We start from the raw sequence: 144,179 nt of genomic DNA on the forward strand, positions 1-144,179 counted from the left end.
CGGTGTTATATTACACTCAGTATAACACTACACCCAGTGTTGTATTACACCCAGTATAACACTACACCCAGTGTTATATTACACCCAGTATAACACTACACCCAGTGTTATATTACACCCAGTATAACACTACACCCAGTGTTATATTACACCCAGTATAACACTACACCCGGTGTTATAGTACACCCAGTATAACACTACACCCAGTGTTGTATTACACCCAGTATAACACTACACCCAGTGTTATATTACACCCAGTATAACACTACACCCAGAGTTATATTACACTCAGTATAACACTACACCCAGTGTTATATTACACCCAGTATAACACTACACCCGGTGTTATATTACACTCAGTATAACACTACACCCGGTGTTATATTACACCCAGTATAACACTACACCCGGTGTTATAGTACACCCAGTATAACACTACACCCAGTGTTATATTACACCCAGTATAACACTACACCCAGTGTTATATTACACTCAGTATAACACTACACCCGGTGTTATATTACACTCAGTATAACACTACACCCGGTGTTATATTACACTCAGTATAACACTACACCCGGTGTTATATTACACTCAGTATAACACTACACCCGGTGTTATATTACACCCAGTATAACACTACACCCGGTGTTATATTACACCCAGTATAACACTACACCCGGTGTTATATTACACCCAGTATAACACTACACCCGGTGTTATATTACACCCAGTATAACACTACACCCGGTGTTATATTACACCCAGTATAACACTACACCCAGTGTTATATTACACTCAGTATAACACTACACCCAGTGTTATATTCCACCCTGTATAACACTACACCCGGTGTTATATTACACTCAGTATAACACTACACCCAGTGTTATATTACACCCAGGATAACACTACACCCAGTGTTATATTACACCCAGGATAACACTACACCCGGTGTTATATTACACTCAGTATAACACTACACCCAGTGTTATATTACACCCAGTATAACACTACACCCAGTGTTGTATTACACCCAGTATAACACTACACCCAGTGTTATATTACACTCAGTATAACACTACACCCGGTGTTATATTACACCCAGTATAACACTACACCCGGTGTTATATTACACTCAGTATAACACTACACCCGGTGTTATATTACACTCAGTATAACACCACACCCAGTGTTATATTACACTCAGTATAACACTACACCCAGTGTTATATTCCACCCTGTATAACACTACACCCAGTGTTATATTCCACCCTGTATAACACTACACCCGGTGTTATATTACACTCAGTATAACACTACACCTGGTGTTATATTACACCCAGTATAACACTACACCCAGTGTTATATTCCACCCAGTATAACACTACACCCGGTGTTATATTACACTCAGTATAACACTACACCCAGTGTTATATTACACCCAGTATAACACTACACCCGGTGTTATATTACACCCAGTATAACACTACACCCGGTGTTATATTACACTCAGTATAACACGACACCCGGTGTTATATTCCACCCAGTATAACACTACACCCAGTGTTATATTACACCCAGTATAACACTACACCCAGTGTTATATTCCACCCAGTATAACACTACACCCGGTGTTATATTACACCCAGTATAACACTACACCCAGTGTTATATTCCACCCAGTATAACACTACACCCGGTGTTATATTACACTCAGTATAACACGACACCCGGTGTTATATTACACCCAGTATAACACTACACCCAGTGTTATATTACACTCAGTATAACACTACACCCGGTGTTATATTACACCCAGTATAACACTACACCCAGTGTTATATTACACTCAGTATAACACTACACCCAGTGTTATATTACACCCAGTATAACACTACACCCGGTGTTATATTACACTCAGTATAACACTACACCCAGTGTTATATTACACCCAGTATAACACTACACCCAGTGTTATATTACACTCAGTATAACACTACACCCGGTGTTATATTACACCCAGTATAACACTACACCCAGTGTTATATTACACTCAGTATAACACTACACCCAGTGTTATATTACACTCAGTATAACACTATACCCAGTGTTATATTACACTCAGTATAACACTACACCCGGTGTTATATTACACCCAGTATAACACTACACCCAGTGTTATATTACACTCAGTATAACACTATACCCAGTGTTATATTACACTCAGTATAACACTACACCCGGTGTTATATTACACCCAGTATAACACTACACCCGGTGTTATATTACACTCAGTATAACACTACACCCGGTGTTATATTACACCCAGTATAACACTACACCCAGTGTTATATTACACTCAGTATAACACTACACCCAGTGTTATATTACACCCAGTATAACACTACACCCGGTGTTATATTACACTCAGTATAACACTACACCCAGTGTTATATTACACCCAGTATAACACTACACCCAGTGTTATATTACACTCAGTATAACACTACACCCGGTGTTATATTACACCCAGTATAACACTACACCCAGTGTTATATTACACCCAGTATAACACTACACCCAGTGTTATATTACACTCAGTATAACACTACACCCAGTGTTATATTACACCCAGTATAACACTACACCCGGTGTTATATTACACTCAGTATAACACTACACCCAGTGTTATATTACACCCAGTATAACACTACACCCGGTGTTATATTACACTCAGTATAACACTACACCCGGTGTTATATTACACTCAGTATAACACTACACCCGGTGTTATATTACACCCAGTATAACACTACACCCAGTGTTATATTACACTCAGTATAACACTACACCCAGTGTTATATTACACCCAGTATAACACTACACCCGGTGTTATATTACACTCAGTATAACACTACACCCAGTGTTATATTACACCCAGTATAACACTACACCCAGTGTTATATTACACTCAGTATAACACTACACCCGGTGTTATATTACACCCAGTATAACACTACACCCAGTGTTATATTACACTCAGTATAACACTACACCCAGTGTTATATTACACTCAGTATAACACTACACCCAGTGTTATATTACACCCAGTATAACACTACACCCAGTGTTATATTACACTCAGTATAACACTACACCCAGTGTTATATTACACTCAGTATAACACTACACCCAGTGTTATATTACACCCAGTATAACACTACACCCAGTGTTATATTACACTCAGTATAACACTACACCCAGTGTTATATTACACTCAGTATAACACTACACCCAGTGTTATATTACACCCAGTATAACACTACACCCAGTGTTATATTACACTCAGTATAACACTACACCCGGTGTTATATTACACCCAGTATAACACTACACCCAGTGTTATATTACACCCAGTATAACACTACACCCAGTGTTAGATTACACCCAGTATAACACTACACTCGGTGTTATATTACACTCAGTATAACACTACACCCAGTCTTATATTACACTCAGTATAACACTACACCCAGTGTTATATTACACTCAGTATAACACTACACCCGGTGTTATATTACACCCAGTATAACACTACACCCAGTGTTATATTACACTCAGTATAACACTACACCCAGTGTTATATTACACTCAGTATAACACTACACCCAGTGTTAGATTACACCCAGTATAACACTACACCCAGTGTTATATTACACTCAGTATAACACTACACCCAGTGTTATATTACACCCAGTATAACACTACACTCGGTGTTATATTACACTCAGTATAACACTACACCTGGTGTTATATTACACTCAGTATAACACTACACCCAGTGTTATATTACACCCAGTATAACACTACACCCGGTGTTATATTACACCCAGTATAACACTACACCCAGTGTTAGATTACACCCAGTATAACACTACACCCAGTGTTATATTACACTCAGTATAACACTACACCCAGTGTTATATTACACCCAGTATAACACTACACCCGGTGTTATATTACACCCAGTATAACACTACACCCAGTGTTATATTACACCCAGTATAACACTACACCCGGTGTTATATTACACCCAGTATAACACTACACCCAGAGTTATATTACACTCAGTATAACACTACACCCAGTGTTATATTACACCCAGTATAACACTACACCCGGTGTTATATTACACCCAGTATAACACTACACCCGGTGTTATATTACACCCAGTATAACACTACACCCAGTGTTATATTACACTCAGTATAACACTACACCCAGTGTTATATTACACCCAGTATAACACTACACCCGGTGTTATATTACACCCAGTATAACACTACACCCGGTGTTATATTACACCCAGTATAACACTACACCCAGTGTTATATTACACTCAGTATAACACTACACCCAGTGTTATATTACACTCAGTATAACACTACACCCGGTGTTATATTACACCCAGTATAACACTACACCCAGTGTTATATTACACTCAGTATAACACTACACCCAGTGTTATATTACACCCAGTATAACACTACACCCGGTGTTATATTACACCCAGTATAACACTACACCCAGTGTTATATTACACTCAGTATAACACTACACCCAGTGTTATATTACACTCAGTATAACACTACACCCAGTGTTATATTACACTCAGTATAACACTACACCCAGTGTTATATTACACCCAGTATAACACTACACCCGGTGTTATATTACACCCAGTATAACACTACACCCAGTGTTATATTACACCCAGTATAACACTACACCCAGTGTTATATTACACCCAGTATAACACTACACCCAGTGTTATATTACACTCAGTATAACACTACACCCAGTGTTATATTACACTCAGTATAACACTACACCCGGTGTTATATTACACCCAGTATAACACTACACCCGGTGTTATATTACACTCAGTATAACACTACACCCAGTGTTATATTACACTCAGTATAACACTACACCTGGTGTTATATTACACCCAGTATAACACTACACCCAGTGTTATATTACACCCAGTATAACACTACACCCGGTGTTATATTACACCCAGTATAACACTACACCCGGTGTTATATTACACTCAGTATAACACTACACCCAGTGTTAGATTCCACCCAGGATAACACTACACCCAGTGTTATATTACACTCAGTATAACACTACACCCAGTGTTATATTACACTCAGTATAACACTACACCCGGTGTTATATTACACTCAGTATAACACTGCACCTGGTGTTATATTACACCCAGTATAACACTACACCCAGTGTTATATTACACCCAGTATAACACTACACCCAGTGTTATATTACACTCAGTATAACACTACACCCAGTGTTATATTACACCCAGTATAACACTACACCCGGTGTTATATTACACTCAGTATAACACTACACCCGGTGTTATATTACACCCAGTATAACACTACACCCAGAGTTATATTACACCCAGTATAACACTACACTCGGTGTTATATTACACCCAGTATAACACTACACCCAGTGTTATATTACACTCAGTATAACACTACACCCAGTGTTATATTACACTCAGTATAACACTACACCCGGTGTTATATTACACCCAGTATAACACTACACCCGGTGTTATATTACACTCAGTATAACACTACTGCCAGTGTTATATTACACCCAGTATAACACTACACTCGGTGTTATATTACACCCAGTATAACACTACACCCAGTGTTATATTACACCCAGTATAACACTACCGCCAGTGTTATATTACACCCAGTATAACACTACACCCAGTGTTATATTACACCCAGTATAACACTACACCCGGTGTTATATTACACTCAGTATAACACTACACCCGGTGTTATATTACACTCAGTATAACACTACACCCAGTGTTATATTACACTCAGTATAACACTACACCCGGTGTTATATTACACTCAGTATAACACTACACCCAGTGTTATATTACACCCAGTATAACACTACACCCGGTGTTATATTACACTCAGTATAACACTACACCCGGTGTTATATTACACCCAGTATAACACTACACCCGGTGTTATATTACACTCAGTATAACACTACACCCGGTGTTATATTACACTCAGTATAACACTACACCCAGTGTTATATTACACCCAGTATAACACTGCACCCGGTGTTATATTACACTCAGTATAACACTACACCCGGTGTTATATTACACCCAGTATAACACTACACCCGGTGTTATATTACACTCAGTATAACACTACACCCGGTGTTATATTACACTCAGTATAACACTACACCCAGTGTTATATTACACTCAGTATAACACTACACCCGGTGTTATATTACACTCAGTATAACACTACACCCGGTTTTATATTACACTCAGTATAACACTACACCCGGTGTTATATTCCACCCAGTATAACACTACACCCAGTGTTATATTACACTCAGGATAACACTACACCCGGTGTTATATTCCACTCAGTATAACACTACACCCAGTGTTATATTGCACCCAGTGTTATATTACACCCAGTTTTATGCTTTCTGGCTCCAGCTCCCATCTCTGCTGAATGTTCTCCCCCCGGGTTACACAAAGTTTTTACAATGTGCTTCACACACTTGGATTAGAAAGAGGGATCATCCTCAGGCTCCAGCTACCGGTCAGAGATTCCCACCAGAAAATGCTCCTGTGTGGACGTCTTGTGTGGATATGAAGCCCACCCAGGTTGAATAGCTTTGAATATCTGAGCTCAGAGATGATGAATAGATCTATCGTTAAGTCATGTGATGGCAACATGCCACAGTGAGAGGAGAAACAGTACCGAGGTTTAGCAGGAGTTCCATTAACATCCTAGGGGTTACCATTGACCAGAAACTGAACGGGAGTAGCCATATAAATACCGTGGTTACAAGAGCAGGTCAGAGGCTGGGACTCCTGCGGCGAGTAACTCACCTCCTGACTCCCCAAAGCCTGTCCACCATCTACAAGGCACAAGTCAGGAGTGTGATGGAATACTCTCCACTTGCCTGGATGTGTGCAGTTCCACCAACACTCAAGATGCTCGACACCATCCAGGACAAAGCAGCCCGCTTGATTGGCACCCCATCTACAAACATTCACTCCCTACACCACAGTGGCAGCAGTGTGTACCATCTGCAAGATGCACTGCAGCAACACACCAAGGCTCCTTAGACAGCACCTTCCAAACCCGCAACCTCTACCAACTAGAAGGACAAGGGCAGCAAATGCATGGGAACACCACCACCTGCAAGTTCCCCTCCAAGTCACACACCATCCTGACTTGGAACTATATCACCGTTCCTTCACTGTCACTGGGTCAAAATCCTGGAACTCCCTTCCTAACAGCACTGTGGGTGTACCTACCCCACATGGACTGCATCGGTTCAAGAAGGCAGTTCACCACCACCTTCTCAAGGGCAGTTAGGGATGGGCAATAAATGCTGACCTAGCCAGCGACACCCGTGAAAGAATAAAAAAAGACAGGAGAGTGCAGCAGGATGGAGACAACCTCATTAATATTTTATTGATTGAATAATCAGACAGATGGGCACTAGATCCAGGTACAAATAAATAGTATTTACACAGTCATCGTAAATTCATTCACAGTAAAATCAAAAACATTCTAATAATTGTTTCTCCTTATTCGAATCAAATGTTGAACTGTTTACAAAATCGGTTTGTTACCACATCTAAATTTTGGCAGCTCTATCCCACTCTTTGAATTTTTATTACCTTTTTGGCAACAAGAGAGAGATCACAATGTCACAGTTGGGATGATGACTGCTTAAAGTCAAATGTTATCTTGTTATGACATTGTCTCTGCTCTCCAACTCACTGCCAGTGGCCCATCAAACACTCCCAGGACAGGTACAGCATGGGGTTAGATACAGAGTAAAGCTCCCTCTACACTGTCCCAGCATACGTCTCTCACGTTAGTTTAACAGCCGATTAGTGTTGTCTCCAGTGCCTGTTCTTGTTGAATTGCTCTCAGTGCCAGTACACTGTAGCCTCTGATACTTGGTGCTGTGTCTATTCGATTTGAGCCCTTGTGTTTTTTAAGCAACCCTCCAACCAATGATTGCAGGAGGTGAGTGACTTGCAAAACTGCTGTTGAATTAACCCAGGAAGGTACATTGAATGGAGGAGGGTGTCTGTTATTGGTTGCTGTCTCTTGGTCAGTCTGATGGTGTTTCTGCTTTGCATCAACTGGTTAGAAGCCTGGACACAGTTATTTGTGTCGATAATCCTGCCCTTACAGCTGGACTGGTGAATGCAATGCTTGGTGTAATACTGAATGTGCAGAGTGGCATTACAGGCAAGTCAGTCCTGGTTCCCAACCCTGCTAGGAAGCTCTCGAATGTGGATATCCGGTTAGTGGAGGGCTGGCTTTGGTTGCTATGCCATGTGTCCCGTTCCCAGAATGATTGATCAGCCACAAGGCACTCGACCCTTAGGAAACTGCACTCTACTGAGAATCGGTGCCTGTCGGAGAGCAGAGGGAGAAGCACTCCGTCCGGTGCTAGCCCAGTGACATCAAGTTGCATCTCAATGACATCATGTAGTAACCCAGTGACATCATGAGGTTGTAACCCATTGTGATTGGTGGATTACGGACTGGATCAACATTCGTAATGTCACAAGCCTCAACGTCCTGATCTAACAATATGGCGACTACCAGAGGCCCTCGTATTGATGATGAGCCAGAAAGAGGCGACTAAGAGACAGCATTAAGTATACAAGTATCTCCCTTTATTACATCCAGAATATTGGGGAAATCCAGCAGAATCCATGGACCTTTAAACAAGAAAAGTAATAAATCACTACTGTCCATTGAGGGCTCATTGTGTCATTATCAAAGCCCATCAGTAAGAAATGATCTTGTCAATCATCAAAGATCTACTTACACATGTTGCAAGCAGTTACAAATCTAAGAAGTTAAGTGCTTATATAATTAGTTTGTCAAAAGTGAGATTTTTTTCAAAAAGCTTTTCATAAATGTGTCTTTTTTCTGTAAGGATCTCTGCATTTGTACTGACCAATAGCAGTCTACTGACCAATAGCAGCCTACTGACCAATAGCAGCGTACTGACCAATAGCAGCGTACTGACCAATAGCAGCCTACTGACCAATAGCAGCGTACTGACCAATAGCAGTCTACTGACCAATAGCAGCGTACTGACCAATAGCAGCCTACTGATCAATAGCAGTCTACTGACCAATAGCAGCGTACTGACCAATAGCAGGTCTACTGACCAATAGCAGACCTACTGAAGTCCTGTCAGCTCTCTCAAGAGGTCACAGGTTTTCTTATCCTTGACCTCAAATAGTTTCTTGATACGTCTCTCATTCACAGTCCTCACAAAACTGTGGGGTTGGAGAACAGCCATTCCATTGTGGACATCACCCATGACAATGAGAGGACCATCTTCAGTGGTCATGTTGGGACATGGACAATTCCAGTCCATATTTAAGAGAGTGATCTCCAGCATCTCACTGCCAAAGAACTGAAGCCCCATCTTTTCATCTTTCAGGACCCTGTCCACAGTAAACAAGGCACGACCTGAGTCTGTCTCTTCCGTCAATTCAGTCATGCGGCCAACTATGACGTAGTCACTCTTGCAATAGCTGGTCACTATCTTGAAGCGAGGTTTGCAGACTTTGCATTGCTGGTTCCTGGGGTAAGGACAGATCTCCTCGCAGGTCTCCCTGCTTTCAAAATTGTTTTCATTCCCGCCACACCCTCCATAGATGAAGGACTGACATTGCTTCATCAGGCTGTTGTAGGCCCATCTTGGGTCCCAGACCTTGCAGGGGCCCTGCAAAGCCGGCAGATTGCAGATGTTGACGGGTTCGTTCATGCAGGTTGACATGCAGGCCTCGTAGGTCTCAAAGTGGTTCATGTTCCTATCGCAGTGCCCATAGTTAAACGTGAAGCAGTTGTTTTTCTTGGAGTCGTAATACCACCTGATCTGATGCTCCCCACAGTTCTCGCGGTCAGGCTGTTTCAAGCACTCAGTGGCTGGAATCTGAGATGTGTTTGCAGAATTCTGCCTCATCAGGTCTTCCCGCTTGATAACAGACAAGGGGAAGTTTGCCCTCAGGAACCCCCCTGGATTCCTGGCAGTGCAGGTGTAGATCCCAGCATCTTGGAGCTGAGCATTGTAAATCACCAGCTGTCCAATGTTGGTGACGACCACGTTCCCGTTGACATGATTGGGCCTCATTATGATGTTCTCCCTCCCATCCAGCTCCTTCTCCCAAGTGAGCTCAGGCTGTGGTCTCCCACTGACATCGCAGAGGAAGCTGACCGTGCTCCCCACGTATGTGGACTGGTGGACAGGATTGGAGAGCAGGGCTGGCGACACCATGTCCTGGGAGGTGGTCAGTGAGTCGGCAGTGGTGGGGTGGGCAGTGGTGTCCAGTGGCAGGGGGCTTGTGTTTGGCCAGGTGAGGTGATAGGTACAGGTGACCACCGTCAGTGTGATTCCCTTGGTGCATGCTTCAGCATCCATGTAGCACTTGTTGTAGTACGTCAGCCCATCAGAGGCACAGGTGAAGTGTGGCTCCTTCTCACACCTGTCCTTGCATTTACACACAGGCTGCCCATCCCAGATGTCACACTCAGAGCCCTGCTGGACGCACATGAAGCGGTCACAAGTGGCTCCTCTCGGCATGCCCACTGGCCCTTTCCTTCCTTTAATGGTCATGTACCTGGCAGCAACACAGCTCTTCAAGCCACACACATTGGGACAACATTTCTCAAACGTTTCACAATCCTGAAGAAATGAAAAGAAGAAAGGTTTCCAATAAAACATGAGGTTTTCAACACCAACTTACATCTAGATAGCACCTTGAATGTAGGAAATATGTCACAAAGCGATTACAGGAGTGTAAATCAGACCAGATTTGATAGTGAGCCACATAAGGAGATAGTCCAGGTGAGTGTACCCTACAGTCCCCTTACCCTGGTGATGGAGCGGACTGCAGCAATGATCAGGTGTTGAGGACTGCAGTCCCTCCGCCCTCAGAGTTATATTGTTGATGTGTCAAAACCCTTGTGTAAATAGAATGAGAGCGACTGGGAGATCAATCAGTTCCCCAAACAGAGTCAATTTAATGCAAGTTAGCTTCTTCAATAGAAATGGGCAAACAATCCAGTCCTGCGCCCCTATGATGGTGAAAATCACCCTTTGGGAGGTTACTTCCCACTGCTATTCTGTGGCAATTTCTCTGGCTGGGTCCGAACGTGGGATCATCCAGCACATACATACATTCCTGGTTGATATATAAGGCCCTGGTTCAACCACACTTGGAATATTGTGTTCAGTTCTGGTCGCCTCATTATAGGAAGGATGTGGAAGCTTTAGAGAGGGTGCAGAGGAGATTTACCAGGATGCTACCTGGACTGGAGGGCATGTCTTATGAAGAAAGATTGAGGGAGCTAGGGCTTTTCTCATGGGAGCGAAGAAGGATGAGAGGTGACTTGATAGAGGTGTACAAGATGATGAGAGGCATAGATAGAGTGGATAGCCAGAGACTTTTTCCCAGGGCGGAAAGGGCTATCACCAGGGGGCATAATTTTAAGGTGATTGGAGGAAGGTTTAGGGGAGATGTCAGAGGTAGGTTCTTTACACAGAGAGTGGTGGGTGCGTGGAATGCGCTGCCAGCGGTGGTAGTAGAAGCAGATACATTAGGGGCATTTAAGTGACTCTTGGATAGGTACATGGATGATAGTAGAATGAAGGGTAGGTAGTTAGTTTGATCTTAAAGTAGGTTAAAGGTTCGGCACAACATCGTGGGCCGAAGGGTCTGTACTGTTCTATGTTCTATGTATTCCCTGTCCGCAAAACCGTTCCCCAGATCTTGCAGCAACAACCATCAATGGCATCAGACTGACCTTAAACCCACTGGCACTGGTATAACAACAAACACCCCTCAATGCCCATGCCAGCTCACCAGGGGGTTAGAATAATACAGGGCTCAGGTTACTGGCACAGCTACATCCTGACTTCCAAATCTCACAGCTCATTGAGCTGAAAAGAATCAGCAAACAGAGTGCAAAGGTAGGAAGAACCTTCATTTCTATAGCACCTTTCACAACCTCAGGGCATCCCAAAGCACTTTACAGTTAATGAAGTGTTTTTGAAGTATAGACACTGTTGTAATTTAGGAAACACAGCTGCCAATTTGCACACAGCAAGATCCCACAAACAGCAATGTGATAACGACCAGCTGATCAGTTTTTATGATGTTGGTTGAGGGATAAATATTGACCAGGACACCAGGGAGAACTCCCCCCTGCTCTTCTTCAAAATAGTAACCATGGGATCTTTTACATCCACCCGAGAGGACAGACATGGCCTCATTTTAATGTCTCATCCAAAAGACTGGGAGTGTCAGCCAGTCACTGGGAGTGTGTTTATGACTCTGGAGTGGGGCTTAAACACACGACCTACTGACTCCAAGGTGAGAATGCTCCCCACTGAGGCAGAGCTAATAACTGAGCAGAGGAAATCACATTCCTCCCCAAAAATCTCTCCCACACACACAATGCAAATTCAATGATCACAGCATTCGTAGATCTCACTCACTCACTCTCTGTGCCCCAGCTGAACAACATTTAATACACACCTGTATATTTTGTGCCCCAATTCCCGCACTCTGAATGTGCTGACTCCTGCTGAGGTACAGACTTACCCAATAGACTACGACTATTTAACACAGAGGGCATCACTTCCCAGTCCATTCCTCTGCCCAGCTGCCGTCCACCTTTCAACAGGAACCTTGGCTGATGTTTTTCCTCCCTCACCTGAAGGGTACTGAGCCCAGTTATACCTGTTGCTGCTGCCCTGAGTGAGATCAAGTAAGTCAGCATCATGTAGGAGTTTGCCTGCTCCATGTGGCTCAGTCACAACATTTACACTTACTCACCGTGTCCGTCTCTATTTCTCAACATCCTGGAACTTCTAAGTTTTCACATTATTTTTCTTTCCATAATTCTGGCTGTTGGTGTCTTTGTAACTTTGGGAAAACAGAGTGAAGCAATGGATATGCGGCTGATTGACAGCCTGACAGGCTGTGAGGCGAACACTATAGTACAGTACAATACAGAAGGAGGCCATTCAGCCCATCCAGTCTGCCCTGGCTCTTTCAAAGAGCAATCCAGTCAGTCCCACGCCTCCGCTCTTTCCCCATATCACTGCAATTGTTTCTCCTTCAATTATCCAATTCCCGTTTGAAAGCTGCTACTGAATCTGCAGCAGCTCGAGCAGACAGTGCATTCCAGATCCTAAACACTCACAGTGTAAAGAAGTTTTTCCTCATGTCACCTCTGGTTCTTTTGCCAATCACCTTAAATCTGTGTCCTCTGGTTCTTGACCCTTCAGTCATTGGAAACCGTTTGTCTTTATTTACTCTATCTAAACACTTTATGTTTTTAAACACCTGTCTCAAATTTCCTCTTAACCTTCTCTACTCCAAGAACAACCAGCTTCTCTAGTCTATCCACGTAACTGTAATCCCACAACTCTGTAGTAAATCTCTTCTGTACGCTCTTCACCATCTCCACATCCTTATTAAACTGTGATACTATGCCCAGCACTGGACACAATACTCCAGCTGGTAATGAGCTAGTGTTTTATATAGGTTCAGCATAACTTCTTGGTTTTTGCACTCTATGCATCTATAAAGCCCAGAACCTCATATTCTTTATTAACTGCTTTGTTAACCTATTCTACCACCTTCAAGGATTTGTGCACAAACACCCCCAGGTCTCTCTGCCCCTGTAACTCTTTTAAAATTGTGCCATTCAGTTTGTATTGTCTCTCCTTGCTCTTCCAACCAAAATGTATCACCTCACACTTCCCTGCATTAAATTTCACTGCCACGTGACTACCCATTCCACCAGCCTGTCTGACCTCTTGAAGTCTTTCACTATCTTCCTCACAGTTTACAACACTTCCAAGTTTCATGTCATCGGCTAATTTCAAAATTGTGTCCTGTACACCCAAGTCCAAATCATTAATGTAGATCAAAACCCACTACTGAACCCTGGGGAACAACACTGCATTACCTTCCTCCAGTCTAATAAACAGCCATTCATCACAACTCTCTGTTTTGATCCCTTAACCAATTTTGTATCTTTGCTGTTTCGGCAGCTAGTACAAGTCTACTAGTACAGGTCTGCAGAGTTTGAATCCAGAAACATTCTGACTCAGCAGGAGAACACTTCCACTAAAGTCTATCTCCTTGCAGTTTGTCTCTTGGCAGTGGCTGTGATTTATTTTGCTCTGTCTTTTGTTAGTTTTCTGATGCTATTTAACAATCGAGTGACCTGAGCAAGTGACGGGCTGATCTGCACTAAAATTGGTGCAAATGTCACACACAGAAAATAAGGAGGTTTGAAGACAGGAGTAAAACCAATTTGTGAATGTGTTATACTCCTAAGGTGCTGACTTAGTCTCATATTATGAAGGGAGGTTTCAGGGATTCCTGTTAACTCTTAACTGAAATTAGAGATCAATGAACAGCAGGAAGTTTGAATAAAGGGGAGAGCTGGACAGTTAAAAAAAAATTCAAATCTTAAATCGGATAAAATGCACAGAGGACAGTAAAGGCAGTTTTTCATTTTCCTGGAATCCTGTTCATCCCAAAACAGTCCGATCCAGGAAATTTTCTCCTGAAATGCAGAAGGTGAAAAGTGATTGAAATTTCGGAAGGGAGCAAACTTTTGTGAATCAGGAAAGAAATATTCTCAAACTTTAAGATATTCTCCATTCCCTTTAGACAGAGACTTCGAGCAGAATCTGACAGCTAGAAATTTATTCTGAATTCAAATGTGATTGTTTACAATAAGTTTGCTCCCTTAATTGACTGACAGTGAATAGCGTTCGATGTCTAATGCTATACCCCAGTGCCCAGACCAGCACTAACTAGCAGCCCTGGTTATCGCGTACATTTAAAATATAATCCTTCCCAGTTTGGGAATAAAGAAAAATCATTTGCAGCTGATGTTACCTGGTCCGTCTCACACTCCCGGGAGCAGGTGCTTTGCGCGTCCACCCACAGACTGGGACTCATCTCATTGGGACAGATCCCAGCGTGAGAGTATTTGATCCGTGACACTGCCACATTTTCAACAGGCAGAGGAAGAAGGAGAGTCAAGAGAACAGGTCCCAGTGAGATCCAAGTCCTCCCAGCCAGCAGGATCCAGTTCATGATGGTGACTGCTAGATGGTCAGTGTCTAAACCGGAATCAATAGTCTTAAGAAAACTTTCTATTTGTCATTAGTTACCTCTCTCTTTCTTTCACTTTACCTATGTCTCCCTTTCTGTCACTATACCTCTCTTTTTCTGTCACAATGTCTCTCTCTCTGTCACTTACTCTATCCCTCTTTGTCACTATCTCTCTATCTATCTCTCCCTCTCTCTCTGTCGCAATCACTCTATCTCCCTCCCTCTCCCTCTGTCACTCTCTCTCTCCCTGCACACCCAGGCTGCCCTCAGTCTGACTACACAGGATTATTAAGTTTCAGCTCCTCGTGATTTTTTGCAGAAAAGCTAATAGTTAATGAGATTTCCTATTTCGCTCTCCTCTATTTATATGCTGCCCTCTGGAGAATCTGTCTGGATGAAGCTTGACATTCTCACTGACCGACCCACTCACAGGCTCTCGGTGACAGTAACAAATTGGTGCTGCGAAAGTTGGAAATAGTTGAAAGAGCTTGAACGCGTGTCTGTGAAAAGCTTTGGGACTGAGGCGGGAGGGGAGGGGTGAGGAACCCTCCTGTTTACTGAGCACAACTTCCCTACAGAGCCACGAATCCCCAGCCCCGATGTGTAATAACAGGTCGATGTGTGCACATGAAACATAACTCCAGCAGCTTTCCACAGGGTACTTCCCCTCCACATTGTTCAAAAACACACACTGCTCTGAGGATTATAAAACAAGCTCCATCTTTGTCTGACTCAGGGACGAGCAGCAAACATGGATTGTTTCACTATCGGAATCAGAGAAGAAAGAATACACATTGTGGGATTGTAAAGGATTACAGATTCCAGATAAACTCAGGAACACTCACTCATTCCTTCACACTCGCTGGGCTGGATTTTATGGGCCCACCTGAGGTAGAGTCAGAGCTGGAGGAGCCAGAGGATTGTGCTGGGTGGCGGGCGGGCAGGGCCCTTCACCGCCCTATCGCCACCTCGTCACCAAGTGATTTTGCCGGGGGCAAGATTGGCCGACGATAGTTTCCCGCCCAGAGGCCACTTAAGGGCCTCTTCCCCGACACTGGGATCTAACCAGCGGCAGGGGTTTCCTCTGCCATGCAGGGAGGGCGTCTTGTAAAACGAGGTGCCCTCCCAGCGGGCTGGGGCGGCGACCCTCCTCGTGGGCAATCTGTGCCCACAGAGGACAGACCTCGGCAAAACCTAAAACCCCATGGCTCCCCCTCCCCCTGGACTTCATGCCCACATCCCCCAACCCCCCTCATCAGGGCCTTCCAGACAGGCCCCCGCGACCCCATCACACTTATCTGAAGGTCTGCGGTTCCAGCGCAGGGCCTGGGAACGTTGCCGACATACATACAGTCATAGAGTCATTTACAGCAAAGAAGGAGGCCATTTGGCCCATCGAGCCCATGCCAGCTCTCCACGGAGCTATCCTGTCAGTCCCACGCCCAGGCTCGATCCCCTTACCCCTGCAAGTCTATTTCTCTCAGATCCAACTTCCTCTTGTAGTCATTGATCGTCTCTACTTCCACCACCCTTGTGGGCAGTGAGTTATTGATCATTACCACCCACTGTGTAAAAAAAAAAATGCTTCCTCATATTCCCCTGCATCTCTCGCCCAAAACCTTCAATCTGTGTACCCTAGTCCTTGTACCAATAGTTAATGGGAACAGTTTTTCCTTGTCTAACTTATCTAAACCTGTCATAATCTTGTACACTTGTATTAAATCTCCCCTCAATCTCCTTTGCTCCAAGGAGAACAAACCCAGCTTTTCCAACCTAAACTTGTAACTAAAATCCTCCATCACAGCATCACAGAATAATACAGTGCAGAAGAGGCCCTTCGGCCCATCGAGTCTGCACCGATGCATTAAAGACACTGACCTGTCTACCTAATCCCATTTGCCAGCACTTGGCCCATAGCCTTGAATGTTATGACGTGCCAAGTGCTCATCCAGGTACTTTTTAAAGGATGTGAGGCAACCTGCCTCTACCACCCTCCCAGGCAGGGCATTCCAGACTGTCACCACCCTCTGGGTAAAAAAGTTCTTCCTCAAATCCCCCTTAAACCTCCCGCCCCTCACTTTAAACTTGTGACCCCTCGTAACTGACCCTTCAACTAAGGGGAATAGCTGCTCCCTATCCACCCTGTCCATGCCCCTCATAATCTTGTACACCTCAATCAGGTCACCCCTCAGTCTTCTCTGCTCCAGCGAAAACAACCCAAGCCTATCCAACCTCTCTTCATAGCTTAAATGTTCCATCCCAGGCAACATCCTGGTGAATCGTCTCTGCACCCCCTCCAATTCAATCACACCCTTCCTATAATGTGGTGACCAGAATTGCACACAGTACTCCAGCTGTGGCCTTACCAAAGTTCTATACAACTCCAACATGACCTCCCTGCTTTTGTAAACTATGCCTCGATTGATAAAGGCAAGTGTCCCATATGCCTTTTTCACCACCCTATTAACCTGCCCTTCTGCCTTCAGAGATCTATGGACAAACACGCCAAGGTCCCTTTGTTCCTCGGAACTTCCCAGTGTTAGGCCATTCATTGAATACTTCCGTGTCACATTACTCCTTCCAAAGTGTATCACCTCATACTTTTCAGCGTTAAATTCCATCTGCCACTTTTCTGCCCATTTGACCATCCCGTCTATATCTTCCTGTAACCCAAGACACTCCACCTCATTGTTAACCACTCGGCCAATCTTTGTGTCATCCGCGAACTTACTGATCCTACCCCCCACATAGTCATCTATGTCGTTTATATAAATGACAAACAATAGGGGACCCAGCACAGACCCCTGTGGTACGCCACTGGACACTAGCTTCCAGTCACTAAAACAACCATCTGTCATCACTCTCTGTCTCCTACAGCTAAGCCAATTTTGAATCCACCTTATCAAGTTACCTTGTATCCCATGTGCATTTGCTTTCTTGATAAGTCTCCCATGTAGGACCTTGTCAAAGGCTTTGCTGAAATCCATGTAAACTACATCAACTGCACTACCCTCATCTACACACCTGGTCACATGCTCAAAAAATTCAATCAAATTTGTTAGGCATGACCTCCCTCTGACAAAGCCATGCTGACTATTCCTAATCAAATTTTGCCTCTCCAAGTGGTGATAGATTTTCTCCTTCAGAATTTTCTCCAATAGTTTCCCTACCACTGACGTGAGACTCACTGGCCTGTAGTTCCCTGGCTTATCTCTACAACCTTTCTTAAATAGTGGGACCACATTAGCTGTTCTCCAGTCCTCTGGCACCTCCCCCGTGGCCAGAGAGGAATTAAAAATTTGGGTCAGAGCCCCTGCAATCTCCACCCTTGCCTCCCACAGCATCCTGGGACACAAATCGTCCGGACCTGGAGATTTGTCCACTTTGTAACTCTTTCCAGTCCACCTTGGCCAGATCCTGCCTTATTTTACTAAAATTCACTCTCCCCCAATCCAAATCTTTTTTTTGCAACTTGTTTATTTCTTTCTCCATAACAAGCTAAAGTTGTACCATGTTGTGGTCGCTATCACCACAATGCTCCCCCACCAACACATCAACCACCTGTCCGGCTTCATTCCCCAGAATTAGGTCCAGCACTGCACCCTCCCTTGTTGGATCCTCTACATATTGAGCTAAAAAGTTCTCCTGTATACATTTTAAGAACTCCACTCCATCTAAGCCCTTAACACGATGACTATCCCAATTAATGTTGGGAAAGTTGAAATCACCTAATATAATTACCCTATTATTTTTACACACCTCTGCAAAGTGTGCACATATTTGCTCCTCATCCCTGGAACCATTCTGATAAATCTCCTCTGCACCCTTTCAAGGACTCTCACATCCTTGTTAAACTGTGGTGACCAGAACTGGACACAGTACTCCAGTTGGGGTCTAACCAGAGATTTATAAAAGTTCAGCATAACTTCCCTGCCACCTTCAAAGGGAGATGTACATGCACCACGGCAGTGGCCTCTGCTCCCGGTGGAATGCCGACACTGCTGAGCTGCTGGCCCAGAGATTGTCCGGAGCTCTTGGAGGCAGGTTCCCCCTCTTTGAAGGGTCAATGATCCTGACTCCTGAAAATTTGCCTCTGGAACAGTAGAGGATTGTGCCGGGGGATACGAAAAGGCCGCGCCGAAGCTCCCCCCCCACATTTTCAGCACGGCACTGGGAACTCCGCCTCCTTCTCAAAATCCAGCCCTCTGTGTCTCATTCACACTCACTATCCTACTCACACTCACTATCTCAGTCACACTCATTATACTAACCACACTGCAGGAGGACACTGACTCTCACTGGGGTACAGTTCCACACACACTGACTCTCACTGGGGCACAGTTCCACACACACTGACTCTCACTGGGGTACATTTCCACACACACTGACTCTCTCTCAGGTACAGTTCCACACGCACTGACTTTCACTGGGGTACAGTTCCACAAACACTGACTCTCACTGGGGTACAGTTCCACAAACACTGACTCTCACTGGGGTACAGTTCCACACACACTGACTCTCACTGGGGTACAGTTCCACACACACTGACTCTCACTGTGGTTTAGTTCCACACACACTGACTCTCACTGGGGTACAGTTCCACACGCACTGACTCTCACTGGGGTACAGTTCCACACGCACTGACTCTCACTGGGGTACAGTTCCACACGCACTGACTCTCACTGGGGTACAGTTCCACACGCACTGACTCTCACTGGGGTACAGTTGCACACACAGTGACTTTCACTGGGGTACAGTTCCACACGCACTGACTCTCACTGGGGTACAGTTCCACACGCACTGACTCTCACTGGGGTACAGTTCCACAAACACTGACTATCACTGGGGTACAGTTGCACACACACTGACTCTCACTGGGGTACAGTTCCACACACACTGTCTCTCACTGGGGTACAGTTCCACACACACTGTCTCTCACTGGGGTACAGTTCCACACACACTGACTCTCACTTGGGTACAGTTCCACACACACTGACTCTCACTGGGGTACAGTTCCACACACACTGACTCTCACTGGGATACAGTTCCACACATACAGACTCTCACTGTGGTTTAGTTCCACACACACTGACTCTCACTGGGGTACAGTTCCACACACACTGACTCTCACTGGGATACAGTTCCACACACACTGACTCTCACTGGGGTACATTTCCACACACACTGACTCTCTCTCAGGTACAGTTCCACACGCACTGACTTTCACTGGGGTACAGTTCCACAAACACTGACTCTCACTGGGGTACAGTTCCACAAACACTGACTCTCACTGGGGTACAGTTCCACACACACTGACTCTCACTGGGGTACAGTTCCACACACACTGACTCTCACTGTGGTTTAGTTCCACACACACTGACTCTCACTGGGGTACAGTTCCACAAACACTGACTCTCACTGGGGTACAATTCCACAAACACTGACTCTCACTGGGGTACAGTTCCACACACACTGACTCTCACTGTGGTTTACTTCCACACGCACTGACTCTCACTGGGGTACAGTTCCACACGCACTGACTCTCACTGGGGTTTAGTTCCACACGCACTGACTTTCACTGGGGTACAGTTCCACAAACACTGACTCTCACTGGGGTACAATTCCACAAACACTGACTCTCACTGGGGTACAGTTCCACACACACTGACTCTCACTGTGGTTTACTTCCACACACACTGACTCTCACTGGGGTACAGTTCCACACGCACTGACTCTCACTCGGGTACAGTTCCACACGCACTGACTCTCACTGGGGTACAGTTCCACACGCACTGACTCTCACTGGGGTACAGTTGCACACACACTGACTCTCACTGGGGTACAGTTGCACACGCACTGACTCTCACTGGGGTACAGTTGCACACGCACTGACTATCGCTGGGGTACAGTTCCACACGCACTGACTCTCGCTGGGGTACAGTTCCACAAACACTGACTCTCACTGGGGTACAGTTCCACACACACTGTCTCTCACTGGGGTACAGTTCCACACACACTGACTCTCACTTGGGTACAGTTCCACAAACACTGACTCTCACTGGGGTACAGTTCCACACACACTGTCTCTCACTGGGGTACAGTTCCACACACACTGACTCTCACTTGGGTACAGTTCCACAAACACTGACTCTCACTGGGGTACAGTTCCACACACACTGACTCTCACTGGGGTACAGTTCCACACACACTGTCTCTCACTTGGGTACAGTTCCACAAACACTGACTCTCACTGGGGTACAGTTCCACAAACACTGACTCTCACTGGGGTACAGTTCCACACACACTGACTCTCACTTGGGTACAGTTCCACAAACACTGACTCTCACTGGGGTACAGTTCCACAAACACTGACTCTCACTGGGGTACAGTTCCACACACACTGTCTCTCACTGGGGTACAGTTCCACACACACTGACTCTCACTAGGGTACGGTTCCACACACACTGTCTCTCACTGAGGTACAGTTCCACACACACTGACTCTCACTAGGGTATGGTTCCACACACACTGTCTCTCACTGGGGTACAGTTCCACACACACTGACTCTCACTGGGGTACAGTTCCACACACACTGACTCTCACTAGGGTACGGTTCCACACACACTGACTCTCACTGGGGTACAGTTCCACACACACTGACTCTCACTAGGGTACGGGTTCTCATCTTAACATAAAAATTCCCATGTTCCCCAGCTCATCATCACACCAGTCCTCTTTGAGGACATCCAATAATTTCTTTGCACCTCTCTTCATAAAACAAACAGACAACTGATAACTTTTGTCGACCCATTTTATTTTGGAAAATTCATGTCTTTCCGACATTTCTTTTAAACTCTCGAAATCAATCCTCAACCTCTTTTCCGTGACACTTTTTGTTGAATGGACATTGTCCCAGAGAGAATTGATATCTATGTAGCATTCTATAGGGAAACCTTTCTCTGAATGCCCCTTACAGAAGAGTTCCTTTAAAATACTGGATAAATACATACCCATATCTATCGCTTCTATCAGTGCAAGTGTCTCAGCAGCTAAGGTGCTTGTAACAATCCTCTTTATTTTCTTTGATTCCCAGACAACATTTATCATTTCTTCCCAACAAACATATAATGAATCCTGATGCACTTGAATAACAATCGGGAAGATTAGCGTGTGAGGCATCACTAAAAATGACTAATTTCATCTCTTCTGGGTCACCCAATGCTGGAAACCTGTGTACATTTATCAAAACTCAATCTCTTCAATGTCTTATTTGCTTTCAACACTTCCCCAACAGTAGCATGTTTCAGTATGGTGCTCAATTCTAATAATCATCGCTAGCATTCGACCGAGTTAGTGTGCACAATCAGTTCACCCACTCCATTAAGCTCCTGAACTGGTCTACTTGTCCCTTAGTTGCAGACTCTTCCTTTTATGAGGATCTGGCCTGATTTATCAGGTTCCGATTAACATTCTCTCGGTAAGACTGTTGATTTAGGATTACCACTCCCCCCAACTTAATCTGCCTAACATCCAACCCTTTATATTTAAAAGCTCCGGAAGCCAGATTTCCAATTTTAAATTCTTGTCGAACTTTATCTGCCACAAATTTCTCAAATGCCTTCGATCCTCCCCACAGAAAATTGTCAACATGCATCAAGAAAATGCCGGCTAGTTTTTCTTCAAAGTACCAATAAAACATTGCCGGATCCGCATTTAGCTGGACACAACAGCTTTTAGTAGGATGGACCTAACTGAAAAATATCACACCCTCGATGCATTATTTAGCCCATAAATACACTTGTTTAGCTTCCATAATTTCCCCTCTATATCTCCAGCTTCTTTTGGTGACTTTAAAAATACTTTGAAATATCTCCCCTTGCAAAAATGCTGCTTTAATGTGAATAGATTTACATTCCCATGATTGTTTCACTAAAAGGGCCAGGAAAATCGTCAAACTTGCTTTTCCTGCTATTGGGAAGTCTACTCCAACTTCCTGGTCACCTTGTCGTTCCCCAAACCCCCGAGCTACTCGTCTGCCCTTAGCTTTATACATACCATCGGTAAGTACTTTCTCTATACAGATCCATCTATGGGACAACGCTGGTTGTCCTCTATCTGGCACCTCTGTGTATATACCAAACTCTCTCCAACTGTCAAGCTCTTTTTGCTTGACATCCTTTACCAACTTACCATCTAACTTGTGAGTAGCCACAAAAGCTTCTCTATTGTAAGGACTCCTACTTCTTCTGGCACTCCTTGCCTGTTCTCTGGTCGTCGCTCTAGTGAAACCACGCCCCCTACTAGATTTCCTATCCCTTTCTGGACTACTACTACTCGACCTGTCCCTCCTATGACCAGACGTCCTTTCACAAGTCCTTGAACTATGATCATCTTCAGGCCCACTGTCTGAACTTACACTATGTTTTCTGGCCTTCTACTGTTGTACTTCCTTCTGCCAATCTATAGGTCTGATATCCTGTCCCTGGTCTTAGACATTCAGACAATGTTTGTATTTCCCTGTGGCCTTTCCTGCCCTTCCTATAAGGGTGGCTTTCCTCCATTCACAAGCTCTTTCTGGCATATATATCACTCGAGTCCCAACTTTTAGTAATTGACCTTTGGGATAAATGGCCTGATCTGGATCTTCACTATCACTTGGTCCACTCTCAGTCAGCCCATTATCCACCACAATCTGTTGCTTGTAAAGGTCCAGTGTATGTTCATGTGAAGTACATAGTGCATCATCAGTGTCCATCATTTGTTCAGATTCTGTCAATGTATAATCAGTGCCAATAAGCCGTGAGGAATGCACTCTAACAGTTTGGTTACCATGTTGTAAAGTTACCATTTTGCCATCAATGCCGATAACCTTTCCGGGGTCTCTCTATTCTTTCTTCCCTTCTCTTTTGTAATACATCGTGTCTCTGGTATAAATGTTTTTTCTGATGACCTGACCTCAAAACTCTCCTGATTTTTTTCTGAAACCTTCGCCTTAATAAATGCTTTTCTCCCTGAATGCATGACATTCAAATGTTCTGCAAAAATGGAACTAATTGTAGTCGCCTCTAAAGCCGGGGGATGATCCCACATTACCAAAGGTATTTTCAGATTCTTGCCATAAACTAATTGATATGGGTTACAGCCCCTAACCATTTGAAGTGTGTTTTTTACATGTACTGCCCACGTCAGAGCAGCAGTCAATTTACAATTTGGATGGTCGGCTAAAATATTTCAGAGCATCTCGTCAATCACAGCGTGATTTCTCTCACAAATCCCATCACTAAAAGGACTTTCTGCTGCCGTGTACATTGATACAATATTCATATTTTCACACATATTCCTGAACTCATCATTGGTAAATTCTCCTCCATTGTCAGTTAGAAACCTAGCCAGTGCTCCCAGTCCTGTTCCTATCCACCTTTCCATTATCGTCCTCTATTACTTTTTGTCTTTACTATAAATTACCGTCGACAGACTGAATCCAGTCGTCACGTCTATAAAGTGTAGAATAAACATGTTTTTGTCTTTATCCCATACCTTCAAGTCCATTGCTATGGTTTTATTAAAGTCCCTTGCTAATGGGAGACTCACTCTGGGTTGCGATGGTGTCCTCCTGTATTTATTTTTACAGATATCACATTTTTCACTGATATCTTCAATAAGTTTAATGTAGTCAGCATCTATTACCCCAGCATCTTTCAACAGAATCTTCAACCTACGACAAGATGGATGTGCAAACTGTCGATGTAGTTTTGAAATAATTTGCCTTTTCTCCTTTAAATCCCGACCCCCGATGCCCCATTAATACTTCTTTAACATCCTGCTTCGAGATGTTAGGTCTCGTTAGAGGAATACAACAATGTCCCGACTGTGTAAACCGCAAAGCTGCAGATTTCCCAAAGATAATCGCCTTATCATGTTCTATATCCAATTTCATCCGAGCCTTTTTCATAGACGGCTTACTTAACAGCAAAGATATTTCACTGAATACGACATCAGTACTTAGAAAATGGTTTATCCCCTGCTATTTTACACGGAATTACCACTGTTTAGTGATTTCAGCGTGCTGTCATCCCCAAAACTGAAACAGGTAGAACTGTCATATTCTTTGACCTTACTTTGGTCTTTCTTACTTAAAGTGTCCATGTAACACTGTTGGGGTAGCGGTTATGTGACTAGACTAGTAATCCAGAGCCCAGGCTATTGCTGTGGGGACATGGGTTCGAGCTCCACCACAGCAGATGGTGAAATTTGAATTCAATTTAAAAATCTGGAATTAAAAGCTAGTCTAATGGTGACCAGTGTGAAATGCAGAAAGACGCCAATGGTGCAGGTTTAATCCCCGTACCGGCTGTGGTAGTTCATGTAGGCCTGCCTCCTCGCCTTGCCCCACACTTGGAGTGGTGACCCTCGAGCTGTATTTTATTTTTTTATTTTATTTAGAGATACAGCACTGAAACAGGCCCTTCGGCCCACCGAGTCTGTGCCGACCATCAACCACCCATTTATACTAATCCTACACTAATCCCATATTCCTACCACATCCGTCCCTATATTCCCCTACCACCTACCTATACTAGGGGCAATTGCTAATGGCCAATTTACCTATCAACCTGCAAGTCTTTGGCATGTGGGAGGAAACTGGAGCACCCGGAGGAAACCCACGCAGACACAGGGAGAACTTGCAAACTCCACACAGGCAGTACCCAGAATTGAACCCGGGTCGCTGGAGCTGTGAGGCTGCGGTGCTAACCACTGCGCCACCGTGCCGCCAACTGTACATCACCAACTGTCTCTCTAATGAGCAGAGATGCCTATGGTCCTTTGGAACTATGGCTAGAGCAAATGGTGATCATGAAACCACTGTCGATTGTTGTAAAAACCCATCTGGTTCACTAATGTCCTTTAGAGAAGGAAATCTGCTGTCCTTACCTGGTCTGGCCTACATGTCACTCCAGACCCACAGCAATATGCTTGACTCTGAAATGCCCTCTGAAATGGCCGAGCAAGCTATTCAATTGATGGACAGTACTTGGCCTAAGCAGCGATGCCCACATTCCACAAATTAATAAAAAAAAGACCACTCCACATACTGTGGCTGTACACCCACTGTCTAGTACTGCACAATTGAATTAATCTGCGACTAGGACACCCATTACCAGACTGAAGCTTCTCGTGACCAATACAATTCCTTCTGATTGATCAGTGTCGTCATCCTCACCTTCCAAGTCATTTCATCTCAAAAATCCTGTTATTCCTTTTTGGACAATGCAACACAATGATACTTTGAGTCACATCAGAAATGCCTGTTGACCACTCCTTGGTTATTCCTGGTGTTCATCTTTCTGCCATAATTGTCCAATTCCCACCATCTGTTATAGCCACTAAGAGGATCCCAATCCTCAGTCTTTTTGTTGGTGAGTGATTCTTCTTTCATACTGATGTCTGGGCCCCACATTGCAATGACCTGGAATTGCTGCTGGTATTGTATCCTCCACCTTCAACCCATTTGCACAATGAAAGCAGTCAGAAAGGAATGTATTCCCCACATTTTCTCTTTTTTTTTAAGGCTTCAGACATCTGGTCAAAAAGTCTCTTTGAATCTAACCCCAGTAAAGAGTAAGAGCCTCTCCATCTTTGATATCCGAGCACAATCCAACAATATGAAGGCAAGTACTGACTTAGAATTTCCAACTAGAATCACTGCAACCCTGCATAGAGTCAGTTAAACTCCATGATACACTCTTCTGTGGAAAAACCATCCATTTTTCTAAATTTATCAAAGTCCAACCACGCCTCATAGGCTCTCAATAAGTCATCTTTCATATAAATTTTATCCATAAATTTCAAGGGTTTGTCCAAACCTTCCTCATCATCCAAATGATGAGCCTCTAGCTGCGAGAATACTTTGCCCCGATTCCTTGCTTCCTTTTAGGCAAAGACGCAACCCGTGTTCATATATCAACTTCATCCTTCCATTGATCGTAATGTTTGGCTTCACAAAACAATGGCGGGAATTATATCCTGACACCTTACACCTGGTGTCAGTCATCTTCTTCAAAAAAACTCCAATTACAGTCGTCTCAAAAAAAAAATTTACTTGAGTATTGTTGAAAATAGAGACATGTTGTTGAAGCTTTTCGTCTTGCACTCATCAGGACAATCCGCAAGAATAACCAATGTAAGAGAAAACAACAACTTATACTGCATGAGAAGAGAGTGCTGATTGGTTGGCAAGTGAACTCTGACTGGTAGAGGCGTCGCCATGGAGAATGCACCAGTTTACAGAGACTGACAGTTAACTGCCAAACTTTATTTAAAATTTAAACCAGGCAGCTTGACTCTGATTGGTGAAGGCATTGCCCTGAGGAATGAACCAGTGAATGGTTGGCACTTATTTTGTTTAGCAGAAACAGGTACAATGATTGTACATATTCTTTCTGTCTGCAAAGAATAGGGCCCTGTGTATTAATATATGTAGCTTCCAGTACCTGCAAATGCGCAGCACTGTGAGCCCTACTGACAATCTTGAATTGGTTGTCGGCGTAATTTTTAGCACACTGAGGATTATTTAGCAAATATTGTCCAGTCAAGGAATCACATCTAATGTTGGACACTGTTTTGAATTTTGCAAGCACGGGCTGGTTCGGTATGGCATGTAGCTTGCCTGTTGCGAACAGCAGAAGGGACATGTTGTTTGATACGATCCGCCAGTCTTTGGGACATACAGCCTATATACCTAACATCACACTGGCATTGAAAAAATTAAATGTAATTCTAACTTCCTGCCTGAAAACAAATCTTAGTTCACTTTTAGGCAACCAACCTTTGCTACCAATGTCAGCGAAAACTTCTAAGCCTATTTGTGCAGAAGACACTGAGACAAGGATGCTTTGCTGCAGACTGTTTAGTGTTTACCACAGAGCTCACTTCTCCAGAGTGAACAATGCACACTCACTGCTGGCTGGTTCTTCTTTATATATACATCTGAGTAAAATTAACCAATCACCACCCAATACCAGTGCCCACTATTACCTTAAACTACGAGGTATTTAACATCCATTAACAGAACTTATTAGACACTAACACCTCACACACTGACTCTCACTGGGGTACAGATCCACACACACTGACTCTCACTGGGGTACAGTTCCACACACACTGACTCTCACTGGGGTACAGTTCCCCACACACTGACTGTCACTGGGGTACAGTTCCCCACACACTGACTCTCACTGGGGTACAGTTCCACATACACTGACTCTCACTGGGGTACAGTTCCACACGCACTGACTCTCACTGGGGTACAGTTCCACACGCACTGACTCTCACTGGGGTACAGTTCCCCACACACTGACTGTCACTGGGGTACAGTTCCACATACACTGACTCTCACTGGGGTACAGTTCCACACGCACTGACTCTCACTGGGGTACAGTTCCACACGCACTGACTCTCACTGGGGTACAGATCCACACACACTGACTCTCACTGGGGTACAGATCCACACACACTGACTCTCATTGGGGTACAGATCCACACACACTGACTCTCACTGGGGTATGGTTCCACACACACTGACTCTCACTGGGGTACAGATCCACACACACTGACTCTCACTGGGGTACAGTTCCACACACTGACTCTCACTGGGGTACAGTTCCACACACACTGACTCTCACTGGGGTACAGATCCACACACACTGACTCTCACTGGGGTACAGATCCACACACACTGACTCTCACTGGGGTACAGATCCACACACACTGACTCTCACTGGGGTATGGTTCCACACACACTGACTCTCACTGGGGTACGGATCCACACACACTGACTCTCACTGGGGTACAGTTCCACACACATGGACTCTCACTGGGGTACAGTTCCACACACATGGACTCTCACTGGGGTACAGTTCCACACACACTGACTCTCACTGGGGTACAGATCCACACACACCGACTCTCACTGGGGTACAGTTCCACACACACTGACTCTCACTGGGGTACAGTTCCACACACACTGACTCTCACTGGGGTACAGATCCACACACACCGACTCTCACTGGGGTACAGATCCACACGCACTGACTCTCACTGGGGTACAGTTCCACACGCACTGACTCTCACTGGGGTACAGTTCCACACACACTGACTCTCACTGGGGTACAGTTCCACACACACTGACTCTCACTGGGGTACAGTTCCACACACACTGACTCTCACTGGGGGACAGTTCCACACACACTGACTCTCACTGGGGGACAGTTCCACACACACTGACTCTTACTGGGGTACAGTTCCACACACACTGACTCTTACTGGGGTACAGTTCCACACACACTGACTCTCACTGGGGGACAGTTCCACACACACTGACTCTTACTGGGGTACAGTTCCACACACACTGACTCTTACTGGGGTACAGTTCCACACACATTGACTTTCATTGGGGTACAGTTCCACACACACTGACTCTCACTGGGGTACAGTTCCACACACACTGACTCTCACTGGGGTACAGTTCCACACACACTGACTCTCACTGGGGTACAGTTCCACCCACACTGACTCTCACTGGGGTACAGTTCCACACACACTGACTCTTACTGGGGTACAGTTCCACACACGCTGACTCTCACTGGGGTACAGTTCCACACACGCTGACTCTTACTCGAGTACAGTTCCACACACGCTGACTCTCACTGGGGGACAGTTCCACACACACTGACTCTCACTGGGGGACAGTTCCACACACACTGACTCTTACTGGGGTACAGTTCCACACACACTGACTATCACTGGGGTACAGTTCCACACACACTGACTCTCATTGGGGTACAGTTCCACACACACTGACTCTCACTGGGGTACAGTTCCACACACACTGACTCTCACTGGGGTACAGTTCCACACACACTGACTATCACTGGGGTACAGTTCCACACACACTGACTCTCATTGGGGTACAGTTCCACACACACTGACTCTCACTGGGGTACAGTTCCACACACACTGACTCTCACTGGGGTACAGTTCCACACACACTGACTCTCACTGGGGTACAGTTCCACACACACTGACTCTCACTGGGGTACAGTTCCACACACACTGACTCTCACTGGGGTACAGTTCCACACACACTGACCCTCACTGGGGTACAGTTCCACACACACTGACCCTCACTGGGGTACAGTTCCACACACACTGACCCTCACTGGGGTACAGTTCCACACACACTGACTCTCACTGAGGTACAGTTCCACACACACTGACCCTCACTGGGGGACAGTTCCACACACACTGACTCTCACTGGGGTACAGTTCCACACACACTGACTCTCACTGGGGGACAGTTCCACACACACTGACTCTCATTGGGGTACAGTTCCACCCACACTGACTCTCACTGGGGTACAGTTCCACACACACTGACTCTCACTGGGGGACAGTTCCACACACACTGACTCTCATTGGGGTACAGTTCCACACACACTGACTCTCACTGGGGGACAGTTCCACACACACTGACTCTCATTGGGGTACAGTTCCACACACACTGACTCTCATTGGGGTACAGTTCCACACACACTGACTCTCACTGGGGTACAGTTCCACACACACTGACTCTCACTGGGGTACAGTTCCACACGCACTGACTCTCACTGGGGTACAGTTCCACACACACTGACTCTCACTGGGGTACAGTTCCACATACACTGACTCTCACTGGAATGCAATGAAGAACATGAGAAATATGAGCTGGAGGAGGCCATTTGGCCCTTCGGCCTTGCTCTACTATTGATCATGCTCATGGTTGATCTTCCACCTCAGCTTCACCTTCCTGTACTATTCCCATATCCCTAATTCCATTAGTATCCAAAACTCTATTGCCCTCTGTCCTGAATATACTCAATGACTGAGCACCCACAGCTTTGCGGAGTAGAGATCTTCAAAGATTCACAACCCTTTGAGTGAGTAATTTTCTTCTCATCTCAGTCCTAAATGATCGGCTCCTTATCCTGAGACTGTGATTCCATGTTTTAGATTCTCGAGCCAGTTTCAACAACGTCTTTGTGCCTTCCCTGTAAAACCCTTAAGAATTTGATATGTTTCAATTAGATCACCTCTCATTTTTCGAAACCCAAGGGAATATAGGCGTAGTCTACTCAATCTCTCCTCTCGGAGAATCCCCTCATCCCAGGAACTCGTCTACTGAACCTTTACTGCATGCCCTCGAGGGAAATATATCCTTCCTTTGGACCCCAAAACCGTGCACAGTCTTCCAGGTGTGGCCTCACCAATGCCCTGTATAATTGTCGGACATCTTCATTACTCTTATACTCCAATCCTTCTATAACAAAAGCTGATGGTACCATTTGACTTCCTAGTTGTACCTGCTGTTAACTTTCTGTGATTCATGTCCAACCACCATGTCCCTCTGAATGAAAACATTTCCCACTCTCTCCATTCAAAAAATATTCCTTTTTTTAATTTTTCCTACCAAAGTGGATAACTTCACACTTGCCCTTAGTAAACTGCATCTGTCATATTCTTGACCTCTTACTCAATCTGTCGATATGCCTCTGCAACCTCTTTACATCCTCCTCACTGCTTACTTCCCCACCTAACTTTGTATCATCAGCAAACTTGGATATGTTCCACTCCATCCCCTCATCTAAATCATTAATATAAACTGTAATTAGCTCAGGGCCAGGTACTGATCCTTGTGGTTACCCCTAGTTACAGCCTGCCAACCTGAAAAAGTCCCGTTTATTCCTATTGTCTGTTTTCTGTCCAGTAACCAATCCTCAATCCATGCCAAAGTTACTCCCATCCCATGAGTCCTAATTCTGTGCAACAACATCTTGTGTGGCACCTTATCGTATGTTTTTTGAAAATCTAAATACACTACATCCACTGGTTCCCCCTTATCTATCCTATTAGCTACATCCTCAAAAAACTCTTAACAGATTTGGCAAACGATTTCTCTTTTATAAATCTGTGTTGACTCTGCTTGATCATATTATCATTTTCTAAGTGCCCTGTTACCATGTCACTAATAGTAGATTCTAGCATCTTGCCTACTACTGATGTTAGGTTAACTGGCTTATTGATGCCCAGTTTCTCTCTTCCTCCTTTCTTAAATGGGAGGGGGTTATTGTTTGCTACTGTCCGATCCTTGGGAACTATACTAGAATCTAAGGAACTCTGGAAGTTCAAAACCGGTGCATCCACTATCTCTGCAGCTATCTCTTTGAAAACTCCAGATGCAGGTCATCACGCCCAGGCGATTTGTCATCACTTAGTCTCATTAATTTCTCAAGTACTTTATTATTACTGTCTTTATTAATATTGTCTTTATTAATACTGATTTCTTTAAGCTCTTCATTCTCACTAGATCCTTGAATACCCACTATTTCTGAATTTGTTTTTTGGCGACTTCTACCATAAAGACAGATACAAGAGATGTGGGCATCGCTGGCTAGGCCAGCATTAATTACCCATCCCTAATTGCCCTTGAACTGAGTGGCTTGCTCGGCCATTTCAGAGTTAAGAGTCAACCACATTGTTGTGGGTTTGGAGTCACATGTAAGCCAGACCAGGTAAGGACAGCAGATTTCCTTCCCTAAAGGACATTAGTGAACAACAATCGACAATGGTTTCATGGTCACCATTAGACTAGCTTTTTAATTCCAGAGTTTATTAACTGAATTCAAATTCCACCATCTGCCGTGATGGGATTCGAACCCATGTCCCCAGAGCATTAACCTGGGCTCTGGATTACTAGTCCAGTGGCATTACCACGATACCACCGCCTCCCCTATATTTGTTTAATATCTCTGCCATTTCCTTATTCCCCATTATAATTTGACCTGTCTCGGCCTTTAATGAATGTATGTTTACTTTCACTATTCTCTTTCTATTTACATACCTATAAAATGTTTACAATCTGTTTTTATGTCTCTTGCCAGCCTACTCTCATATTCTCTATTCTCTTTCCTTATCAATTTCTTGGTCCTCCTTTACTGAATTCTAAAATCCTCCCAATCTTCAGGCTTTTTATTCTTTATGGCAACTTTATAAGCCTCTTCCTTTGATCTAATGTTAACTTTAACTCCTCTTGTTAGCCACAGTTGGACAACATTTCTGTGTGCTTTTTGGGCCTTAAAGGAATGCATATTTGTTGCAAATTATGTATTAGTTCTGTAAATGTTTGCCATTGCTTGTCTACTATCATACTTTGTAATGTGGTTTCCCAATCTACTTTAGCAATCTCATCCCTCACACCTATGTAGTTTGCTTTGTTTAGATTTAAGGCCCAAGTTCTGGACTTAACAAAATCATTTTCAAATTCAATATAAAATTCTATCATATTATGATCACTCTTCCCTAGGGGCCCCTTTACTACAAGGTTATTAATTAACTCTTTCTCATTGCACAATACTAGATTCAAAACAGCCTGTTCCCTGTCCAGAAACTATCTTGTATACATTTCATGATGGGCAACAAATGCTGGCTTAACTAGCGATGCTCACATCCCCCGAATGAATAGAAGAAAAATCCTCCACACTATTACTGCAAATTGAGTTCGCCTACTCTATATAAGCATTAAATTCCCAGTTGATTATTGTATTACCCTTGTTACATACACTTCCAATTTCCTGATCCATACGCTGCCTGACATTTCAACCACTGTTAGGGGCATGTAAACAACTCCCACCAGTGTTTTCTGTCCTTAGCGCCATCCAAACTGATTTTACATCTTGATATTCTGAGCTAAGACCCTTTCTCTTGACTGTCTTTATCCCATCCTTTATTATCAGGGCCGCCTCCCCTCCTTTTCCATTTTGTCTATCTCTTCTAAAAGTTAAGTATTCTGGAATATTTAGTTCCCAACCCTGGTCACTTTGCAACCATGTTACCCCTCAGCATTCTCTTTTCAAGAGAAAGACCCAGTCTCTTCACCCTTTGCTGATCGGTATACCCTCACATTCCTGGTATCATCCTTGTAAATCTTTTTCACAACCTCTCCAGTGCCTCTATATCTTTTGATGATATGACCACCAGAACTGGAAACAGTACTTCAGGTCTGGCCTGACCAAGTTTGACACAAGATTAGATTAGATTAGATTAGATTAGAGATACAGCACTGAAACAGGCCCTTCGGCCCACCGAGTCTGTGCCGAACATCAACCACCCATTTATACTAACCCTACACTAATCCCATATTCCTACCAGACATCCCCACCTGTCCCTATATATTTCCCTACCACCTACCTATACTAGTGACAATTTATAATGGCCAATTTACCTTCCAACCTGCAAGTCTTTTGGCTTGTGGGAGGAAACCGGAGCACCCGGAGGAAACCCACGCAGACACAGGGAGAACTTGCAAACTCCACACAGGCAGTACCCGTAATCGAACCCGGGTCCCTGGAGCTGTGAGGCTGCGGTGCTAACCACTGCACCACTGTGCCGCATAACTTCTCTAGTTTCAAACCTATCCCTCTAGAAATAAACCATTGTGCTTGGTTTGCTTTTTTGATAGGCTTATTAACATGCGTTACCACTATTAGTGATTTGTGTATTTGTACTCATATGAACATACACACCTATGAATTAGGAGCAGGAGTAGGCCACTCGGTCCCTCAAGCTTGCTCCACCGCTCAACAAGATCATGGCTGTTCTGATTGTAACCTCAAATTCACATTCCCGCCTACTCCCGATATCCTTTTACCCCCTTGCTTATCAAGAATCTATCTACCACTACCTTAAAAATATGTTTCTATAAGTTACTGAGTTGGATGATCAGCCATGATCATAATGAATGGCAGAGCAGTCTCGCAGGGCCGAATGGCCTACTCCTGCTCCTATATTCTATGTTTCTGTTCAAAGACTCTGCTTCCACCGCCTCTTGAGCAAGAGAGTTCCAAAGACTCACCACCCTCTGTGAGAAAATTTCTCCTCACCTCTGTCTTAAATGGGCGACCCCTTATTTTTAAACAGTGACCCCTAGTTCGAGATTCTCCCACAAGAGGAAACATCCTTTCCACATCCACCCTGTCAAGACCCCTCAGGTTCGAAGAGCTGGTGGAGACACGATGGGCCGAATAGCCTCCTTCTGCACTGTAACAATTCTGTGATCTTATATGTTTTAATCAAGTCGCCTCTTACTCTTCTAAACACCAACAGATACAAGCCTAGCCTGTCCAATCTTTCCTCATAAGACAACCTGCCCATTCCAGGTATTAGTGTAGTAAACCTTCTCTGTACTGCCTCCAACGCATTTACATCCTTCCTTAAATAAGGAGACCAGTACTGTAGACAGTACTCCAGATGTGGTCTCACCAATGCCCTGTATAACTGAAGCATAACCTCCCTACTTTTGTATTCAATTCCCCTTGCGATAAATGATAACATTCTATTAGCTTTCCTAATTACTTGCTATACCTGCATACTAACCTTTTGTGATTCATACACTAGGACACCCAGATCCCTCTGCATCTCAGAGCTCTGCAATCTCTCACCATTTAGATAATATGCTTCTTTTTTATTCTTCCTGCCAAAATGGACAATTTCACATTTTCTCACATTATACTCCATTTACCAGATCTTTGCTCACTCACTTAACCTATCTATATCCCTTTGTAGCCCCCTTATGTCCTCTTCACAACTTATTTTCCTACCTATCTTTGTGAATTCAATGACCCTTCATCAGAACTCTTTCTGTTACCTCTTCAAGAAATTCATCGAGGTTGGTCAAGCAAAATTTTCCCTTTTGAATCCATGCTGTCTACTCATTATTATATTTTTGTTTTCTAGATGTTTTTCTATTTGCTCCTTTAATAGGGATTCCATTATTTTTCCTGCCACCGATGTTAAACTGACTGGTATATATTCCCCTGGACATGTTATCTCTCCCTTTTTAAGCAAAATACTGCAGATGCTGGAAATGTGAAAAAAACAGAAAGTGCTGGAAATACTCAGCAGGTCAGGCAGCAACTGTGGAGAGAGAACATTTCAGGTCTTCTTCCAGTTTGGTCAGTTTATTTAATATTTCTCCTCTTTATTTTAAATGCAGTTATCTAGTTTCTAATGTTCACCTGTCCTGTTTCACTGGTAAATACTGAAACAAAGTAATTATTTAATATTTCTAGCTTTTTTCTATCATTAACCTGTCCATCATCGTGAATTTCCTTATTTTATTGATGTGCCTGCAAAATGTTTTATTATTCTGTTTTATGTTTCTTGATAATTTTATTTCACAGTTTCCTCTTTACCTTCCTAATTTTTTGACTTCCCTTCTAATTGCTTCATTTTTTTCTCTTGTCATGCTCTCCCCATCTACCTATTGTACGTCTTCTTACCCTCAATTTTTCCTTACGTCTTTATTCATCCTTGGGGTCTCACTAGTGTTTTGTTTGTTCTTTCCTTTTAGTGGAACATATTTTTCCTGCACTTTCTTGAACACCATTTTAAATATTTCCCATTGTTGTTTGCCAATATTGTTCCCCATTTTATTTTCCCAAGTTCTATTCTCAGGCCCTCAAAATCAGCTTTTCTCTAATCTGGTTTTCATCATACTTATGTCTTTCTCTATCATCATCTTAAAACACATTATATTATGGTCACTATTGCCTACTTTCACTTCGTTTATCTGGTTCATTCCCCATTACTAGATCCAATAGTAAATCTTCCCTTGTTGGGCTTTTTACATATTGGGTTAGACAGGAGTCCTGTACACATTGTAGGAACTTCATTCCCTTTTCCCCTTTATCTATATCTTCTGGACTATTAATATCAGGGTAGTTGAAATCCCCCATGATTATTATTTTATGTTTTTTGCTTAATCCCTAATTTTTCTGCATATTTCTACCTCCATCTCCCTTCCACTATTTGGTGATCTATCTTCTTTGGCCTCCTTGTCTCGAAAGACAATGGGTAAGCGCCTGGAGGTGGTCAGTGGTTTGTGGAGCAGTGCCTGGAGTGGCTATAAAGGCCAATTCCAGAGTGACAGACTCTTCCACAGGTGCTGCAGATAAAATTGGTTGTCGGGGCTGTTTCGCAGTTAGCTCTCCCCTTGCGCTTCTGTCTTTTTTCCTGCCAATTGCTAAGTTTCTTAGACTCACCACTCTTTAGCCCCACCTTTATGGCTGTCCACCAGCTCTGGCGATCACAGGCAACTGACTCCCACGACTTGTGGTCAATGTCGCAGGACTTCATTTCGCATTTGCAGATGTCCTTAAAGCGGAGACATGGATGGCCGGTGGGTCTGATACCAGTGGCGAGCTCGCTGTACAATGTGTCTTTGGGGATCCTGCCATCTTCCATGCGGCTCACATGGCCAAGCCATCTCAAGCGCCGCTGGCTCAGTAGGGTGTATATGCTGCGGATGTTGGCCGCCTCGAGGATTTCTGCATTGGAGATACGGTCCTGACACCTGATACCAAGGACTCTCCGGAGGCAGCAAAGATGGAATGAGTTGAGACGTCTTGGCTCTTGGCTGACATACGTTGTCCAGGCCTCGCTGCCATAGAGCAAGGTACTGAGGACACAGACTTGAAACACTCGGACTTTTGTGTTCCGTGTCAGTGCGCCATTTTCCCACACTCTCTTGGCCATTCTGGACATAGCAGTGGAAGCCTTTCCCATGCAATTGTTGATTTCTGCATCGAGAGACAGGTTACTGGTGATAGTTGAGCCGAGGTAGGTGCAGTCTTGAACCACTTCCAGAGCGTGGTCGCCGATATTGATGGATGGAGCATTTCTGACGTCCTGTCCCATGATGTTCGTTTTCTTGAGGCTGATGGTCAGGCCAAATTCGTTGCAGGCAGTCGCAATCCTGTCGATGAGTCTCTGCAGACACTCTTCTGTGTGGGATGTTAGTGCAGCATCGTCAGCAAAGAGGAGTTCCCTGATGAGGACTTCCCGTACTTTGGTCTTCACTCTTAGACAGGCAGGGTTGAACAACCTGCCATCTGATCTTGTGTGGAGGAAAATTCCTTCTTCTGAAGACTTGAACGCATGTGAGAGCAGCAGTGAGAAGAAAATCCCAAACAGTGTGGGTGCGAGAACACAGCCCTGTTTCACACCATTCAGGATAGGAAAGGGGTGATCTATAGCCTACACCTATTAATGTGATTGATTCTTGATTATCTTTTATCATTATCCATATGGATTCTATTTTTGTCTTGCTGACACCTGCGTCCCTTTTCTCTACGTCATTATTTTATCCCCAATATGTACAGCTACTCCACCTCTCCTTTTTCCCTCTCTATCGTTTCTAAATATGTTGCACCCTGCAATGTTTAATTCCCAGTTCTGACTTTTCTGTAGCCATGGCTGAGTAGTCCCACTATGTCTGATTCCTCCCAACGTATTATTGCCCCCAGCCCCCCTGTTTTATTATGGACACTGTGTGCAGTGAGCTGGCACATGCTCTATTCACTTCCCCTGCCCTTGTTGCAGCCCACACATGCCCAGTGATTTACCACGTGCTGATGCCGACCCTATGCTACCCTCTAAGGTATGTGGAACGCCAGTATCTGAGTTGGTGGCTATGAGTATAAGATCAAGAGATGGTGCTCCTTCATCAAAGGTCTGGTGTCGCTCTCACCCTTCAGGGTGAGGCTGCACTTACTGGCCAGGCGGCAAATCTGGAGTATCTGAAAGAGAAAATGAGAAGGGGAGAGTTGGGGTGAGGGAAGGGGAAGTTGGGTGGAAAGCAAGTGGTCCAGGTTCACTCCATCCCCAACATGTACTTTATGCCATATAGCAGGATGAGAATGAAGTGGAACTTGAGAAGGGGCATAAGGCATGAACATACCTTGTCCTTTAGGGAAGGAAATCTGCCGTTCTTACCTGGTCTGGCCGACATGTGACTCCAGACCCACAGCAATGTGGTTGACTCTTAAATGCTTTCTGAAATGGCCTAGCAAGCCACTCAGTTGTATTAAACTGCTACAAAGTCCAAGAGAAGGAATGAAACCGGACGGACCACCTGGCATCAACCTAGGCACCGGAAACGACAATGGCAAACCCAGCCCCGTCGACCCTGCAATGCCCTCCTTACTAACATCTGGAGGTTTGCGCCAAAGCTGTCCCACAGACTAGTCAAGCAGCAGCCTGACATCGTCATATTCACCGAATCATATCTTACAGACAATGTCCCAGACACTGCCATCACCATCCCTGGGTATGTCCTGTCCCACCGGCAGGATAGACCCACCAGAGGTGGTGGCACAGTGGTATACAGTAGGGAGGGAGTTGCCCTGGGAGTCCTCAACTTAAACTCCGCACCCCATGAAGTCTCATGGCATCAGGTCAAACATGGGCAAGGAAATCTCCTGCTGATTACCACCTACCACCTCCCCACCTGATCAATCAGTACTCCTCCGTTGAACAGAAATTGGAGGAAGCACTGAGGGTGGCAAGGGTACAGAATGTACTCTGGGTGGGGGACTTCAATGTCGATTAGCAAGAGTGGCTCGGTAGCACCACTACTGACCGAGCTGGCCGAGTCCTAAAGGACATAGCTGCTAGACTGGGTCTGCGGCAGGTGTTGTGGGATTCAACAAGAGGGAAAAAACTACTCGACCTCATCCTCACCAATCTGCCTGCCGCAGATGCATCTGTTCATGACAGTATTTATAGGAGTGACCACCGCACAGTCCTTGTGAAGTCGAAGTCCCGCCTTCACATTGAGGATACCCTCCATCATGTTGTGTGGCATTATGACCATGCTAAATGGGATAGATTTCGAACAGATCTAGCATTGCAAAACTGGGCATCCATGAGGCGCTGTGGGCCATCAACAGCAGCAGAATTGTACTCAACCACAATCTGTAAACTCATGGCCCGGCATATCCCCCACTCTACCATTACCATCAAGACAGGGGATCAACCCTGGTTCAATGAAGAGTGCAGGAGGGCATGCCAGGAGCAGCAGCAGGCATACCTCAAAATGAGGTGTCAACCTGGTGAAGCTACAACACAGGACTACTTGCATGCCAAACTGCGTAAGCAGCATGCGATAGACAGAGCAAAGCGATCCCATAACCAACAGATCAGATCTAAGCTCTGCAGTCTTCCCACATCCAGCTGTGAATGGTGGTGGACAATTAAACAACTAACAGGAGGAGGTGGCTCCACAAATATCCCCATCCTCAATGATGGGGGAGCCCAGCACATCAGTGTGAAAGATAAGGCTGAAGCATTTGCAACAATCTTCAGCCAGAAGTGCCGAGTTGATGATCCATCTCGGCCTCCTCCTGAAGTCCCCAGCATCACAGATGCCAGACTTCAGCCAGTTCGATTCACTCTGCGTGATATCAACAAACGACTGAAGGCACTGGATACTGCAAAGGCTATGGGTCCTGACAATATTCCGGCAAGAGTATTGAAGACCTGTGCTCCAGAACTTGCCGCACCCCTAGCCAAGCAGTTCCAGCACAGCTACAACACTGGCATCTATCCGGCAATGTGGAAAATTGCCCAGGTATGTCCTGTACACAAAAAGCAGGACAAGTCCAACCCGGCCAATTACTGCCCTATCAGTCTACGCCCGATCATAAGTACTGAGGGAGTGCTGCACAGTTAGAGGGTCAGTACTGAGGGAGTGCTGCACAATCAGAGGGTCAATACTCAGGGAGTGCTACATTGTCAAACGGTCAGTACTGAGGGAGTGCTGCACTGTCGGAGCGGCAGTACTGAGGGAGTGCTGCACTGTCGGAGCGGCAGTACTGAGGGAGTGCTGCACTGTCAGAGGGTCAGTAATGAGGGAGTGCTGCACTGTCGGAGGGTCAGTACTGAGGGAGTGCTGCACTGGCGGATGGTCAGTACTGAGGGAGTGCTGCACTGTCAGAAGGTCAGTACTGAGGGAGTGGTGCATTGTTAGAGGGTCAGTACTGAGGGAGTGCTGCACTTTCGAATGGTCAGTAACGAGGGAATGCTGCACTGTCGGAGGGTCAGTACTGAGGGAGTGCTGCACTGGCGGATGGTCAGTACTGAGGGAGTGCTGCACTGTCAGAAGGTCAGTACTGAGGGAGTGCTGCACAGAGGGTCAGTACTGAGGGAGTGCTACACAGTCAGAGGGTCAGTACTGAGGGAGTGCTGCATTGTCAGAGGGTCAGTACTGAGGGAGTGCTGCACTTTCGAATGGTCAGTAATGAGGGAATGCTGCACTGTCGGAGGGTCAGTACTGAGGGAGAGCTGCACTGTCGGAGGGTCAGTACTGAGGGAGTGCTGCACTGTCAGAGGGTCAGTACTGAGGGAGTGCTGCACAGTCAGAGGGTCAGTACTGAGGGAGCGCTGCACAGTAAGAGGATCAGTACTGAAGGAGTGCTGCACAGTCAGAGGGTCAGTACTGAGGGAGTGCGGCACTTTCGGATGGTCAGTATTGAGGGAGTGCTGCACTGTCGGAGCGGCAGTACTGAGGGAGTGCTGCACTGTCAGAGGGTCAGTAATGAGGGAGTGCTGCACTGTCGGAGGGGCAGTACTGAGGGAGTGGTGCATTGTTAGAGGGTCAGTACTGAGGGAGTGCTGCACTTTTGAATGGTCAGTACTGAGGGAGTGGTGCATTGTTAGAGGGTCAGTACTGAGGGAGTGCTGCACTTTTGAATGGTCAGTACTGAGGGAGTGCTGCACTGTCAGAGGGTCAGCACTGAGGGAGTGCTGCACTGTCGAGGGTCAGTACTGAGGGAGTGCTGCACTGTCGGAAGGTCAGTACTGAGAGAGTGCTGCACTGTCGGAGGGTCAGTACTGAGAGAGTGCTGCACTGTCGGAGGGTCAGTACTGAGGGAGTGCTGCACTGTCGGAGGGTCAGTACTGAGAGAGTGCTGCACTGTCGAGGGTCAGTACTGAGGGAGTGCTGCACTGTCGGAGGGTCAGTACTGAGAGAGTGCTGCACTGTCGGAGGGTCAGTACTGAGGGAATGCTGCACTGTTGAAAGTGCTGCCTTTCAGATTGGATATTCAACCAAGGCCCAGTCAGTCCTCTCAGGAGCTGTAAAAGATCCCATGGTACCACAGGAAGAAGAGCGGGGGAGTTCTCCCTGGTGTACTGGCCAATATTTATCCCTCAAACAACGTCACAGAACCAGATTATTTGCTCATTATCACATTGCTGATTGTGAGATTTTGCTCTGTGTGAATTGGCTGTTGCATTTCCTGCAGTACAACAGTGACTACACTCCTACAGTACTTCATAGGCTGTAATGTGATCCGGGAGGCTGTGAACAGCGCTATAGAAATGCAAGTCTTTCTATCTCTGACACCGTTCTGAGTTGAGACAGGTACGTGTTGATTTGAGCCGCACTCTGCTGCAGCCGATAACTGCTGTCTGGTTTATATATGGAGTGTTGTCGAATTGTATGTAGTAACTGGTCATCTCTCTGCACCTCCCTGAGTCGATGTGAAACTCTTTGGGTTCTCTGAGCCTCTCTTGAGTTTCCCTGCACAGTTGCAGTTGCCCAGTCAGTTCCGTCTGTGCTGCGTTTGGAAATAGAAACTGCTGTGGGTAACACTGTATGGAGCGGGTGGGAAAGTGGAGTTGAAGGCTAAGATTAGCCATGATCGTATTGAATGGCGGAGTTGGCTCGATGGGCCGAATGGTCTACTGCAGCTCCGATTTCTTGTGTTCAGTGTAGGACATCAAGGAAACACAGTGACATTGATTTGACTCTGAATTTACACATCCCAATCCATGATTTCTGCTTGTTCATTGAGGGGCAGAGTAGGTGCTGACAGTCAGGCGAGTCTCGCTATTGGGAGAAGGGGAGTGGCGATCATCTTCCTCCATGGTGAATTCAGGTAAGGCATCTCTTTCTCTCTCTGTCTATCTCACTTTCTCTCTTTGCTTCTCTCTCTGCTTTTGTCTTTCTGTGTCTATCTCACTCTCTCTCTGTCTCTTTCTGTCTTTATCTCTTTTTGTCTCACTCTCTGTCTCCCTGTTTCTCTGTCTCTTTCTGTCTTTCTTTCTCTCGGTTTCTGTCTCACTCTCTCTGTCGGTCTCTCTCTCTGTTTATCTGTCTCCAACACACTGTCTGTTCTCTCTCTGCTTCTTTCTGTCTCTCTCTGTCTCACTTTCTCTCTCTCTCTCTAGGCTGTTCAGTATGATTTTGCTTCTGATATTGGAGCCTCCTTTTCCTCACAATATTGTAAAGCCTGTATTTATTGCTCTAGTGGTTTCCATGGATACGCCATCCCTTCATTGGCAGATGGTTGGCCTTGTTTGATTGGATGTGAGGAATGCCTCACTCCCTTGCTGTTCCCGCAGTGCCCCAGGTTTGATATCCCAGGCCCTGCGCACTGCAACTCTGGGAGTTGAAGTGGTCTGGCCCTGATTAGTCCTCCTTCATGCGAGAGGCGCCACTTCCTGCTGGCTGATTTACTTCCTTTTGCAGGCGGCTGGAATTGGACACTCCACATTCCCAGCATGGCAACCAGCGAGGCTGTGAGACAAGCCTTGTCAAAGAGTGAATTACAAACTGCCTCAGGAGTCCTGGGGTTAGGGGCCTCCAACAGGACCGAACATATTCAAGGCTGTCTTTGTCTCTCTGCAGACCTTGGCTTTGACCAAAACCAAGAGCGGAATTCCGAAAATGGTGACTCTCTGAGGGAGCTCTTGACAGTTGTCAATGTTCTGTGATTATTGAATGCAGCTCTGTGTCTCACACTGCATGTGGATTTCCTGTAGGGTTTGACCTCACTGTGTGTGACAGCTACATACCATTATTGAACTGACTTGTTCTGCATCCTGTTAAAGCAGAGGCCTAATCATCGAGAACCCCTTTTCACTGAATCACACAGATAGAGGCCTTTCCACCCATTGTGCCTGTGTTGGCTCTTTGAGAAAGCTAACCAATTAGAACACTCTGACACTCTTTCCCTGTACACCTGCAAATGTTTTCCCCTTCAAGTGTTTATCCAATTCCCTTTTGAATATTATTATTGAATCTGTTTTCAGATCACAACAACTCACTGTGTAAAATGAATTCTCCTCATCTCCCCCTCTGGTTCTTTTGACAACTATCTTCAACCTGTATCCCCCTGGTTACCGACCCGCCTGCCACTGGAAACAGTTTCTCCTTATTTACTCCATCAAAACCCTTCCTGATTTTGAACGCCTCGATTAAATCTTCCCTTAACCTTCTCTGCTCTAAGGAGAACAATCCCAGCTTCTCCAGACTCTCCACATTAACCGAAGCCCCACATTCTGAGCAGCACAGTGGTTAGCACCGCAGCCTCACAGCTCCAGTGACCCAGGTTCTATTCTGCTTACTGCCTGTGTGGAGTTTTCAAGTTCTCTCTGTGTCTGCGTGGGTTTTCTCTGGGTGCTCCGGTTTCCTCCCACAGCCAAAGACTTGCAGGTTGATAGGTAAATTGGCCATTACAAATTGCCCCTAGTGTAGGTAGGTGGTAGGGAAATATAGGGACAGATGGGGATGTGGTAGGAATATGGGATTAGTGTAGGATTAGTATAAATGGGTGGTTGATGGTTGGCACAGACTCGGTGGGCCGAAGGGCCTGTTTCAGTGCTGTATCTCTTTCTGACTCTATTCCTGGTACCATTCTAGTAAATCACCCCCTCCAAGCTCCTGACATTCATCCTAAAGTGATACCCAAAACAGAACATGATACTCCAGCTGGGACCTTACAGGCTCTTTCTGTGCACAAATTAACTGCTGCATTTCCTACATTTTAACAGTGTCTACGCTTCAAAAGTATTCACTGGATGTAAAGTGTTTTGGGATGTCTTGAGGTTCCTCCAACCACTGGAACCACCTAACCCCCCCTCCCCCCCCCCTCCCTTGGAACGAACTCTTCACCTCTGCTCTGAACCATCTCTCCCCTTCCTCCAGTGCCACCCCCACCCCGCCACCGAATCATTTCCCCTTTTGCCGCGATTCCTGCTGTTATTAATCAGAGGCTGGTGCCTCGAATACCAGATATTAGGAGACTGGCCATCCTTGCAAATTCTCCTACTTTCTCTCTGCCCCATTTTTAACTCGGATTTTTCTGGTTCTCTTTAGGTACTGGTCAGCTTCAGATCGTTAATATTCTTCTTGTGTGAGCCCAGATGTCGAGCATTGGCTATTTAACCACGGGAAGCATTGCCGTCAAGTCCAAGGGATCCAAAATCATGAGTGACTGTTTCAGATTCTCAAGACCGGCTTTGTTAACATTAATTGGACAAGCTGCCAATGTCTGGGGACCTCCTGAGCTGGAACACCTATTAAAAAAACACCCATTTAAAGACATATATTTTGGGGCCGCTTGATTTTAGCTGGATAAGGGAGTCGAAGGTTATAGAACAAAGGTGGGTAAATGAAGTTGAGGCACAGATCAGCCAGGATCTAACTGAACTGGGAAACTGCAGGAGGGGCTGAATGTTCTCTTCCTGTTCCTATGTTGAAGGGAGAGTGCGGGGTGGGGGGGGGGGGTGGGGGAAGGGGGCTGGATTGGGATGTAGGCAGTTGTGGGAAGGGGATGATATAATCAGAAAATTAACAACCTTTAGATTCGAAGCATTGGGGTGGAATTGGCAGAGATTGTGGGACCAGGGAAGTGTGAGTGTGAATACTCCATTCCTACCAGACCTGGATGTAATTTGAAGGTTATATTCCCTTGGTCTGGACTTTCCCACTAGAGGAAATCTCTGTCTCCTCTCACAAATCCTGTAATCATCTGAAAGACCTTGATTAGATCATCCCTTAATCTTCTATATTTGAGGGAATACAAGCCCAGTCTGTACAACTTGTCTTCATAATTTAACCCTTTTAGCCCCGGGATCATTCTGGTGAATCTGCACTGCAACTACTCCAAGGCCAATAGACCCTTCCCGAGATGCGGAGCCCAGAACTGAACACAGTGAGGAGATGGGGTCTGACCAGAGCATAATATAAACTGTAACATAACTTCCACCCCTTCATATTGCAGCCTCTTGTAATAAAGCTGAAATTCCATTAGCTTTTCATTTCTTTTTGAACCTGTCCACTAGCCTTAAAATGATTTCTGTACTTGGATCCCTAAATCCCTCTGTTCAACAGTTCCTAGTCTCCACTCTCCGGGACATTCTCCCCAAAACTCTCCCCTCCACTAACCCCCCTCCACTACCCCCCTCCACTATCACCCCCTCCAGTATCAGCCCCTCCACTACCCCCCTCCACTATTCCCTCCACTTCCCCGTGTGTGTGTGTGTCTCAGTGTCAGCTCCTGTACGGTCCGCGTGTGTCTCAGTGTCAGCCCCTGTACGGTCCGTGTGTGTCTCAGTGTCAGCCCCTGTACGGTCCATGTGTGTCTCAGTGTCAGCTCCTGTACAGCCCGTGTGTGTCTCAGTGTCAGCTCCTGTACGGCCCGTGTGTGTCTCAGTGTCAGCTCCTGTACAGTCCGTGTGTCTCAGTGTCAGCTCCTGTACGGCCCGTGTGTGTCTCAGTGTCAGCTCCTGTACAGCCCGTGTGTGTCTCAGTGTCAGCTCCTGTACGGCCCGTGTGTGTCTCAGTGTCAGCTCATGTACGGCCTGTGTGTGTCTCAGTGTCAGCTCCTGTACGGCCCGTGTGTGTCTCAGTGTCAGCCCCTGTACGGCCCGTGTGTGTCTCAGTGTCAGCTCCTGTACGGCCCGTGTGTGTCTCAGTGTCAGCTCCTGTACGGCCCGTGTTTGTCTCAGTGTCAGCTCCTGTACGGCCCGTGTTTGTCTCAGTGTCAGCTCCTGTACGGCCCGTGTTTGTCTCAGTGTCAGCTCCTGTACGGTCCGTGTGTGTGTCTCAGTGTCAGCTCCTGTACGGACCGTGTGTGTCTCAGTGTCAGCTCCTGTACGGTCCGTGTGTGTCTCAGTGTCAGCTCCTGTATGGTCCGTGTTTGTCTCAGTGTCAGCTCCTGTACGGTCCGTGTGTGTCTCAGTGTCAGCTCCTGTACGGCCCGTGTGTGTCTCAGTGTCAGCTCCTGTACGGTCCGTGTGTGTCTCAGTGTCAGCTCCTGTATGGTCCGTGTGTGTCTCAGTGTCAGCTCCTGTACGGCCCGTGTGTGTCTCAGTGTCAGCTCCTGTACGGCCCATGTGTGTCTCAGTGTCAGCTCCTGTACGGTCCGTGTGTGTCTTAGTGTCAGCCCCTGTACGGACCGTGTGTGTCTCAGTGTCAGCTCCTGTACGGACCGTGTGTGTCTCAGTGTCAGCTCCTGTACGGACCGTGTGTGTCTCAGTGTCAGCTCCTGTACGGACCGTGTGTGTCTCAGTGTCAGCCCCTGTACGGCCCGTGTGTGTCTCAGTGTCAGCTCCTGTACGGCCCATGTGTGTCTCAGTGTCAGCTCCTGTACGGTCCGTGTGTGTCTCAGTGTCAGCTCCTGTACGGTCCGTGTTTGTCTCAGTGTCAGCTCCTGTACGGTCCGTGTGTGTCTCAGTGTCAGCTCCTGTACGGTCCGTGTGTGTCTCAGTGTCAGCTCCTGTACGGTCCGTGTTTGTCTCAGTGTCAGCTCCTGTACGGTCCGTGTGTGTCTCAGTGTCAGCTCCTGTACGGTCCGTGTTTGTCTCAGTGTCAGCTCCTGTACGGTCCGTGTGTGTCTCAGTGTCAGCTCCTGTACGGCCCGTGTGTGTCTCAGTGTCAGCTCCTGTATGGTCCGTGTGTGTCTCAGTGTCAGCTCCTGTATGGTCCGTGTGTGTCTCAGTGTCAGCTCCTGTACGGCCCGTGTGTGTCTCAGTGTCAGCTCCTGTACGGCCCATGTGTGTCTCAGTGTCAGCTCCTGTACGGTCCGTGTGTGTCTTAGTGTCAGCCCCTGTACGGACCGTGTGTGTCTCAGTGTCAGCTCCTGTACGGACCGTGTGTGTCTCAGTGTCAGCTCCTGTACGGACCGTGTGTGTCTCAGTGTCAGCCCCTGTACGGCCCGTGTGTGTCTCAGTGTCAGCTCCTGTACGGCCCATGTGTGTCTCAGTGTCAGCTCCTGTACGGTCCGTGTGTGTCTCAGTGTCAGCTCCTGTATGGTCCGTGTTTGTCTCAGTGTCAGCTCCTGTACGGTCCGTGTGTGTCTCAGTGTCAGCTCCTGTACGGTCCGTGTGTGTCTCAGTGTCAGCTCCTGTACGGTCCGTGTGTGTCTCAGTGTCAGCTCCTGTAGATGTTTAAGCAATCAGACAGGCGGGTAGAAAACTGGACAAACATGCCATTGTAATGAACTGATTGACAGAAGGGAAGTTAATCGATAAAGCTGAGAGCAGCGATTACTGTCAGTATCCTGTGTCTGTTTGGGTGTGTCAGATTGAGTGAGCGTGAGGGTTAACATAAAGCCACTGACCCTGCAATAGTCAACTTACCACAATTCTCGAACAGAAAATCTTAATCTTTTTTCACAATACATTATTTATATTCATCTTAGTTTTGCAGAAGATTGAAGTAATTATTGTGCATAATCGTATTACTGTGTCTGCCCACAGACCCCAGCGTTGGAATAATCCAATCCTCAGATTCCTCACACCAAGAAAAAACCTGGGAACTAACTGCAGGCAACACGAGATCCCCCAGCTGGGATTAGTAACAGTGAGAACCTGATAGCAAGCAGACTCTGCTGGGACACTCGTGACCCAAAACGGTCAGCATGCAGGACAGGTCCTGTGAGCAGCCTGGGGCCCAGGGTAGCCTCCCACCCCATTGGTCACAGGACACCTGCTAACGCAGAACCTGGCCAAAGCAGGGAAACTAAGTAATGTTGCAAACCACCGGTCGGCAGACAGACAAAGAAGGAGCCTGTAAATTTGTGCTGGCGAGCTTCACATTTCAACACCTCAGTGCAGGGAGAATGGGATAAATAATTCAAAATAAAGCTCTCCATTACAGATCTGCCGTCTCTCACTGGGGTACAGTTCAGACACACTGACTCTCACTGGGGTACAGTTCAGACACACTCACTCTCACTGGGGTACAGTTCAGACACACTGACTCTCATTGGGGTACAGTTCAGACACACTGACTCTCATTGGGGTACAGTTCAGACACACTGACTCTCATTGGGGTACAGTTCAGACACACTCACTCTCACTGGGGTACAGTTCAGACACACTCACTCTCACTGGGGGACAGTTCCACACACACTGACACTCACTGGGATACAGTTCCACACATACTGTCTCTCACTGGGATACAGTTCCACATATACTGACACTCACTGGGGTACAATTCCACACCCACTGATTCTCACTGGGGTACAGTTCCACACGCACTGATTTCCACTGGGGTACAGTTCCACACGCACTGTATCTCCCTGGGGTACAGATCCACACCCACTGATTCTCTCTGGGGTACAGTTCCACACAAACTGACTCTCACTGGGGTATAGTTCCACACACACTGACTCTCACTAGGGTACAGTTCACACACACGGACTCTCACTGGGGTACAGTTCCACACACACTGACTCTCACTGGGGTACAGTCCCACACACACTGACTCCCACTGGGGTACAGTTCCACATACAATGACCCTCACTGGGGTACAGTTCCACATACAATGACCCTCACTGGGGAACAGTTCTACACACACTGACTCCCACTGGGGTACAGTTCCACATACACTGACCCTCACTGGGGTTCAGTTCCAAAAACACTGATTCTCACTGAGGTATAGTTCCACACACATTGACTGTCACTGGGGTACAGTTCCACACACACTGACTCTCACTGTGGTTTAGTTCCACACACACTGACTCTCACTGGGGTACAGTTCCACACACACTGACTCTCACTGGGGTACAGTTCCACACACACTGACTCTCACTGGGGTTCAATTCCACACACACTGACTCTCACTGGGGTTCAGTTCCACACACACTGACTCTCACTGGGGTACAGTTCCACACACACTGACTCTCACTGGGGTACATTTCCACATACACTGACTCTCACTGGGGTAAAGTTCAATACATATTGTCTCTCACTGGGGTACAGTTGCACACACACTGACTCTCACTGGGGTTTAGTTCCACATACACTGGTACTCACTGGGGTAAATTTCCACATACACTGACTCTCACTGGGGTAAAGTTCAACACATATTGTCTCTCACTGGGGTACAGTTGCACACACACGGTCCCTCACTGGGGTACAGTTCCACACACACTGACTCTCACTGGGGTACAGTTCCACATACTCGGAATCTCACTGGGGTTCAGTTCCACACACACTGACTCTCTTTGGGGTACAGTTCCACTGATACTGACTCTCACTGGGGTACAGTTCCAAACACGCTGACTCTCACTCGGGTACAATTACACACACACTGACTGTCACTGGCGTACAGTTCGACGCACACAGTCTCTCACTGGGGTACAGTTCCACACACACTGACACTCACTGGGGTATAGTTCCACACACACTGACTCTCACTGGGGTACAGTTTCACAAACATTGACTCTCACTGGGTTACAGTTCCACACACACTGACTCTCTCTGGGTACAGTTCCACACACCCTGACCCCCACTAGGTTTGAGTTAAACACACACTGACTCTCACTGGTGTACAGTTCGCACACAATGACTGTCACTGGGGTTCAGTTCCAATAACACAGACTCTCACTGAGGTATAGTTCCACAAACACTGTCTCTCACTGGGGTAGAGATCCACACACACTGACTCTCACTGGGGTAAAGTTCCAAACACACTGACTCTCACTGGGGTAAAGTTCCAAACACACTGACTCTCACTGGGGTAAAGTTAGACACACACTGACTCTCACTGGGGTACAGTTCCACAAACACTGACACTCACTGGGGTACAGTTCCACACACACTGACTCTCACTGGGGTACAGTTCCACAAACACTGACACTCACTGGGGTACAGTTCCACACACACTGACTCTCACTGGGGGACAGATCCACACACACTGACACTCACTGGTGTACAGTTCCACAGATACTGACTCTCACTGGGATACAGTTTGCACATAAACTGGCACTCACGCGGGTACAGTTCCACAGACACTGACCCTCACTGGGGTTCAGTTCCAAAAACATTGACTCTCACTGGGGTACAGTTCCACACACACTGACTCTCACTGGGGTGCCGTTCCACACACACTGACTCTCACTGGGGTACAGTTCCACACAGACTGACCCTCACTGGGGTTCAGTTCCAAAAACATTGACTCTCACTGGGGGACAGTTCCAAATACAATGACCCTCACTGGGGTACAGTTCTACACACACTGACTCTCACTGGGGAACAGTTCTACACACACTGACTCTCACTGGGGTACAGTTCCACACACACTGACCCTCACTGGGGTACAGTTCCACACACACTGACCCTCACGGGGGTACAGTTCCACACACACTGACTCTCACTGGGGAACAGTTCCACAAACACTGACCCTCACTGGGGTACAGTTCCACACACACTGACTCTCACTGGGGTACAGTTCCACACACACTGACTCTCACGGGGGCACAGTTTCACACACACTGACTCTCACTGGTGTACAGTTCCACACACACTGACTCTCACGGGGGCACAGTTCCACACACACTGACTCTCACTGGTGTACAGTTCCACACACATTGACTCTCACTGGGGTACAGTTCCACACACACTGACTCTCACTGGGGTACAGTTCCACACACACTGACTGTCACTGGGGTACAGTTCCTCACACACTGACTCTCACTGGGGTACAGTTCCTCACACCCAGACGCTAACTGGGGTACAGTTCCACATACACTGACCCGCATTGGGGTACAGTTCCACACACAATGATTCCCACTGGGGAACAGTTCCACATACACTGACACCAACTGGGGAACAGTTCCACTGATACTGACTCTCACTGGGGTATAGTTCCAAACACGCTGACTCTCCTCGGGTACAATTACACACACACTGACTGTCACTGGCGTACAGTTCGACGCACACAGTCTCTCACTGGGGTACAGTTCCACACACACTGACACTCACTGGGGTATAGTTCCACACACACTGACTCTCACTGGGGAACAGTTCCACAGATACTGACTCTCACTGGGGTACAGTCCCACAGATACTGACTCTCTCTGGGGACAGTTCTACACACACTGACCCTCACTGGGGTACAGTTCCACAGATACTGACTCTCACTGGTGTACAGTACGCACACGATGACTGTCACTGGGGTTCAGTTCCAAAGACACTGACTCTCACTGAGGTATAGTTCCACACACTCTGACTCTCACTGGGGTACAGTTCCACACACTCTGACTCTCACTGGGGTACAGTTCCACACACTCTGACTCTCACTGGGGTACAGTTCCACACACTCTGACTCTCACTGGGGTACAGTTCCACACACACTGACTCTCACTGGGGTACAGTTCCACATACAATGACCCTCAGAGGGGAACAGTTCAACAAACATTGTCTCTCACTGGGGTAGAGATCCACACCCACTGATTCTCACTGGGGTACAGTTCCACACACACTGACTCTCACTGGGGTACAGTTCCACACACACTGACTCTCACTGGGTTACAGTTCCACACACACTGACTCTCACTGGGTTACAATTCCACACACACTGACTCTCACTGGGTTACAATTCCACACACGCTGACTCCCACTGAGTTACAGTTCCACACATACTGGCTCTCACTGGGGTACACTTCCACACACACTGACTCTCACTGGGGTACAGTTCCACATAAACTGACAGTCACTGGGGTACAGTTCCACTGATACTGACTCTCACTGGGGTACAGTTCCACACACGCTGACTCTCACTGGGGTACAGTTCCACACACGCTGACTCTCACTCGGGTACAATTACACACACACTGACTGTCACTGGCGTACAGTTCGACGCACACAGTCTCTCACTGGGGTACAGTTCCACAAACACTGACACTCACTGGGGTATAGTTCCACACACATTGACTCTCACTGGGGTACAGTTCCACACACACGGACTCTCACTGGGGTACAGTTCCACACACACGGACTCTCACTGGGGTATAGTTCCACACACACGGACTCTCACTGGGGTATAGTTCCACACACACTGACTCCCACTGGGGTACAGTTCCACATCCACTGACACTCACTGGTGTACAGTTCCACAGATACTGACTCTCACTGGGATGCAGTTCGCACACATTGACTGTCACTGGGGTTCAGTTCCACAAACAGTGACTCTCACTGGGTTCAGTTCCACAAACACTGACTCTCACTGGGGGACAGTTCCACAAACATTGACTCTCACTGGGGTACAGTTCCACACACACTGACTCTCACTGGGGTACAGTTCCACACACACTGACTCACTGGGCTACAGTTCCACACACACTGACTCTCACTGGGGTAGAGTTCCACACACACTGACTCTCACTGGGGTAGAGTTCCACACACACTGACTCTCACTGGGGTACAGTTCCACACACAATGACTCTCACTGGGGTACAGTTCCACACACACAGACTCACACTGGGGTACAGTTCCACATACACAGACCCTCACTGGGGTTCAGTTCCACACACACTGAGTCTCACTGGGGTACAGTTCCACACACACTGACTCTCACTGGGGTACAGTTCCACACACACTGACTCTCACTGGGGTACAGTTCCACCCACACTGACTCTCACTGGGGTACAGTTCCACAGATACTGACACTCACTGGGATACAGTTCCACACACACTGACCGTCACTGGGGTACAGTTCCACACACACTGACTTTCACTGGGGTACAGTTCCACACACACTGACTCTTACTGGGGTTCAGTTCGACACACACTGACTCTCACTGGGGTACAGTTCCACACACACTGACTCTCACTGGGGTACAGTTCCACATAACCTGACACTCACTGGGGTACAGTTCCACATACTGGAGTATGGAGACTGGAGTAACTGGAGAGAGCAGAATGCAGAGTGGAGAGAGGTAACTGCAGTAACTGGAGAGAGGAGACTGCAGTAACTGGAGAGAGGAGACTGCAGTAACTGGAGAGAGGAGACTGCAGTAACTGGAGAGAGGAGACTGCAGTAACTGGAGAGAGGAGACTGCAGTAACTGGAGAGAGGAGACTGCAGTAACTTAAGCGAGGAGACTGCAGTAATTGGAGAGAGGAGACTGCAGTAACTGAAGGGAGGAGACTGCAGTAAATGGAGAGAGGAGACTGCAGTAACTGGAGAGCGGAGACTGCAGTAACTGGAGAGCGGAGACTGCAGTAACTGGAGAGCGGAGACTGCAGTAACTGGAGAGCGGAGACTGCAGTAACTGGAGAGAGAAGACTGCAGTAACTGGAGAGAGAAGACTGCAGTAACTGGAGAGCGGAAACTGCAGTAACTGGAGAGAGGAGACTGCAGTAACTGGAGAGATGAGACTGCAGTAACTTAAGCGAGGAGACTGGAGTAACTGGAGAGAGCAGAATGCAGAGTGGAGAGAGGTAACTGCAGTAACTGGAGAGAGGAGACTGCAGTAACTGGAGAGAGGAGACTGCAGTAACTGGAGAGAGGAGACTGCAGTAACTGGAGAGAGGAGACTGCAGTAACTGGAGAGAGGAGACTGCAGTAACTGGAGAGAGGAGACTGCAGTAACTGGAGAGAGGAGACTGCAGTAACTGGAGAGATGAGACTGCAGTAACTTAAGCGAGGAGACTGCAGTAATTGGAGAGAGGAGACTGCAGTAACTGAAGGGAGGAGACTGCAGTAAATGGAGAGAGGAGACTGCAGTAACTGGAGAGCGGAGACTGCAGTAACTGGAGAGCGGAGACTGCAGTAACTGGAGAGCGGAGACTGCAGTAACTGGAGAGAGAAGACTGCAGTAACTGGAGAGAGAAGACTGCAGTAACTGGAGAGCGGAAACTGCAGTAACTGGAGAGCGGAGACTGCAGTAACTGGAGAGCGGAGACTGCAGTAACTGGAGAGCGGAGACTGCAGTAACTGGAGAGCGGAGACTGCAGTAACTGGAGAGCGGAGACTGCAGTAACTGGAGAGCGGAGACTGCAGTAACTGGAGAGAGGTGACTGCAGTAACTGGAGAGAGGTGACTGCAGTAACTGGAGAGCGGAGACTGCAGTAACTGGAGAGAGGTGACTGCAGTAACTGGAGAGAGACGACTGCAAAATCTGGAGAGAGGAGACTGGAGTAACAGGGTAGAGTAGACTGGAGTAACTGGCGGGAGGAGACTGCAGTAACTGGAGAGAGGAGAGTGCAGTAAGTGGAGAGAGGAGACTGCAGTAACTGGAGAGAGGAGATTGCTGAAAGGGCAGAGAGGAGACTGCAGTAACTGGAGAGAGGAAACTGCAGTAACTGGAGAGCGGAGAGTGCAGTAACTGGAGAGAGAATACTGCAGTAACTGGAGAGTGGAAACTGCAGTAACTGGAGAGCGGAGACTGCAGTAACTGGAGAGCGGATACTGCAGTAACTGGAGAGCGGATACTGCAGTAACTGGAGAGCGGAGACTGCAGTAACTGGAGAGCGGAGACTGCAGTAACTGGAGAGCGGAGACTGCAGTAACTGGAGAGCGGAGACTGCAGTAACTGGAGAGCGGAGACTGCAGTAACTGGAGAGCGGAGACTGCAGTAACTGGAGAGCGGAGACTGCAGTAACTGGAGAGCGGAGACTGCAGTAACTGGAGAGCGGAGACTGCAGTAACTGCAGAGAGGTGACTGCAGCAACTGGAGAGAGACGACTGCAAAATCTGGAGAGAGGAGACTGGAGTAACTGGAGAGAGGTGACTGCAGTAACTGGAGAGAGACGACTGCAAAATCTGGAGAGAGGAGACTGGAGTAACAGGGTAGAGTAGACTGGAGTAACTGGCGGGAGGAGACTGCCGTAACTGGAGAGAGGAGAGTGCAGTAAGTGGAGAGAGGAGACTGCAGTAAGTGGAGAGAGGAGACTGCAAAATCTGGAGAGAGGAGACTGGAGTAACAGGGTAGAGTAGACTGGAGTAACTGGCGGGAGGAGACTGCCGTAACTGGAGAGAGGAGAGTGCAGTAACTGGAGAGAGGAGAGTGCAGTAAGTGGAGAGAGGAGACTGCAGTAAGTGGAGAGAGGAGACTGCAGTAACTGGAGAGAGGAGACTGCAGTAACTGGAGAGAGGAGACTGCAGTAACTGGAGAGAGGAGATTGCTGAAAGGGCAGAGAGGAGACTGCAGTAACTGGCAAGAGGAAACTGCAGTAACTGGAGAGAGGAGACTGCAGTAACTGGAGAGAGGAGACTGCAGTAACTGGAGAGAGGAGACTGCAGTAACTGGAGAGAGGAGACTGCAGTAACTGGAGAGAGGAGACTGCAGTAACTGGAGAGAGGAGACTGCAGTAACTGGAGAGAGGAGACAGCAGTAACTGGAGAGAGGAGACTGCAGTAATTGGAGAGAGGAGACTGCAGGAACTGGAGAGAGGAGACTGCAGTTACTGAAGAGAGGAGACTGCAGGAACTGGAGAGAGGTGACTGCAATAACTGTTGAGATGAGTATGCAGTAACTGGAGAGAGGAGACTGCAATAACTAGAGAGAGGAGACTGCAGTAACTGGAGAGAGGAGACTGCAGTAACTGGAGAGAGGAGACTGCAGTAACTGGAGAGAGGAGACTGCAGTAACTCGAGAGAGGAGACTGCAGTAACTCGAGAGAGGAGACTGCAGGAACTGGAGAGAGGAGACTGCAGTAACTGAAGAGAGGAGACTGCAGGAACGGGAGAGAGGAGACTGCAGTAACTGAAGAGAGGAGACTGCAGTAACTGGAGAGAGGAGACTGCAGTAACTGGAGAGAGGAGACTGCAGTAACTGGAGAGAGAGGACTGCAATAACTAGAGAGAGGAGAGTGCAGGAACGGGAGAGAGGAGAGTGCAGGAACGGGAGAGAGGAGAGTGCAGGAACGGGAGAGAGGAGACTGCAGTAACTGAAGAGAGGAGACTGCAGTAACTGAAGAGAGGAGACTGCAGTAACTGAAGAGAGGAGACTGCAGTAACCGGAGAGAAGAGACAGCAGTAACTGGAGAGAGGAGACTGCAGTAACTGGAGAGAGGAGACTGCAGGAACTGGAGAGAGAGGACTGCAATAACTAGAGAGAGGAGACTGCAGGAACGGGAGAGAGGAGACTGCAGTAACTGAAGAGAGGAGACTGCAGTAACTGAAGAGAGGAGACTGCAGTAACCGGAGAGAGGAGACTGCAGTAACTGAAGAGAGGAGACTGCAGGAACTGGAGAGAGAGGACTGCAATAACTAGAGAGAGGAGAGTGCAGGAACGGGAGAGAGGAGACTGCAGTAACTGGAGAGAGGAGACTGCAGTAACTGGAGAGAGACGACTGCAAAATCTGGAGAGAGGAGACTGGAGTAACAGGGTAGAGTAGACTGGAGTAACTGGCGGGAGGAGACTGCAGTAACTGGAGAGAGACGACTGCAAAATCTGGAGAGAGGAGACTGGAGTAACAGGGTAGAGTAGACTGGAGTAACTGGCGGGAGGAGACTGCAGTAACTGGCGGGAGGAGACTGCAGTAACTGGAGAGAGGAGACTGCAGTAACTGGAGAGAGGAGACTGCAGTAACTGGAGAGAGGAGACTGCAGCAACGGGAGAGAGGAGACTGCAGCAACGGGAGAGAGGAGACTGCAGCAACGGGAGAGAGGAGACTGCAGCAACGGGAGAGAGGAGACTGCAGCAACGGGAGAGAGGAGACTGCAGCAACGGGAGAGAGGAGACTGCAGCAACGGGAGAGAGGAGACTGCAGCAACGGGAGAGAGGAGACTGCAGCAACGGGAGAGAGGAGACAGCAGTAACCGGAGAGAGGAGACTGCAGTAACCGGAGAGAAGAGACTGCAGTAACCGGAGAGAAGAGACTGCAGTAACCGGAGAGAGGAGACTGCAGTAACCGGAGAGAGGAGACTGCAGTAACCGGAGAGAGGAGACTGCAGTAACCGGAGAGAGGAGACTGCAGTAACCGGAGAGAGGAGACTGCAGTAACCGGAGAGAGGAGACTGCAGTAACCGGAGAGAGGAGACTGCAGTAACCGGAGAGAGGAGACTGCAGTAACCGGAGAGAGGAGACTGCAGTAACCGGAGAGAGGAGACTGCAGTAACCGGAGAGAGGAGACTGCAGTAAATGGAGAAATGCGACTGCAGTAACTGGAGAGCTGAATCTGCAGGAACGGGAGAGAGGAGACTGCAGTAACTGAAGAGAGGAGACTGCAGTAACTGGAGAGAAGAGACAGCAGTAACTGGAGAGAGGAGACTGCAGTAACTGGAGAGAGGAGACTGCAGTAACTCGAGAGAGGAGACTGCAGTAACTGGAGAGCGGAGACTGCAGTAACTGGAGAGCGGAGACTGCAGTAACTGGAGAGAGAAGACTGCAGTAACTGGAGAGCGGAAACTGCAGTAACTGGAGAGCGGAGACTGCAGTAACTGGAGAGCGGATACTGCAGTAACTGGAGAGCGGAGACTGCAGTAACTGGAGAGCGGAGACTGCAGTAACTGGAGAGCGGAGACTGCAGTAACTGGAGAAATGCGACTGCAGTAACTGGAGAGCTGAATCTGCAGGAACGGGAGAGAGGAGACTGCAGTAACTGAAGAGAGGAGACTGCAGTAACTGGAGAGAGGGGACTGCAGTAACTGGAGAGAGGAGACTGCAGTAACTGGAGAGAGGAGACTGCAGTAACTCGAGAGAGGAGACTGCAGTAACTGGAGAGCGGAGACTGCAGTAACTGGAGAGCGGAGACTGCAGTAACTGGAGAGCGGAGACTGCAGTAACTGGAGAGCGGAGACTGCAGTAACTGGAGAGAGAAGACTGCAGTAACTGGAGAGAGGTGACTGCAGCAACTGGAGAGAGACGACTGCAAAATCTGGAGAGAGGAGACTGGAGTAACTGGAGAGAGGTGACTGCAGTAACTGGAGAGAGACGACTGCAAAATCTGGAGAGAGGAGACTGGAGTAACAGGGTAGAGTAGACTGGAGTAACTGGCGGGAGGAGACTGCCGTAACTGGAGAGAGGAGAGTGCAGTAAGTGGAGAGAGGAGACTGCAGTAAGTGGAGAGAGGAGACTGCAGTAACTGGAGAGAGGAGACTGCAGTATTTGGAGAGAGGAGACTGCAGTAACTGGAGAGAGGAGATTGCTGAAAGGGCAGAGAGGAGACTGCAGTAACTGGAGAGAGGAGACTGCAGTAACTGGAGAGAGGAGACTGCAGTAACTGGAGAGAGACGACTGCAAAATCTGGAGAGAGGAGACTGGAGTAACAGGGTAGAGTAGACTGGAGTAACTGGCGGGAGGAGACTGCCGTAACTGGAGAGAGGAGAGTGCAGTAAGTGGAGAGAGGAGACTGCAGTAAGTGGAGAGAGGAGACTGCAGTAACTGGAGAGAGGAGACTGCAGTAACTGGAGAGAGGAGATTGCTGAAAGGGCAGAGAGGAGACTGCAGTAACTGGAGAGAGGAAACTGCAGTAACTGGAGAGAGGAGACTGCAGTAACTGGAGAGAGGAGACTGCAGTAACTGGAGAGAGGAGACTGCAGTAACTGGAGAGAGGAGACTGCAGTAACTGGAGAGAGGAGACTGCAGTAACTGGAGAGAGGAGACAGCAGTAACTGGAGAGAGGAGACTGCAGTAATTGGAGAGAGGAGACTGCAGGAACTGGAGAGAGGAGACTGCAGTTACTGAAGAGAGGAGACTGCAGGAACTGGAGAGAGGTGACTGCAATAACTGTTGAGATGAGTATGCAGTAACTGGAGAGAGGAGACTGCAATAACTAGAGAGAGGAGACTGCAGTAACTGGAGAGAGGAGACTGCAGTAACTGGAGAGAGGAGACTGCAGTAACTGGAGAGAGGAGACTGCAGTAACTCGAGAGAGGAGACTGCAGGAACTGGAGAGAGGAGACTGCAGTAACTGGAGAGAGGAGACTGCAGGAACTGGAGAGAGAGGACTGCAATAACTAGAGAGAGGAGACTGCAGGAACGGGAGAGAGGAGACTGCAGTAACTGAAGAGAGGAGACTGCAGTAACTGGAGAGAGGAGACTGCAGTAACTGGAGAGAGGAGACTGCAGTAACTGGAGAGAGAGGACTGCAATAACTAGAGAGAGGAGAGTGCAGGAACGGGAGAGAGGAGAGTGCAGGAACGGGAGAGAGGAGAGTGCAGGAACGGGAGAGAGGAGACTGCAGTAACTGAAGAGAGGAGACTGCAGTAACTGAAGAGAGGAGACTGCAGTAACTGAAGAGAGGAGACTGCAGTAACCGGAGAGAAGAGACAGCAGTAACTGGAGAGAGGAGACTGCAGTAACTGGAGAGAGGAGACTGCAGGAACTGGAGAGAGAGGACTGCAATAACTAGAGAGAGGAGACTGCAGGAACGGGAGAGAGGAGACTGCAGTAACTGAAGAGAGGAGACTGCAGTAACTGAAGAGAGGAGACTGCAGTAACCGGAGAGAGGAGACTGCAGTAACTGAAGAGAGGAGACTGCAGGAACTGGAGAGAGAGGACTGCAATAACTAGAGAGAGGAGAGTGCAGGAACGGGAGAGAGGAGACTGCAGTAACTGAAGAGAGGAGACTGCAGTAACCGGAGAGAGGAGACAGCAGTAACAGGAGAGAGGAGACTGCAGTAACTGGAGAGAGGAGACTGCAGGAACTGGAGAGAGGAGACTGCAGGAACTGGAGAGAGGAGACTGCAGGAACTTGAGAGAGAGGACTGCAATAACTAGAGAGAGGAGACTGCAGTAACTGGAGAGAGGAGACTGCAGTAACTGGAGAGAGGAGACTGCAGTAACTGGAGAGAGACGACTGCAAAATCTGGAGAGAGGAGACTGGAGTAACAGGGTAGAGTAGACTGGAGTAACTGGCGGGAGGAGACTGCAGTAACTGGAGAGAGACGACTGCAAAATCTGGTGAGAGGAGACTGGAGTAACAGGGTAGAGTAGACTGGAGTAACTGGCGGGAGGAGACTGCAGTAACTGGCGGGAGGAGACTGCAGTAACTGGAGAGAGGAGACTGCAGTAACTGGAGAGAGGAGACTGCAGTAACTGGAGAGAGGAGACTGCAGCAACTGGAGAGAGGAGACTGCAGCAACGGGAGAGAGGAGACTGCAGCAACGGGAGAGAGGAGACTGCAGCAACGGGAGAGAGGAGACTGCAGCAACGGGAGAGAGGAGACTGCAGCAACGGGAGAGAGGAGACTGCAGCAACGGGAGAGAGGAGACAGCAGCAACGGGAGAGAGGAGACAGCAGTAACCGGAGAGAGGAGACTGCAGTAACCGGAGAGAAGAGACTGCAGTAACCGGAGAGAAGAGACTGCAGTAACCGGAGAGAGGAGACTGCAGTAACCGGAGAGAGGAGACTGCAGTAACCGGAGAGAGGAGACTGCAGTAACCGGAGAGAGGAGACTGCAGTAACCGGAGAGAGGAGACTGCAGTAACCGGAGAGAGGAGACTGCAGTAACCGGAGAGAGGAGACTGCAGTAACCGGAGAGAGGAGACTGCAGTAACCGGAGAGAGGAGACTGCAGTAACCGGAGAGAGGAGACTGCAGTAACCGGAGAGAGGAGACTGCAGTAACCGGAGAGAGGAGACTGCAGTAACCGGAGAGAGGAGACTGCAGTAACCGGAGAGAGGAGACTGCAGTAACCGGAGAGAGGAGACTGCAGTAACCGGAGAGAGGAGACTGCAGTAACTGGAGAAATGCGACTGCAGTAACTGGAGAGCTGAATCTGCAGGAACGGGAGAGAGGAGACTGCAGTAACTGAAGAGAGGAGACTGCAGTAACTGGAGAGAAGAGACAGCAGTAACTGGAGAGAGGAGACTGCAGTAACTGGAGAGAGGAGACTGCAGTAACTGGAGAGAGGAGACTGCAGTAACTCGAGAGAGGAGACTGCAGTAACTGGAGAGCGGAGACTGCAGTAACTGGAGAGCGGAGACTGCACTAACTGGAGAGCGGAGACTGCAGTAACTGGAGAGAGAAGACTGCAGTAACTGGAGAGCGGAAACTGCAGTAACTGGAGAGCGGAGACTGCAGTAACTGGAGAGCGGATACTGCAGTAACTGGAGAGCGGAGACTGCAGTAACTGGAGAGCGGAGACTGCAGTAACTGGAGAAATGCGACTGCAGTAACTGGAGAGCTGAATCTGCAGGAACGGGAGAGAGGAGACTGCAGTAACTGAAGAGAGGAGACTGCAGTAACTGGAGAGAGGGGACTGCAGTAACTGGAGAGAGGAGACTGCAGTAACTGGAGAGAGGAGACTGCAGTAACTCGAGAGAGGAGACTGCAGTAACTGGAGAGCGGAGACTGCAGTAACTGGAGAGCGGAGACTGCAGTAACTGGAGAGCGGAGACTGCAGTAACTGAAGAGAGGAGACTGCAGTAACTGGAGAGAGGGGACTGCAGTAACTGGAGAGAGGAGACTGCAGTAACTGGAGAGAGGAGACTGCAGTAACTCGAGAGAGGAGACTGCAGTAACTGGAGAGCGGAGACTGCAGTAACTGGAGAGCGGAGACTGCAGTAACTGGAGAGCGGAGACTGCAGTAACTGGAGAGAGAAGACTGCAGTAACTGGAGAGAGGTGACTGCAGCAACTGGAGAGAGACGACTGCAAAATCTGGAGAGAGGAGACTGGAGTAACTGGAGAGAGGTGACTGCAGTAACTGGAGAGAGACGACTGCAAAATCTGGAGAGAGGAGACTGGAGTAACAGGGTAGAGTAGACTGGAGTAACTGGCGGGAGGAGACTGCCGTAACTGGAGAGAGGAGAGTGCAGTAAGTGGAGAGAGGAGACTGCAGTAAGTGGAGAGAGGAGACTGCAGTAAGTGGAGAGAGGAGACTGCAGTAACTGGAGAGAGGAGACTGCAGTAACTGGAGAGAGGAGATTGCTGAAAGGGCAGAGAGGAGACTGCAGTAACTGGAGAGAGGAGACTGCAGTAACTGGAGAGAGGAGACTGCAGTAACTGGAGAGAGGAGACTGCAGTAACTGGAGAGAGACGACTGCAAAATCTGGAGAGAGGAGACTGGAGTAACAGGGTAGAGTAGACTGGAGTAACTGGCGGGAGGAGACTGCCGTAACTGGAGAGAGGAGAGTGCAGTAAGTGGAGAGAGGAGACTGCAGTAAGTGGAGAGAGGAGACTGCAGTAACTGGAGAGAGGAGACTGCAGTAACTGGAGAGAGGAGATTGCTGAAAGGGCAGAGAGGAGACTGCAGGAACTGGAGAGAGGAAACTGCAGTAACTGGAGAGAGGAGACTGCAGTAACTGGAGAGAGGAGACTGCAGTAACTGGAGAGAGGAGACTGCAGTAACTGGAGAGAGGAGACTGCAGTAACTGGAGAGAGGAGACTGCAGTAACTGGAGAGAGGAGACAGCAGTAACTGGAGAGAGGAGACTGCAGTAATTGGAGAGAGGAGACTGCAGGAACTGGAGAGAGGAGACTGCAGTTACTGAAGAGAGGAGACTGCAGGAACTGGAGAGAGGTGACTGCAATAACTGTTGAGATGAGTATGCAGTAACTGGAGAGAGGAGACTGCAATAACTAGAGAGAGGAGACTGCAGTAACTGGAGAGAGGAGACTGCAGTAACTGGAGAGAGGAGACTGCAGTAACTCGAGAGAGGAGACTGCAGGAACTGGAGAGAGGAGACTGCAGTAACTGAAGAGAGGAGACTGCAGGAACTGGAGAGAGAGGACTGCAATAACTAGAGAGAGGAGACTGCAGGAACGGGAGAGAGGAGACTGCAGTAACTGAAGAGAGGAGACTGCAGTAACTGGAGAGAGGAGACTGCAGTAACTGGAGAGAGGAGACTGCAGTAACTGGAGAGAGAGGACTGCAATAACTAGAGAGAGGAGAGTGCAGGAACGGGAGAGAGGAGAGTGCAGGAACGGGAGAGAGGAGAGTGCAGGAACGGGAGAGAGGAGACTGCAGTAACTGAAGAGAGGAGACTGCAGTAACTGAAGAGAGGAGACTGCAGTAACTGAAGAGAGGAGACTGCAGTAACCGGAGAGAAGAGACAGCAGTAACCGGAGAGAGGAGACTGCAGTAACTGGAGAGAGGAGACTGCAGGAACTGGAGAGAGAGGACTGCAATAACTAGAGAGAGGAGACTGCAGGAACGGGAGAGAGGAGACTGCAGTAACTGAAGAGAGGAGACTGCAGTAACTGAAGAGAGGAGACTGCAGTAACCGGAGAGAGGAGACAGCAGTAACCGGAGAGAGGAGACTGCAGTAACCGGAGAGAGGAGACTGCAGTAACCGGAGAGAGGAGACTGCAGTAACCGGAGAGAGGAGACTGCAGTAACCGGAGAGAGGAGACTGCAGTAACTGGAGAGAGGAGACTGCAGTAACTGGAGAGAGGAGACTGCAGTAACTGGAGAGAGGAGACTGCAATAACTGGAGTGGAGATTGCAGTAACTGGAGAAAGGAGACTGCAGTAACTGGAGAGAGGAAACTGCAGTAACTGGAGAGAGGAGATTGCTGAAAGGGCAGAGAGGAGACTGCAGTAACTGGAGAGAGGAGACTGCAGTAACTGGAGAGAGGAGACTGCAGCAACGGGAGAGAGGAGACTGCAGCAACGGGAGAGAGGAGACTGCAGCAACGGGAGAGAGGAGACTGCAGCAACGGGAGAGAGGAGACTGCAGCAACGGGAGAGAGGAGACTGCAGCAACGGGAGAGAGGAGACTGCAGTAACTGGAGAGAGGAGACTGCAGCAACGGGAGAGAGGAGACTGCAGCAACGGGAGAGAGGAGACAGCAGTAACTGGAGAGAGGAGACTGCAGTAACTGGAGAGAGGAGACTGCAGTAACTGGAGAACGGAGACTGCAATAACTGGAGAGAGGAGAATGCTATAACTGGAGAGAGGGGACTGCAGTAACTGGAGAGAGGGGACTGCAGTAACTGGAGAGAGGGGACTGCAGTAACTGGAGAGAGGGGACTGCAGTAACTGGAGAGAGGAGACTGCAGTAACTCGAGAGAGGAGACTGCAGTAACTGGAGAGCGGAGACTGCAGTAACTGGAGAGCGGAGACTGCAGTAACTGGAGAGCGGAGACTGCAGTAACTGGAGAGAGAAGACTGCAGTAACTGGAGAGAGAAGACTGCAGTAACTGGAGAGCGGAAACTGCAGTAACTGGAGAGCGGAAACTGCAGTAACTGGAGAGCGGAGACTGCAGTAACTGGAGAGCGGATACTGCAGTAACTGGAGAGTGGAGACTGCAGTAACTGGAGAGCGGAGACTGCAGTAACTGGAGAGCGGAGACTGCATTAACTGGAGAGAGGGGACTGCAGTAACTGGAGAGAGGGGACTGCAGTAACTGGAGAGAGGAGACTGCAGTAACTGGAGAGAGGAGACTGCAGTAACTGGAGAGCGGAGACTGCAGTAACTGGAGAGCGGAGACTGCAGTAACTGGAGAGCGGAGACTGCAGTAACTGGAGAGAGAAGACTGCAGTAACTGGAGAGAGAAGACTGCAGTAACTGGAGAGCGGAAACTGCAGTAACTGGAGAGCGGAAACTGCAGTAACTGGAGAGCGGAGACTGCAGTAACTGGAGAGCGGATACTGCAGTAACTGGAGAGAGGAGACTGCAGTAACTGGAGAGAGGAGACTGCAGTAACTCGAGAGAGGAGACTGCAATAACTGGAGAGCGGAGACTGCAGTAACTGGAGAGCGGAGACTGCAGTAACTGGAGAGCGGAGACTGCAGTAACTGGAGAGAGAAGACTGCAGTAACTGGAGAGCGGAAACTGCAGTAACTGGAGAGCGGAGACTGCAGTAACTGGAGAGCGGATACTGCAGTAACTGGAGAGCGGAGACTGCAGTAACTGGAGAGCGGAGACTGCAGTAACTGGAGAAATGCGACTGCAGTAACTGGAGAGCTGAATCTGCAGGAACGGGAGAGAGGAGACTGCAGTAACTGAAGAGAGGAGACTGCAGTAACTGGAGAGAGGGGACTGCAGTAACTGGAGAGAGGAGACTGCAGTAACTGGAGAGAGGAGACTGCAGTAACTCGAGAGAGGAGACTGCAGTAACTGGAGAGCGGAGACTGCAGTAACTGGAGAGCGGAGACTGCAGTAACTGGAGAGCGGAGACTGCAGTAACTGGAGAGCGGAGACTGCAGTAACTGGAGAGAGAAGACTGCAATAACTGGAGAGAGAAGACTGCAGTAACTGGAGAGCGGAAACTGCAGTAACTGGAGAGCGGAAACTGCAGTAACTGGAGAGCGGAGACTGCAGTAACTGGAGAGCGGATTCTGCAGTAACTGGAGAGCGGAGACTGCAGTAACTGGAGAGCGGAGACTGCAGTAACTGGAGAGCGGAGACTGCATTAACTGGAGAGCGGAGACTGCAGTAACTGGAGAGCGGAGACAGCAGTAACTGGAGAGCGGAGACTGCAGTAACTGGAGAGAGAAGACTGCAGTAACTGGAGAGAGGAGACTGCAGTAACTGGAGAGAGGAGACTGCAGTAACTGGAGAGAGGAGACTGCAGTAACTGGAGAGAGACGACTGCAAAATCTGGAGAGAGGAGACTGGAGTAACAGGGTAGAGTAGACTGGAGTAACTGGCGGGAGGAGACTGCAGTAACTGGAGAGAGGAGACTGCAGTAACTGGAGAGAGACGACTGCAAAATCTGGAGAGAGGAGACTGGAGTAACAGGGTAGAGTAGACTGGACTAACTGGCGGGAGGAGACTGCAGTAACTGGAGAGAGGAGACTGCAGTAACTGGAGAGAGGAGACTGCAGTAACTGGAGAGAGGAGACTGCAGTAACTGGAGAGAGGAGACTGCAGTAACTGGAGAGAGGAGACTGCAGCAACGGGAGAGAGGAGACTGCAGCAACGGGAGAGAGGAGACTGCAGCAACGGGAGAGAGGAGACTGCAGCAACGGGAGAGAGGAGACAGCAGTAACCGGAGAGAGGAGACTGCAGTAACTGGAGAGAGACGACTGCAAAATCTGGAGAGAGGAGACTGGAGTAACAGGGTAGAGTAGACTGGAGTAACTGGCGGGAGGAGACTGCAGTAACTGGAGAGAGGAGACTGCAGTAACTGGAGAGAGGAGACTGCAGTAACTGGAGAGAGGAGACTGCAGTAACTGGAGAGAGGAGACTGCAGCAACGGGAGAGAGGAGACTGCAGCAACGGGAGAGAGGAGACTGCAGCAACGGGAGAGAGGAGACTGCAGCAACGGGAGAGAGGAGACTGCAGCAACGGGAGAGAGGAGACTGCAGCAACGGGAGAGAGGAGACAGCAGTAACCGGAGAGAGGAGACTGCAGTAACCGGAGAGAAGAGACTGCAGTAACCGGAGAGAGGAGACTGCAGTAACCGGAGAGAGGAGACTGCAGTAACCGGAGAGAGGAGACTGCAGTAACCGGAGAGAGGAGACTGCAGTAAACGGAGAGAGGAGACTGCAGTAACCGGAGAGAGGAGACTGCAGTAACCGGAGAGAGGAGACTGCAGTAACCGGAGAGAGGAGACTGCAGTAACCGGAGAGAGGAGACTGCAGTAACCGGAGAGAGGAGACTGCAGTAACCGGAGAGAGGAGACTGCAGTAACCGGAGAGAGGAGACTGCAGTAACCGGAGAGAGGAGACTGCAGTAACCGGAGAGAGGAGACTGCAGTAACCGGAGAGAGGAGACTGCAGTAACCGGAGAGAGGAGACTGCAGTAACTGGAGAAATGCGACTGCAGTAACTGGAGAGCTGAATCTGCAGGAACGGGAGAGAGGAGACTGCAGTAACTGAAGAGAGGAGACTGCAGTAACCGGAGAGAAGAGACAGCAGTAACTGGAGAGAGGAGACTGCAATAACTAGAGAGAGGAGAGTGCAGGAACGGGAGAGAGGAGACTGCAGTAACTGAAGAGAGGAGACTGCAGTAACCGGAGAGAGGAGACAGCAGTAACTGGAGAGAGGAGACTGCAGTAACTGGAGAGAGGAGACTGCAGGAACTGGAGAGAGAGGACTGCAATAACTAGAGAGAGGAGACTGCAGGAACGGGAGAGAGGAGACTGCAGTAACTGAAGAGAGGAGACTGCAGTAACCGGAGAGAGGAGACAGCAGTAACCGGAGAGAGGAGACTGCAGTAACCGGAGAGAGGAGACTGCAGTAACTGGAGAGAGGAGACTGCAGTAACTGGAGAGAGGAGACTGCAGTAACTGGAGAGAGGAGACTGCAGTTTCTGGAGAGAGGAGACTGCAGTAACTGGAGAGAGGAGACTGCAATAACTGGAGAGTGGAGATTGCAGTAACTGGAGAAAGGAGACTGAGTAACTGGAGAGAGGAAACTGCAGTAACTGGAGAGAGGAGATTGCTGAAAGGGCAGAGAGGAGACTGCAGTAACTGAAGAGAGGAGACTGCAGTAACCGGAGAGAGGAGACTGCAGTAACTGGAGAGAGGAGACTGCAGCAACGGGAGAGAGGAGACTGCAGCAACGGGAGAGAGGAGACTGCAGTAACTGGAGAGAGGAGACTGCAGCAACTGGAGAGCGGAGACTGCAGTAACTGGAGAGCGGAGACTGCAGTAACTGGAGAGAGGAGACTGCAGTAACTGGAGAGAGGAGACTGCAGTAACTGGAGAAAGGAGAGCGCAGGAACTGGAGAGAGACGACTGCAAAATCTGGAGAGAGGAGACTGGAGTAACAGGGTAGAGTAGACTGGAGTAACTGGCGGGAGGAGACTGCAGTAACTGGAGAGAGGAGACTGCAGTAACTGGAGAGAGGAGACTGCAGTAACTGGAGAGAGGAGACTGCAGTAACAGGAGAGAGGAGACTGCAGTAACTGGAGAGAGGAGACTGCAGCAACGGGAGAGAGGAGAGTGCAGGAACGGGAGAGAGGAGAGTGCAGGAACAGGAGAGAGGAGACTGCAGTAACTGAAGAGAGGAGACTGCAGGAACTGAAGAGAGGAGACTGCAGTAACTGAAGAGAGGAGACTGCAGTAACTGAAGAGAGGAGACTGCAGTAACCGGAGAGAAGAGACAGCAGTAACTGGAGAGAGGAGACTGCAGGAACTGGAGAGAGGAGACTGCAGGAACTGGAGAGAGAGGACTGCAATAACTAGAGAGAGGAGACTGCAGGAACGGGAGAGAGGAGACTGCAGTAACTGAAGAGAGGAGACTGCAGTAACCGGAGAGAGGAGACTGCAGTAACCGGAGAGAGGAGACTGCAGTAACCGGAGAGAGGAGACTGCAGTAACCGGAGAGAGGAGACTGCAGTAACCGGAGAGAGGAGACTGCAGTAACCGGAGAGAGGAGACTGCAGTAACCGGAGAGAGGAGACTGCAGTAACTGGAGAAATGCGACTGCAGTAACTGGAGAGCTGAATCTGCAGGAACGGGAGAGAGGAGACTGCAGTAACTGAAGAGAGGAGACTGCAGTAACCGGAGAGAAGAGACAGCAGTAACTGGAGAGAGGAGACTGCAATAACTAGAGAGAGGAGAGTGCAGGAACGGGAGAGAGGAGACTGCAGTAACTGAAGAGAGGAGACTGCAGTAACCGGAGAGAGGAGACAGCAGTAACTGGAGAGAGGAGACTGCAGTAACTGGAGAGAGGAGACTGCAGGAACTGGAGAGAGAGGACTGCAATAACTAGAGAGAGGAGACTGCAGGAACGGGAGAGAGGAGACTGCAGTAACTGAAGAGAGGAGACTGCAGTAACCGGAGAGAGGAGACAGCAGTAACCGGAGAGAGGAGACTGCAGTAACCGGAGAGAGGAGACTGCAGTAACTGGAGAGAGGAGACTGCAGTAACTGGAGAGAGGAGACTGCAGTAACTGGAGAGAGGAGACTGCAGTTTCTGGAGAGAGGAGACTGCAGTAACTGGAGAGAGGAGACTGCAATAACTGGAGAGAGGAGACTGCAATAACTGGAGAGTGGAGATTGCAGTAACTGGAGAAAGGAGACTGCAGTAACTGGAGAGAGGAAACTGCAGTAACTGGAGAGAGGAGATTGCTGAAAGGGCAGAGAGGAGACTGCAGTAACTGAAGAGAGGAGACTGCAGTAACCGGAGAGAGGAGACTGCAGTAACTGGAGAGAGGAGACTGCAGCAACGGGAGAGAGGAGACTGCAGTAACTGGAGAGAGGAGACTGCAGCAACTGGAGAGCGGAGACTGCAGTAACTGGAGAGCGGAGACTGCAGTAACTGGAGAGAGGAGACTGCAGTAACTGGAGAGAGGAGACTGCAGTAACTGGAGAAAGGAGAGCGCAGGAACTGGAGAGAGACGACTGCAAAATCTGGAGAGAGGAGACTGGAGTAACAGGGTAGAGTAGACTGGAGTAACTGGCGGGAGGAGACTGCAGTAACTGGAGAGAGGAGACTGCAGTAACTGGAGAGAGGAGACTGCAGTAACTGGAGAGAGGAGACTGCAGTAACTGGAGAGAGGAGACTGCAGTAACAGGAGAGAGGAGACTGCAGTAACTGGAGAGAGGAGACTGCAGCAACGGGAGAGAGGAGAGTGCAGGAACGGGAGAGAGGAGAGTGCAGGAACAGGAGAGAGGAGACTGCAGTAACTGAAGAGAGGAGACTGCAGTAACTGAAGAGAGGAGACTGCAGTAACTGAAGAGAGGAGACTGCAGTAACCGGAGAGAAGAGACAGCAGTAACTGGAGAGAGGAGACTGCAGTAACTGGAGAGAGGAGACTGCAGGAACTGGAGAGAGAGGACTGCAATAACTAGAGAGAGGAGACTGCAGGAACGGGAGAGAGGAGACTGCAGTAACTGAAGAGAGGAGACTGCAGTAACCGGAGAGAGGAGACTGCAGTAACTGGAGAGAGGAGACTGCAGCAACTGGAGAGCGGAGACTGCAGTAACTGGAGAGCGGAGACTGCAGTAACTGGAGAGAGGAGACTGCAGTAACTGGAGAGAGGAGACTGCAGTAACTGGAGAAAGGAGAGCGCAGGAACTGGAGAGAGACGACTGCAAAATCTGGAGAGAGGAGACTGGAGTAACAGGGTAGAGTAGACTGGAGTAACTGGCGGGAGGAGACTGCAGTAACTGGAGAGAGGAGACTGCAGTAACTGGAGAGAGGAGACTGCAGTAACTGGAGAGAGGAGACTGCAGTAACTGGAGAGAGGAGACTGCAGTAACAGGAGAGAGGAGACTGCAGTAACTGGAGAGAGGAGACTGCAGCAACGGGAGAGAGGAGAGTGCAGGAACGGGAGAGAGGAGAGTGCAGGAACAGGAGAGAGGAGACTGCAGTAACTGAAGAGAGGAGACTGCAGTAACTGAAGAGAGGAGACTGCAGTAACTGAAGAGAGGAGACTGCAGTAACTGAAGAGAGGAGACTGCAGTAACTGAAGAGAGGAGACTGCAGTAACCGGAGAGAAGAGACAGCAGTAACTGGAGAGAGGAGACTGCAGTAACTGGAGAGAGGAGACTGCAGGAACTGGAGAGAGAGGACTGCAATAACTAGAGAGAGGAGACTGCAGGAACGGGAGAGAGGAGACTGCAGTAACTGAAGAGAGGAGACTGCAGTAACCGGAGAGAGGAGACTGCAGTAACTGAAGAGAGGAGACTGCAGGAACTGGAGAGAGAGGACTGCAATAACTAGAGAGAGGAGAGTGCAGGAACGGGAGAGAGGAGACTGCAGTAACTGAAGAGAGGAGACTGCAGTAACCGGAGAGAGGAGACTGCAGTAACTGAAGAGAGGAGACTGCAGTAACCGGAGAGAAGAGACAGCAGTGACCGGAGAGAGGAGACTGCAGTAACCGGAGAGAGGAGACTGCAGGAACGGGAGAGAGGAGACTGCAGGAACGGGAGAGAGGAGACTGCAGGAACGGGAGAGAGGAGACTGCAGTAACTGGAGAGAGGAGACTGCAGTAACTGAAGAGAGGAGACTGCAGTAACCGGAGAGAGGAGACTGCAGTAACTGAAGAGAGGAGACTGCAGTAACTGAAGAGAGGAGACTGCAGTAACTGAAGAGAGGAGACTGCAGTAACCGGAGAGAAGAGACAGCAGTAACTGGAGAGAGGAGACTGCAGGAACTGGAGAGAGAGGACTGCAATAACTAGAGAGAGGAGACTGCAGGAACGGGAGAGAGGAGACTGCAGTAACTGAAGAGAGGAGACTGCAGTAACCGGAGAGAGGAGACTGCAGTAACTGAAGAGAGGAGACTGCAGGAACTGGAGAGAGAGGACTGCAATAACTAGAGAGAGGAGAGTGCAGGAACGGGAGAGAGGAGACTGCAGTAACTGAAGAGAGGAGAGTGCAGGAACGGGAGAGAGGAGACTGCAGTAACTGAAGAGAGGAGACTGCAGTAACCGGAGAGAGGAGACTGCAGTAACTGAAGAGAGGAGACTGCAGTAACCGGAGAGAAGAGACAGCAGTGACCGGAGAGAGGAGACTGCAGTAACCGGAGAGAGGAGACTGCAGGAACGGGAGAGAGGAGACTGCAGGAACGGGAGAGAGGAGACTGCAGGAACGGGAGAGAGGAGACTGCAGTAACTGGAGAGAGGAGACTGCAGTAACTGAAGAGAGGAGACTGCAGTAACCGGAGAGAGGAGACTGCAGTAACTGAAGAGAGGAGACTGCAGTAACTGAAGAGAGGAGACTGCAGTAACTGAAGAGAGGAGACTGCAGTAACCGGAGAGAAGAGACAGCAGTAACTGGAGAGAGGAGACTGCAGTAACTGGAGAGAGGAGACTGCAGGAACTGGAGAGAGAGGACTGCAATAACTAGAGAGAGGAGACTGCAGGAACGGGAGAGAGGAGACTGCAGTAACTGAAGAGAGGAGACTGCAGTAACCGGAGAGAGGAGACTGCAGTAACTGAAGAGAGGAGACTGCAGGAACTGGAGAGAGAGGACTGCAATAACTAGAGAGAGGAGAGTGCAGGAACGGGAGAGAGGAGACTGCAGTAACTGAAGAGAGGAGACTGCAGTAACCGGAGAGAGGAGACTGCAGTAACTGAAGAGAGGAGACTGCAGTAACCGGAGAGAAGAGACAGCAGTGACCGGAGAGAGGAGACTGCAGTAACCGGAGAGAGGAGACTGCAGGAACGGGAGAGAGGAGACTGCAGGAACGGGAGAGAGGAGACTGCAGGAACGGGAGAGAGGAGACTGCAGGAACGGGAGAGAGGAGACTGCAGTAACTGGAGAGAGGAGACTGCAGTAACTGAAGAGAGGAGACTGCAGTAACCGGAGAGAGGAGACTGCAGTAACCGGAGAGAGGAGACTGCAGTAACTGGAGGGAGGAGACTGCAGTAACTGGAGAGAGGAGACTGCAGTAACTGGAGAGAGACGACTGCAAAATCTGGAGAGAGGAGACTGGAGTAACAGGGTAGAGTAGACTGGAGTAACTGGCGGGAGGAGACTGCAGTAACTGGAGAGAGGAGAGTGCAGTAAGTGGAGAGAGGAGACTGCAGTAAGTGGAGAGAGGAGACTGCAGTAAGTGGAGAGAGGAGACTGCACTAACTGGAGAGAGGAGACTGCACTAACTGGAGAGAGGAGACTGCACTAACTGGAGAGATGTGACTGCAGTAACTGGAGAGAGGTGACTGCAGTAACTGGAGAGAGGGGACTGCAGTAACTGGAGAGAGGGGACTGCAGTAACTGGAGAGAGGGGACTGCAGTAACTGGAGAGAGGGGACTGCAGTAACTGGAGAGAGGGGACTGCAGTAACTGGAGAGAGGGGACTGCAGTAACTGGAGAGAGGGGACTGCAGTAACTGGAGAGAGGGGACTGCAGTAACTGGAGAGAGGAGACAGCAGTAACTGGAGAGAGGAGACAGCAGTAACTGGAGAGAGGAGACAGCAGTAACTGGAGAGAGGAGACTGCAGTAACTGGAGAGAGGAGACTGCAGTCACTGGAGAGAGGAGACTGCAGTAACTGGAAAGAGGGGACTGCTGTAACTGGAGAGAGGAGACAGCAGTAACTGGAGAGAGGAGACAGCAGTAACTGGAGAGAGGAGACAGCAGTAACTGGAGAGAGGAGACTGCAGTAACTGGAGAGAGGAGACTGCAGTAACTGGAGAGAGGAGACAGCAGTAACTGGAGAGAGGAGACAGCAGTAACTGGAGAGAGGAGACTGCAGTAACTGGAGAGAGGAGACTGCAGTAACTGGAAAGAGGGGACTGCTGTAACTGGAGAGAGGAGACAGCAGTAACTGGAGAGAGGAGACAGCAGTAACTGGAGAGAGGAGACAGCAGTAACTGGAGAGAGGAGACTGCAGTAACTGGAGAGAGGAGATTGCAGTAACTGGAGAGAGGAGATTGCAGTAACTGGAGAGAGGAGATTGCAGTAACTGGAGAGAGGAGATTGCAGTAACTGGAGAGAGGAGATTGCAGTAACTGGAGAGTTTTGATTGCAGTAACTGGAGAGAGGAGATTGCAGTAACTGGAGAGAGGAGACTGCAATAACTGGAGAGAGGAGACTGCAGTAACTGGAGAGAGGAGATTGCAGTAACTGGAGAGAGGAGACTGCAGAGTCGATTGAATCCATGAAGAAAGGATACAATTGTTTTGGAGAGGTGGGTGTCTGAGCACCTGAAAGACTCTAAATTTGAACTTTTTGGGGGAGGGAGAAGAGGCCCGAAGAATCAATGGTGGGGTTTCGAAATCCGGTAGGGGGCCCCTGTATTTGTATTGGTGTTTGCACACAGGGAGCTCCCTCCCCACCCCAACTGCCTGCTCGGGACAGCTGGAGCTGCCCGGGTGAAGAGTCTTTGTGATAATCAGAAGAGGCGAATACCGGGCGGCTCCAGCTGTCCCGGGCGAAGAAGCCTCCCCCAACTGGAAGACAACTAATAGTTTTGGACGAATTGTGGTAAAGGTGCTGCAACTGGCAGTTCGAACAAACATCCTTTTCAGCCTTTCTCTCCTTTCCTCCACTCCGTCATCTTTCCTCCCCTTTTGCTTTACCTTCCTACCCCTATCCTCCTCTACTCCCACTCCACTTTGTTTAAAGATTGTTTTTTTGTTGTTTCAACTGTGTAAATTTGCATTGTTTCTTGGGGGTGGACGTGGCTCTTGGACCCCATGGCAAGCCCTCCTTCGCCGGTGGCGGGGCCTTCCCGTACATATGCGGCCGCGGCTGCTGCAGCTGCACCTGTTGCCCCGTCACCATTTGCATTAATAACATCTAAACATTGGGTCAAGAGCTACGTTCACCCGGACATGACAATCGAGGCATGCATGAAAGCAATGGCTGAGGTTGTCAGCCCTTCGGCCATCGTTGCTGCCTCTAAAATGTACGGGCAGGCTGTGTTATTCCTGAGGACCGAGCGTGCGGTGCCCCTGGCCCTGACCAAGGGGCTCACCATGGGCGGGACCTTTCTGCCAGTGGACCCCCTGGAGGCCACTGCGCAAAGGCTCATTTTATCTAATGTCCCAAACTTCATTCCTGGTGAGCTCCTCCTTCCCCACCTGCACCATCTGGGAGAAGTAAAGACAGGGCTAACTCCAGTCACGCTCGGTCTTCGGGAGAACAGCCTCCGGCATGTGTACTCCTTCCGCCGCCAGCTATTCAAGCAGCTGGCACGGGAGGAGGTCACAGAGGCCCATTTCAATGTTGAGTTCCAGGGGGTGGCCTACCGCATCTTCTGGACCTTGGACGGGGTGCGGTGCCATGTCTGCAAGGGGGTGGGGCATGTTCGTAAGAACTGCCCCAACTTCTGGCTGCCAACTCCACAAGGGCAGCCCAGGGTGGCGCTGCTGTACCTCCTCCCAACCACCCCCCCCCCCCCCCCCACACCTCCACCAGATAGCGTTCAGTCGGTGCCAGAGGCTGTGGTTTTCATGGCTTCCAGCGAGGAGGGGTTGCCCGTCCAAGTGAAGGAAGGCACGGAGGAAAAATAAACATCGAGAGGCACGTCCTCTGGACACTGTGACATGACCCGAGGCCCGCTCCTGGGGAATCCATCTGCCCCAGGGCTGGGCTCAGGCCCAGGGTAACCAGGCAAAAGGTGGGTGCGGAGGCAGAGGCCCCTGATGACATGGAGGTCTCTGAGCCTGCGCGCCCCTCCCGAAATAAGAGACGTCCCTCCTCCGAAGAAGGGGCTGAACCACGGGGTCCATCTTCTGGCGTGGGTCCTCAGGCTCCCCCTGCCACCAGCATGATCAGGGCCTCAAGCCCTGGGCGGGAGCCCTCCACCCCTCAGAATAAGAGGTGCGGGAGATGCCCTTGTGATCTTGTCAACTCCTGAGGTGGGGGGGCCCGTCCTTGGTAGGGGAACCTGTGGACCCCCCGGGAGAAATCATTCCTTTGGCTGATGGGTCGGGTGTCCCGGGTGAGAGCGAGACCTGTGAGGGGCCGCCCTCCCAACGGCCTGACGCTCCTGCCCAGGATGTGCCCGACCCAGAGGCCAATCTGTGTAATTCCCTATCTGCTGGTCCTGTGGGCGCTGGCGGGGCAGGAGATGGCCTCCTCTCTCCGCCTCTGGTCCCGGCTCCGGCTGGATTTCCAGAGTCAGGCACTTCCATCTCCCCTGGACTGCTGATAGGCCTGGGGACGGAGGTGGAGGGGGGTCCTGAACCGCTGGTACCCACAGGCTCCAGTTCCATCTTAGAACCCAGAGAGAACTGCTCCACCATCGATCCTGGGGGTGGGATCGTGACGGAGGTGGGACCAGCTGGTGCGGCCGGGACGTCCATCCCACAGTGTGTGGTGGGTGTGTCGGCCGCTGGCGGTGACGACCCGGAGGAGGATAGGGATTCGGTGTGGGGCACGGAGGTCGACCTTCAATCCATCGCCAGTGAGGTGCTGGAGACCCTCGTGCCTCCCACCGAGTCTCCTCTCATCCCCACTGCGGAACTCCGGGATTTCCTCGCGGCTTGCAGGGGTTGCCGCAATAAAGTTCAGCTGGCCCTCGGCCATTGGTCGAATCTGGCGCTGATCATTCAGTTCGTCTGTACCGCCCTCAAGAAAGCGGGCAAGGGCGCGGGTGTGAAACTGGTTGAAAGGCGCCGTTTTAATGTGTTCCTCAATGGGTTGCTGGGGGAGTGGAAGGCCAGGTGCACTTCCACTCCCTCCTCACAGTGAGGTGTTGGTGACGGGTTTTAAATACCTTTGACATGAAGATAACCATAGCCAGCCTCAACGTCAACGGCAGCAGGGGGTCTCACCGCAGATTTCACAATCTCTCAGTCCTCAGGGAAGGGAGATATGCAGTGAGATTTCTGCAGGAAACCCCCACACCGTTCCAGGAGACGAAGCCACCTGGCTCCTGGAGTGGCAGGGTGGGGTCTACATGAGTCACCTCACCCCTATTTCTAGTGGGGTGGCTATCTTGTTGGCCCCGACTTTTCAGCCGGAGATCTTGGGGGTCAAGGAGCTAGTGCCGGGCCGCTTGCTCCACCTCGCTGTTCGCCTGGGTAGCGTGCCGCTCCACTTTGTGAACGTGTACGCACCCAGGCCCGGCGCGTTGCAAGCGCGCTTCTTTGAGGAAGTGTCCGCTCTCTTGAGCTCCATCGATAGCGGCGAATGCATCATCCTCGGGGGGGATTTTAACTGCACCCTCGAGGTGGGGGATCGTTCCGGTCCCCAGCGCGGCCAAGAGTCGATGGACAAGTTGAGGGAACTGATCAGCTCCTTCAACTTGGTGGACGTCTGGCGGAATCTCCATCCTGACTCCAGCGCCTTTACATGGAGGTCTGGAGGAGGAGGGTCCCGAATTGACCGCCTCTACTTTTCTCAGGCGTACGTCTCCCGCGTCTCGGCTGCCTCCATACGGCTGGTGCCGTGCTCGGACCACCGCCTGGTGTGAGCGGAGTTCATTCCGCTCCGCACGCGGGTGGGGTCCGCGTACTGGCACTTTAACAACCGGCTGCTGGAAGACGAGCGATTCCGGGACTCGTTCTGTCGATTCTGGGCCGACTGGAGAAGGAAGCAGGGGGGCTTCCCCTCCTTGAGGCTATGGTGGGATGTGGGCAAGACTCACATCCGCTTCTTCTGTCAGGAGTATGCGAAGGGATCGACCAAGAGGCAGGAAGCCGAGATCGGGCACCTAGAGAGGGAGGTGCTCGACTTGGAGTCCCGCCTCGGCCATGCCGTCGCGGACCTAGCCCTGTGGCAGGCGTACAAAGGGAAAAAGGGCGCGCTGAGGGACCTGCAGCTCATAGGGTCCCGAGGCGCGTACGTGAGGTCACGGATCCAGATCCTGGAAGATTTGCACCGCGCCTCACCCTTCTACTCGCTGGAAAAATGGCGGGGTGTCTGTAAGCAGCTCGTTGAGCTGCTGGCCGATGTCGGATCCTCCATCACTGATCCGGAGGGAATGGGCCTCCCGGTCTGTACTTATTACAGTGCATTGTTCTCTCCGGATCTGTCCAGCGAGGATGCCCACAGATTTTTGTGGGAGGACCTGCCGAAGGTCAGCCTGGAGGGCGCTGAAGGATTGGAGGCTCCGCTCACATTGGCGGAGCTGACCGGCGACCTCCACCAGCTCTCGAGGGGCAAATCCCCAGGGCTGTATGGGTTGACCGTGGAGTTCCTCGGGCTGTTCTGGCACGTCCAGGGGGATGATTACGCGCAGGTCCTGGGGGAAAGCCAGGCGACTGGGGAGATGCCCCTCTCGTGGCGCAGGGTGGTCATCGTCCTGCTACCGAAGAGGGGCGATCTCCGCCTGCTTAAAAACTGGCGACCGGTCTCCCTCCTCAGCACGGATTATAAGATCTTTGCCCGGGCTATGTCTACCCGCCTGGCCTCCGTGCTGGTCCATATGAGAGAGCTGATCTCCTGATCGACGGAGAGAAAGGCGACCGACTGACCAGTCCTCTGGGAAAGATGGATCAGGTCCTGGGCCGGTCCATCCAGGACAACATCCACCTGGTCCGGGACCTGATCCATCTTTCCCAGAGGACTGGTCAGTCGGTCGCCTTTCTCCCCCTCGATCAGGAGAAGGCATTCGACAGGGTGGATCACGAATACTCATGAATATAATCATGAATATACTCTGCGCACTTTTGGACTCGGGCCGGATTTCGTGGCCCGGGTCCGACTTTTATACGCCGCCGCAGAGTGTCTAGTCAAAGTTAACGGGTCCTTGACGGCGCCCCTTCGCTTTGGGAGAGGAGTGCGTCAGGGGTGCCCCATGTCCGGCCAATTGTATACCATCTGCGTGGAGCCCTTCCTGTGCCTGCTTCGCAGGAGGTTGACGGAATTGGCTCTGTGCGAGCCGGCCATGCGGGTCGTCCTCTCGGCTTACGCCGGTGACGTGCTCCTCGCAATCACAGATCCCGTCGACTTGCGGAGGATGCGCGACTGCCAGCAGACCTTTCCTGCCGCTTCCTCCGGCAGGATCAACTGGGAGAAATGTTCCAGACTTCTGGTTGGTCAGTGGCGGGTGGACTCCCTGCCGGAGGAGTTGACTCCTTTTGCGTGGAGCACCACGCACCTCCTCTATCTGGGAGTCCACCTTAGCCCCGCTGAGGAAGCCTGGCCAGCAAACTGGCAGGAGTTGGAGGCGAAAGTCACCACTCGGCTGGGGCGCTGGACAGCTGCTCAGAGTGCTTTCCTACAGGGGCCGAGCGCTGGTCATAAACCAACTGGTGGCCTCGATGCTGTGGTACTGGTTGGTCACTTTGGCCCCGCCTCCTGCATTTGCCACCAAGATGCAGAAGAAACTCGCCGATTTCTTCTGGGGCAAGAGGAAACACTGGGTCTCTGCCACTTGGTCTCCCGACCGAGGTCGGCGGCCAGTCGCTGGTGTGCGTCCGCACCCAGGCTGCGACTCTCCACCTTCGGACCTGCAGAGATACCTGTACTTCGAGCGTCCTCCCAGATGGTGTGCGCTGGTGATGTATTTTTTCCACCAGGGGCACTGCCTTCAAGACAACACGCAGCTCCCGGCGGAGACCGTTAGCTGCCCCTCTCTGTGGGAGTTGCTTGTCTTTTACCGGGATCTATTCAGAGCGTGGAACATGGTCGCCTCCAGTCAGGACGCTCCCCCGCCGGCGGAGGAGAGTGCCTCGGCTGTCCGGGCAGCCGACTCTAAGGATGGACCGACAGGCGGAGGAGTAGCTGAAGCCCCTGGGACGCCCCTCACAGCGGGCGACGAGGAGGATCGGGAGTGTGGAGCGCTCCCGGCTGAGCTGACCCCGGCTCAGCCAAAACTGCTCATCGGACCCAGGCCCCGAAACCCTCCTCGGGAGCTGGTCCCGCACAACCTGAGCCACTCCACATGGTGCGGAGGGGTTTCCTGTACGGGTTGCTCCTGCACACTCTCCACTTCCTCGCCCTCATCATCCGGCCGGACAAGCCATGGCGGTCCGTGTTGCCATCTGGCAGTGAGGGGTAACCCTGGTGGAGTTCTCTCCACGCGGGAGTCCTCCCCCATTACATCAGGGACCTGGGGTGGAGGGTGCTGCATCGGGAAGTCCCGTGCAATAAACGTTTAAGCAGGTTTTAAGCTGGACGGGTCCGTGTTACACATGTATATGGAGTGTGCGGAGGGGCATGGGCCGGGAGGAGGATCTCCTGATCGGTCTGCTCCTGGGCTTGGCCAAGGTGGCAGTTCACAGGCCCAGGCTGCGGGCCATTGTGGGGTCCATCCTCCCTGATTTTCTGCCCCTCTTCCGAGGTTACGTTCACGCTCGGGTGTCCCTGGGGAAGGAGCATATGGTGTCTGCCGGTACACTTGAGGCCTTCCGCAACTGGTGGGCACCGCAGGGGCTGGAGTGCATCATCGATGCGGAGAATTTTAATTTGAGTTTTTGTTTATTTATCAGTTTTCAAAAAAAAAAACAGATTGGATGTAGATTGATTTTATTTCAGGGACTCAGTGCCCTGGGGTTGAACTCATCATTTCAAGTTTTTCTCCCCCTGATAGTTGAGTTGGTGCTGTTAGCTGTGAGAACGTGGAGCAATGGGGAGAGCTCCAGAAAGTACCAGATTAGTGAGGAATTCTGCATTCCGGAAATAATAATGAGATTTAAGCCCAGGGTCACGACTGAGCTGCTCCGGACTGTGCCATTCTGCCCAGGAGCAGAGCTGTCCTGAACTCGGCTCAGCCACAATAGCAGCAATCGGAGATTAAGGCCCACGTGCTATCTCGTGCCTCCGACCATGTCTGATCAGTACTAAAAACATTGAGAGCAGAGCAAGGGCATCAATGCAGACAGCAGCATTCCAACACACACACACCCCCTTGATATCACGGTTCACTGTCGGATAGGAACAGGGTTAACAGCAGCCCTGCTTTGACGGAATTACAACTTGCTGCTCATTTTACATTTCGGACTGAAATGGTGAAAGAGTAAAATACAAACACACAACTAACCAAAGCTTTTACCTGTTCAGAGCCCCTCTTCAATTACACAGCAGGTAGGAATGAAACATGTGGCAGTAGCAGACAGGAGTGAATCGTCTCTTTTTACCCACTGTGTACTGTACATGTATAAAACACTAGGTTAGGCCACAGCTGGAGTACTGCATGCAGTTCGGGTCACTGCACTATAGGAGAGAGAGGATACAGAGATTTACAAGGACGTTGCCTGAATTGGGCAGTGTTAGTTATGAGGAAAGACTGGATACGCTAGGGTTGTTTTCTTTGTAACAGAGAAGGCAGAGGGTAGACCTAATTGAAATGTATAAAATTATAAGGGTTCTATATACAGTGGATAGAAGGGTCCTATTCTTTTTGGTTGAGGGGTCCATACTCAGGGGGCAGGGATTTAGTGGGGATTCAAGGGGGAGCTTTTGCCCCTAGAGGGTGATGGGGATCTGGAACTCACTGCCTGAAAGGGTGGTAGAGGCAGAAACTCTCATAACATTTAAAAAGTACCTGGATATGCACTTGAAGTGCCGGTAACTACAAGGCTACGGACCAAGAGCTAGAAAGTGGGATTAGGCTGGATGGTCTTTGTCGGTTGGCGTGGCCACGAAGGGCTGAATGGCCCCCTTCTGTACTGTAAATTTCGATAATTCTATTAACAGGAGTTAACACTGAGACACAGATGGACCGTACGGAACTGAAGAGATTGAGAGCAGCTTGCAAATCTGGTGCAGAGTGGGCAAGGACCCTGCAGTCAGCCGCAAACTGTAGATCATGTATATCTATGGTGGTCAGTTTAGTTTTGGCACAGTGGCGACCGAGGTTAAAGAGCTGGACGGTGTTTAATACTGATATCAAAGGGCAGTTGATCTTTGATGATGTGAATAGCCACCGTCAGGAAGATTGTGAGGGCTATGTGGGGTATAGGGGCTATCACACAACCTTGCTTGACCCCAGCCTAGACGGTTGTGAATTGCCCCCTTTTAGCTGTGTACTGAACATGTACGGGAGGGGACACAAACCCGAGCCGTACAATACCAGACGGGTGTGAATCATTGCCTTTTGTGAGACCATGTATTGCTCCTCCTGTACAGCAGCTCCCTCTGCTGGGTGCTTCAGTATTAAAGAGCCAAAGAAAACTGTGAAGCGGTTTCTGCTGAGAGAAAGTTAAGCCCCAACTATTCTGAAATGGGCAGAGAGTAACCATCCCAAAGTATCCACTAACCCTTAATTCGAGCATTAACAATTGGGCTGGAGCAGGAAAATTAAACATCGAGCCTCAGCAATTTACAGAGTCAGGGGATGCTCAGCTGTACCAGTGCAATTGTTAACAGACATGCAAACATAGATGCACACATTGAAACAGATACGTAAACACAGACACACGCTAACAGACATGCAATTGCAGGCAGACACACAAGCACATGCACACACAGATGGCCACATCCAGACACTAACATACATACTTGCATCCCATATTCATATGCACTTGCCCTCACACACCACCCCCCCCACACATACACCCCCGACATCACCCCACACACGCACCCCCCACACAAATTGTGGTCCCTGAACTCCATGTAGACCATGTTTTATTAATAATTATACAGTTAAAATGGTGTAAATTCCTGATGATCACAGTTTTGAAAAAGTGCCTTAGAATATTGAAGGAGTAAAGAGAGAGGTGTATATAAAAATAGCAATCTCTAAATGCATAGGTTGAGTTAGTGATGTCACAGTCAGCAGCAAATCTACCAGGAAATGGGAGTTTTCTCTGCAACAATGGAAGTTCAATAAAACACCCTAGACGGTAAACAGCAGAAGTGAATGAGAGCCCGAACCATTTCTTCTTCTGACACTGGGTGGCAGCAAAGGTCACAATAGAAAAATAAAGAGGCCATATTTTTATTTTAAACGGCTCATTAAAAAAATAAATTGTTAACTTGGGGAATACACCAGGATGGGTATGGTGGGGTCAAAGCACTGATAACGAATGGTCATCATTCTCTCCAGGAGAGGCTAAGTGCGAAAGATTGTGTGCACATGGTTATTGCACTCTGTTCTGAGGGTTGTGTCAGTCTCGCCAACTGTGCAAGTGAGATTAGACTCTTGTGTGCCCCACCACCCCTCATCACAACTTGCCCCCAGGGGCTACAGGCTGCTCAGTGTGGATTCCAGGCACCTGGGGTGTAACAGGCTGATGTTCTGGGTCTGTACCTCCCGGCTGGTGGGGAGGGAAAAGGGACAAGATGATCAACAGTTTCCATCCAAAGGAGACTGCTGAACGAGGGCAGTCCATTTCAAAAACCCGTCGAGGCCCCTCCGATGAACAGGGTAGGGTGGAGGAGAGGAAGCATGGAGAATAAGGCACAGGAGGGAAATGGAAATCACTGCACGCCGAATCCCACCTGCAAAACGGCGGACAATTCTTCACTCAACACCCACCCTGCTGCCTGTATCCTGGCACTGCCAGGTTGGGGGTGTGGCAGCAGAGGACGAGGGAGGGTTTAATACATGTAATTAGTTATTATTTGTTATTAAGAGCAGAGGAAACTTCAAGCTTTCAAAAAACCCTCAAAAGTAGAAATTTAACCTTACAGTCATCACAAGAAGGGGAGGCCACACTGAGACTTGCCCCTTCTTATAAAGCAGGCAGATAGTGGCAGTCTTCAGTATATATTGAGCAGTTGAGATAAATCCCAGTGACGGTTTCTCATGGTGAGCCACAGCAGGAGGAGTCAGTACGTCAGGGTTGCTGCTCCCTGATTGTAGCAAGGACGCTCAGTCAGGGCCGCTTGTGCAGAGCTCAAGTCCGTGTCGCCTTTCAGTAAAACAAGCTCCAACTCCTGGAAATTCTGAAGCCTTGCAACTTCTTTATCCTAAATATCAAGTCAAATGAAACATGTTTGAGATATAACAGGTTTAAAGCAAGCATAGAGCCAGGGAAAGTGGGAGAGGGAGGGGAAGAAAGAAGGTCACTGATAGGGTGGAAGACAGGAAAGATTAAATGACAAAAGGAATGATGGTGCAAGGCAAACGGGAGTAGTAATGAGACAAGTAATGAAACAAAAGATGTGTCGAGAGGAGGTGTAAATGGCAACAGCAGAATCATTAGCCACAGCTGCTGTCTGAGAAAATGGGGCAGAGATTATGATCTGAAATTATTGAACTCAATGTTAAGTCCAGAACGCTGCAAAGGGCCTAGTCGAAAGACGAGGCACTGTTCCTCAAGTTTACGATGAACGTCATTGGAACAGTGTGGGAGACTGAGGACAGAAAGGTCAAAGTGGGAGTGGAGAATTAAATGACGGGTGACCCTTCTGAACTAATCTCTTCTGCCTTCCATCATATCACAAACCTTTTCACTTGTTCTTTCCTCATTTGCCAGTTCTGATGAAGGGTCTCTGACCTGAAACATTAACTCTGGTTCTCTCCACAGATGCTGCCAGACCTGCTGAGTGTTTCCAGCATTTTCTATTTTTGTTCAGATTTCCAGCATCCACAATATTTTGCTTTTGTATTAACTGTTACTCTATTTTCCAACGTGGGACATATCAGTGTTACAGTGAGGGGTGTGGGGTATATCAGAGTTTTACAGTGAGGGGTGTTGGGTATATCAGAGTGTTACAGTGAGGGGTGTGAGGTATATCAGAGTTTTACAGTGAGGGGTGTGGGGTATATCAGAGTGATACAGTGAGGGGTGTGGGGTATATCAGAGTGTTACAGTGAGGGGTGTGAGGTATATCAGAGTGTTACAGTGAGGGGTGTGGGGTATATCAGAGTTTTACAGTGAGGGGTGTGAGGTATATCAGAGTTTTACAGTGAGGGGTGTGGGGTATATCAGAGTGATACAGTGAGGGGTGTGGGGTATATCAGAGTGTTACAGTGAGGGGTGTGAGGTATATCAGAGTGTTACAGTGAGGGGTGTGGGGTATATCAGAGTTTTACAGTGAGGGGTGTGAGGTATATCAGAGTTTTACAGTGAGGGGTGTGGGGTATATCAGAGTGATACAGTGAGGGGTGTGGGGTATATCAGTGTTACAGTGAGGGATGTGGGGTATATCAGAGTGTTACAGTGAGGGGTGTGGGATAGATCAGTGTTACAGTGAGGGGTGTGGTGTATATCAGTGTTACAGTGAGGGGTGCGGGATATTTCAAAGTGTTACATTGAGGGGTGTGGGATATAGCAGTGTTACAGTGAGGGGTGTGGTGTATATCTGTTACGGTGAGGGGTGTCGGGGAATATCACTGTTACAGTGAGGGATGAGGGGTATATCTGTTACGGTGAGGGGTGTCGGGGAATATCACTGTTACAGTGAGGGGTGTGGTGTATATCAGTGTTACAGTGAGGGGTGTCGGGGAATATCACTGTTACAGTGAGGGGTGCGGTGTATATCAGTGTTGCAGTGAGGGGTGCGGTGCATATCAGAGTTGCAGTGAGGGGTGCGGTGCATATCAGAGTTGCAGTGAGGGGTGCGGTGCATATCAGTGTTGCAGTGAGGGGTGCGGTGCATATCAGTGTTGCAGTGAGGGGTGCGGTGCATATCAGTGTTACAGTGAGGGGTGCGGTGCATATCAGTGTTACAGTGAGGGGTGCGGTGCATATCAGTGTTGCAGTGAGGGGTGCGGTGCATATCAGAGTTGCAGTGAGGGGTGCGGTGCATATCAGAGTTGCAGTGAGGGGTGCGGTGCATATCAGAGTTGCAGTGAGGGGTGCGGTGCATATCAGAGTTGCAGTGAGGGGTGCGGTGCATATCAGTGTTACAGTGAGGGGTGCGGTGCATATCAGTGTTACAGTGAGGGGTGCGGTGCATATCAGAGTTGCAGTGAGGGGTGCGGTGCATATCAGTGTTACAGTGAGGGGTGCGGTGCATATCAGAGTTGCAGTGAGGGGTGCGGTGCATATCAGAGTTGCAGTGAGGGGTGCGGTGCATATCAGAGTTGCAGTGAGGGGTGCGGTGCATATCAGTGTTACAGTGAGGGGTGCGGTGTATATCAGAGTTGCAGTGAGGGGTGCGGTGCATATCAGTGTTACAGTGAGGGGTGCGGTGCATATCAGAGTTGCAGTGAGGGGTGCGGTGCATATCAGAGTTGCAGTGAGGGGTGCGGTGCATATCAGAGTTGCAGTGAGGGGTATATCTTACAGTGAGGGGTATATCTTACAGTGAGGGGTATATCTTACAGTGAGGGGTATATCTTACAGTGAGGGGTATATCTTACAGTGAGGGGTATATCTTACAGTGAGGGGTATATCTTACAGTGAGGGGTATATCTTACAGTGAGGGGTGTGGCGTATATCACTGTTGCAGTGAGGGGTGCGGTGCACATCAGTGTTGCAGTGAGGTGTGCGGTGCACATCAGTGTTGCAGTGAGGTGTGCGGTGCACATCAGTGTTGCAGTGAGGGGTGCGGCGCACATCAGTGTTGCAGTGAGGGGTGCGGCGCACATCAGTGTTGCAGTGAGGGGTGCGGCGCACATCAGTGTTGCAGTGAGGGGTGCGGCGCACATCACTGTTGCAGTGAGGGGTGCGGCGCACATCACTGTTGCAGTGAGGGGTGCGGCGCACATCACTGTTGCAGTGAGGGGTGCGGCGCACATCACTGTTGCAGTGAGGGGTGCGGCGCACATCACTGTTGCAGTGAGGGGTGCGGCGCACATCAGTGTTGCAGTGAGGGGTGCGGCGCACATCAGTGTTGCAGTGAGGGGTGCGGCGCACATCAGTGTTGCAGTGAGGGGTGCGGCGCACATCAGTGTTGCAGTGAGGGGTGCGGCGCACATCAGTGTTGCAGTGAGGGGTGCGGCGCACATCAGTGTTGCAGTGAGGGGTGCGGCGCACATCAGTGTTGCAGTGAGGGGTGCGGCGCACATCAGTGTTGCAGTGAGGGGTGCGGCGCACATCAGTGTTGCAGTGAGGGGTGCGGCGCACATCAGTGTTGCAGTGAGGGGTGCGGCGCACATCAGTGTTGCAGTGAGGGGTGCGGCGCACATCAGTGTTGCAGTGAGGGGTGCGGCGCACATCAGTGTTGCAGTGAGGGGTGCGGCGCACATCAGTGTTGCAGTGAGGGGTGCGGCGCACATCAGTGTTGCAGTGAGGGGTGCGGCGCACATCAGTGTTGCAGTGAGGGGTGCGGCGCACATCAGTGTTGCAGTGAGGGGTGCGGCGCACATCAGTGTTGCAGTGAGGGGTGCGGCGCACATCAGTGTTGCAGTGAGGGGTGCGGCGCACATCAGTGTTGCAGTGAGGGGTGCGGCGCACATCAGTGTTGCAGTGAGGGGTGCGGCGCACATCAGTGTTGCAGTGAGGGGTGCGGCGCACATCAGTGTTGCAGTGAGGGGTGCGGCGCACATCAGTGTTGCAGTGAGGGGTGCGGCGCACATCACTGTTGCAGTGAGGGGTGCGGCGCACATCACTGTTGCAGTGAGGGGTGCGGCGCACATCACTGTTGCAGTGAGGGGTGCGGCGCACATCACTGTTGCAGTGAGGGGTGCGGCGCACATCACTGTTGCAGTGAGGGGTGCGGCGCACATCACTGTTGCAGTGAGGGGTGCGGCGCACATCACTGTTGCAGTGAGGGGTGCGGCGCACATCACTGTTGCAGTGAGGGGTGCGGCGCACATCACTGTTGCAGTGAGGGGTGCGGCGCACATCACTGTTGCAGTGAGGGGTGCGGCGCACATCACTGTTGCAGTGAGGGGTGCGGCGCACATCACTGTTGCAGTGAGGGGTGCGGCGCACATCACTGTTGCAGTGAGGGGTGCGGCGCACATCACTGTTGCAGTGAGGGGTGCGGCGCACATCACTGTTGCAGTGAGGGGTGCGGCGCACATCACTGTTGCAGTGAGGGGTGCGGCGCACATCACTGTTGCAGTGAGGGGTGCGGCGCACATCACTGTTGCAGTGAGGGGTGCGGCGCACATCACTGTTGCAGTGAGGGGTGCGGCGCACATCACTGTTGCAGTGAGGGGTGCGGCGCACATCACTGTTGCAGTGAGGGGTGCGGCGCACATCACTGTTGCAGTGAGGGGTGCGGCGCACATCACTGTTGCAGTGAGGGGTGCGGCGCACATCACTGTTGCAGTGAGGGGTGCGGCGCACATCAGTGTTGCAGTGAGGTGTGCGGCGCACATCAGTGTTGCAGTGAGGTGTGCGGCGCACATCAGTGTTGCAGTGAGGGGTGCGGAGCACATCAGTGTTGCAGTGAGGGGTGCGGCGCACATCAGTGTTGCAGTGAGGGGTGCGGCGCACATCACTGTTGCAGTGAGGGGTGCGGCGCACATCAGTGTTGCAGTGAGGGGTGCGGCGCACATCAGTGTTGCAGTGAGGGGTGCGGCGCACATCAGTGTTGCAGTGAGGGGTGCGGCGCACATCACTGTTGCAGTGAGGGGTGCGGCGCACATCACTGTTGCAGTGAGGGGTGCGGCGCACATCACTGTTGCAGTGAGGGGTGCGGCGCACATCACTGTTGCAGTGAGGGGTGCGGCGCACATCACTGTTGCAGTGAGGGGTGCGGCGCACATCACTGTTGCAGTGAGGGGTGCGGCGCACATCACTGTTGCAGTGAGGGGTGCGGCGCACATCACTGTTGCAGTGAGGGGTGCGGCGCACATCACTGTTGCAGTGAGGGGTGCGGCGCACATCACTGTTGCAGTGAGGGGTGCGGCGCACATCACTGTTGCAGTGAGGGGTGCGGCGCACATCACTGTTGCAGTGAGGGGTGCGGCGCACATCACTGTTGCAGTGAGGGGTGCGGCGCACATCACTGTTGCAGTGAGGGGTGCGGCGCACATCACTGTTGCAGTGAGGGGTGCGGCGCACATCACTGTTGCAGTGAGGGGTGCGGCGCACATCACTGTTGCAGTGAGGGGTGCGGCGCACATCACTGTTGCAGTGAGGGGTGCGGCGCACATCACTGTTGCAGTGAGGGGTGCGGGGTATATCACTGTTGCAGTGAGGGGTGCGGGGTATATCACTGTTGCAGTGAGGGGTGCGGGGTATATCACTGTTGCAGTGAGGGGTGCGGTGTATATCACTGTTGCAGTGAGGGGTGCGGGGTATATCACTGTTACAGTGAGGGGTGCGGGGTATATCACTGTTGCAGTGAGGGGTGCGGGGTATATCACTGTTGCAGTGAGGGGTGCGGTGCATATCACTGTTGCAGTGAGGGGTGCGGGGTAAATCACTGTTGCAGTGAGGGGTGCGGGGTATATCACTGTTGCAGTGAGGGGTGCGGGGTATATCACTGTTGCAGTGAGGGGTGCGGGGTATATCACTGTTGCAGTGAGGGGTGCGGGGTATATCACTGTTGCAGTGAGGGGTGCGGGGTATATCACTGTTACAGTGAGGGGTGTGGGGTATATCACTGTTACAGTGAGGGGTGCGGGGTATATCACTGTTACAGTGAGGGGTGCGGGGTGTATCAATGTGGCTATACTTCGATTACCTTTCTCAGCAGAGTGTTGGGCAGTTTCCTGATCCTTTCCACTCGCTCGGGATTGACATTGAGCTCCTGGCAGCTGACGGTAAGGAGTGCCTGGTACGTGAGTTCCCGCCGATTGAGCTCCACTTCAATGAAGTCATTGTCCCGGATGGCACGATTCTGGATCCGAACTTTCAGCACCAGCTCTGCAAGGACAGAGACAGCAGCGGGTAACAGCAGTGGGAGCCAGCTATCACCCCACGACCTGCTTTGAATAGCTGGGGCTGCACCATCTCCAACAGTTAGTCCTGTGTTTAATACCAGGCTCAGGAATTTCTGATTCATCCTCCATCAGAGCCTGGAACCAACTGCAACAATTTCAGCATCAACAGCCTGATTGCTGTGGCTCTGGAGTCATGTCTAGGCCCAGACCAGGTAAGGATGGTAGATTTCCTTCCTGAAAGGATATTAGTGAACCAGATGAGTTCACTAATATCAGTAATACAAGAGGTTCTTGGCCACTTTTACTGATACCAGGCACAGCAGCTTTACTGTGTAAATCCTAAAGGATATTATAGCCTCCCCTGCATATAGTCTATAACATGTAACAGCCACTGTCCTGCATATAATCTGTAGGGTGTTAATCACTGTCCTGTATATAACCTGTCGGGTGATGATCACTGTCCTGTATATAATCTGTAGGGTGTTAATCACTGTCCTATATATAACCTGTAGGGTGTTAATCACTGTATTGTATATAATCTGCAGGGTGTTAATCACTGTCCTGTATATAATCTGTAGGGTGTTAATCACTGTCCTGTATATAACCTGTAGGGTGTTAATCACTGTCCTGTATATAACCTGTAGGGTGTTAATCACTGTATTGTATATAATCTGCAGGGTGTTAATCACTGTCCTGTATATAATCTGCAGGGTGTTAATCACTGTCCTGTATATAATCTGCAGGGTGTTAATCACTGTCCTGTATATAATCTGCAGGGTGTTAATCACTGTCCTGTATATAACCTGTAGGGTGTTAATCACTGTCCTGTATATAATCTGCAGGGTGTTAATCACTGTCCTGTATATAACCTGTAGGGTGTTAATCACTGTCCTGTATATAACCTGTAGGGTGTTAATCACTGTCCTGTATATAACCTGTAGGGTGATGATCACTGTCCTGTATATAATCTGTAGGGTGTTAATCACTGTCCTATATATAACCTGTAGGGTGTTAATCACTGTATTGTATATAATCTGCAGGGTGTTAATCACTGTCCTGTATATAATCTGCAGGGTGTTAATCACTGTCCTGTATATAATCTGCAGGGTGTTAATCACTGTCCTGTATATAACCTGTAGGGTGTTAATCACTGTCCTGTATATAACCTGTAGGGTGTTAATCACTGTATTGTATATAATCTGCAGTGTGTTAATCACTGTCCTGTATATAATCTGCAGGGTGTTAATCACTGTCCTGTATATAATCTGCAGGGTGTTAATCACTGTCCTGTATATAACCTGTAGGGTGTTAATCACTGTCCTGTATATAATCTGCAGGGTGTTAATCACTGTATTGTATATAATCTGCAGGGTGTTAATCACTGTCCTGTATATAACCTGTAGGGTGTTAATCACTGTCCTGTATATAACCTGTAGGGTGTTAATCACTGTATTGTATATAATCTGCAGGGTGTTAATCACTGTCCTGTATATAATCTGTAGAGTGTTAATCACTGTCCTGTATATAATCTGTAGGGTGTTAATCACTGTATTGTATATAACCTGTAGGGTGTTAATCACTGTCCTGTATATAACCTGTAGGGTGTTAATCACTGTATTGTATATAATCTGTAGGGTGTTAACCACTGTCCTGTATATAACCTGTAGGGTGTTAATCACTGTCCTGTATATAATCTGTAGGGTGTTAATCACTGTCCTGTATATAACCTGTAGGGTGATAATCACTGTCCTGTATATAACCTGTAGGGTGATAATCACTGTCCTGTATATAACCTGTAGGGTGTTAATCACTGTCCTGTATATAACCAGTAGGGTGTTAATCACTGTATTGTATATAACCTGGAGGGTGTTAATCACTGTCCTGTATATAACCTGTAGGGTGTTAATCACTGTATTATATATAATCTGTAGGGTGTTAACCACTGTCCTGTATATAACCTGTAGGGTGTTAATCACTGTCCTGTATATAATCTGTAGGGTGTTAATCACTGTCCTGTATATAACCTGTAGGGTGATAATCACTGTCCTGTATATAACCTGTAGGGTGATAATCACTGTCCTGTATATAACCTGTAGGGTGTTAATCACTGTCCTGTATATAACCTGTAGGGTGTTAATCACTGTATTGTATATAATCTGCAGGGTGTTAATCACTGTCCTGTATATAATCTGTAGGGTGTTAATCACTGTCCTGTATATAACCTGTAGGGTGTTAATCACTGTCCTGTATATAACCTGTAGGGTGTTAATCACTGTATTGTATATAATCTGCAGGGTGTTAATCACTGTCCTGTATATAATCTGTAGGGTGTTAATCACTGTCCTGTATATAATCTGTAGGGTGTTAATCACTGTCCTGTATATAACCTGTAGGGTGTTAATCACTGTCCTGTATATAACCTGTAGGGTGTTAATCACTGTATTGTATATAATCTGTAGGGTGTTAATCACTGTCCTGTATATAACCTGCAGGGTGATAATCACTGTCCTGTATATAACCTGCAGGGTGTTAATCACTGTATTGTATATAATCTGGAGGGTGTTAATCACTGTCCTGTATATAATCTGCAGGGTGTTAATCACTGTATTGTATATAATCTGCAGGGTGTTAATCACTGTCCTGTATATAACCTGTAGGGTGTTAATCACTGTCCTGTATATAATCTGCAGGGTGTTAATGACTGTCCTGTATATAACCTGTAGGGTGTTAATGACTGTATTGTATATAATCTGTAGGGTGTTAATCACTGTCCTGTATATAACCTGTAGGGTGTTAATCACTGTATTGTATATAATCTGCAGGGTGTTAATCACTGTATTGTATATAACCTGTAGGGTGTTAATCACTGTATTGTATATAATCTGTAGGGTGTTAATCACTGTCCTGTATATAACCTGTCGGGTGTTAATCACTGTACTGTATATAACCTGTCGGGTGTTAATCACTGTATTGTATATAACCTGTAGGGTGTTAATCACTGTATTGTATATAATCTGTAGGGTGTTAATCACTGTCCTGTATATAACCTGTAGGGTGATAATCACTGTCCTGTATATAACCTGTAGGGTGTTAATCACTGTATTGTATATAATCTGCAGGGTGTTAATCACTGCCCTGTATATAACCTGTAGGGTGATAATCACTGTCCTGTATATAACCTGTAGGGTGTTAATCACTGTATTGTATATAATCTGCAGGGTGTTAATCACTGCCCTGTATATAACCTGTAGGGTGATAATCACTGTCCTGTATATAACCTGTAGGGTGTTAATCACTGTATTGTATATAATCTGCAGGGTGTTAATCACTGTCCTGTATATAACCTGTAGGGTGTTAATCACTGTCCTGTATATAACCTGTAGGGTGTTAATCACTGTATTGTATATAATCTGCAGGGTGTTAATCACTGTATTGTATATAATCTGGAGGGTGTTAATCACTGTCCTGTATATAACCTGTAGGGTGATAATCACTGTCCTGTATATAACCTGTAGGGTGATAATCACTGTCCTGTATATAACTTGTAGGGTGTTAATCACTGTATTGTATATAATCTGCAGGGTGTTAATCACTGTCCTGTATATAACCTGTAGGGTGTTAATCACTGTATTGTATATAATCTGGAGGGTGTTAATCACTGTCCTGTATATAACCTGTAGGGTGATAATCACTGTCCTGTATATAACCTGTAGGGTGTTAATCACTGTATTGTATATAATCTGCAGGGTGTTAATCACTGTATTGTATATAATCTGGAGGGTGTTAATCACTGTATTGTATATAACCTGTAGGGTGATAATCACTGTCCTGTATATAACCTGTAGGGTGATAATCACTGTCCTGTATATAACTTGTAGGGTGTTAATCACTGTATTGTATATAATCTGCAGGGTGTTAATCACTGTCCTGTATATAACCTGTAGGGTGTTAATCACTGTATTGTATATAATCTGGAGGGTGTTAATCACTGTCCTGTATATAACCTGTAGGGTGATAATCACTGTCCTGTATATAACCTGTAGGGTGTTAATCACTGTATTGTATATAATCTGCAGGGTGTTAATCACTGTCCTGTATATAACCTGTAGGGTGTTAATCACTGTATTGTATATAATCTGCAGGGTGTTAATCACTGTCCTGTATATAACCTGTAGGGTGTTAATCACTGTATTGTATATAATCTGCAGGGTGTTAATCACTGTATTGTATATAATCTGGAGGGTGTTAATCACTGTCCTGTATATAACCTGTAGGGTGTTAATCACTGTATTGTATATAATCTGGAGGGTGTTAATCACTGTCCTGTATATAACCTGTAGGGTGTTAATCACTGTATTGTATATAACCTGTAGGGTGTTAATCACTGTATTGTATATAATCTGGAGGGTGTTAATCACTGTATTGTATATAACCTGTAGGATGTTAATCACTGTCCTGTATCTAACCTGTAGGGTGTTAATCACTATATTGTATATAATCTGGAGGGTGTTAATCACTGTATTGTATATAACCTGTAGGGTGTTAATCACTGTATTGTATATAATCTGGAGGGTGTTAATCACTGTCCTGTATATAACCTGTAGGGTGTTAATCACTGTATTGTATATAATCTGGAGGGTGTTAATCACTGTCCTGTATATAACCTGTAGGGTGTTAATCACTGTATTGTATATAACCTGTGGGGTGTTAATCACTGTATTGTATATAACCTGTAGGGTGTTAATCACTGTATTGTATATAATCTGGAGGGTGTTAATCACTGTATTGTATATAACCTGTAGGGTGTTAATCACTGTCCTGTATCTAACCTGTAGGGTGTTAATCACTATATTGTATATAATCTGGAGGGTGTTAATCACTGTATTGTATATAATCTGCAGGGTGTTAATCATTGTATTGTATATAATCTGGAGGGTGTTAATCACTGTCCTGTATATAATCTGGAGGGTGTTAATCACTGTCCTGTATATAACCTGTAGGGTGATAATCACTGTCCTGTATATAACCTGTAGGGTGTTAATCACTGTATTGTATATAATCTGGAGGGTGTTAATCACTGTATTGTATATAACCTTTAGGGTGTTAATCACCGTATTGTATATAATCTGCAGGGTGTTAATCACTGTCCTGTATATAACCTGTAGGGTGTTAATCACTGTATTGTATATAATCTGCAGGGTGTTAATCACTGTCCTGTATATAACCTGTAGGGTGTTAATCACTGTCCTGTATATAACCTGTAGGGTGTTAATCACTGTATTGTATATAATCTGCAGGGTGTTAATCACTGTCCTGTATATAACCTGTAGGGTGTTAATCATTGTCCTGTATATAATCTGCAGGGTGTTAATCACTGTCCTGTATATAACCTGTCGGGTGATAATCAGTGTCCTGTATATAATCTGTAGGGTGTTAATCACTGTCCTGTATATAATCTGCAGGGTGTTAATCACTGTCCTGTATATAATCTGCAGGGTGTTAATCACTGTCCTGTATATAACCTGTAGGGTGATAATCACTGTCCTGTATATAACCTTTCGGGTGTTAATCACCGTCCTGTATATAACCTGTAGGGTGATAATCACTGTCCTGTATATAATCTGTAGGGTGATAATCACTGTCCTGTATATATTCTGCAGGGTGTTAATCGTTGTTCTGTATATATACTGTAAGGTGTTAATCACCGTCCTGTATCTCATCTGTACAGATTTACTTTGAGTCATAGAGTTATAAGCACAACAACAGGCGCTTCGGCCCATTGTATCTGGGCCAGCCATCAAGCACCTAACTATTCTAATCCCATTTTCCAGCACTTGGCCCATAGCCTTGTATGCTTTGGTGTTTCAAGTGCTCATCTAAATACTTCTTAAATGTTGTGAGGGTTTCTGCCTCTACCACCCCTTCAGGCAGTGCATTCCAGATTCTAACCACCCTCTGGGTGAAAAAATATTTCCTCAAATCCCCTGCCCCTTACCTTAAATCTATGCCCCCTGGTTATTGACCCCTCCGCTAAGGGAAAAAGTTTCTTCCTATCTATGCCCCTCTTAATTTTGTATACCTCAATCATGACCCCCCCCCTCAGCCTCTCTATTCTAAGGAAAACAACCCTCGCCTTTTCAGTCTCCCTTCATAGCTGAAATGTTCCAGCCCAGGAAACATCCTGGTGAATCTCCTCTGCACCCTCTCCAGTACAATCACATCCTTCCTATAGTGTGGTGACCAGAACTGTACACAGTACTCCAGCTGTGGCCTAACTAGCGTTTTATACAGCTCCATCATAACCTACCTGCTCTTATATTCTATGCCTCGGCTAATAAAGGCATGTATCCCATATGCCTTCCTAACCACCTTATCTACCTGTGCTGCTGCCTTCAGTGATCTAGGGACAAGTACACCAAGGTCCCTCTGACCTTTTGTACTTCCTAGGGTCCTACCATCCATTGTATATTCCCTTGCCTCGTTAGTCCTCCCAAAATGCATCACCTCACACTTCTCAGGATTAAATTCCATTTGCCACTGCTCCGCCCATCTTCCCAGCCCATCTATATCGGCCTGTAATCTAAGGCTTTCATCCTCACTATTTACGACACCACCAATTTTCGTGTCATCAGCGAACTTACTTATGATACCTCCTATATTCACGTCTAAATCATTAATGTACACTACAAACAGCAAGGATCCCAGCACCGATCCCTGTGGTACACCACTGGTCATAGGCTTCCACTCGCAAAAAGGGATAACCTTTTCAATGGGGGTTGTCGAAAGCCAGCAACACCCATTGACTTTGAAAGAGCCAAACCTTCCCCTACCAAGTATGAATGACCAAATAGGGGTAGAGCCTTGAATTTAAAAGATCATTCCAGAAGATGCAGATTCAAAAACAAAGAGGTGGTCACATCACGTGACTGCTTAGGCCACTCTGGAGATGTGAGAGTAGTGACTCATAAGTCAGACTGTAACTGAAATCGATCAAGGGAACAGCTCTCTCTCCTCTCTCTCTCCCGTAGAGATCCAGAGAAGCTGCGGCTGTTGCTACTATGCCTCAAGTCTACAGATCCTTGCAATCAGCAACTAAAGGGACACAGATAAAGTCCCTCTTCTGCCTTCTGGAACCCGAGAAGCAAGCCCGAATTGTGTACGTGGTCCAGTGAGAACTTCAGGACTACAATTTCAGCTAAAGACTCTGGGACTCAGATTCATTATTTAAATTCCATTTATTGGGGACTCTAGTCCAACCTCCCAGCTGTGTTTTTCCCTCTGTAATCTATTTGTGTGCGTGTGTGTAGCTTTTGTGTGAATGTGGGCGTGGATGTGTAGTGTATTTTAGTAATTTTTAATCAGTTTAGAGGGATAAGGTTAATAAACTTATATCTTTCTTGTTTAAACTGAAGAAAACCTATCTGATTGGTTCATTTGCAATTATATTAGTGTAACAGGAGCAAATGCTCACTGAGGTGGTAAGTTAAATCGCCGCGTTAAAAAGGATAAGCCCTGTTGCAGTCAGACCAGAGAAGGGGCGATAGGGAACCTGAGACCCCTTCCTCATTTGGTGGTAACAAGGGTGTTGATCACTGTCCTGTATATATAATATATATATATTCTGTAGGGTGTTAATTATTGTCCTGTATATATTCTGCACAGTGTTAATCACTGCTTGTATATATACTATAGGTGTTATTCACTATCCTGTATATATGCTGTAAGGTGTTAATCACTGTCCTGTATATATGCTGTAAGGTGTTAATCACTGTCCTGTATATATTCTATTGGTGCTAATCACTGTCCTGTATATATTCTATAGGTGTTAATCACTGTCCTGTATATATTCTGTAGCGTGTTAATCACTGTCCTGTATATATTCTGTAGCGTGTTAATCACTGTCCTGTATATATTCTGTAGCGTGTTAATCACTGTCCTGCATATATTCTGTAGGGTGTTAATCACTGTCCTGTATAGTGTATTCTACGTATATTCTTTAAGGTCTAGGGTTGTATAACAGACATGACTCACACATTCCCACTGCAGAATGTGCAGGGACAGAGTGTGTGCTCCCCTTACACACAGTGTCTGTCACACACCCAGTTTGCCTACCTTGTTCGTTTAAAGGGAAGGTTCCAGCAAAGAAGAGTGGCTGGAACGTCGCTGGCGCCTCGTTTTGCAGCTGTAGCATTGGTGATGGTTTGGAGTTGGTTGGCAAGCCAGCAGCTGCAGCCTTAGAGCTGTCGCCCTCCCGGCTCTCCACATACGGGAAGGGGGGATTGGCCAGGTAGTTGGGCAGGAATGGAAGCTCAGATTCTCCATTAACCACGGACTCTGAATCCTCATCAACTGTGGAAAAAGAAAACATCAATGAGCACCACCTCCAGCCCATCCTCCCCCCTCCACTCAACAACAACTTGTATTTACATAGCATCTTTTAAACATCCCAAGGCGCTTCACAGGAGCGTAATCAGACAAAATTTGACACAAAAGGAGAAATTAGGACAGATAAAGAAATAAAAAAAGGAGGATTTGTATTTCTGTAGCGCCTTTCATGACCACTAGATGTAACAAAGCACTTTAAAGCCAATGAAGTACTTTTTGAAGCATAGTCACCGTTGTAATGTAGGAAACACAGCAGCCAATGAGCACACAGCAAGATCCCACAAACAGCAATGGGATAATGACCAGATAATCTGTTTTTATGTTGATTGAGGGATAAATATTGTCCAAGACACGAGGGAGAACTCCCCCCTGCTCTTCTTCAAAATAGTGGAATGGGATCTTACGCATCCACCTGAGAGGGCAGATGGGGTTTAATGTATCATCCAAAAGATAGCACCTCTGACAGTGAAGCACTCCCTCAGTACTGCACTGGAGTGTCAGCCTTGATTTTTGCCCTCAAGTCCTGGAGTGGAACTTGAACCCACAACTTAGTGTGCTGTCAACTGAGCCATGGCTGACCGTGACCAAAAGCTTGGTCAAAGAGGTAAATTTAAAGGAGAGTCTTAAAGGTGGGTAGAGGGGCTTAGGGAGGGAATTTGTGCAGCTGAAGAGGCCAAAACTGGAGAAGTGCAGAGATTGGAGTTTTTTTTATTCGTTCATGGGATGTGGGCGTCGCTGGCCAGGCCAGCATTTATTGTCCATCCCTAATTGCCCTTGAGAAGGTGGTGGTGAGCTGCCTTCTTGAACCACTGCAGTCCATGTGGTGTGGGTATACCCACAGTGCTGTCAGGAAGGGAGTTCCAGGATTTTGACCCAGCAACAGTGAAGGAACAGCGATATAGTTCCAGGTCAGGATGGTGTGTGACTTGGTGGGGAACTTGCGTGGTGGTGTTCCCATGTATTTGCTTCCCTTGTCCTTCTAGGTGGTAGAGGTCGTGGGTTTGGAAGGTGCTGTCAAAGGAGCCTTGGCGAGTTGCTGCAGTGCATCTTGTAGAGTGTAGTGCACACTGCTGCCACTGTGTGCCGCTGGTGGAGGGACTGAATGGATTTCTTAAGGGAAAAATCATGTTTAACTAATTTGGAGTTTTCTGAGGAGGTAATAGAGAGGGTTGATGAGGGCAATGCTGTTGATGTGGTGTACATGGACTTTCAAAAGGCGTTTGATACTGTACCACACAACAGACTTGTGAGCAAACTTGTAGCTCATGGAATAAAAGGGACGGTAGCAACATAAACGCAAAATTGGCTGAGTGACAGGAAACAAAGAGTAGGGGTTAATGGATGTTTTTCAGGCTGGAGGAAGGTTTGTGGTGGAGTTCCCCAGGGATCAGTGTTGGGACCCTTGCTTTTCCTGATATATATTAATGACCTAGACCTTGGTGTACAGGGCACAATTTCAAAGTTTGCAGATGATACGAAACTTGGAAACATTGTGAACTGTGAGGAGGATAGTGTAGAACTTCAAAAGGACAAAGACAAGTTGGCGGAATGGGCGGACAGGTGGCAGATGAAGTTTAATACAGAGAAATGTGAAGTGATTTATTGTGGTAGGAAGAACGTGGAGAGACAATTTAGAATAAAGGGTACAATTCTAAAGGGGGTGCAGGAGCAGAGGGACCTGGGTGTATATGTGCATAAGTCATTAAAGGTGGCAGGACAGGTTGAGAGAGCAGTTACTAAAGCATACAGTGTCCTGGGCTTTATTAATAGGGGCAGAGAGTACAAGAGCAAGGAAGTTATGTTGAACTTGTATAAGACACTAGTTCGGCCTCAGCTGGAGTATTGCATCCAATTCTGGGCACCGCACTTTAGGAAAGACGTGAGGGCATTGGAGAGAGTACAGAAAAGATTCATGAGAATGGTTCCAGGGATGAGGAATTTTAATTATGATGACAGATTAGAGAAATTAGGACTGTTTTCCTTGGAGAAGAGAAGGCTGAGAGGTGATTTGATAGAGGTATTCAAAATCATGAGAGGTCTGGACAGAGTAGATAGAGAGAAACTGTTCCCACTCGTGAAAGGATCGAGAACGAGAGGGCACAGATTTAAAGTATTTGGTAGAGGAAGCAAAAGTGACACGAGGAAAAACTTTTTCACGCAGTGAGTGGTTAAGGTCTGGAATGCGTGCCTGATAAAGTGGTGGAGGCAGATTCAATTGAAGCATTTAATAGAGAATTAGACAGTTATATGAAAAGGAAGAATGCACAGGGTTATGGGGAGAAGGAGGGGGAAAGGAACTGAATGAATTGATCTTTTGGAGAGCCAGTGCAGACACGATGGGCCGAATGGACTCCTTCTGCACTGGAACAATTCTGTGATTCTGTGAAGGTGGTGGACAGGGTGCCAATCAAGTGGGCTAGTTTGTCCTGGACGGCGTCGAGCTTCCTGTATGTTGTTGGAGCTACACCCATCCAGTCAAGTGAACAGTATTCCATCACACTCCTGACTTGTGCCTTGTAGATGGTGGACAGGCTTTGGGGAGACAGGAGGTGAGTTACTCACCACGGAATTCCCAGCCTCTGACCTGCTCTTGTAGCCACAGTATTTATGTGGCTGATCCAGTTCAGTTTCTGGTCAATGGTGACCCCCAGGATGTTGATGGTGGGGGATTCAGTGATGGTAATACTGTTGAATGTTAAGGGGAGGTGGTTAGATGCTCTCTTGTTAGAGATGGTTATTACCTTCCCTAAAGGACATCAGTGAACCAGACAATCGGTAGTTTCATGGTCACCATCACTGAGACTAGCTTTTATTCCAGATTTAAATTCCCCAGCTGCCAAGGTGGAATCTCCAGAACAGCAGTCCAGGCCTCACTGAGCTCAAGTTTACAGCGAGTGCACATGGGGGGCTGTCTGTGCGAGGATATCTGACCTTGGAAAGTACTACATCAAAGAGTGAGGGAACAGAGAAACAGAGAGAATTTGAAACAGAGGCATAGACAGAGATAAAAAAAAGAGACACACAGATCGACAGAGTAAGAGGAAGAATAAAAATGTCAGCAAGTCACCTCCTAATATTGTTCGGATTTCTGGTTTGGCTGTGAGCCCTGCTGCACTTTCTCCTCGGTTTGTGAGGATATTTTTATCAGCCCCGGCATCGAGCAAGTAGGACACAATCTGGCCGTGACCGCGTTTGCAAGCCCAATGCAAGCAGGTCCTGTAATGTAAACAACACAATCACAGGATAATCAACAGCATGAAGCACAGCAGCAGCTGCATACAGAGGGCAAAAGAGGAATGTTGGTGCTGAGTGTGATCAGGGTTATAGTCACACTTGGTGAAGGATGGGGGCGGGCAGTGCAGGTGGAGGGCATCAAATCACTGGGCTGGATTTTAAAAGCCCGTCGCGGATCTCAATGGTGAGCTCAGAAAAATGGTGGCCACGCCAAAGAGCTGCCGCAATCTCCTGCACGGCAGCTCATTTAAATAGCAGGGACGACCCACTCTCCCCACCCATCATGTGGAGGGGGCAGGCTGTCTGTCGCTGGTAATGGCGTCAGCTGCCTGTTCGGAGGCGCTGGTGCCATTTTTAAAGGTCAGCCAGCCCGGCCAGCATATTTAAATTTCCAAAGTTACTCCCCCCAAAATTTATCAAATTAATTTCTAACGCCCCTTTCCCACCCCCCAATAACTACATTAACTATTTGCCCTCACACCTCCCCACTTACCTTTTAAATCTGACCTTCCCTTCCCAGACTGCACAAAGTTTAAAGTTCACCCTTCCCCACCATCACCTACACCCATTACGTTTATTTGACCCTGTACCCCGCCCCGCACTGAAAATCTTAACTCCTCCCCCTCCCCTCCAGTATCACGCCGGCTTTCCCCAGACGGGGAATTGAAAGTGCAGGAGTGCCAGCTGCCACGCTGAGGTTCGCGGCAGGCCCAGAAGATTAAAGGTAAGTTTATTAAAATTTATTCATCACGTTCATAATTCAGCTCCTGTCGCCCAGTGGCGGGAGGACCACCGGGAGGATCGGTCCCGCCCTCCTGGCATTGGCCTCTGTGGTCGGCCTCTGCTGGAACAATCTTCCGCACCCCCCTGCCACGGAGCCTGACGTTGTGGGCTTGGTAAAATCCAGCCCACTGTCAGAGCATCAATGTGGAAACAAGGAACTGAGAATGAGGATTTCCACAGTTCACTATGAATAGTGAACTCACTATTACACTTTTTAAAAACACATCATGCTTGACTAATCTAATTGAATTTTTTGATGAAGTAACAGATAAGGTTGATGAAGGGAATGCGGTGGATGTTGTCTATATGGATTTTAAGAAAATGTTTGATCAAGCACCACATACAAGGCTGGTTAACAAAATTGTGGCTCATGTAATAGGACAGTCAGCGTCTCACTGGATAACAAATTGACTTAAGGACAGAAAACAGCGAGTCACAGTAAATACTTGTTTTTCAGACTGGAGGATGGTAGACAGTGGTGTTTCCCAAGGGTCAGTGCTAGGGCCACTCATTTTTCTGCGATATATAAATGACTTGGATCTTGGAATACAGAGTACAATCTCAAAATTTGCTGATGACACCAAACTTGGAGGTGAGGCAAACAAAGAGGATGATATGAATTGCCTGCAACAGGTCAGAGATAGGCTAGCAGAATGCGCAGAGAGGTGGCAGATGGAATTTAATACTGATGAATGTGAGGTGATGCATTTTGTCAGAAGGAAGAGCGAATAGATACTTAATGGCACAGTTCTGAAGAGTGCAGGAACAGGGACATGGGGGTGCATGTGCATCAATCTTTGAAGGTGGCAGGACACATTGAGAGACTAAAGCCATTTTCCCACACTCTCTTGGCCAGTCTGGACATAGCAGCGGACGCCTTTCCCATGCGCTTGTTGATTTCTGCATCGAGAGACAGGTTACTGGTGATAGTTGAGCCTAGGTAGGTGAACTCTTCAACCACTTCCAGAGCGTGGTCGTCGATATTGATTGATCGACCATTTCTGACGTCCTGCCCCATGATGTTTGTTTTCTTGAGGCTGATAGTTAGGCCAAATTTGTTGCAGGCAGCCACAATCCTGTCGATGAGTCTCTGCAGACACTCTTCAGTGTGAGATGTTAATGCAGCATCGTCAGCAAAGAGGAGTTCCCTGATGAGGACTTTCCATACTTTGGTCTTCGTTCTTAGATGGGCAAGGCTGAACAACCTGCCACCTGATCTTGTGTGGAGGAAAATTCCTTCTTCTGAAGACTTCAACGCAAAAGTCCGAGTGCATCAAGCCTGTGTCCTCAGTACCTTGCTCTACGGCAGTGAGGCCTGGACAATGTACGTCAGCCAAGAGTGACGTCTCAATTCATTCCATCTTCGCTGCCTCCGGAGAATACTTGGCATCAGGTGGCAGGACCGTATCTCCAACACAGAAGTCCTTGAGGCGGCCAACATCCCCAGCACATACACCCTACTGAGCCAGCGGCGCTTGAGATGGCTTGGCCATGTGAGCCGCATGGAAGATGGCAGGATCCCCAAGGACACATTGTACAGCGAGCTCGTCACTGGTATCAGACCCACCGGCTGTCCATGTCTCCGCTTTAAAGATGTCTGCAAACACGACATGAAGTCCTGTGACACTGATCACAAGTCGTGGAAGTCAGTTGCCAGAGATCGCCAGAGCTCGCGGGCAACCATAAAGGTGGGGCTAAAGTGTGGCGAGTCGAAGAGACTTAGCAGTTGGCAGGAAAAAAGACAAAAGCGCAAAGGGAGAACCAACTGTGTAACAGCCCCGACAACCAATTTTATCTGTAGCACCTGTGGAAGAGTCTGTCGCTCTAGAATTGGCCTTTATAGCCCACTCCAGGCGCTGCTTCACAAACCACTGACCACCTCCAGGCGCTTACCCATTGTCTCTCGAGACAAGGAGGCCAAAGACAGGTTAGTAAAGCAGATAGGATCTTGGGCTTCATAAATAGAGGCATTGAGTACAAAAGCAGGGAAGCTATGCTGAACCTTTATAAATCTCTAGTTAGGCCCCAATTAGAGTACTGTGTCCAGTTCTGGTCACCACACTTCAGGAAGGATGTGAGAGTCCTTGAGAGGGTGCAGAGGAGATTTACCAGAATGGTTCCAGGGATGGAGGATTTTAGTTACAAGTTTAGGTTTGAAAAGCTGGGTTTGTTCTCCTTGGAGCAAAGGAGATTGAGGGGAGATTTAATACAAGTGTACAAGATTATGACAGGTTTAGATAAGTTAGACAAGGAAAAACTGCTCCCATTAACTATTGGTACAAGGACTAGGACACAGATTGAAGGTTTTGGGCGAGAGATGCAGGGGAATATGAGGAAGCATTTTTTTTTTTTACACATTGGGTGGTAATGATCAATAACTCACTGCCCACAAGGGTGGTGGAAGTAGAGACGATCAATGACTACAAGAGGAAGTTGGATCTGAGAGAAATAGACTTGCAGGGGTAAGGGGATCGAGCCTGGGCGTGGGACTGATAGGATAGCTCCGTGGAGAGCTGGCATGGGCTCGATGGGCCAAATGGCCTCCTTCTGTGCCATAAATGACTATGACACATGCTTACACCTTTGCTACAAATTGTGAATGCAAGAGATTTCTCAGTCCAAATAGTCTAGAGAAGAAAGATTATATTTCTATAGTGCCTTTCACAATCTCAGGATGTCTTCAAATTACTTTTATAGCCAAGGAAGCATAGAAACTTTTTGAAGTGTAGTTACTATTGTAATTTAGGAAACAGGGCAGATAATTAGTGCACAGCAAGCTCCCACAGAAAGAATGTCAGAGTTATAAGCACAGAAACAGGCCCTTCAGCCCATCGTGTCTGCGCCGGCCATCAAGCATCTATTTTAATCCCATTTTCCAGCACTTGGCCCATAGCCTTGTATGCTATGGCATTTTAACTGCTCATCTAAATACTTCTTAAATGTTGTGAGGGTTCCTGCCTCCACCACCCCTTCAGGCAGTGTGTTCCAGATTCCAACCATCCTCTGGGTGAAAACATTTTTCCTCAAATCCCCTCTAAACCTCCTGCCCCTTACCTTAAATCTATGCCCCCTGGTTATTGAACCCTCCGCTAAGGGAAAAAGTCTTTTCCTATCAAACCTATCAATGCCCCTCATAATTTTGTATACCTCAATCATTTCCCCCCTCATCCTTCTCTGTTGTAAGGAAAACAACCCTCGCCTTTTCAGTCTCTCTTCATAGCTGAAATGCTCCAGCTCAAACAACATCCTGGTGAATCTCCTCTGCACCCTCTCCAGTACAATCACATCCTTCCTATAGTGTGGTGCCCAGAACTGGACACAGTATTCCAGCTGTGGCCTAACTAACGTTTTATACAGCTCCATCATAACCTCTCCTTTGGCCTCCTTATCTCGAGAGACAATGGATACGCGCCTGGAGGTGGTCAGTGGTTTGTGAAGCAGCGCCTGGAGTGGCTATAAAGGCCAATTCTGGAGTGACAGGCTCTTCCACAGGTGCTGCAGAGAAATTTGTTTGTCGGGGCTGTTGCACAGTTGGCTCTCCCCTTGCGCCTCTGTCTTTTTTCCTGCCAACAGCGAAGTCTCTTCGACATGCCACTCTTTAGCCACCCTTCAGTACTGACCCTCCGACAGTGCAGCGCTCCCTCAGTACTGACCCTCCGACAGTGCAGCGCTCCCTCAGTACTGACCCTCCGACAGTGCAGCACTCCCTCAGTACTGACCCTCCGACAGTGCAGCGCTCCCTCAGTACTGACCCTCCGACAGTGCAGCGCTCCCTCAGTACTGACCCTCCGACAGTGCAGCGCTCCCTCAGTACTGACCCTCTGACAGTGCAGCGCCCCCTCAGTACTGACCCTCCGACAGTGCAGCGCTCCCTCAGTACTGACCCTCCGACAGTGCAGCACTCCCTCAGTACTGACCCTCCGACAGTGCAGCACTCCCTCCGTACTGACCCTCCGACAGTGCAGCACTCCCTCCGTACTGACCCTCCGACAGTGCAGCAGCCCCTCAGTACTGACCCTCCGACAGTGCAGCACTCCCTCAGTACTGACCCTCCAACAGTGCAGCAGCCTCTCAGTACTGACCATCCGACAGTGCAGCAGCCCCTCAGTACTGACCCTCCGACAGTGCAGTGCTCCCTCAGTACTGACCCTCCGACAGTGCAGCGCTCCCTCAGTACTGACCCTCCGACAGTGCAGCGCTCCCTCAGTACTGACCCTCCGACAGTGCAGCGCTCCCTCAGTACTGACCCTCCGACAGTGCAGCGCTCCCTCAGTACTGACCCTCCGACAGTGCAGCGCTCCCTCAGTACTGACCCTCCGACAGTGCAGCGCTCCCTCAGTACTGACCCTCCGACAGTGCAGCGCTCCCTCAGTACTGACCATCCGACAGTGCAGCGCTCCCTCTGTACTGACCCTCCGACAGTGCAGCGCTCCCTCCGTACTGACCCTCTGACAGTGCAGCACTCCCTCAGTACTGACGCTCCGACAGTGCAGCGCTCCCTCAGTACTGACTGTCCAAAAGTGCAGTGCTCCCTCCGTACTGACCACCCGACAGTGCAGCGCACCCTCAGTACTGACCCTCCGACAGTGCAGTACTCCCTCAGTACTGCCCCTCCCCCTCCGACAGTGCAGCTCTCCCTCAGTACTGACCCTCCGACAGTGCAGCTCTCCCTCAGTACTGACCATCCGACAGTGCAGCAGCCCCTCAGTACTGACCCTCCGACAGTGCAGTACTCCCTCAGTACTGCCCCTCCCCCTCCGACAGTGCAGCTCTCCCTCAGTACTGACCATCCGACGGTGCAGCGCTCCCTCAGTACTGACCCTCCGACGGTACAGCGCTCCCTCAGTAGTAACCCTCCGACAGTACAGCGCTCCCTCAGTACTGACCCTCCGACAGTGCAGCGCTCCCTCAGTACTGACCCTCCGACAGTGCAGCGCTCCCTCAGTACTGACCCTCCGACAGTGCAGCGCTCCCTCAGTACTGACCCTCCGACAGTGCAGCGCTCCCTCAGTACTGACCCTCCGACAGTGCAGCACTCCCTCAGTACTGACCCTCCGACAGTGCAGCACTCCCTCAGTACTGACCCTCCGACAGTGCAGCACTCCCTCAGTACTGACCCTCCGAAAGTGCAGCACTCCCTCAGTACTGACCCGCCGACAGAGCAGCACTCCCTCAGTACTGACCCTCCGACAGTGCAGCACTCCCTCAGTACTGACCCTCCGACAGTGCAGCACTCCCTCAGTACTGACCCTCCGACAGTGCAGCACTCCCTCAGTACTGACCCTCCGACAGTGCAGCACTCCCTCAGTACTGACCCTCCGACAGTGCAGCACTCCCTCAGTACTGACCCTCCGACAGTGCAGCACTCCCTCAGTACTGACCCTCCGACAGTGCAGCACTCCCTCAGTACTGACCCTCCGACAGTGCAGCACTCCCTCAGTACTGACCCTCCGACAGTGCAGCACGCCCTCAGTACTGACCCTCCGACAGTGCAGCACTCCCTCAGTACTGACCCTCCGACAGTGCAGCACTCCCTCAGTACTGACCCTCCGACAGTGCAGCGCTCCATCAGCCTTGACATTCAATGGCATCATCATCGCTGAATCCCCCAATATCAATATCCTAGGTGCTACCATTGACTAGAAACTGAACAGGAGTAGCCATACAAATACCATGGCTTCAAGAGCAGGTCAGAGGCTAGGAATCCTGTGGCAAGTAGCTCACCTCCTGACTCCCCAGTGCCTGTCCACCATCTACAAGGCTCAAGTTAGGAGTGCGATGGAATACTCTCCACTTGCCTGGATGGGTGCAGCTCCAACAACACTCAAGAGGCTCGACACCATCCAGGACAAAGCAGCCCAATTGATTGGCACCCCATCCACAAACATTCACACCCTCTACCACCGACGCACAGTGGCAGCAGTGTGTACCATCTACAAGATGCACTGCAGCAACGCACCAAGGCTCCTTAGACAGCACCTTCCAAACCCACGAACTCTCCCAACTAGAATAACAAGGACAGCAAATGCATGGGAACACCACCACCTGCAAGTTCCCCTCCAAGTCACACACCATCCTGACTTGGAACTATATCGCCGTTCCTTCACTGTCGCTGAGTCAAAGTCCTGGAACTCCCTTCCTAACAGTACTGTGGGTGTACCTACCCCACATAGACTGCAGTGGTTCAAGAAGGCAGCTCACCACCACCTTCTCAAGGGCAATTAGGGATGGGCAATAAATGCTGGCCAAGCCAGTGACGCCCAAATCCCAAGAATGAATAAAGTAAAAGACTTCCTTATTTTTAAACTCTAACCCCCTAGCAATAAAGGCCAAAATTCCATTTGTTTTCCTAATTACTTGCTGCACTTGCACGCTAACCTTTTGTGTTTCATGTACAAGAACACCCAGATCCCTCTGTACTGCAGTATTTTGTAGTCTTTCTCCATCTAAATAATAATCTGCCTTTTTATTCTTCCTACCAAAGTGGATGACCTCACACTTTCCCACATTGAACACCATCTGCCACGTTTTTACCCACTCACTTAACCTATCTATATCCCTTTGCAGATTCTTTGTGTCCTCATCACAACATGCCTTCCAATCTATTTTTGTATTGTCAGCAAATTTGGATACACTACACTCTGTCCCTTCCTCCAAGTCATTAATATAGATAGTAAATAGCTGAGGCCCTCGGACCAATCCTTGTGGCACCCCACTAGTTACGGCTTTCCAACCTGAAAAAGACACATTATTCCTGACTCTCTGCCTTGTGTGTGTTAGACAATCCTCAATCCATTCCAACACATTACCCTCAATAACCTGAGCTCCTATTTTGTGCAATAACCTTTTATTGAAAGTTTTCTGAAAATCCAAATACACTATATCTAAAGGTTCCCCTTTATTCACTCTGCTTGTTATATCCTCAAAGAACTCTAACAAATTTGTCAAACATGATTTCCCTTTCATAAAACCATGTTGACTCTGTCTGATTGCATTATGTTTTTCTAAATGTCCTGCTATTTCTTCCTTAATAATGGACTCTAGCATTTTCCCAATGACTGATGTTAAGCTAACTGGTCTATAGTTTCCTGCTTTCTGTCTCCCTCCTTTCTTGAATAGGGGTGTCACATTAGCGGTCTGCTGGTACCCTACTGGAATCCAGTGAGTTTTGGTATAATATGACCAATGCCTCTACTATCTCTGCAGCCACTTCTTTTAAAAGCCTTGGATGCAGGCCATCAGGTCCTGGCAACTTGTCTGCCTTTAGTCCCATCAGTTTGTCCAGCACCTTTTCCCTCGTGATAGAGATTGTTACAAATTCCTCCCTCCCAATTACACCTTGTTCATCTATTATTGTTGGGATGTTTATAGTGTCCTCCACTGTGAAGACTGATGCAAAATATTGGTTTAAATTATCTGCCATTTCCCTGTTATTAATTCCCCAGTCACATCTTCTAAGGACCCACACTTACTTTAGCTACTCTCTTACATACCCGTAGAAGCTCTTACTGTTTGTTTTTATATTTCTTGCCAATTTACTTTCATATCAATTTTCTCCCTCTTTATTAGTTTTTTAATCATCCGCTGCTGGTTTGTAAAACTTCCCAATCCTCTGGCCTACCACTCGTTTTCGCCGCTTTATACGCCTTTGTTTTTGATTTGATACTCTCCTTAACTTCCTTTGTTATCCACGGGTTGTTCATCGTTCTCTTCGAGTCCTTCCTTCTGACTGGAATAAATGTTTGCTGAGTGTTATGAAATATCTGCTTAAAAGTCTGCCACTGCTCATCTACTGACTTTCCCTGTAGTCTATTTTCCCAGCCCGCTTTAGACAACTCTTTCTTCATACCTCTGTAACTGCCCTTGTTTAAGTTGAAGACACTTGTTTGAGACCCGAGTTGCTCACCCTCAAACTGAATTTGAAGTTCCACCATGTTATGATCGCTTCCCCCTAAAGGACCCTTAACTATGAGATCTCTTATTAATCCTACCTCATTACACAATACCAAATCTAAAATATCCTGTTCCCTGGTAGGTTCTGCGACATATTGCTCTAAGTAACAATCACTGAGGCACTCTACAAATTCGTCTTCCATGCTACCCTTGCCAATTTTATTTGTCCAGTCTATATGCAGATTAAAATCACCCATGATAATTGCAGTGCCCTTCTTACACGCCTCCATTATTTCCTGATTTATATCTTGTCCTACAGAGAGGCTACTCTTCGGGGGCCTATAGACCGCTCCCACCCGTGATTTCTTTCCCTTGCTATTCCTTATTTCCACCCAAACTGGTTCTACATCACGATCTATTACACCTATATCATTACTCACAACTGCACTGATCCCTTCCTTTAATAACAAAGCTACCCCACCTCCTGTTCATTTCTGCCTATTCTTCCGGAATGTCAAATAACCTTGAACATTGAGATTCTAGTTCTGGTCATCCTGCAACCACATCTCTGTGATAGCTATCAAATCATATTCATTTATTTCTATCTGTGCCGTCAGCTCATCTATCTTGTTACAAATGCTATGTGCATTCAGATAAAGAGCCTTAAGCTTTGACTTATTACCATTTTGACCACTGACCCTCTTACAGTGCAGCACTCCCTCAGTCCCGACCCTGCAACAGCATGGCACTCCCTCAGTACTGACACTCCGACAGTGTGGCACTCCCTCAGTCCCGACCCTCCGACAGTGCAGCACTCCGTCGGTACTGACCCTCCAACAGTGCAGCACTTCCTCAGTCCCGACCCTCCAACAGTGCAGCATTCCCTCAGTACGAACCCTCCGACAGTGCAGCACTCCCTCAGTCCCGACCCTCCGACAGTGCAGCATCCCCTCAGTACGAACCCTCCGACAGTGTGGCACTCCCTCAGTCCCGACCCTCCGACAGTGCAGCACTCCGTCGGTACTGACCCTCCAACAGTGCAGCACTCCCTCAGTCCAGACCCTCCAACAGCATGGCACTCCCTCAGTACTGACCCTCCGACAGTGCAGCACTCCGTCGGTACTGACCCTCCAACAGTGCAGCACTCCCTCAGTCCCGACCCTCCAACAGTGCAGCACTCCCTCAGTCCCGACCCTCCAACAGTGCAGCACTCCCTCAGTCCAGACCCTCCAACAGCATGGCACTCCCTCAGTACTGACCCTCCCTCAGTGTCAGCCTGGAATATGTGTTCAAGTCTCTGAAGTGGAACTGGAACCCACTGCTTTCTGGCCCAGACGCCAGAGTGATACCCACTGAGCCATAGGAGCTAATTAAGAATTCTGCACACTGGAACTAACAGAGGGTGTGAGTGAATTGCAAATCTGCATCTTCTGATGGTTAGTGGAGGTGGGGTTGTTTATTGCAGGCACACTGAGAGAGTTTAAGTGTGAGGATCCTGCTCTCAGTGGGAAGGTGTAATATTTCTCCTCCCACAGAGATTGCCTGAGGGAATGTCTGCTGATGGTTTAATGTGGACACATCAGTCCTCAGCAGTGGAGAGGGACAGACGGCCCGCTGCAGGAGCGGAGAGTGAGTGGATTCATTCACCTCAATGTGATGTGGGCAGTCAGTCCATCAGAGCCATTGGAGATCACTCTCCATGGGCTGTGGTCTGTTCCCCAGGCCGAGGCCTGGCCAGCGACCCTCCCCACCCTCCCCTCCCGCTCACCAGCCGTTCACCGGGTTCTGTCCGTTCACTCGGGCCCCGCGGCCCAGCAGCTTCCGCACCAACTCCGCATCCCCGAGGCTACAAGCCTCCCGCAGCCGCTCATCCAGATCCAGCTGCGGATCAGCCGCCATCGCAATACCGGGCCAGCCCCACCCCCTCTCAGCCCCGCCCACCGCGCAGCCCCACCCCCTCTCAGCCCCGCCCACCATGCAGCCCCACCCCCTCTCAGCCCCGCCCACCATGCAGCCCCACCCCCTCTCAGCCCCGCCCATCGCGCAGCCCCACCCCCTTTCTCAGCCCTGCCAATCCCGCAGCCCCACCCCCTCTCAGCCCCGCCCATCGCGCAGCCCCACCCCCTCTCTCAGCCCTGCCAATCCCGCAGCCCCACCCCCTCTCAGCCCCGCCCATCGCGCAGCCCCACCCCCTCTCTCAGCCCTGCCAATCCCGCAGCCCCACCTCCTCTCAGCCCCGCCCATCGCGCAGCCCCACCCCCTAAACTCCGCCACACTGCCGGGGCCCCGCCCACTCTTCAGCCGCTCATCCAGATGGATTCGGGTATCGGCCGCCAATGTGTCTTATCCCCGACCCTTTCTTTCTTTTGGGCCTCCTTATCTCGAGAGACAATGGATACGCGCCTGGAGGTGGTCAGTGGTTTGTGAAGCAGCGCCTGGAGTGGCTATAAAGGCCAATTCTGGAGTGACAGGCTCTTCCACAGGTGCTGCAGAGAAATTTGTTTGTCGGGGCTGTTGCACAGTTGGCTCTCCCCTTGCGCCTCTGTCTTTTTTCCTGCCAACTACTAAGTCTCTTCGACTCGCCACAATTTAGCCCTGTCTTTATGGCTGCCCGCCAGCTCTGGCGAATGCTGGCAACTGACTCCCACGACTTGTGATCAATGTCACACGATTTCATGTCGCGTTTGCAGACGTCTTTATAACGGAGACATGGACGGCCGGTGGGTCTGATACCAGTGGCGAGCCGCGATCCCCGACCACTTCTGATGAAAGGTCACTGACCCGAAACGTTAACTCTGCTTCTCTCTCCACAGATGCTGCCAGACCTGCTGAGTGAATCCAGCATTTCTTGTTTGTGATTTTGTCCCTGGACTATTCCACCTTGTTAGGCGTCACACAGCCGAGCAGCTATGGCGGGGTAGGAGTTTGTGGGATCTTCCTGTGCTTGTTTATCGCCCACGCCCGGGGGGGGGGGGGGGGGGGGGGTTGGTGGGTGTTGTGGGCATGCAGTGAATCAGTGAGGTTTGAAGAGGGAGAGAGAGAGTGCTAGTGGTTTAGGAAGGGGTTTTGGAGCATTGGGGAAGGTGCCTGAAGTGGGTGGTGTAAGGCCACAGTGCAGGAGAATAGCAGGAGCAGTGACATCCAGCTTAACAAGGTTGATCATAACCCAATTATAGTGACTGGACGAGACCGAGCAGCAGTGATAGTTAACAAGGAGGCTTTTAGCGAGAGTTGGTGCCAGTATACTCGGAAAGGAGGGAGGATGAAGACTGTCTACAGAGACAAGTCCTCAAGGCAGACATTACTCTAACATACTAAACTTTATCAAGAGAGATTGCGTGTTTGACATGATATAACCTATACTTGTAAGTGTAGTGAGGCACGACACTGTATTGAAAGAAATTGAACTGTATTGCACTTGATGTTAAAGGCCGGCTCGGGTCTGCAGAAAAAACCCAACCCGAGCCTGACCCAAACAGAATCCTTTCAATTTTTCCTGCACCCGACCCGAGCACCGGAATGTTCAGTTAACCTAGCTTCTGTTTTTCACTTTTTAAGTTTGTGCAGATAAGGAACAAAAACTGTAACTGGACTTGAAAGGTTGTTTAAAAAGTACATTAAGATTGGAGCCACGTACTGGAGGTGGTGATAGACCGTGTCCGACCTGACCTGCCCCGAGGCCGAATGCCGGACCCGGAAGCCCGACCCAACCCGACCTCGACGCGTCATGGGGTCCCATCGGGGTTTGGGTCGGGTAGCCGTGCTCTACTTTATGTAATGTCACATTTGAACTGTTCGAGTCATTGCATAATGTACTTTTACAAATTTTATAAATAAAGTATTTTTTAAGGATGCTTGGTGAAACTGTAGGGAGCTAAATGCTCTTGAAGAGTTCATCAATCAAACAACTCTCTATCTTCTGTACTGCAGTGAAAGGAACCCTAGAAATACGGGTTCAATGTATGAATTGCAGAATCACACAGTATAGAAAAAGACCATTGTGACTGGACTGGAAAGAGTAACCAATTAGTCCTACTGCCCCGCTCTTTCTGCATAGCCCACTAAATTTTACCCATTCAAGTAATTATCCAATTGCCTTTTAAAAGTTACTATTCAATCTGCTTCCACCGCATTTTCAGATAGTGAATACCAGAGAACAACAACGTTCTCCAAGTCGGCATCCCACATTCTGCCCAGGGTAACTTGCATCCATCCAAAACTCTACTGTACATGTCCCAAAGTCACATCAAGTCCTGTTCACCCATCAGTCTTGTGCACACTCACCTACATTTACTGAATGACGAAAGGTGAAGGGATAAATTACTGAATCACTGAGAGTGAGGGGGATAAATTACTGAATCACTGAGAGTGAGGGGGATAAATTACTGAATCACTGAGAGTGAGGGGGATAAATTACTGAATCACTGAGAGTGAGGGGGATAAATTACTGAATTACTGGGAGTGAGGGGGATAAATTACTGAATCACTGAGAGTGAGGGGATAAATTACTGCATTACTGAGAGTGAGGGGGATAAATTACTGAATTACTGGGAGTGAGGGGGATAAATTACTGCATTACTGAGAGTGAGGGGGATAAATTACTGAATCACTGAGAGTGAGGGGATAAATTACTGCATTACTGAGAGAGAGGGGATAAATTACTGCATTAATGAGAGTGAGGGGGATAAATTACTGAATCACTGAGAGTGAGGGGGATAAATTACTGCATTACTGAGAGTGAGGGGATAAATTACTGAATCACTGAGAGTGAGGGGATAAATTACTGCATTACTGAGAGTGAGGGGATAAATTACTGCATTAATGAGAGTGAGGGGGATAAATTATTGAATCACTGAGAGTGAGGGGATAAATTACTGAATTACTGAGAGTGAGGGGATAAATTACTGCATTACTGAGAGTGAGGGGGATAAATTACTGAATCACTGAGAGTGAGGGGATAAATTACTGAATCACTGAGAGTGAGGGGATAAATTACTGCATTAATGAGAGAGAGGGGGATACATTACTGAATTACTGAGAGTGAGGGGATAAATTACTGAATCACTGAGAGTGAGGGGATAAATTACTGCATTACTGAGAGTGAGGGGGATAAATTACTGAATCACTGAGAGTGAGGGGATAAATTACTGAATCACTGAGAGTGAGGGGATAAATTACTGCATTACTGAGAGTGAGGGGGATAAATTACTGAATTACTGAGAGTGAGGGGATAAATTACTGCATTAATGAGAGAGAGGGGGATAAATTACTGAATCACTGAGAGTGAGGGGATAAATTACTGAATCACTGAGAGTGAGGGGATAAATTACTGCATTAATGAGAGAGAGGGGGATAAATTACTGAATCACTGAGAGTGAGGGGATAAATTACTGAATCACTGAGAGTGAGGGGATAAATTACTGAATCACTGAGAGTGAGGGGGATAAATTACTGAATCACTGAGAGTGAGGGGATAAATTACTGCATTAATGAGAGAGAGGGGGATAAATTACTGAATCACTGAGAGTGAGGGGATAAATTACTGCATTACTGAGAGTGAGGGGATAAATTACTGCATTACTGAGAGTGAGGGGGATAAATTACTGAATTACTGAGAGAGAGGGGGATACATTACTGAATTACTGAGAGTGAGGGGGATAAATTACTGCATTACTGAGAGTGAGGGGGATAAATTACTGCATTAATGAGAGAGAGGGGGATACATTACTGAATTACTGGGACTGAAGGGGATAAATTACTGAATCACTGAGAGTGAGGGGATAAATTACTGCATTACTGAGAGTGAGGGGGATAAATTACTGAATCACTGAGAGTGAGGGGATAAATTACTGCATTACTGAGAGTGAGGGGGATAAATTACTGAATTACTGAGAGAGAGGGGGATACATTACTGAATTACTGAGAGTGAGGGGGATAAATTACTGCATTACTGAGAGTGAGGGGGATAAATTACTGCATTAATGAGAGAGAGGGGGATACATTACTGCATTAATGAGAGAGAGGGGGATACATTACTGAATTACTGGGACTGAAGGGGAAAAATTACTGAATCACTGAGAGTGAGGGGATAAATTACTGCATTAATGAGAGTGAGGGGATAAATTACTGCAGTACTGAGAGTGAGGGGGATAAATTACTGAATTAGTGAGAGTGAGGGGGATAAATTACTGAATTACTGAGAGTGAGGGGGATAAATTACTGCATTACTGAGAGTGAGGGGGATAAATTACTGAATCACTGAGAGTGAGGGGATAAATTACTGCATTACTGAGAGTGAGGGGGATAAATTACTGAATCACTGAGAGTGAGGGGATAATTACTGCATTACTGAGAGTGAGGGGGATAAATTACTGAATTACTGGGAGTGAGGGGGATAAATTACTGCATTACTGAGAGTGAGGGGGATAAATTACTGAATCACTGAGAGTGAGGGGATAAATTACTGCATTACTGAGAGAGAGGGGATAAATTACTGCATTAATGAGAGTGAGGGGGATAAATTACTGAATCACTGAGAGTGAGGGGGATAAATTACTGCATTACTGAGAGTGAGGGGATAAATTACTGAATCACTGAGAGTGAGGGGATAAATTACTGCATTACTGAGAGTGAGGGGATAAATTACTGCATAAATGAGAGTGAGGGGGATAAATTATTGAATCACTGAGAGTGAGGGGATAAATTACTGCATTAGTGAGAGTGAGGGGATAAATTACTGAATCACTGAGAGTGAGGGGATAAATTACTGAATCACTGAGAGTGAGGGGATAAATTACTGAATTACTGAGAGTGAGGGGATAAATTACTGCATTACTGAGAGAGAGGGGGATAAATTACTGAATCACTGAGAGTGAGGGGGATAAATTACTGAATCACTGAGAGTGAGGGGATAAATTACTGAATCACTGAGAGTGAGGGGATAAATTACTGAATTACTGAGAGTGAGGGGATAAATTACTGCATTAGTGAGAGTGAGGGGATAAATTACTGAATCACTGAGAGTGAGGGGGATAAATTACTGAATCACTGAGAGTGAGGGGATAAATTACTGAATCACTGAGAGTGAGGGGATAAATTACTGAATTACTGAGAGTGAGGGGATAAATTACTGCATTACTGAGAGAGAGGGGGATACATTACTGAATTACTGAGAGTGAGGGGGATAAATTACTGAATCACTGAGAGTGAGGGGATAAATTACTGCATTACTGAGAGTGAGGGGATAAATTACTGCATAAATGAGAGTGAGGGGGATAAATTATTGAATCACTGAGAGTGAGGGGATAAATTACTGCATTACTGAGAGAGAGGGGGATACATTACTGAATTACTGAGAGTGAGGGGATAAATTACTGAATCACTGAGAGTGAGGGGATAAATTACTGCATTACTGAGAGTGAGGGGGATAAATTACTGAATCACTGAGAGTGAGGGGATAAATTACTGAATCACTGAGAGTGAGGGGATAAATTACTGCATTACTGAGAGTGAGGGGGATAAATTACTGAATCACTGAGAGTGAGGGGATAAATTACTGCATTACTGAGAGTGAGGGGGATAAATTACTGAATCACTGAGAGTGAGGGGATAAATTACTGCATTAATGAGAGAGGGGGGATAAATTACTGAATCACTGAGAGTGAGGGGATAAATTACTGAATCACTGAGAGTGAGGGAATAAATTACTGCATTACTGAGAGTGAAGGGATAAATTACTGAATCACTGAGAGTGAGGGGATAAATTACTGCATTACTGAGAGTGAGGGGGATAAATTACTGAATCACTGAGAGTGAGGGGATAAATTACTGCATTACTGAGAGTGAGGGGGATAAATTACTGAATTACTGAGAGAGAGGGTGATACATTACTGAATTACTGAGAGTGAGGGGGATAAATTACTGCATTACTGAGAGTGAGGGGGATAAATTACTGAATCACTGAGAGTGAGGGGGATAAATTACTGCATTAATGAGAGAGAGGGGGATACATTACTGAATTACTGGGACTGAAGGGGATAAATTACTGAATCACTGAGAGTGAGGGGATAAATTACTGCATTACTGAGAGTGAGGGGGATAAATTACTGAATCACTGAGAGTGAGGGGATAAATTACTGCATTACTGAGAGTGAGGGGGATAAATTACTGAATTACTGAGAGAGAGGGGGATACATTACTGAATTACTGAGAGTGAGGGGGATAAATTACTGCATTACTGAGAGTGAGGGGGATAAATTACTGCATTAATGAGAGAGAGGGGGATACATTACTGCATTAATGAGAGAGAGGGGGATACATTACTGAATTACTGGGACTGAAGGGGAAAAATTACTGAATCACTGAGAGTGAGGGGATAAATTACTGCATTAATGAGAGTGAGGGGATAAATTACTGCAGTACTGAGAGTGAGGGGGATAAATTACTGAATTAGTGAGAGTGAGGGGGATAAATTACTGAATTACTGAGAGTGAGGGGGATAAATTACTGCATTACTGAGAGTGAGGGGGATAAATTACTGAATCACTGAGAGTGAGGGGATAAATTACTGCATTAATGAGAGAGAGGGGGATACATTACTGAATTACTGAGAGTGAGGGGATAAATTACTGAATCACTGAGAGTGAGGGGATAAATTACTGCATACTGAGAGTGAGGGGATAAATTACTGAATCACTGAGAGTGAGGGGATAAATTACTGAATCACTGAGAGTGAGGGGATAAATTACTGCATTACTGAGAGTGAGGGGATAAATTACTGAATCACTGAGAGTGAGGGGATAAATTACTGAATCACTGAGAGTGAGGGGATAAATTACTGCATTACTGAGAGTGAGGGGGATAAATTACTGAATCACTGAGAGTGAGGGGATAAATTACTGCATTACTGAGAGTGAGGGGGATAAATTACTGAATCACTGAGAGTGAGGGGATAAATTACTGAATCACTGAGAGTGAGGGGATAAATTACTGCATTACTGAGAGTGAGGGGATAAATTACTGAATCACTGAGAGTGAGGGGATAAATTACTGCATTACTGAGAGTGAGGGGGATAAATTACTGAATCACTGAGAGTGAGGGGATAAATTACTGAATCACTGAGAGTGAGGGGATAAATTACTGCATTACTGAAAGTGAGGGGATAAATTACTGAATCACTGAGAGTGAGGGGATAAATTACTGAATCACTGAGAGTGAGGGGATAAATTACTGCATTACTGAGAGTGAGGGGGATACATTACTGAATCACTGAGAGTGAGGGGATAAATTACTGCATTAATGAGAGAGGGGGGATAAATTACTGAATCACTGAGAGTGAGGGGATAAATTACTGAATCACTGAGAGTGAGGGAATAAATTACTGCATTACTGAGAGTGAAGGGATAAATTACTGAATCACTGAGAGTGAGGGGATAAATTACTGCATTACTGAGAGTGAGGGGGATAAATTACTGAATCACTGAGAGTGAGGGGATAAATTACTGCATTACTGAGAGTGAGGGGGATAAATTACTGAATTACTGAGAGAGAGGGTGATACATTACTGAATTACTGAGAGTGAGGGGGATAAATTACTGCATTACTGAGAGTGAGGGGGATAAATTACTGCATTAATGAGAGAGAGGGGGATACATTACTGAATTACTGGGACTGAAGGGGATAAATTACTGAATCACTGAGAGTGAGGGGATAAATTACTGCATTACTGAGAGTGAGGGGGATAAATTACTGAATCACTGAGAGTGAGGGGATAAATTACTGCATTACTGAGAGTGAGGGGGATAAATTACTGAATTACTGAGAGAGAGGGGGATACATTACTGAATTACTGAGAGTGAGGGGGATAAATTACTGCATTACTGAGAGTGAGGGGGATAAATTACTGCATTAATGAGAGAGAGGGGGATAAATTACTGAATCACTGAGAGTGAGGGGATAAATTACTGCATTAATGAGAGTGAGGGGATAAATTACTGCAGTACTGAGAGTGAGGGGGATAAATTACTGAATTAGTGAGAGTGAGGGGGATAAATTACTGCAGTACTGAGAGTGAGGGGGATAAATTACTGAATCACTGAGAGTGAGGGGATAAATTACTGCATTACTGAGAGTGAGGGGGATAAATTACTGAATTAGTGAGAGTGAGGGGGATAAATTACTGAATCACTGAGAGTGAGGGGGATAAATTACTGCATTACTGAGAGTGAGGGGGATAAATTACTGAATCACTGAGAGTGAGGGGATAAATTACTGCATTAATGAGAGAGAGGGGGATACATTACTGCATTAATGAGAGAGAGGGGATACATTACTGAATTACTGGGACTGAAGGGGATACATTACTGAATCACTGAGAGTGAGGGGATAAATTACAGCATTAATGAGAGAGAGGGGGATAAATTACTGAATCACTGAGAGTGAGGGGATAAATTACTGCATTAATGAGAGAGAGGGGGATACATTACTGAATTACTGGGACTGAAGGGGATAAATTACTGCATTACTGAGAGTGAGGGGGATAAATTACTGAATTAGTGAGAGTGAGGGGGATAAATTACTGCATTACTGAGAGTGAGGGGATAAATTACTGAATCACTGAGAGTGAGGGGATAAATTATGCATTAATGAGAGAGAGGGGGATACATTACTGAATTACTGGGACTGAAGGGGATAAATTACTGCATTACTGAGAGTGAGGGGGATAAATTACTGAATTAGTGAGAGTGAGGGGGATAAATTACTGCATTACTGAGAGTGAGGGGATAAATTACTGAATCACTGAGAGTGAGGGGATAAATTACTGCATTACTGAGAGTGAGGGGGATAAATTACTGAATCACTGGGACTGAAGGGGATAAATTACTGCATTACTGAGAGTGAGGGGGGAAAATTACTGATTTAGTGAGAGTGAGGGGGATAAATTACTGCATTACTGAGAGTGAGGGGATAAATTACTGCATTACTGAGAGTGAGGGGGATAAATTACTGAATTAGTGAGAGTGAGGGGGATAAATTACTGCATTACTGAGAGTGACGGGGATAAATTACTGAATTACTGGGACTGAAGGGGATAAATTACTGCATTACTGAGAGTGAGGGGGGAAAATTACTGATTTAGTGAGAGTGAGGGGGATAAATTACTGCATTACTGAGAGTGAGGGGATAAATTACTGCATTACTGAGAGTGAGGGGGATAAATTACTGAATTAGTGAGAGTGAGGGGGATAAATTACTGCATTACTGAGAGTGAGGGGGATAAATTACTGCATTACTGAGAGTGAGGGGGATAAATTACTGCATTACTGAGAGTGAGGGGATAAATTACTGCATTAATGAGAGAGAGGGGGATAAATTACTGAATTACTGGAACTGAAGGGGATAAATTACTGAATCACTGAGAGTGAGGGGATAAATTACTGCATTACTGAGAGTGAGGGGGATAAATTACTGAATCACTGAGAGTGAGGGGATAAATTACTGCATTACTGAGAGTGAGGGGGATAAATTACTGAATCACTGAGAGTGAGGGGATAAATTACTGAATCACTGAGAGTGAGGGGATAAATTACTGCATTACTGAGAGTGAGGGGATAAATTACTGAATCACTGAGAGTGAGGGGATAAATTACTGCATTACTGAGAGTGAGGGGGATAAATTACTGAATCACTGAGAGTGAGGGGATAAATTACTGAATCACTGAGAGTGAGGGGATAAATTACTGCATTACTGAGAGTGAGGGGATAAATTACTGAATCACTGAGAGTGAGGGGATAAATTACTGAATCACTGAGAGTGAGGGGATAAATTACTGCATTACTGAGAGTGAGGGGGATAAATTACTGAATCACTGAGAGTGAGGGGATAAATTACTGCATTAATGAGAGAGGGGGGATAAATTACTGAATCACTGAGAGTGAGGGGATAAATTACTGAATCACTGAGAGTGAGGGAATAAATTACTGCATTACTGAGAGTGAAGGGATAAATTACTGAATCACTGAGAGTGAGGGGATAAATTACTGCATTACTGAGAGTGAGGGGGATAAATTACTGAATCACTGTGAGTGAGGGGATAAATTACTGCATTACTGAGAGTGAGGGGGATAAATTACTGAATTACTGAGAGAGAGGGTGATACATTACTGAATTACTGAGAGTGAGGGGGATAAATTACTGCATTACTGAGAGTGAGGGGGATAAATTACTGCATTAATGAGAGAGAGGGGGATACATTACTGAATTACTGGGACTGAAGGGGATAAATTACTGAATCACTGAGAGTGAGGGGATAAATTACTGCATTACTGAGAGTGAGGGGGATAAATTACTGAATCACTGAGAGTGAGGGGATAAATTACTGCATTACTGAGAGTGAGGGGGATAAATTACTGAATTACTGAGAGAGAGGGGGATACATTACTGAATTACTGAGAGTGAGGGGGATAAATTACTGCATTACTGAGAGTGAGGGGGATAAATTACTGCATTAATGAGAGAGAGGGGGATAAATTACTGAATCACTGAGAGTGAGGGGATAAATTACTGCATTAATGAGAGTGAGGGGATAAATTACTGCAGTACTGAGAGTGAGGGGGATAAATTACTGAATTAGTGAGAGTGAGGGGGATAAATTACTGCAGTACTGAGAGTGAGGGGGATAAATTACTGAATCACTGAGAGTGAGGGGATAAATTACTGCTTTACTGAGAGTGAGGGGGATAAATTACTGAATTAGTGAGAGTGAGGGGGATAAATTACTGAATCACTGAGAGTGAGGGGGATAAATTACTGCATTACTGAGAGTGAGGGGGATAAATTACTGAATCACTGAGAGTGAGGGGATAAATTACTGCATTAATGAGAGAGAGGGGGATACATTACTGCATTAATGAGAGAGAGGGGATACATTACTGAATTACTGGGACTGAAGGGGATAGATTACTGAATCACTGAGAGTGAGGGGATAAACTACAGCATTAATGAGAGAGAGGGGGATAAATTACTGAATCACTGAGAGTGAGGGGATAAATTACTGCATTAATGAGAGAGAGGGGGATACATTACTGAATTACTGGGACTGAAGGGGATAAATTACTGCATTACTGAGAGTGAGGGGGATAAATTACTGAATTAGTGAGAGTGAGGGGGATAAATTACTGCATTACTGAGAGTGAGGGGATAAATTACTGAATCACTGAGAGTGAGGGGATAAATTATGCATTAATGAGAGAGAGGGGGATACATTACTGAATTACTGGGACTGAAGGGGATAAATTACTGCATTACTGAGAGTGAGGGGGATAAATTACTGAATTAGTGAGAGTGAGGGGGATAAATTACTGCATTACTGAGAGTGAGGGGATAAATTACTGAATCACTGAGAGTGAGGGGATAAATTACTGCATTACTGAGAGTGAGGGGGATAAATTACTGAATCACTGGGACTGAAGGGGATAAATTACTGCATTACTGAGAGTGAGGGGGGAAAATTACTGATTTAGTGAGAGTGAGGGGGATAAATTACTGCATTACTGAGAGTGAGGGGATAAATTACTGCATTACTGAGAGTGAGGGGGATAAATTACTGAATTAGTGAGAGTGAGGGGGATAAATTACTGCATTACTGAGAGTGACGGGGATAAATTACTGAATTACTGGGACTGAAGGGGATAAATTACTGCATTACTGAGAGTGAGGGGGGAAAATTACTGATTTAGTGAGAGTGAGGGGGATAAATTACTGCATTACTGAGAGTGAGGGGATAAATTACTGCATTACTGAGAGTGAGGGGGATAAATTACTGAATTAGTGAGAGTGAGGGGGATAAATTACTGCATTACTGAGAGTGAGGGGGATAAATTACTGCATTACTGAGAGTGAGGGGGATAAATTACTGCATTACTGAGAGTGAGGGGATAAATTACTGCATTAATGAGAGAGAGGGGGATAAATTACTGAATTACTGGAACTGAAGGGGATAAATTACTGAATCACTGAGAGTGAGGGGATAAATTACTGCATTACTGAGAGTGAGGGGATAAATTACTGCATTAATGAGAGAGAGGGGGATACATTACTGAATTACTGGGACTGAAGGGGATAAATTACTGAATTACTGAGAGTGAGGGGGATAAATTACTGCATTACTGAGAGTGAGGGGGATAAATTACTGAATCACTGAGAGTGAGGGGGATAAATTACTGCATTACTGAGAGTGAGGGGGATAAATTACTGAATCACTGAGAGTGAGGGGGATAAATTACTGAATCACTGAGAGTGAGGGGATAAATTACTGCATTACTGAGAGTGAGGGGGATAAATTACTGAATCACTGAGAGTGAGGGGATAAATTACTGCATTACTGAGAGTGAGGGGGATAAATTACTGAATCACTGAGAGTGAGGGGATAAATTACTGCATTACTGGGACTGAAGGGGATAAATTACTGCATTACTGAGAGTGAGGGGGGAAAATTACTGATTTAGTGAGAGTGAGGGGGATAAATTACTGCATTACTGAGAGTGAGGGGATAAATTACTGCATTACTGAGAGTGAGGGGGATAAATTACTGAATTAGTGAGAGTGAGGGGGATAAATTACTGCATTACTGAGAGTGAGGGGGATAAATTACTGCATTACTGAGAGTGAGGGGGATAAATTACTGCATTACTGAGAGTGAGGGGATAAATTACTGCATTAATGAGAGAGAGGGGGATAAATTACTGAATTACTGGAACTGAAGGGGATAAATTACTGAATCACTGAGAGTGAGGGGATAAATTACTGCATTACTGAGAGTGAGGGGATAAATTACTGCATTAATGAGAGAGAGGGGGATACATTACTGAATTACTGAGAGTGAGGGGATAAATTACTGCATTACTGAGAGTGAGGGGGATAAATTACTGCATTACTGAGAGAGAGGGGGATACATTACTGAATTACTGGGACTGAAGGGGATAAATTACTGAATTACTGAGAGTGAGGGGGATAAATTACTGCATTACTGAGAGTGAGGGGGATAAATTACTGAATTACTGGGACTGAAGGGGATAAATTACTGAATTACTGAGAGTGAGGGGGATAAATTACTGCATTACTGAGAGTGAGGGGGATAAATTACTGAATCACTGAGAGTGAGGGGGATAAATTACTGCATTACTGAGAGTGAGGGCGATAAATTACTGAATCACTGAGAGTGAGGGGGATAAATTACTGAATCACTGAGAGTGAGGGGATAAATTACTGCATTACTGAGAGTGAGGGGGATAAATTACTGAATCACTGAGAGTGAGGGGATAAATTACTGCATTACTGAGAGTGAGGGGGATAAATTACTGAATCACTGAGAGTGAGGGGATAAATTACTGCATTACTGAGAGTGAGGGGGATAAATTACTGAATCACTGAGAGTGAGGGGATAAATTACTGAATCACTGAGAGTGAGGGGATAAATTACTGCATTACTGAGAGTGAGGGGGATAAATTACTGAATCACTGAGAGTGAGGGGATAAATTACTGCATTACTGAGAGTGAGGGGGATAAATTACTGAATTACTGAGAGAGAGGGGGATACATTACTGAATTACTGAGAGTGAGGGGGATAAATTACTGCATTACTGAGAGTGAGGGGGATAAATTACTGCATTAATGAGAGAGAGGGGGATACATTACTGAATTACTGGGACTGAAGGGGATAAATTACTGAATCACTGAGAGTGAGGGGATAAATTACTGCATTACTGAGAGTGAGGGGGATAAATTACTGAATCACTGAGAGTGAGGGGATAAATTACTGCATTACTGAGAGTGAGGGGGATAAATTACTGAATTACTGAGAGAGAGGGGGATACATTACTGAATTACTGAGAGTGAGGGGGATAAATTACTGCATTACTGAGAGTGAGGGGGATAAATTACTGCATTAATGAGAGAGAGGGGGATACATTACTGCATTAATGAGAGAGAGGGGGATACATTACTGAATTACTGGGACTGAAGGGGAAAAATTACTGAATCACTGAGAGTGAGGGGATAAATTACTGCATTAATGAGAGTGAGGGGATAAATTACTGCAGTACTGAGAGTGAGGGGGATAAATTACTGAATTAGTGAGAGTGAGGGGGATAAATTACTGAATTACTGAGAGTGAGGGGGATAAATTACTGCATTACTGAGAGTGAGGGGGATAAATTACTGAATCACTGAGAGTGAGGGGATAAATTACTGCATTACTGAGAGTGAGGGGGATAAATTACTGAATCACTGAGAGTGAGGGGATAAATTACTGCATTACTGAGAGTGAGGGGGATAAATTACTGAATTACTGGGAGTGAGGGGGATAAATTACTGCATTACTGAGAGTGAGGGGGATAAATTACTGAATCACTGAGAGTGAGGGGATAAATTACTGCATTACTGAGAGAGAGGGGATAAATTACTGCATTAATGAGAGTGAGGAGGATAAATTACTGAATCACTGAGAGTGAGGGGGATAAATTACTGCATTACTGAGAGTGAGGGGATAAATTACTGAATCACTGAGAGTGAGGGGATAAATTACTGCATTACTGAGAGTGAGGGGATAAATTACTGCATTAATGAGAGTGAGGGGGATAAATTATTGAATCACTGAGAGTGAGGGGATAAATTACTGCATTACTGAGAGTGAGGGGGATAAATTACTGAATCACTGAGAGTGAGGGGATAAATTACTGAATCACTGAGAGTGAGGGGATAAATTACTGCATTAATGAGAGAGAGGGGGATACATTACTGAATTACTGAGAGTGAGGGGATAAATTACTGAATCACTGAGAGTGAGGGGATAAATTACTGCATTACTGAGAGTGAGGGGGATAAATTACTGAATCACTGAGAGTGAGGGGATAAATTACTGAATCACTGAGAGTGAGGGGATAAATTACTGCATTACTGAGAGTGAGGGGGATAAATTACTGAATCACTGAGAGTGAGGGGATAAATTACTGCATTACTGAGAGTGAGGGGGATAAATTACTGAATTACTGAGAGAGAGGGGGATACATTACTGAATTACTGAGAGTGAGGGGGATAAATTACTGCATTACTGAGAGTGAGGGGGATAAATTACTGCATTAATGAGAGAGAGGGGGATACATTACTGCATTAATGAGAGAGAGGGGGATACATTACTGAATTACTGGGACTGAAGGGGAAAAATTACTGAATCACTGAGAGTGAGGGGATAAATTACTGCATTACTGAGAGTGAGGGGGATAAATTACTGAATCACTGAGAGTGAGGGGATAAATTACTGCATTACTGAGAGTGAGGGGGATAAATTACTGAATTACTGAGAGAGAGGGGGATACATTACTGAATTACTGAGAGTGAGGGGGATAAATTACTGCATTACTGAGAGTGAGGGGGATAAATTACTGCATTAATGAGAGAGAGGGGGATACATTACTGCATTAATGAGAGAGAGGGGGATACATTACTGAATTACTGGGACTGAAGGGGAAAAATTACTGAATCACTGAGAGTGAGGGGATAAATTACTGCATTAATGAGAGTGAGGGGATAAATTACTGCAGTACTGAGAGTGAGGGGGATAAATTACTGAATTAGTGAGAGTGAGGGGGATAAATTACTGAATTACTGAGAGTGAGGGGGATAAATTACTGAATCACTGAGAGTGAGGGGATAAATTACTGCATTACTGAGAGTGAGGGGGATAAATTACTGAATCACTGAGAGTGAGGGGATAAATTACTGAATCACTGAGAGTGAGGGGATAAATTACTGCATTACTGAGAGTGAGGGGGATAAATTACTGAATCACTGAGAGTGAGGGGATAAATTACTGCATTACTGAGAGTGAGGGGGATAAATTACTGAATTACTGAGAGAGAGGGGGATACATTACTGAATTACTGAGAGTGAGGGGGATAAATTACTGCATTACTGAGAGTGAGGGGGATAAATTACTGCATTAATGAGAGAGAGGGGGATACATTACTGAATTACTGGGACTGAAGGGGATAAATTACTGAATCACTGAGAGTGAGGGGATAAATTACTGCATTACTGAGAGTGAGGGGGATAAATTACTGAATCACTGAGAGTGAGGGGATAAATTACTGCATTACTGAGAGTGAGGGGGATAAATTACTGAATTACTGAGAGAGAGGGGGATACATTACTGAATTACTGAGAGTGAGGGGGATAAATTACTGCATTACTGAGAGTGAGGGGGATAAATTACTGCATTAATGAGAGAGAGGGGGATACATTACTGCATTAATGAGAGAGAGGGGGATACATTACTGAATTACTGGGACTGAAGGGGAAAAATTACTGAATCACTGAGAGTGAGGGGATAAATTACTGCATTAATGAGAGTGAGGGGATAAATTACTGCAGTACTGAGAGTGAGGGGGATAAATTACTGAATTAGTGAGAGTGAGGGGGATAAATTACTGAATTACTGAGAGTGAGGGGGATAAATTACTGCATTACTGAGAGTGAGGGGGATAAATTACTGAATCACTGAGAGTGAGGGGATAAATTACTGCATTACTGAGAGTGAGGGGGATAAATTACTGAATCACTGAGAGTGAGGGGATAAATTACTGCATTACTGAGAGTGAGGGGGATAAATTACTGAATTACTGGGAGTGAGGGGGATAAATTACTGCATTACTGAGAGTGAGGGGGATAAATTACTGAATCACTGAGAGTGAGGGGATAAATTACTGCATTACTGAGAGAGAGGGGATAAATTACTGCATTAATGAGAGTGAGGAGGATAAATTACTGAATCACTGAGAGTGAGGGGGATAAATTACTGCATTACTGAGAGTGAGGGGATAAATTACTGAATCACTGAGAGTGAGGGGATAAATTACTGCATTACTGAGAGTGAGGGGATAAATTACTGCATTAATGAGAGTGAGGGGGATAAATTATTGAATCACTGAGAGTGAGGGGATAAATTACTGCATTACTGAGAGTGAGGGGGATAAATTACTGAATCACTGAGAGTGAGGGGATAAATTACTGAATCACTGAGAGTGAGGGGATAAATTACTGCATTAATGAGAGAGAGGGGGATACATTACTGAATTACTGAGAGTGAGGGGATAAATTACTGAATCACTGAGAGTGAGGGGATAAATTACTGCATTACTGAGAGTGAGGGGGATAAATTACTGAATCACTGAGAGTGAGGGGATAAATTACTGAATCACTGAGAGTGAGGGGATAAATTACTGCATTACTGAGAGTGAGGGGGATAAATTACTGAATCACTGAGAGTGAGGGGATAAATTACTGCATTACTGAGAGTGAGGGGGATAAATTACTGAATTACTGAGAGAGAGGGGGATACATTACTGAATTACTGAGAGTGAGGGGGATAAATTACTGCATTACTGAGAGTGAGGGGGATAAATTACTGCATTAATGAGAGAGAGGGGGATACATTACTGCATTAATGAGAGAGAGGGGGATACATTACTGAATTACTGGGACTGAAGGGGAAAAATTACTGAATCACTGAGAGTGAGGGGATAAATTACTGCATTACTGAGAGTGAGGGGGATAAATTACTGAATCACTGAGAGTGAGGGGATAAATTACTGCATTACTGAGAGTGAGGGGGATAAATTACTGAATTACTGAGAGAGAGGGGGATACATTACTGAATTACTGAGAGTGAGGGGGATAAATTACTGCATTACTGAGAGTGAGGGGGATAAATTACTGCATTAATGAGAGAGAGGGGGATACATTACTGCATTAATGAGAGAGAGGGGGATACATTACTGAATTACTGGGACTGAAGGGGAAAAATTACTGAATCACTGAGAGTGAGGGGATAAATTACTGCATTAATGAGAGTGAGGGGATAAATTACTGCAGTACTGAGAGTGAGGGGGATAAATTACTGAATTAGTGAGAGTGAGGGGGATAAATTACTGAATTACTGAGAGTGAGGGGGATAAATTACTGCATTACTGAGAGTGAGGGGGATAAATTACTGAATCACTGAGAGTGAGGGGATAAATTACTGAATCACTGAGAGTGAGGGGGATAAATTACTGCATTAATGAGAGAGAGGGGGATACATTACTGAATTACTGAGAGTGAGGGGATAAATTACTGAATCACTGAGAGTGAGGGGATAAATTACTGCATTACTGAGAGTGAGGGGGATAAATTACTGAATCACTGAGAGTGAGAGGATAAATTACTGCATTACTGAGAGTGAGGGGGATAAATTACTGAATCACTGAGAGTGAGGGGATAAATTACTGCATTACTGAGAGTGAGGGGGATAAATTACTGAATTACTGAGAGAGAGGGTGATACATTACTGAATCACTGAGAGTGAGAGGATAAATTACTGCATTACTGAGAGTGAGGGGGATACATTACTGAATCACTGAGAGTGAGAGGATAAATTACTGCATTACTGAGAGTGAGGGGGATAAATTACTGAATCACTGAGAGTGAGGGGATAAATTACTGCATTACTGAGAGTGAGGGGGATAAATTACTGAATCACTGAGAGTGAGGGGATAAATTACTGCATTAATGAGAGAGGGGGGATAAATTACTGAATCACTGAGAGTGAGGGGATAAATTACTGAATCACTGAGAGTGAGGGAATAAATTACTGCATTACTGAGAGTGAAGGGATAAATTACTGAATCACAGAGTGAGGGGATAAATTACTGCATTACTGAGAGTGAGGGGGATAAATTACTGAATCACTGAGAGTGAGGGGATAAATTACTGCATTACTGAGAGTGAGGGGGATAAATTACTGAATTACTGAGAGAGAGGGTGATACATTACTGAATTACTGAGAGTGAGGGGGATAAATTACTGCATTACTGAGAGTGAGGGGGATAAATTACTGCATTAATGAGAGAGAGGGGGATACATTACTGAATTACTGGGACTGAAGGGGATAAATTACTGAATCACTGAGAGTGAGGGGATAAATTACTGCATTACTGAGAGTGAGGGGGATAAATTACTGAATCACTGAGAGTGAGGGGATAAATTACTGCATTACTGAGAGTGAGGGGGATAAATTACTGAATTACTGAGAGAGAGGGGGATACATTACTGAATTACTGAGAGTGAGGGGGATAAATTACTGCATTACTGAGAGTGAGGGGGATAAATTACTGCATAAATGAGAGAGAGGGGGATACATTACTGCATTAATGAGAGAGAGGGGGATACATTACTGAATTACTGGGACTGAAGGGGATACATTACTGAATCACTGAGAGTGAGGGGATAAATTACAGCATTAATGAGAGAGAGGGGGATAAATTACTGAATCACTGAGAGTGAGGGGATAAATTACTGCATTACTGAGAGTGAGGGGATAAATTACTGAATCACTGAGAGTGAGGGGATAAATTACTGCATTAATGAGAGAGAGGGGGATACATTACTGAATTACTGGGACTGAAGGGGATAAATTACTGCATTACTGAGAGTGAGGGGGGAAAATTACTGATTTAGTGAGAGTGAGGGGGATAAATTACTGCATTACTGAGAGTGAGGGGATAAATTACTGAATTAGTGAGAGTGAGGGGGATAAATTACTGAATCACTGAGAGTGAGGGGGATAAATTACTGCATTAATGAGAGAGAGGGGGATACATTACTGCATTAATGAGAGAGAGGGGGATACATTACTGAATTACTGGGACTGAAGGGGATACATTACTGAATCACTGAGAGTGAGGGGATAAATTACAGCATTAATGAGAGAGAGGGGGATAAATTACTGAATCACTGAGAGTGAGGGGATAAATTACTGCATTACTGAGAGTGAGGGGATAAATTACTGAATCACTGAGAGTGAGGGGATAAATTACTGCATTAATGAGAGAGAGGGGGATACATTACTGAATTACTGGGACTGAAGGGGATAAATTACTGCATTACTGAGAGTGAGGGGGGAAAATTACTGATTTAGTGAGAGTGAGGGGGATAAATTACTGCATTACTGAGAGTGAGGGGATAAATTACTGCATTACTGAGAGTGAGGGGGATAAATTACTGAATTAGTGAGAGTGAGGGGGATAAATTACTGCATTACTGAGAGTGAGGGGGATAAATTACTGCATTACTGAGAGTGAGGGGGATAAATTACTGCATTACTGAGAGTGAGGGGATAAATTACTGCATTAATGAGAGAGAGGGGGATAAATTACTGAATTACTGGAACTGAAGGGGATAAATTACTGAATCACTGAGAGTGAGGGGATAAATTACTGCATTACTGAGAGTGAGGGGATAAATTACTGCATTAATGAGAGAGAGGGGGATACATTACTGAATTACTGGGACTGAAGGGGATAAATTACTGAATTACTGAGAGTGAGGGGGATAAATTACTGCATTACTGAGAGTGAGGGGGATAAATTACTGAATCACTGAGAGTGAGGGGGATAAATTACTGCATTACTGAGAGTGAGGGGGATAAATTACTGAATCACTGAGAGTGAGGGGGATAAATTACTGAATCACTGAGAGTGAGGGGATAAATTACTGCATTACTGAGAGTGAGGGGGATAAATTACTGAATCACTGAGAGTGAGGGGATAAATTACTGCATTACTGAGAGTGAGGGGGATAAATTACTGAATCACTGAGAGTGAGGGGATAAATTACTGCATTACTGAGAGTGAGGGGGATAAATTACTGAATCACTGAGAGTGAGGGGGATAAATTACTGAATCACTGAGAGTGAGGGGATAAATTACTGCATTACTGAGAGTGAGGGGGATAAATTACTGAATCACTGAGAGTGAGGGGATAAATTAATGCATTACTGGGACTGAAGGGGATAAATTACTGAATCACAGAGAGTGAGGGGATAAATTACTGAATTACTGAGAGTGAGGGGGATAAATTACTGCATTACTGAGAGTGAGGGGGATAAATTACTGAATCACTGAGAGTGAGGGGGATAAATTACTGAATCACTGAGAGTGAGGGGATAAATTACTGCATTACTGAGAGTGAGGGGGATAAATTACTGAATCACTGAGAGTGAGGGGGATAAATTACTGAATCACTGAGAGTGAGGGGGATAAATTACTGAATCACTGAGAGTGAGGGGGATAAATTACTGCATTACTGGGACTGAAGGGGATAAATTACTGAATCACAGAGAGTGAGGGAATAAATTACTGCATTACTGAGAGTGAGGGAGTAAATTACTGCATTACTGGGAGTGAGGGGGATAAATTACTAAATCACTGAGTATGAGGGGATAAATTACTGAATTAATGAGAGTGAGGGGGATAAATTACTGAATCACAGAGAGTGAGGGAGTAAATTACTGCATTACTGTGAGTGAGGGGGATAAATTACTAAATCACTGAGTATGAGGGGATAAATTACTGAATTAATGAGAGTGAGGGGGATAAGTTACTGAATTAGTGAGAGTGAGGGGATAAATTACTGCATTACTGAGAGTGAGGAATATAAATTACTGAATCACTGAGAGTGAGGGGATAAATTACTGAATCACTGAGAGTGAGGGGATAAATTACTGCATTAATGAGAGAGAGGGGGATACATTACTGAATTACTGAGAGTGAGGGGGATAAATTACTGAATCACTGAGAGTGAGGGGATAAATTACTGCATTAATGAGAGTGAGGGGGATAAATTACTGAATCACTGAGAGTGAGGGGATAAATTACTGAATCACTGAGAGTGAGGGGATAAATTACTGCATTACTGAGAGTGAGGGCGATAAATTACTGAATCACTGAGAGTGAGGGGATAAATTACTGAATCACTGAGAGTGAGGGGATAAATTACTGCATTACTGAGAGTGAGGGGGATAAATTACTGAATCACTGAGAGTGAGGGGATAAATTACTGAATCACTGAGAGTGAGGGGATAAATTACTGCATTACTGAGAGTGAGGGGGATAAATTACTGAATCACTGAGAGTGAGGGGATAAATTACTGCATTACTGAGAGTGAGGGGGATAAATTACTGAATCACTGAGAGTGAGGGGATAAATTACTGAATCACTGAGAGTGAGGGAATAAATTACTGCATTACTGAGAGTGAAGGGATAAATTACTGAATCACTGAGAGTGAGGGGATAAATTACTGCATTACTGAGAGTGAGGGGGATAAATTACTGAATCACTGAGAGTGAGGGGATAAATTACTGAATTACTGGGACTGAAGGGGATAAATTACTGAATCACTGAGAGTGAGGGGATAAATTACTGAATTACTGGGACTGAAGGGGATAAATTACTGCATTACTGAGAGTGAGGGGGATAAATTACTGAATTACTGAGAGAGAGGGGGATACATTACTGAATTACTGAGAGTGAGGGGGATAAATTACTGCATTACTGAGAGTGAGGGGGATAAATTACTGCATTAATGAGAGAGAGGGGGAAACATTACTGCATTAATGAGAGAGAGGGGGATACATTACTGAATTACTGGGACTGAAGGGGATACATTACTGAATCACTGAGAGTGAGGGGATAAATTACTGCATTACTGAGAGTGAGGGGGATAAATTACTGAATCACTGAGAGTGAGGGGATAAATTACTGCATTACTGAGAGTGAGGGGGATAAATTACTGAATTACTGAGAGAGAGGGGGATACATTACTGAATTACTGAGAGTGAGGGGGATAAATTACTGAATCACTGAGAGTGAGGGGATAAATTACTGCATTAATGAGAGTGAGGGGGATAAATTACTGAATCACTGAGAGTGAGGGGATAAATTACTGAATCACTGAGAGTGAGGGGATAAATTACTGCATTACTGAGAGTGAGGGCGATAAATTACTGAATCACTGAGAGTGAGGGGATAAATTACTGAATCACTGAGAGTGAGGGGATAAATTACTGCATTACTGAGAGTGAGGGGGATAAATTACTGAATCACTGAGAGTGAGGGGATAAATTACTGAATCACTGAGAGTGAGGGGATAAATTACTGCATTACTGAGAGTGAGGGGGATAAATTACTGTATCACTGAGAGTGAGGGGATAAATTACTGCATTACTGAGAGTGAGGGGGATAAATTACTGAATCACTGAGAGTGAGGGGATAAATTACTGAATCACTGAGAGTGAGGGAATAAATTACTGCATTACTGAGAGTGAAGGGATAAATTACTGAATCACTGAGAGTGAGGGGATAAATTACTGCATTACTGAGAGTGAGGGGGATAAATTACTGAATCACTGAGAGTGAGGGGATAAATTACTGAATTACTGGGACTGAAGGGGATAAATTACTGAATCACTGAGAGTGAGGGGATAAATTACTGAATTACTGGGACTGAAGGGGATAAATTACTGCATTACTGAGAGTGAGGGGGATAAATTACTGAATTACTGAGAGAGAGGGGGATACATTACTGAATTACTGAGAGTGAGGGGGATAAATTACTGCATTACTGAGAGTGAGGGGGATAAATTACTGCATTAATGAGAGAGAGGGGGAAACATTACTGCATTAATGAGAGAGAGGGGGATACATTACTGAATTACTGGGACTGAAGGGGATAAATTACTGAATCACTGAGAGTGAGGGGATAAATTACTGCATTACTGAGAGTGAGGGGGATAAATTACTGAATCACTGAGAGTGAGGGGATAAATTACTGCATTACTGAGAGTGAGGGGGATAAATTACTGAATTACTGAGAGAGAGGGGGATACATTACTGAATTACTGAGAGTGAGGGGGATAAATTACTGCATTAATGAGAGAGAGGGGGATACATTACTGCATTAATGAGAGAGAGGGGGATACATTACTGAATTACTGGGACTGAAGGGGATAAATTACTGAATCACTGAGAGTGAGGGGATAAATTACTGCATTACTGAGAGTGAGGGGGATAAATTACTGAATCACTGAGAGTGAGGGGATAAATTACTGCATTACTGAGAGTGAGGGGGATAAATTACTGAATTACTGAGAGAGAGGGGGATACATTACTGAATTACTGAGAGTGAGGGGGATAAATTACTGCATTAATGAGAGAGAGGGGGATACATTACTGCATTAATGAGAGAGATGGGGATACATTACTGAATTACTGAGACTGAAGGGGATAAATTACTGCATTAATGAGAGTGAGGGGATAAATTACTGCAGTACTGAGAGTGAGGGGATAAATTACTGAATTACTGAGAGTGAGGGGGATAAATTACTGCATCACTGAGAGTGAGGGGATAAATTACTGCATTAATGAGAGAGAGGGGGATAAATTACTGAATTACTGGGACTGAAGGGGATAAATTACTGAATCACTGAGAGTGAAGGGGATAAATTACTGAATCACTGAGAGTGAGGGGATAAATTACAGCATTAATGAGAGAGAGGGGGATACATTACTGAATTACTGGGACTGAAGGGGATAAATTACTGCATTACTGAGAGTGAGGGGGATAAATTACTGAATTAGTGAGAGTGAGGGGGATAAATTACTGCATTACTGAGAGTGAGGGGATAAATTACTGAATCACTGAGAGTGAGGGGATAAATTACTGCATCACTGAGAGTGAGGGGATAAATTACTGCATTAATGAGAGAGAGGGGGATAAATTACTGAATTACTGGGACTGAAGGGGATAAATTACTGAATCACTGAGAGTGAAGGGGATAAATTACTGAATCACTGAGAGTGAGGGGATAAATTACAGCATTAATGAGAGAGAGGGGGATACATTACTGAATTACTGGGACTGAAGGGGATAAATTACTGCATTACTGAGAGTGAGGGGGATAAATTACTGCATTACTGAGAGTGAGGGGATAAATTACTGAATCACTGAGAGTGAGGGGATAAATTACTGCATTAATGAGAGTGAGGGGGATACATTACTGAATTACTGGGACTGAAGGGGATAAATTACTGCATTACTGAGAGTGAGGGGGATAAATTACTGCATTAGTGAGAGTGAGGGGGATAAATTACTGCATTAATGAGAGAGAGGGGGATACATTACTGAATTACTGAGAGTGAGGGGAAAAATTACTGAATCACTGAGAGTGAGGGGATAAATTACTGCATTACTGAGAGTGAGGGGGATAAATTACTGAATCACTGAGAGTGAGGGGATGAATTACTGAATCACTGAGAGTGAGGGGATAAATTACTGCATTACTGAGAGTGAGGGGGATAAATTACTGAATCACTGAGAGTGAGGGGATAAATTACTGCATTACTGAGAGTGAGGGGGATAAATTACTGAATCACTGAGAGTGAGGGGATAAATTACTGAATCACTGAGAGTGAGGGAATAAATTACTGCATTACTGAGAGTGAAGGGATAAATTACTGAATCACTGAGAGTGAGGGGATAAATTACTGCATTACTGAGAGTGAGGGGGATAAATTACTGAATCACTGAGAGTGAGGGGATAAATTACTGCATTACTGAGAGTGAGGGGGATACATTACTGAATTACTGAGAGTGAGGGGGATAAATTACTGCATTACTGAGAGTGAGGGGGATAAATTACTGCATTAATGAGAGAGAGGGGGATACATTACTGCATTAATGAGAGAGAGGGGGATACATTACTGAATTACTGGGACTGAAGGGGATAAATTACTGAATCACTGAGAGTGAGGGGATAAATTACTGCATTACTGAGAGTGAGGGGGATAAATTACTGAATCACTGAGAGTGAGGGGATAAATTACTGCATTAATGAGAGAGAGGGGGATACATTACTGCATTAATGAGAGAGAGGGGGATACATTACTGAATTACTGGGACTGAAGGGGATACATTACTGAATCGCTGAGAGTGAGGGGATAAATTACAGCATTAATGAGAGAGAGGGGGATAAATTACTGAATCACTGAGAGTGAGGGGATAAATTACTGCATTACTGAGAGTGAGGGGATAAATTACTGAATCACTGAGAGTGAGGGGATAAATTACTGCATTAATGAGAGAGAGGGGGATACATTACTGAATTACTGGGACTGAAGGGGATAAATTACTGCATTACTGAGAGTGAGGGGGGAAAATTACTGATTTAGTGAGAGTGAGGGGGATAAATTACTGCATTACTGAGAGTGAGGGGATAAATTACTGCATTACTGAGAGTGAGGGGGATAAATTACTGAATTAGTGAGAGTGAGGGGGATAAATTACTGCATTACTGAGAGTGAGGGGGATAAATTACTGCATTACTGAGAGTGAGGGGGATAAATTACTGCATTACTGAGAGTGAGGGGATAAATTACTGCATTAATGAGAGAGAGGGGGATAAATTACTGAATTACTGGAACTGAAGGGGATAAATTACTGAATCACTGAGAGTGAGGGGATAAATTACTGCATTACTGAGAGTGAGGGGATAAATTACTGCATTAATGAGAGAGAGGGGGATACATTACTGAATTACTGGGACTGAAGGGGATAAATTACTGAATTACTGAGAGTGAGGGGGATAAATTACTGCATTACTGAGAGTGAGGGGGATAAATTACTGAATCACTGAGAGTGAGGGGGATAAATTACTGCATTACTGAGAGTGAGGGGGATAAATTACTGAATCACTGAGAGTGAGGGGGATAAATTACTGAATCACTGAGAGTGAGGGGATAAATTACTGCATTACTGAGAGTGAGGGGGATAAATTACTGAATCACTGAGAGTGAGGGGATAAATTACTGCATTACTGAGAGTGAGGGGGATAAATTACTGAATCACTGAGAGTGAGGGGATAAATTACTGCATTACTGAGAGTGAGGGGGATAAATTACTGAATCACTGAGAGTGAGGGGGATAAATTACTGAATCACTGAGAGTGAGGGGATAAATTACTGCATTACTGAGAGTGAGGGGGATAAATTACTGAATCACTGAGAGTGAGGGGATAAATTAATGCATTACTGGGACTGAAGGGGATAAATTACTGAATCACAGAGAGTGAGGGGATAAATTACTGAATTACTGAGAGTGAGGGGGATAAATTACTGCATTACTGAGAGTGAGGGGGATAAATTACTGAATCACTGAGAGTGAGGGGGATAAATTACTGAATCACTGAGAGTGAGGGGATAAATTACTGCATTACTGAGAGTGAGGGGGATAAATTACTGAATCACTGAGAGTGAGGGGGATAAATTACTGAATCACTGAGAGTGAGGGGGATAAATTACTGAATCACTGAGAGTGAGGGGGATAAATTACTGCATTACTGGGACTGAAGGGGATAAATTACTGAATCACAGAGAGTGAGGGAATAAATTACTGCATTACTGAGAGTGAGGGAGTAAATTACTGCATTACTGGGAGTGAGGGGGATAAATTACTAAATCACTGAGTATGAGGGGATAAATTACTGAATTAATGAGAGTGAGGGGGATAAATTACTGAATCACAGAGAGTGAGGGAGTAAATTACTGCATTACTGGGAGTGAGGGGGATAAATTACTAAATCACTGAGTATGAGGGGATAAATTACTGAATTAATGAGAGTGAGGGGGATAGGTTACTGAATTAGTGAGAGTGAGGGGATAAATTACTGCATTACTGAGAGTGAGGAATATAAATTACTGAATCACTGAGAGTGAGGGGATAAATTACTGAATCACTGAGAGTGAGGGGATAAATTACTGCATTAATGAGAGAGAGGGGGATACATTACTGAATTACTGAGAGTGAGGGGGATAAATTACTGAATCACTGAGAGTGAGGGGATAAATTACTGCATTAATGAGAGTGAGGGGGATAAATTACTGAATCACTGAGAGTGAGGGGATAAATTACTGAATCACTGAGAGTGAGGGGATAAATTACTGCATTACTGAGAGTGAGGGCGATAAATTACTGAATCACTGAGAGTGAGGGGATAAATTACTGAATCACTGAGAGTGAGGGGATAAATTACTGCATTACTGAGAGTGAGGGGGATAAATTACTGAATCACTGAGAGTGAGGGGATAAATTACTGAATCACTGAGAGTGAGGGGATAAATTACTGCATTACTGAGAGTGAGGGGGATAAATTACTGAATCACTGAGAGTGAGGGGATAAATTACTGCATTACTGAGAGTGAGGGGGATAAATTACTGAATCACTGAGAGTGAGGGGATAAATTACTGAATCACTGAGAGTGAGGGAATAAATTACTGCATTACTGAGAGTGAAGGTATAAATTACTGAATCACTGAGAGTGAGGGGATAAATTACTGCATTACTGAGAGTGAGGGGGATAAATTACTGAATCACTGAGAGTGAGGGGATAAATTACTGAATTACTGGGACTGAAGGGGATAAATTACTGAATCACTGAGAGTGAGGGGATAAATTACTGAATTACTGGGACTGAAGGGGATAAATTACTGCATTACTGAGAGTGAGGGGGATAAATTACTGAATTACTGAGAGAGAGGGGGATACATTACTGAATTACTGAGAGTGAGGGGGATAAATTACTGCATTACTGAGAGTGAGGGGGATAAATTACTGCATTAATGAGAGAGAGGGGGAAACATTACTGCATTAATGAGAGAGAGGGGGATACATTACTGAATTACTGGGACTGAAGGGGATAAATTACTGAATCACTGAGAGTGAGGGGATAAATTACTGCATTACTGAGAGTGAGGGGGATAAATTACTGAATCACTGAGAGTGAGGGGATAAATTACTGCATTACTGAGAGTGAGGGGGATAAATTACTGAATTACTGAGAGAGAGGGGGATACATTACTGAATTACTGAGAGTGAGGGGATAAATTACTGCATTAATGAGAGAGAGGGGGATACCTTACTGCATTAATGAGAGAGAGGGGGATACATTACTGAATTACTGGGACTGAAGGGGATAAATTACTGAATCACTGAGAGTGAGGGGATAAATTACTGCATTACTGAGAGTGAGGGGGATAAATTACTGAATCACTGAGAGTGAGGGGATAAATTACTGCATTACTGAGAGTGAGGGGGATAAATTACTGAATTACTGAGAGAGAGGGGGATACATTACTGAATTACTGAGAGTGAGGGGGATAAATTACTGCATTAATGAGAGAGAGGGGGATACATTACTGCATTAATGAGAGAGATGGGGATACATTACTGAATTACTGAGACTGAAGGGGATAAATTACTGCATTAATGAGAGTGAGGGGATAAATTACTGCAGTACTGAGAGTGAGGGGATAAATTACTGAATTACTGAGAGTGAGGGGGATAAATTACTGCATCACTGAGAGTGAGGGGATAAATTACTGCATTAATGAGAGAGAGGGGGATAAATTACTGAATTACTGGGACTGAAGGGGATAAATTACTGAATCACTGAGAGTGAAGGGGATAAATTACTGAATCACTGAGAGTGAGGGGATAAATTACTGAATTAATGAGAGTGAGGGGGATAGGTTACTGAATTAGTGAGAGTGAGGGGATAAATTACTGCATTACTGAGAGTGAGGAATATAAATTACTGAATCACTGAGAGTGAGGGGATAAATTACTGAATCACTGAGAGTGAGGGGATAAATTACTGCATTAATGAGAGAGAGGGGGATACATTACTGAATTACTGAGAGTGAGGGGGATAAATTACTGAATCACTGAGAGTGAGGGGATAAATTACTGCATTAATGAGAGTGAGGGGGATAAATTACTGAATCACTGAGAGTGAGGGGATAAATTACTGAATCACTGAGAGTGAGGGGATAAATTACTGCATTACTGAGAGTGAGGGCGATAAATTACTGAATCACTGAGAGTGAGGGGATAAATTACTGAATCACTGAGAGTGAGGGGATAAATTACTGCATTACTGAGAGTGAGGGGGATAAATTACTGAATCACTGAGAGTGAGGGGATAAATTACTGAATCACTGAGAGTGAGGGGATAAATTACTGCATTACTGAGAGTGAGGGGGATAAATTACTGAATCACTGAGAGTGAGGGGATAAATTACTGCATTACTGAGAGTGAGGGGGATAAATTACTGAATCACTGAGAGTGAGGGGATAAATTACTGAATCACTGAGAGTGAGGGAATAAATTACTGCATTACTGAGAGTGAAGGTATAAATTACTGAATCACTGAGAGTGAGGGGATAAATTACTGCATTACTGAGAGTGAGGGGGATAAATTACTGAATCACTGAGAGTGAGGGGATAAATTACTGAATTACTGGGACTGAAGGGGATAAATTACTGAATCACTGAGAGTGAGGGGATAAATTACTGAATTACTGGGACTGAAGGGGATAAATTACTGCATTACTGAGAGTGAGGGGGATAAATTACTGAATTACTGAGAGAGAGGGGGATACATTACTGAATTACTGAGAGTGAGGGGGATAAATTACTGCATTACTGAGAGTGAGGGGGATAAATTACTGCATTAATGAGAGAGAGGGGGAAACATTACTGCATTAATGAGAGAGAGGGGGATACATTACTGAATTACTGGGACTGAAGGGGATAAATTACTGAATCACTGAGAGTGAGGGGATAAATTACTGCATTACTGAGAGTGAGGGGGATAAATTACTGAATCACTGAGAGTGAGGGGATAAATTACTGCATTACTGAGAGTGAGGGGGATAAATTACTGAATTACTGAGAGAGAGGGGGATACATTACTGAATTACTGAGAGTGAGGGGGATAAATTACTGCATTAATGAGAGAGAGGGGGATACATTACTGCATTAATGAGAGAGAGGGGGATACATTACTGAATTACTGGGACTGAAGGGGATAAATTACTGAATCACTGAGAGTGAGGGGATAAATTACTGCATTACTGAGAGTGAGGGGGATAAATTACTGAATCACTGAGAGTGAGGGGATAAATTACTGCATTACTGAGAGTGAGGGGGATAAATTACTGAATTACTGAGAGAGAGGGGGATACATTACTGAATTACTGAGAGTGAGGGGGATAAATTACTGCATTAATGAGAGAGAGGGGGATACATTACTGCATTAATGAGAGAGATGGGGATACATTACTGAATTACTGAGACTGAAGGGGATAAATTACTGCATTAATGAGAGTGAGGGGATAAATTACTGCAGTACTGAGAGTGAGGGGATAAATTACTGAATTACTGAGAGTGAGGGGGATAAATTACTGCATCACTGAGAGTGAGGGGATAAATTACTGCATTAATGAGAGAGAGGGGGATAAATTACTGAATTACTGGGACTGAAGGGGATAAATTACTGAATCACTGAGAGTGAAGGGGATAAATTACTGAATCACTGAGAGTGAGGGGATAAATTACAGCATTAATGAGAGAGAGGGGGATACATTACTGAATTACTGGGACTGAAGGGGATAAATTACTGCATTACTGAGAGTGAGGGGGATAAATTACTGAATTAGTGAGAGTGAGGGGGATAAATTACTGCATTACTGAGAGTGAGGGGATAAATTACTGAATCACTGAGAGTGAGGGGATAAATTACTGCATCACTGAGAGTGAGGGGATAAATTACTGCATTAATGAGAGAGAGGGGGATAAATTACTGAATTACTGGGACTGAAGGGGATAAATTACTGAATCACTGAGAGTGAAGGGGATAAATTACTGAATCACTGAGAGTGAGGGGATAAATTACAGCATTAATGAGAGAGAGGGGGATACATTACTGAATTACTGGGACTGAAGGGGATAAATTACTGCATTACTGAGAGTGAGGGGGATAAATTACTGCATTACTGAGAGTGAGGGGATAAATTACTGAATCACTGAGAGTGAGGGGATAAATTACTGCATTAATGAGAGTGAGGGGGATACATTACTGAATTACTGGGACTGAAGGGGATAAATTACTGAGAGTGAGGGGGATAAATTA

General features: G+C 46.9%; 2 protein-coding genes across 2 annotated transcripts; both read right to left on the reverse strand.

The window, feature by feature from the left end:
* Positions 1-9,283: 9,283 nt before the first annotated feature.
* Positions 9,284-82,296, reverse strand: wfikkn2a (info WAP, follistatin/kazal, immunoglobulin, kunitz and netrin domain containing 2a). Its single transcript, XM_068058729.1, has 2 exons — positions 81,361-82,296; positions 9,284-10,830 (listed from the first exon to the last, which is right to left on the reverse strand). Exon 2 carries the CDS (start codon positions 10,759-10,761, stop codon positions 9,319-9,321), a length of 1,443 nt encoding a protein of 480 aa, XP_067914830.1. The 5' UTR covers positions 10,762-10,830; positions 81,361-82,296; the 3' UTR covers positions 9,284-9,318.
* Positions 82,297-82,917: 621 nt separating this feature from the next.
* ankrd40 (ankyrin repeat domain 40) lies at positions 82,918-112,198 on the reverse strand. The gene is made up of 5 exons (XM_068058731.1): positions 112,046-112,198; positions 101,435-101,583; positions 98,095-98,331; positions 89,784-89,965; positions 82,918-84,221 (listed from the first exon to the last, which is right to left on the reverse strand). Exons 1-5 carry the CDS (start codon positions 112,174-112,176, stop codon positions 84,081-84,083), a joined length of 840 nt encoding a protein of 279 aa, XP_067914832.1. The 5' UTR covers positions 112,177-112,198; the 3' UTR covers positions 82,918-84,080.
* Between the last annotated feature and the right edge of the window lie 31,981 nt (positions 112,199-144,179).

The sequence above is a fragment of the Heterodontus francisci genome, chromosome 26 (assembly GCF_036365525.1).
Source record: "Heterodontus francisci isolate sHetFra1 chromosome 26, sHetFra1.hap1, whole genome shotgun sequence".
NCBI lineage: Eukaryota > Metazoa > Chordata > Chondrichthyes > Heterodontiformes > Heterodontidae > Heterodontus > Heterodontus francisci.

Bases quoted from the DNA above. Each gene is read 5' to 3' on its own strand.
- wfikkn2a (XM_068058729.1), bottom strand. From the start codon at position 10,761: ATGACCATTAAAGGAAGGAAAGGGCCAGTGGGCATGCCGAGAGGAGCC.
- ankrd40 (XM_068058731.1), bottom strand. From the start codon at position 112,176: ATGGCGGCTGATCCGCAGCTGGATCTGGATGAGCGGCTGCGGGAGGCT. The intron at 101,584-112,045 runs GTGAGCGGGAGG...TTTACATTACAG, and splicing joins CAGAACCCGGTGAACGGCTG to GACCTGCTTGCATTGGGCTT. The intron at 89,966-98,094 runs GTAGGCAAACTG...CTGTCCTTGCAG, and splicing joins CTTCCCTTTAAACGAACAAG to AGCTGGTGCTGAAAGTTCGG.